Source organism: Onychostruthus taczanowskii, unplaced genomic scaffold, assembly GCF_017590055.1.
Source record: "Onychostruthus taczanowskii isolate IOZ18803 unplaced genomic scaffold, ASM1759005v1 scaffold4, whole genome shotgun sequence".
NCBI lineage: Eukaryota > Metazoa > Chordata > Aves > Passeriformes > Passeridae > Onychostruthus > Onychostruthus taczanowskii.
This window is the reverse complement of record NW_024501459.1, coordinates 7,986,500-8,130,678: the sequence shown is the minus strand read 5'-3', so window position 1 is coordinate 8,130,678 and position 144,179 is coordinate 7,986,500. Positions and strand designations below refer to the sequence as shown.

The window sequence follows — 144,179 nt, the reverse complement described above, 5'->3', positions numbered from 1 at the left end:
AGATGCAAGAGCTCTGCAGTTTGAAAAGATGAGTGCACAGGCTTCTCTGCTGATTGGGAAAGGAAATACCAGCCAGACCTGGAAGCTAGGCTGAAAGCATCCCCCCACTAGTTACAGAAAGATATTGCAGAATTCTGAAAAAAAGAAGAGAAAAACAAAAAAAGGGGAAAAATCCCCACCCCAGCCTGGTTGGCTTCTCTTATAAAAGTTACATATAGATAATTGGGCAGTCACAAATTTGCCGTAAGCTTGTAAAACACACTTGAGTAGGTCCATATGATGATTAGGTAGAAACACAATGCTCAGCACCACAAGGTTCCAGTCCCACAGAGTTTGTGCCAACAGCAGGGATTGCACTAAGCCAGTATTAAAGCTAGGGCCAGGTTGAGCACATGGAGGCTTAACAAGCTTTCATATACTGGTCATGTACTGGTAATCCACAGAAAGCATTAAAAATGTCAACAAAGGAGTGATATGTCCAAACCAGGCTGTGACAACAATAGTTCATTAAAATGCTAATCTTAAACTACATTTGTCCTGGATTTACTAATTTTTCAAGCTAATTGATCAGTGAGGTCTTTATTCCCTTGATAAGCCACAATGGTTTTTAGATAGGGTTTTTTCACTTCCAATTTTTTCTTTTAAAATTTTTTAAGATTATCTCAACTATTGGCTCCTGCTAGAAACATAACCAGTTTTGGGCAAACAAGCACATTAATCAAAGCTTGTCCTGTGATTCCTGGATTTAGGCAGTGGTAGCCCTCTTGCTGCAATTGCATCCTGAGTCTTGCACCATATGCAATAAAATCTACTCTTGGGTAACCAGGCACAAAATACTTAGGATTTCTCCAATGGATAAGTCTAAGGAGTAAGGCAACCTGAACTGTCACCTTACATATCTCATGTGTCCTCATACAGCCATCAAGCTCCTTTTGCCACAGGCAATACATGTGCTCCAGTGGGGATGAAAGGTCTTTGGAGGGTATCAGATGGCATTGCCCCCTCTGCTTAAGCTCTGTGTGAAAAGAGATTAAACTTAAAACAAGGACCATCGTTATTTGAGCTAGAGACCATGGGACTAGCAACTTAGAAAATAGGAAGTAGAACCTGCACTAAAGGCTCAAAAGCAGATCAAATTTATGAGTCCCCTTTTGATCCAGACTCAAGTTATCTGAGTGACAAAGCAAGGTAGCCCAGGAGTTGGCACTGTGACAAAGGAGACTTCAGAATTGCTGTGCCTTTGAAATGTGATTATTTTGAAGTATCTTTTGTGCAACTAGTACATCAAATGACCATAGAGCATACAGGTAAGAGCGTGGAGGGGGGAACTCTGATGCCAATTATCCTAAAACAGTTTTTGCTGAGATGAGGCGATTTATCTGATCTTCCTGCTGGTTTGGTCTTTGTCCTCTCCACTGATGCTGCCAGTAGGGGTGTCAAGATCTTCTGCTGTAAGCACTTGGCTTGTTTGTAGGAATCTGATTAAAGTAGATCACCTCAGATAACAAGAGGAATTAATGCTGCAAATACATAGGAGAGGATTTTCAAGCTTATAAGCTACATAGAGGTCAGTACTTTTAAAGTCACGCAGCAGCCTCAGATCTCTGATTTTCGCAGAACTCATCTTTACGTGTCCTTCTCCTTTATCCTGTTAGCCTTTACACTTAAGCACTTCCCTTTATTACTTCAGTTTCACCTGTAATCTTTTCATTTGCTCTGTCCACTACTAGGAAAGTACTGTACAGAGCTAATCCTGGGAGTAAAAAGAAACCAAAAGGGAACAGGAAAGAGTCTTTGTGGGCCTTGCTATGGACATGGAACCTAATAACTATGTACGTCTAGATTCCTCATCCTTCAGGTTTTTACAATATTTTTTAAATGCATATTCTCATCCTAGATGTCCCCCTGAAGTCTGATCCTCTCAGCTCCTAGACTCTTACATCCTAGCACTCCAACTTTTTCTCTCTGTAATGTGTAACCACGTTATATACTCAGGCTCAACATCTCAGCTGTGAACAACTGTACTCATCTGTCTGCCAGTTTTCCCCAAAGCCTGGCTTGCTGTGTGCATGCTGGTGTCTCTGCTGAAGGACACACTCAGACCTTTAGTGCCTGTCAGCCAACCCCCTGATGACTTTGTTGGGCACCTTGGTGTTTTCAGCTCAGCTCTGCTGGGTAGGCCCCTGAATGGGGCTTTACGGTTGGTGACATTATAATTTCTGACATGAGAAGTCATAGAGAGTTACTTTACATTCAGAAACTGCCCACCAGCTCTCTGCTCAGTTTAGCTAACTGAGGAGTCCTAACTTTAGGTCTTCCATTTGAAATACAAGTGCAGTAGGTATGAAGTACACCAGCTTGACCACACCAAGAACTAAACCTGACTACAGGAAAGCTGCAAGCTGTGGGACATGGCATTCCAGGATGTCCTAAATGCAGGTGGTGACACTGTGAGTGTGCCTGAAGGAGACATGTGTGCTCCAGAGGCTGCAGCCCTCCAGAAGGGAACACGGAGGTGCCACCGCTCACAGAACAGCACCAGCACAGCTTCAACCCTTCCTGGGCTGAGCCTGATCCACTGAAACACGGAGGGCTCTGAGATTTTAGTAGTGCAAGGCGAATGTAATGCAGGCTGTTCATGTTAACTCCCATTTTTTGCTGCTTGGATAGGCACTCGGTGACAGCTTTCATGAGGCAGGAACTCGTCCATTGGAAAATGGATTATGACCACCAACTCTTGCACATAAACTACTGAGCAATCATCCAGTGGTCACTAGTGAGACACCACAGGTCTGTGCTGGTGACCTAGGGGTGAAATGACTTTCTTTGTCTGTCTGAATCCCTGAAGCATTCAGACCCTGATCAGGGGGGATGTTCTGATCTTAACCACCATTAATCTTCCTTAAGGTGAAAGGGTCAGAAGAGCAAGCTATTCAATGTTAACTGGGGTTTTTTTTCTTAATGCCAGCAAAAAGGCTTTTTTATTCCCAATGCTGTCTTAAAACATACAGCAACACTTAAACATCCAAACTTTCACAGTCATTTTCTGGAAGTGATGTCAGCTTTTAGATAAATGACAAGGACCATACACAGTGTCAGCCCCCCACAGCTGTGTCCATAGCCGTAACAACAATGCCACACAATGTTGTCTTTAAATCCCATAAAAGGAAGAAACAATGCCAGAGAATGAAGCCATAACGTATTGGAGCTGCTGACAATCAGTCTTTAACATGTGTTATCCATTTGACTGCAGGTGTAAATCAGCATTTCAATGTCAATTTGCTAATTTAAGGCTGTATGGTCAAACACCCAGAAAAAGCACAAGTGCACTGTTAAAGTAGGTCAAAGTCACTGCAAGTCAGGGAACACAGAGGAAAGGTTTCCCATCAATAAGCCATTTTGAGCAATCAGATATGTATTTCATGATAAAGTAATATTAGATTAAACATTTAATGGGAGCTCAGACTACAGTTTCATCACACCCAGTACTCCTTTGCTGCTCAGACTTTGGTGGTGAATGTGCTGCCAGTGTTTGTAGCTCAGGAATCAAGCTGTGTGGCTCTACAGCGTGACACAAATTAACACGTGAATTATCTCCAGGGGACAGAAGTCTCATTTCCTCTGCCTTCACTTAACTATGCCACCACATGGATGTAAATTAATTTTCCCCTTTAGTTCCCATGTTCAGAGAAATAAGGAAAATATCTGCTGCTATTTGTTGTACTTAAGAGTTCTCTGAAAATGGGATACATGTACTTTTTCAACAGAAACCAAAGTCTGAAAGTATTTTTTTTATCCTCCTCCCTATTACAAGGAAAGCAGTTAACTTAAGAAACTGATTAACACTATATTGAGCTGTGTCAAATGATTTTTTTTTTTTTTTTTTTTTTTTTTTTTTTTTCCTGGATAACATTTTCTACCCACTCACTTGTGGCAGCTCTTTCAGTACTATGGGGAAAAAAAGAAACATTCTGAATGGCATTTTAGTGGGTTAATGGAAGATTAGATCTGCCAAAGTATAACACTGCATTCAGAAATGTTGCATCTAAGGGGACTGTAGCCTTCCTAATGATAACCCAGGTGTGGAGCTTTTCTTTGGTCTCACTTTCTTTGAGAAATTCAGAGCAAAAAGTAGAAGCTTCTGCTTATTCTCATGGACCACTACACTTCAAAATTATGCACTAAGCTTTTTTTTACCCACTGCCCTGTGTGATTTCTCATAAGTACACTGCAGTAAACAGAAAGGCTGAAAAAGACATGTGCAAAGAGAGCTGAGACCTCTGCAAATTTGGTCACTGACAGTCTCACAACACCACTGTTCAGAGGAATCTCCTCTTCTGCAGGTGGCCAGGTGGTATGTCAAAGATTAACTCAGCTCTCCAGGCAGGTTTAGCAGAGATGGCTAGGTGTGGAAGACCCTCTCCTCACTGCTCAGGGCTGACGCTGCAGCAGACAAGCAGCTTGTGCAACGCTGTGTGAGCCGTGGCTGCTGGAGACATCAGGAAAATGGTGGCATCACTTTCTGTGTTCACTAGCTGGTCCTTGGATTTAAATCAAGTTCATTTTTATTTAGGAAGCACACAGGGATGGTTTGAGGAAAAATGGAGACCCTACCTTTAGGTCCTGTGCACAGAGATGTTGAATGTGGCAATGGATTTATCTGGTTGGAGCTGTTGAATCCCAGGCACACGGCACGTGTCCTGGAGCACAGTGATGCCTAAGCAGCTTTACTCAGGGGTTAAGGAAAGGGCCTAGACAGAGCTTGGCTGTGTCCCTTGACCATTGCTCTTTCTCATCCATTTTTTTAAGGTCTCAGGGAGATGGAAAGCCAACCACAAGATAGAAGATGACAGTCACGGCATAAGACAGTGCAACAGGAATGATCATACAGCCTAACCTATGTGTAGTTTCATCCAAGTTTATTCACACAGGATGATGGTGAGAGTTTTTGAAGATTTAGGCATGTTAAGTACATCTTTTTTTTTGCTTTATTATCTTTTTAACTGCTGAGAAAATCAGCACTGGTATGGAAAGAGGCAAGGCAAATGAGGGGAAGGACAAACTACTGTACCAGCTGCTCTCATATCTATAAATCCCAAGCAGCAATCCTGCAGGCTCTACCTTGTGAAGTGAGGGAGTTTTTAATTTGGTACTCCAGATAAAACTATACCTGCTGGTAAACTATTTTCACCAGCACTACATATGCTCTTGTTCGCACTTGCTCCCCAAAGCTAATCTAATAAATGTAAATGGATTGAGTGAGTGATCTCATGGGCCAGGTTTTGGGCTGTATTTACCTGCACAGAGCTCAGAGAATACAGAGTTAAATGCTGCTCTCAAACAAGCTTTATTTTTGTTATTTGCATTTCAGCACAATCTAAACTAACAGATCCATCAGAGAGGGTTTGAGTAGCACAGCAGTAACAGGAGCACAAAAACGAGCCTCCCAGATTTCACACATGTGCCCAACCACCACTGGGCACTCACAATTACAGTGTTACCCCAGCTCCCCACAGAAATACCAGTACAGAGTAATTGAGTGAGATAATGAAAAACCCCATGTAGCTCTTCAGCTGTGAATAAAGCTACCACTGCCCAGGAGCCAGGAAGTGACACCCTGTCACTTCATCACTATTTGAATGACAGCATTCTGGGGCAACTTGAGCTCTCTTGATTTTTCCTCAGAAAATCCCTACTAGTAACTAATAATTGGTGGTGGAGACTGATGTCCATGAGAGAGATTTTCACATGTAGCTGATGTCCGTGGCAGAGATTTCACAACCAATTCAAGGCAGTTGAAGACCTTGATGCAGCCAAAGAGGTGAGGAAAACAGAAATGTCCCCTCTTACAGCACCATCTGCTTATGTTAGGTTAGGTATTACATAAACCCCCTTTGTCTCATCTGTAAAATATGGGTATCAAAGGGGGTATGAGGTTTATTTTATAAGCCATCAGGAGCTGCAGGTTACCTGGTATAGGAATTTAAGTGTGAGGTTCTGTCAGTTGAAAATGCAGCCTGCCAATAACTGCCATACTGGCATAAAAAGCAGATAAAAAGTGTGCTGGAAGAATTTATCCTACCTCCCTAAGCAGCCCATCAAAGTGCTCTGCTGCAGTGATGAAATCACATGCTGCTCAGTTTCCCAGACGGTGTATTTCCCCCAAACATAGCAGGACTGCCGTGAATTAGGCTCCTGGACAAAAAGATTCTCTCTTCATGAATCTGTACTGCTACCACAAACTGGAGAAAGACAGGAGTGGAAAGACAAAAGAGGTCAAAAGTTTATACAGAATCATGGAATGGTTTGGGCTGGAAGGGATCTTAAAGATCTAGTTCTAACTTCCCTGCATGGGCAGGAACATCTTTTACTAGACTGGGTTCAGAGCCTCATCCAGCCTGACTGTGAACAGGGCTGGACAAAAAGTTTTGAGAAAAAGTTGTTTTTTTTCTAAACATGTCAGCTTTGCACAACATAATGAAGTGAATTCCTTGCTATTACATCAGCCTTCATGACAGAGGTACTTGTGGGCAATTTCAGCAGAGGGGAAGGTTCAGAAGGACATGGAGATCACATGTGTATCACATACTGGCAGTGCAGTCCTATGGCCACCAGACCTGTTCAACAGTCTGTCTTTAACCAGTATCCACCCACCTGTTTAACAGCCCTGAAATGGATCCAGTGCCAATATCCACTACACATCTGTCCTCAGATGCTAGGACAGCACTACTTTGATCACACAAATACACAAATGCAAAGGTGCAAGCATAGAGCCTTCTACTTCAACAGGGTGACTGAAAAGTGCTCCCTCCCCAGCAGAAAGAAATATGCACACCAGAAGTCACAGGGCTCTTCTCTCATTTGTCTTGTGCTGTGGTAGCAGCATGAATCAGATGCTGAAACAGTCCAACGTGAAGCAGAATCTGATTTAAACGAACTGTATACAAAACCACGTGGATCTTTTAAATAAAGGAAAATAATATTAAAATAATATTAAAATGTTAGTTTCCTTTCTCCCTTCCCCACTTCCCTTTCTCAGTTGACAGCCAACCAGCCAACCAGGTTAACTGCTCGGAAGGTGCACGCTCATTCCCACATCTAACCAGTGCTCCCCGTGGGGCACTGTGCAGCCAAATGCTTCACCACCTCTTTTTACTATTGAACCACAGCACACAGCCACTTCCTCAGGCTGGTGGCTGCACTCTGAGGGACAGCACCTGCAGGAGCTCAGCAGAAGCAATTGATTCACAGCAAAGCAAGATGCAGTTGAGAGCTTCCTTCCACAGAACACAGCAGGAAAGGGAGCATGTTGCCTCCAGACAGACAGAATGACCATGATGGATGCTGTCTTGCTGTTGTATGGTTTCTGTTGAGTGTGTGACCATGCTTTACACTGGTTTTGCTCCTCTGATAAACACCCCATATAGAGCATAAAATGAAAGATAAATATATGGCAATTATAGAGATTATAAAAGGAAAGATAAATATATGACAATATCTGTCAGAATTTTAATCCAAAACAAATTTCCAAGCAGTCTTTTCCAAACAGCTATGAAGTGTGCATATTTTTCTTAATCAAACAATGAAAATGCACCCCAGCTCAACCACCTTCTTAGCAAAGCCAGATGGTAAAAAGATGATAAAGCAGAACAGAATACAGTAAGCTGACATTTTCTGCAGGGGACTTCCCCTCCCTAATTAAAAATGACCTTCATTATTTCTTAACTAGCATGCCTTTTTACAACAAAATATGGATAACTTAAATAGAAGCATAATTTGCAAAATGGCTTGAAATATCCCTTAGAACATTTTTCCACCTTTGACCACCTCTGAAGCACAAAAAAGCCTTCAGTAATGCAAGAAATCTGCTCCAACTTTTATGCAAGTCAATGTCACTGACAACTGAGCAAGAAAGAAACCACAGTCAAGTCCTCACTTCAAAGCAGTGTTTAGTTAAAGATGAATTATGTGACCTTTTGGCAGTGTACAATGGAACAGAAATCAAAGTTACCCAAATTCTTCCATGCTCTAAACAAGTTCAGTCCCGTATCTATGAGAAACTACCTCTGTGTTAGAATAGACCACACTTTCCAGAACATGTTTAAGCTAATAAAGTTTCATGGAAGCCTCGAAGAGAGCAGATAAGTCTTCTTCTGTTTGGGGACGTGGTGATAGTTTAGTCACTCTCTCCTGCAAGATGAAAGAAAAACTGGATTATAAATGGATACCAATAAAATTAATCAAACAGTAGGCGAGCTATGTGTCTCTGTACTAACATCCTTCACAGAGAAAAACAAAGTTTTGCAAAATAAGTAATCAAGTAATTAAAGTTGAAGCATCGTCAACTGTACAGTACTTTCAAGAATATATAATCTAAAATTCCCTATAGCTAAATACACAGAAACAAGATGAGAAAGCTGTTCAGTTTCAGAGTCAAGCACAGCAAACATGGGCCTTCTCCATCGCAGATGTCAGTACACTGGAGGACATTATCCTGAGAATATAGTCCATTTTAAAATTAATTTTCCAGCACTGAGCTTGGAGTTAGAGTTTTAGTTATTAGTTAGAGTTTTTTAGTTAGTATTTAGTTAGAGTTTTTTAGTTATTTTCAAAATACAACACCTCTCAAGGCCCAGGAGCTGCTGTAAATGGGGAGAATAAACAGCACCTGTAAGTCAGACTCCAAAAAAGAGAGAGCAAGGGACAGTACAAAACTGCTTAATAAACAGCCCCACACCAGGGAGTCAGAATACAAAGGAGTTGTGGCTGGTGTTCATTTGGACACTGATTCAACAGAATGCTCAGGGGCTAAAGCCCCACTGACTGCAGTGAAACTCAGGTATGTTCTTTAGTGCTCTGCTTGACAAAATAAGCACAAAGGCAGGGGCTGCAATTCAGAAAAGCCCTGTGCTACTGAGGATGAGGAGCTGCATTAGTGAAGGTACCCAGTTACTGCAGGAACATTCAGCTGAAAGGGCCCAACAGCAGTGTACTCATACTGGTTATGATTAGAACTTTCATGTTTTCAACAACCAATGATTTTAACATTTACTGAAATACTGGGGAGAGTTAGAGATGCCTGCAAAGACAGAGTCCAGGCCCACACTAGGAACACATCTTTAGATGAGGTGTGTTTTGGCAAGAGTTTCTTCTGTTGCAACCTGTTTCAACATCTCCCCTGTGGAAGGTGCTGCTCTCCAGCTTTAAAGTTCCCCTCTTTTTTCACATATGAGACAGTAGATATCATTTGCTGAGTTCCTTGCCTGAGGCACGGAGTGGGATGCAGGGGAAGGGGCTCCCCCAGTGTCCTGCCATGGCAGGAGGCTCAGCTGAGCCCCCTGGGAGCAGAGCACACCCCATGCCCAGGGCGATGCCACAGCACAAGGCTGCAGCCGTGCGCTTTCCCCGGCCTGTGGGACGCGACTGCAGCAGGCTGGATGTGGTTACACGGCAAGAGAGGCCACCACACTGCAAAATCAACGTGAAACAGTGGTCTGGCGTGGTGAGATGTCAGGTGAGAATGTGAGGTATTCACAGCTCATAACCATGGTTTTGCATGGCTTGTGAGGAGTCTGACAAGTGCAGCTCTGTGTGCATAATTTTACCTACAGAAGATTCACTGGTGCATAAGTGGCAATCAAATGGTACCTCTCTCCCCATCACTGACACCAGTGCTGCTACACACAGAGGTCCAGCCAAAGAGAAGACTAAGATTCTTCTATGCACTTTTGAAACCAAATGGAAAATTCAAACAGCACTAGGGCAATAGTGTGTTGTTTTTTTCAGACTCATAATGTGCAAAATGTAACAACACAGTGCTCAAGTATTCATAAATTCATCATATTAGGACCATCTGGGCCAAAGCCAATTTTGCAGCTCTGTGCACTGAGATGTCCGGATTTATCTGTGAAATCACACCGGGTGACAGGAGACAGCCAGCCTGACAGCCTGACAGACTGGAGCATTTCCCAGCTCTATCGACAGAAGGCTGCAAACGGGTGCTACTCCGTATGCCTCGACACAGAGGCACCATCACTACCTCTGCACAGGCTCGCTGATATTTGCTGGTGCCCAGACAGCGAGGCCCTGGCTCCCTCCGTCTGACTCAGCGCATTCTGGTCTGGTGCCAAACCCAGCAGCTCCGGACTCATCACTGGCTCTGCCCCCCTGTAGCTGCCTCCAGGACATCGGCAGGGGGTGGGTGGACAGAGAACAGCCCTTCCACGATCTCTTATTTTCAGTGCCCCTATCTCCTCTCAAACACCACCACCCAGCCACCTTGTACTTTGAGACAGCATCTTCTTTGCTAGAATAACTGCTGTCTGTAAACAAGATCCATTTCAACAGCCTCACTCAGGAAGGGAAATAAAATTCTGTTTTAACTTCAAGCATAGATGTCTGTCCCAACAGAGCTCCCAACCCAAATCCCAACAGTCAGATTACATTTTTCCCTGCAGCCTGCACTTCACGGCATGGAATATACTTGGCAAACTTTTTAGTGCTATCACCACTGCACCACATTGCTTTCCTGATGTGAATGGCCATTGCTGTATTACAAAGCAAATCTACTGCAAGATGAAAAGCAGAAAAATTATACCAAAAAATAAACTGTATGGATTAACCCGTGGTTACTAACAGATTGTTAAGGAACACTGATACATTTGCATCACGTTACATCTCATACAAAAAAATAAAGGCTGAGAAATGATTAGGTCATCTCATTTTACACAGTACAATGAATCACCAATGTCATAAGAAGACAGAAAAACCCTTCAGCATCTTTTGGTGAAGAATCCTTCCCCAGCTATGCAAAACTTGCATTCAATGCTTGTTTTGGATGCAAGAAATATGTATAAAGAAACATGTTTATCAAAACAAACCCTCCAAATGCCCCATTTGCCCCATAACAATGCACATGCATAACCTACTTCAGGGGTGCTTAGAGACCTTAGTTTTCTTCCTGGCCTTGCCACTGCTGTGTTTTGTGTGAACCTAAGTAGTTGCACCTTTGTGTCACTTTCTCAGGTATAAAATAGGAATATTAATATTTACTGTTAATGTAACTGTTCTAAGGTGCTCTTAGATTTATGAGTGAGAAGAACTATACAGGATCTGCTGTAAAAAGTGAATAACCTTTTGGCCTAAAAAATTTTCACTTTCTCCATAATATATATTTCCCTTGCAGCTTGGTGGGAACAAATACTAGGTCCACAGCATATGAATTAAACTGTCCTTTTACAAGGAAGACTCTGGATTTTGCTTTAAGAGTGGTGTGTTGCTTTTTGCAGTGTCTTTGTGGGCACTGAAACAATAAAGGGTATTACAAGTTTAATCTATATCATCCCAGGGGACCTTATTTCAAATTCTGATGGGGGTCAATGGAACAAAAAAGCCATCTGCGAAGAAAAATGCAACTTCTCAATATGGAAAGTTTAATGCAAAGTGAGTTTGATCACTCTTACCAGATAGCACTTGGTATTAAGGCTTTATCTATAGACCACCTGCACACATAATTAAGAGAGGTAGTTATGAAAAAGCAGTGTCTACTACAAAGATCACAGGCCTATGAAAAACATCCTCTTTTTAAAAACTGTAACATTAAAAAAAAACCCCAAACCAAACACTTGACCCTTTTTTCTGAATTCATGTGAAAACTGCAGCATGCACTCCATCCCACTGAAAAGAAAAATCTAAGCTGTGGAGTGAAACAAAATACAGTTGACTATCCATAATTTTCTCCATTTAAATAGTTTTCATGCAGGAAGAGAAATAAAACTTGCTGGAAAAGAAACACTTCTGGTTTTTTTCCAAAACCTGTTCTATTTCATTTGACAAGAAAAACTGTTTTGCTCTCTGTCTTACCTGAGGCAGAGTGCCTTTGACTAATGCAGGGATGTCTGCTTTGGAATAACCAATTGCAGCTAAGCCATCATCAACATTCAGATCAAATAGGAATTTCCGGAGTGTGTCTGCCAAAATAAGCCCCGCATCTTTGATTCTGGCAGTGCGGATGTCAGCTCCTAAAATAAGACATAATGTCTTGACTGTAGGGTGGAGAGAGCAGAGGAAGCCTGTCCTGGACTTAATTTAATCATAATATCAGCTGAATACATATCCATACATAACAGCCACTGCCCTAAAAGCAACATGAAGTAAAAAGAGGAATCAGTCCTCATTTTACAGTTGGAATGGTTGGTGAAAGGTGAAATAAAACAAGATCAGAGGCACGTTAACTGCTGCCAAAAAGACTAACTGCCACATGAGGTTAACTTCCTTTCCCTCTGTGCTTACAGGGAGAAGCACTTTTTAGTCTGACTAACTGCTGGGAGGAAAGAAGCTAATGCATGAACATCAGTGGTAGTTATTTGTACGGACAGTGTGCCAAATGCTAACTTCGTTTTAAGGCCTTGAGTTTGCTGACATCTAGAGGACTGTTCTGTTCAATTACACATTCACAGAGAGGACTACAGCATGTGGGCTGAAAAAGGCAGAAGACAGCAGGGCAGTGTTCAGCACGTTGAGTAAATTCTAAATTTATTGCTGTTTGAATATGTGCTGACTTGTGTAGGGTACTGTAGAACTGAAGAGGAGGAACTGCTCTCTTTGAAACATCTTTTGAACAGTAATGAAAACACCAATACAAAATGAAATATTACAAATATTTCTTACAGAATAGCTCATGTTCCCTTCTTCAATGAATGTTCAGAACTTACTTAAAAGTAATAATAAATGTCCAGACAGGAGACCCAAGTTTCTCCACATGATTTCTTTCAAAGCAACCCGAGCTAAATTGGTTCTCTGTGTAACCTCAATGATGTTACTGCAGAACTATGCAGGTCCAAGTGCCACACTGAGAGATGAGTTACAGCAATACATAGCTACAGGAAAAACATCTGTGATCCTCACACAGCTCAGTGTAACATTCAAAGGGAGTTAAGTGAACAGGAGACCTACAAGCTCACTTGAAGAGCTCAGATATTCAGGTAGTAAGGCTGGCGGTAATGTAGCAAATAATGTCTGGGAAAAAATGATAAATAAGATATGACAGAGTCTTGTACAAAATCTCATGCTATTGGGGCTATATCATGAAGTCTGAGTTTATCCTGGGTTTTGCTGTGGAGGGGTAACTAGGATATAAACCCACTATCTTCAGAGAGTAAAGTAAAAGGGAAAGGGAGGAGGATAAAATATGACAGTAAATGTGATTGGCAGTTTTAAAATATTACTATAGTTCTATTACTTTCTTTTTGCTCAACCTAAAAGCTAGATCAGTCTTTGATTGCACCTAGAAAATCTCTGGCCACATGCACACCTATTTCAACTGTTTAAGAATCCATCCAGGGAGGTATTAAGCTTTTTCTGGCTGTACCCAAATTCACAGCTGTACATACACACAACATAACTACTTAGTAATCTGCTTCGTGTCATAAAATACCTTCTTAGTCATTGCATTTGGCAACATGACAGATTTGAATCAGCCACTGTAGTCAGTTGGACTCTGGAGTGGACTCAGAAGTAAACACCCCAGATGGGAATGAATAAATTCAATTCCATGTGACATGTTTTCGGCAGAATCCCTTTCCAGCAAGGCACACAATGACGTAGTTAAAATTTCTACTGAGAAAATTAACAGAACTTTTAGAGACAGAAATTATGGCAGAAATTAATAGCACAAAACCTAAGGGAACTGCTTTTCAGTCACTGGTTTTAAAATCAAGAGCCAGAGCTGAAAATTTCTGATATGCTGTGCTGACCAGTTATCCAGACACATTTTGTTCAACTAATTTTAGTTGTGTGTAATTGCTGTAGGAACACAGATATGTATTAGCTTAGTATATGACTCCAGCTAAGTTTGTGTTTTGGTTTTGACCATAGGCAGGACAGCATACGTTAGAGGAAGCCTGAACAACCTCACAGACTGTTTATGAAATAAACAGAACTTTCACCCAATGTAGTTTTTCTGACCCTCTATAAAATACTATAAAAATATAAAAATTACTATAAAATAATATAGTATAACTAAAATATTTTTACTATATATAAAACACTATAAAATGTCTTGATTAAAATCCCATTCTTCTTGAGACCCCCACTGCTTTGAGATTACTTACACAGGCAAGTCATACATGTGACTAGACTGCTGTGACTTGCATACAGAAGGCTGACCATACAAGGGACTGAACACAAATTTTCCAAATACCAGAAGAGTTGACCTAACCATTTTTTCTCCACTCCCTGCACTGCTGTGCATGTGGCTGTGCCTGCTCCTTAGCCAGCATGGGTATTAACAGCAGTGTAGCCACGACACAAAACCTAGTGCAGGCAAAACCCCTGACCTTAGACAAATAAATTAGCTCAGTGCAGAGCCATGCTGTCACAGCTAGACTGCTAACAGCTCTGAGACTGCATCACTGGAAGCTGCTTTATTACACACAGTCATGCTGGAGGTATAATAAAGAGCTATCCTTCCTCTTAGGACACCCTTTGGTGATGGGCTGCACACATAAAAAGGCACTGTATGACAAAATAGCCTTTAAATGAGCTGTCAGCTTGCAGCATTCACTTTTATTCTGGTAAAAAGCAGAATAGGACATTTTGTTCATTAATCTCTTTTTAGCCATTACATATGTGTCCACAGAAAAGCTACTCCAGGAAAAGCTTTCCCTTGGCATCAGCCACTGAGAAATTCCAACACCTACAAACAAGCTTAGGCCTACATTAGAAAGACCAAAAGCCACAGCTGTGTGCCATGGAAAAAGAGCAGGAGTGATTCAGAATATCACTGTTCTAATTCACTACCACAGCAGGGAATTTGTTAGGGAAAATACTTCCTTTTAGCTAACAAATACCCCTGAGTACTGGTTCACTTTGTGGTAACTACTCTTCATAAAGCACCAAGAGTTGTGCCAATCACAGCTCTTGTTTGATTTGCAACAGACCTCCAGTTAATTTCAGCTGTGCACTTTTCTGGCCAAGAATCAGATTTCTCCAGCTTGTTGCTCTAATCACACCATACAGTATCAAAATTCAGCATTATTCTATCTAATTTGCATGACATCTAATTCCAGAATCTTGTTTTCTAGACTTAAACCCCTCCCAACAACCAATGACAATTGCTTTGCACATTGTTTTTTTCAATCCCAAAATGTAATTTTGGAAAGAATTCCATTTGTACATGAAAACTGTACCTACAGAGACTCCTACCTAGAATCTCTGCAGCTTCTAAATGCCGCTCAGGATGTATCTGTGCTGTGAAAGCAAACACTGCTGGGGATGTCAGTACCACAGAAAGGCCATGTGGCTGGGGAAAGAAAAAAAAAAGAGAAAAATAATGAAATACATCAACAGGACATGTACTTTTAACTTCAATGGACTTTAATCCTCAGTAATGACAGATAACAGATATTTGAAATTATAATAAAAATCCAAAAATAAATAAGTTTTACCACTAAAGAGTGATCCACATTATAATCCTTTGGTTTATAAGTTTTCACCAAACCAGAAATAGGGTAAGACATTCCATGGCTGGAACAGAGAGCAGAGAGAGAGTGGTTAGGGCAGCACTCCTGGTATTTGGAAAATTTGTGTTCAGTCCCTTCTGTGGTCAGTTTTCAGTATGCAAGTCTCTTCAGTACAGATACTCAGAAGGTATTGACAGGTATGATGTAGATATTAGGTACAGACAACCCTCATCCCTCTGCACCTCAGGGACCTAGCTGTAAAAAACAGTACCTCCTTACTTTGTGAGTGTGAAGTTACTTCACTGACTGAACTGAAAGACGTTCAGTTCCTAAAGAAATGTAAATATGCCAAAAATATCATAGCCTGCATACCTGTGTGTTCACACTGTCTGAGAAAAAGAAACTTCAATTTTAAGATATAATTATGAAAGTAGACTTGCTCAAAGAAAAGAAATGAAAGGAAGGTCTCTGAAGAAAATGACTGCTAATAACTTCTGTACACAATTCACTTTTAGGCTTTGCTTCTTTGAGATTTTCATCCAAATGAAACTATACTGCCTTGCAATATTACTTACAGCTCATTTCAGACTGCTGATTGCCGATCCCACAGACAAACTTACAGATAATTGCATCAGTTCAGGAAGAACTCAAGATTACATCATTGCTGTCTCACTGTGGAACAGCTGGCATGGAATCTAACATTTTGAATGTCATTGACTTTTTTACTCATGTTTTTACTACCAAGGAAGGTAAAGAAGGCTGTGTTTTGTAATTTTCATGTGACTGGTTTTGAGTATCACAACCCAAGAATACACAGTCCTTATACACATGAATGACAAGAGCCCACCAGTTTGTCACAACACAGAGGTCCTTCAGCATCACAGGCTACAATCTCTCACTCTACAATCAGCAATGAGGGCAGCAACATCTTTGACAATCTGGAACAAGCACTAGCTGTAAACTGACCTCAGATGGGGTTACTATTTCTCTGTACTCACCAGAGATGAACACCAGCATTGCCAAAGCCAATACCAGCAAAAGCACTTGCCAGGTGCATGTTGGCTCTTGCTTCGCGGTCCTCAGGGTTTCTGATGGCTCTGTGCACCATGGAGGCAAATGGTACCAATGAATTCACAAACACATTGGTGATTCAGGAAGGAGAAGGGAGAGAGGGCTTCTTTATGGACAGATACACAAAAAATCTAAAAGATAAGCTGGGATTAAAATGGTGGAAGTGAAATCAAGTCACGCTTTGGTAAAAGAACAATCCTGCATCTGGATGACTTATGTAGATCATACTGGTTCAGCAAAGGTCAAGCTTCCTTTCACTTTTCCAAAAAACAAGTAAATAGAGTGAATTTAACCATATTCAATTCAGTGGTGAATTAAAAAATTCTAGTTAGAATCTTTGGTAATTCTGTGTGTGGCTCCAGGATCACTCCAGCTTTCTCACAATCTCATTAGGTGGTGCTCTAGACCCCACCACCTGTGTGGAAAGAAGACAGGATTCCCTGCCTTCCTATGCCTCAGGATCCTTGTGTAATTTGACACAAGGAGAAAACTTCCCATGAACAGATTGCAAAGGAACAAAAACCAACTATTTTGACTCACTAGGTACTGTGAAAAGATTTTTCAAAAAACCCCCACACTGATCTTTAACAGAAGTGCACATGGTATGCAAAAGCTGTAAACAGGCTAAAACTTCATTGACGAGGATCAACACCAACTCCCAGCTAAGTCAACACCTATTCTAAACTGAAGGTCTTCTAAGAATGAGCAGGTTTGCAATAAATGCATACTTTTGCACATTCATAAGTGCATGTTATTACCTTCTTGATGGATGGGCAACTATCTTAATTTGGTGCTGAAGGCCATAGAAATAATATCAGCAGTATTTTATTCAGTTTGTTACATATTCCCTTTATGCTGTCAAAGAAGATTCTTGAAAAAATAAAAAAGTAAATTCTGCTCCCATATTAACTGAACAGTTTGAAATACCTTTAACTGAGGACTTCAAGAATAGATTCACAGAGGCATCAAAAAGCTACCACCTCAAGAAAAACTTCTAATCCAAATTTTATCTGAAATTTTGAATTTTATCTGAAAAAATATTCTGCTTTATTTAAGAAAAATCCAGGGTGAAAACAAAAGCTTAATGTTGCAGCATGCCTCACTCTAGCCTAAAATTTACGTTCTTGCAGGCAGCCCTTTTGGGGCACTGTGGCCTGAGCACCCTGCAGGGGAATGGCTGTTAAGGGTGTTACCTTTTCAGATACTTGGCGACAATGCGCAGAGCGTGCAGAGCCCAGACGTCGCTGACGGGGTTGCTGCCTTGGTAGGCTGGGCGGTGGATGGGGTTGGAGGGGCAGGGACCGCGCTGGTTGTAAGGCAGAGCAGTGTACGATTCCAGGGCGTGGCTAACAGAAAAATGGAGAAATCAATTATTTAAGGGGTAAAGCTCCCTTTTACTGCCCTGCTGTCCTTTGAATGCAGGTTCTTTTTTATTTCTGGTGTTCAGCGGTTGCTGAAACAAGAAATACAATCTCACAGACAGTGGAAGAATGCTGGGCCAGCACCTCCAGAGCACTTCCTCTCCAACAAACCCACCGAAGGCAATCTAAACACGGTCCCCTTCTATCAGCTCACACCATGCTAAAACCTGGTTGGGTGCACCAGCACCTGTAGTGTTTTTCACTGAAGAGGGCTGTATATGTGCAATGAGTGCATTTCTTTTCTGTAGGACAGGAACCATAAGAGACTTTAGCACTGGAAACTTCATAGGGTACTTTTAGAAGTACTGGCCTTGAAAAAATTATGTGTATGAATTTAAGCTAAGTGGAACTGCTAATAGTCTCATCTCCCAGACACTCATGCATCTGACCACATAAAGAAGGGGCACTGTCTACATGGCTTCATTAAGATGAACAAAACTACAGACAAACCATTTTCATTGATGAACAAATGCCTTTTTTCCATTACAGACATTGCAGGCTGAGGTCCTTCACCACGCTTGAGAAGTGTCAGTTTCATTACATATCTATTACTTTAATATACATAGCACCCAGAAGCAAAGTAAGCTCTGGCTCTCCAAATAGAAATGTCAATACATTTTGTGCAGTTATTTCCTGCAAATACACAGGAAATAACTATGAGATTGGCTCCCAGATGACCATAGCTGGGTGAAGACCTGTTAGTATCTCACAGGCTTTTATGAATTCTTATTGACACATCCTGGCTTTTGTTAGAAAATTCTTATTCTCTATTCAATGCCATGTCTGTGATTCATGATAAATGCTATTACAATTGCAATTAATCATCTATCTCCATAAAAAATGACACCTGGACTCTCTTTACTGACAACAGCTATTCTGGAAGCAAACAATTTCTCCAGTGCACTGCAAAAACATCCAAATTTCTGCAAATGCAGGATTTGTTTCCATACATTCTTAGGGAGGCAGTGAAACTAAGGAAGAGGAAAGTCTGACACAGCCCACCTTAACAAGAACAGCAAACAGAGAAAAAAGTTCATCCTCTTGTGCTCTCAAAATATATTTTTTCTACAATCATCATAGTAAAAAGACAAAATTTAAATAAATTCAAGTAGCAGCCTATGCAGAAAACTCACCAAAGCACATCAAAGCCACTGTTGGCCACTATTCGTTCAGGCATAGACAGTGTGTGTAAAGGATCAATGATGCCTAATGTGGGCTTAATGGCTCTTGAAGCAATACCTGCAATGTGCAAAGGGAAGAAAGTCAGTTAAAGATGTTCTGCAACAAAATAGGACAAGATAAGCTTAATGTTCAAAACAGGACAATAAAGAGGGAAAGAATATTTGAAGCTATGAACATGAAAGCAAAGAGAGAGAGTATTTATGAATGTAAGACTGATGATGAAGTCTCTCTAAAAGACTTATATGATTTGAGACTTTTGCCTGAAGTGGATTATACCAGACAATGTTCTCTCTCTGTTTGCAGCCCTCCCTGAGCAGCCTTGCAAGATGTCTGTGGCATCTGCAGTATTCATAGATTTGTATCTTCTGTGGACAGACAGAAGGCAAATCTGGTTTGTACCTGCAATCAATTGTTATTGCCAATGGTTGTCTTCAGCATCTGTAATAACTATGTCCTTGTATTTCGGTTAAGGGTGCAAAGATGTGGTTCTGAGAGAGACAGACAGACAGACAGACGACGTATACACTAGAAAACTCTTGAGCTATTGTCAAACCTCCTTAGCACACCCATCTGGGTCCCAAGTTCTGCAGACTGTGTGGCATATAAAATCCACATGTTTAGAAGCAAAACCTTAAACAGCTATGAAGCTCAAGATGACATTTTAGCCTTAATCTTTATTTGCCAGGGATGAAAAGGCCAAAGGAAGACAGTGTCCCTCACTTGCACAGCATCCCAGGCCTGAGGTTTCCAAAGTCAGGAAAAGGAACATTTGGTTGCAATTACACAACAAAGAAACAGAAGTCTTAAAAGCAGAAAGAAAAATACAGAGGAAATAAGGAACAGTTGGTTGACCCTGAATATAAGTAGAAATTTCCTTTGCAATTAACATTTTCTGCCATTTAAGGACTTGAAAGATTTTAGTTTCCTGTTTTGCCTTCAAACTATAATCCACTGTATTACATAGGTATTTCATTATGTTAATATGATATAAATTTAATTCAAGGAGGAAACCTTTAAGCTTTTAAAATTTGCCTGTGGCTGTTGAATCAAACAAAATAACACCTGAAATGACATGCAGTATCCTTTCCTTTCAAGGCTAGGAAATAACAAAGACATGGGAAAAGCGATTGTCTTGAATAACACACAGAAACCCCCACAAAACAAACAAAATAACCCCAAAACAAAGCACCCAAACCTCACCGGTTTTAACTTTTAGTTCTTTGAAGTCAAAAATGGCAACACCAGTGGTTTCACTTCCAGTGCCAGATGTTGTAGGAACTTAAAAGGAAGAATGGAGATAACAACAAATAATAAAAATATATATAATACTGCAATTTAAATAATAAAACCACAATAGTAACACCACCCAAAATACAGGGCCCAGGAAATCTTGAATGTATCCCTGATCCAAAGCCAACAGATCAAAGGGAAACTGCTACTTTGATCTCTTCTCTCAGTAAAGGAGTTCTAACTGAGCTAAACAAGACAAAATAAGGATGAAACCTCTGATTTTACCTCCACTGAATTAAATAGCAAAATGACTGCTGAATACACCTAGAGGAGAAGCTAGCCCAAAGGAAGCTGAAACAGCCACAGCAAACTGATTTCAGTAGAAATATCAGAGAGTGTAGAATGACTCACCTTCCCCTTGCCCCAATCTCCACACGCTCTCCTCCTGCTTTACCTGCAATAAGTGGCTTGAGGGGCACAGTGACCGGTTTTCCTTTCCCAATAGGAGCATTGACATAATCCAGGAATTCTGAGGAAGGGCTGGCTGCATACAGGTTGGCAGCTTTGCAGGTGTCTATCACAGAGCCACCTCCAACAGCAACATAGGCATCAAACTCTCCCTTTTTAGCAAATTGTATGGCATCCAGGAAACTTAGGACACAAGAAAAATTTTCCAATTAGTCAGGATAAAATCAGTACACAGGGAAACCAACTATTAAGACCAGCATGCAGGCCACAAGGAGGTGTTTAAAAAGCCATATGGAATCCTGTAAAGGCCTAGGCACTACTTGGAGAAATGCAAGTCAGAAGCAAATTGTACCTTTGGTCTGTTGGCTCCACACGGACATTATCATATATTTGAAAGTTTATACCATATTTTGTCAAGGAATTCAATACTGCATTTACAGGAGGGAGTTTGGAGAGGTTTTTATCTGTCATCAAACAAACTCTTCTAGCACCAAGATTCTGCAGGTCCTACAATAATGAATAAAAAAACCAAACAACTGGTATAAAATCATACACTTCTATTTAAACACTAATCCAAATCAACTGAATCATTTGATAATAACAAAACCCGAACTTAAAAATAGTTGCGTCCTACAATAATGAATAAAAAACCACCAAACAACTGGTATAAAATCATACACTTCACTATTTAAACACTAATCCAAATCAAATGAACCATTTGATAATAATAAAACCCCAACTTAAAAATAGTTGGTTATTGCAAAATTTTTAAAACCATACCAGCTGAAGAAAAAGAGCATTAACCACATACATGTAGAATACAGAAAGCAGAATAAAATTTAAAGCTGCCAAATTTATATAGTGGAAGTCTTAAGACAGAAGAAAACTAAAGTTGTTGAACCACATGGAACCACTTTAAACTACAGTAAAATATAAAACATTTTAAAAAATATTTTTCCTAAGTTCCTGTGAGAATAAAAAAGGCCTTTTCACAGATTGTCTCCATTAACTGCCTACTAAAGGACAGCATTAAAATATTGAAAATGTAATACTGGATATTTATTTATTGATGAAAAATCAAAATGAGGTGTTAAAAGGGAGAAAAATAATGCTACATCCTAACCTTTGCTAATTGTCACAATAGTTATACAATACGTATAAATTATTCTAGTGCTGTTTAAAGACAGGTTCTGTCTAATTTCCTTTATTGTCTGACTATAACCTTACTTCACAAATTTTCAAATAAAAAAAAGATCTATTGATGCTAGAAAGGCCAAAAAGGAGACAAATGATACATGAAAACAGACAGTGATAAAAGCACACTGGAATAATGTACTCAGGTGAACCATCTCACACTGCTGAAACAAAAATTCTACACTTACACAGGGCAAGCTGAGAGCTGAATGAATATCTAGCCAATTTAATAGAAAGTCTCTGATTGCATTAATGAGCTCTAGAAAGATGAAAAGTGATCTTGAGAAAATTCTGGTGAGTCAGCAGGATTCAAACCTTTCTGAATCAAATTCCCAGTCAGAGAAAAACACTGTTGCATAATTGCAGCAAAGCATCAACGACCCAATTTTCCCCAGAGCTGCATTTCAGGTACCAGAGCACCACTGACGCACCATGCTTCTGCTCTTCAACCAACAGTATGCTCCAACCTTTTTGCACTGATACATTGGACCACACCATATATAAACTTTCCTTTATTAAGTGCATTGATAGAACTGGCAGCCCTTAGAAAATAACTTTTTACCAGTGATGGACTTTCACCATAGCAGCTTACCATGCCAATCTCTTTCGTAACTCCTTCTCCATATCGAATGTTTGAAATGGCCATCTGTAAAAATTAAAAAGAACATTTCTTTTTCTCTACAAAAATGGCATCTGGCCCTATTCATTCAAAGTGAAATACAAATATTTGATAATGTAAATATTTATTAAATGCTGTATTTCTCAAGAAGTATTGTTTGTATGACTTTTAAATGAAACATATTTTATTATTAAATCTACCTCAAATGCATAGTCTGTGTTCCCCAGGGTGGGCCGTTCAGGAACTGAAATGGAAATAAAACAGCAGAATTAGGAAACAATAAGTTATTTCAATCTGTTTCTCAGCTCTAGAGTTGACAGATTCCTTGCTTTTAGAATCACTAACATATTTCCACAGGTTATCTCAGCTTGTCTGGATAACAGTTACCCATTTCATGCCTTGCTGTTCATGAGATTAAATGATCCAAGCACTTGATCTGACTCATATAATTCAAGAAAACAAGTGAGTTTTTCAAGTTCTTTCAAGAATTAAGTATTTTTTTTATAAAATCTGAATAAATTAGCAGGAAGGTTGCATGAGAGTTTGTTTGCAGTCTACAAAGAACGGCACATAAAAAAGTAGAACTGACTATGTAGAACTGAGTAGAGCACTCAGGCTGCTACAAGCTGAGAGGTGCTAGAAATGCTATAGGGGCTACATGATAACCTTCAGAACAACGTTTAAGACAAATTCATGAGACATCCTCTTTATGCACCTGGACAGAGAACACCTTATGTATGCATGGGAGCAATAATAACAGGTGTTTACACTTCTTTTTACTTCTCCCTAGTCCTGAACTTGCAGGTGAAACTGAATTATTTGCTAGAAAATTACCATGTGCACTGCTAATAATAAATAAGAATCAGTGTGTTACTATTAACTTTAATTAGAAGATATATTTAAGGACAGTATTTCAGAAGATATATTTAAGGACAGTATTTCAGTCATGGCTTCTCTCTGCTGTGTCATTTTTGCATGAATTATCACAAACTCAATTTCTGGCATATTCTGATTTTGCCATAGAGTGAAGCAAACTGCATCAACTGAAATTGCCCATTCTTCTCCACGAAAACACCAGGTAAAGCATTTTCTTCTCCTCCTGCTGGAGTCATGCATTACGTCTGCTATATTAATTGAAAATATGCAGTCTGGATTCTGATCCAATGAGTGAAGCCACGAAAATGAGGCTCACAGACACGCTGGGGTGCACTGAAGCACTGACCCACAACAGTAACAGATAGATGTATTAAAACCCTTTATGTACTTTCTATTCAAGCACAGGCCAGCTGCTATCAGCTCTTTCATTGCCACCTCTTGCCAGGCTGTATGTGTTTGACCTCTCCTGGAGCTGGAGTCTGCTGTATTTTCAGTCATTAATTTGACAGGCTAAGGACATGTCCAAACCATTTACTCTCTTGCTTTCTGATAGTACAATAGACACCCTGCTGTTACATTCTTGAACCAAACTTAACTTTCAGGGCGAATTTTACTGAGTTAAAAAATTGCACTATTTCCTTGAACACTGCCAAGAAACACAAAGAAGTTTGCTTTTTTTTCAGCTATAGTCACTGTTCAATCAATTTCCACTCAGATTTAGTGAACTGATATCATCTTGCTACGCTATAGAATCTATTGCTGCCTAAAACTTTCAGAGAGGGTTTTCTTAACTTAGGCTTCAGTTTAGCAAGAGCTTAGTTTGAATTGACTGAGTAGGTCATCAAGCAGACAAGCAAAAGAATGAAATTCTGTTTCTCAGATGCACTATTGTCTTGCTGTATGGATGGTCTTGGGCAAAACAATATAAATAGCTTTTCCATATGTAAAATGACAATGTCAATGCTTTAAGAAGTGTTCTAAGCATGTGAAACCATGCTACTTACACATTACTGAAATTATGGCACAAGCCACTAATATTTAGTGGATCTGGAGACTTACCAGCAATCTGGAGATTGACAGATAATTATTCTCCTAGCCTCCCTACAGTCCATGCAAACAGAAGCTCCTCCTAGGGTGACTTGGGTAAGTCAGTGCAGCTCCCCTGCTCACAGTCCCCAGTCCTGGCCTAAGTGAGCTGCATTCTTGGGACTGACCATATAAAAAGCCTATGGAGATTTTATTCCCCAGGCCAGCACGCACCTTTGTGAAAGGCTACTTTTTATCCATATCACTTCCTCTTTCTTTTCTGGTGCAACACGCATATCCAAAAGGAGACCTAAAGTTGAGGTGGTTCAGGTGATGACAGCCAGAGCAAAGTTCAGATCAGCTGGCCCCACGGTATGGGGAGGGAAGGGACAGGAGGCAGAAACTGTGGCTTATGTGGGAGCAGTGACTCTCTCCAACAATAACCACTACCATTGTACAGCTGCAAAATAACAGGCTGTTTACCTTCTCCTTTAGATTGTTCCTTCCAACCCGTTACCTGCACCCTCTGCCCAGGTTGCATGGATACATACAGCCCTCAGCAGGGCCATGGCCTCCTACAGAATTATTTTGGAGAAACAAATTCAGTCTTACCTTGGGAATAAGTGTGGCCATGGCTCGGGCACCGACAACTAGTTAAAACGTTAAAAAAAGGTATGGTTAAAAGGGGAAAACTAAAGCAGAAAACTAAAGCTTTACGACCTAAAAGTCTCCTGTAAGCACCCCTTGCAAGGGCCTGCGGCTGAGCCCGCCGGCGTGCAGCGGGAGCGGGCACGGCAGGGTCCGCAGGGGCGGAGCGGCCGCCGCTTTTCGCTTCCCAGCCGCGGCCCCGGCCCCGGGAGGGATCCCGGGAGGGATCCCCAGGGACCCCGCGCCCCGTCCCGCCGCACTCACGCTGCCCGCTGCAGCTGCCGCAGCAGGCGGGACACCCGCGCCCGCCCCGCCGCCATCGCCCGGATCTGCGGGCGGCCGCGGACGGGCCGGGCCGGGCCCCTCCTCCCGGGACAGCGCCGCTGCCCGGCCCGCACCCGGCACACGGGTGTTCAAACTGGAACTGCACGGGTCAGGCGAGGAGTGTCCGCAGTCAGCACCCCCAGCCCACGGTCCCCGCTGTCAGCACCCAGCTCACGCCTGTTTCAGGGCAAGCAAAATCTGTTTGCTAAAACAGCACAGAATGCCAGCGGAGAGCGACTAAAATCTCATTTAGGACTCATTAGGACTGAGTGTGTGTCGTGGATTTGCCACAGAAAAATATTGAAAGTAATGGAATTGCAAAGTGAAAAAAAAATTTAAAAAAACCCCATGAAATTAAGTGAACTACTTTTCTGACTTCAGCTGTGCCCAGTGACAGGATAAGCAGGAATGGTCATAAACTAAAACACAAGAAGAATGGTCTAAACTAAAACACAAGAGGAAGGGTCATAAACTAAAACACAAGAAGCTGCACCTCAGCATGAGGAATTTCTTCACACTGAGGGTGGCAGAGCACTGGAACAGGCTGCCCAGGGAAGTCGTGGAGTCTTCTCCCTCTGGAGACATTAAAAACCCACTGGACATGTTCCTGTGTCACCTGCTCTTGGTGACCCTGCCTTGGCAGGGGCCTTGGACAAGATGATCTCCAGAGGTCCCTTCCAACCATGACAATCCTGTAATTCTATGAAATCATGGAGAATTATAGTGCAGGATGGATCAAAATTTTATAACCAAATTTTTAAGCTGTAAGCTATGCTGCTTAGCTGCCAGCATAGCAGTATACTAGTACTGATCAAAGGAAACACTGGATTCTGACAAAAAGGCATCATTTTTCTAATGTAACAGATATAAGTGTTTTGCCTTTGCATACTCTTTATGTCTTACTAGATAATCTTTAAGTTCCCTTCCAACCCATACCATTCATTGATTCTATGAGCAGATCAGATGAGCCCAAAACTCAGGATTTTGCAAGGTGCTGAGCTTGGGAAAGCAGGTTAATGGCCTGCTCAGGCCCCTACGTGAAGCTGCAAAACCTTTATCCACCTGTGAGAGCCAAAAAGTGGCAACACCACAGGAGCACCTGCACCTCTACTCAGGTGACCACTTTGCTGCTGGAGATGAACACACTTCATGGGATTTTGGTGGAGAAAATTGACCATTAGCCTTGTGAGCAGCACAGAATTCTCATCAGGTGTGTATTTGTATGGGAGAAGAGCCCTTCTCTCTGGCTGAGCATGTACCAGGTGTGCCCTATGGAAATGCCTGGAAGATCAGAGGTCTGGAATGTCTCTCTGAAACAACCTTTTCCATCCATCCACATGTTATTTTCCCCTGCTTTGCCTTGATACTTACACTGAAGGGTTGATAACAGAGGGTTGTGCCCACAAGACCATTCCTGCCACTGACAAGTCCAAAGCAGCCTGCAGTGCTGCAGGTGCCTCAGCACATGGGCAAGAAGCACTAGAGAGGCAAAGAACACACCTTGTGCAAGGCCCATAGGCTGGGCAGCGGTCAGTCCATCAATGCCATCCAAGCTCTGAGGTGTACAAACCCCTTCTGCCCTCAGCACTCCCCTACACAAAGGTTTGGCTTTCTGATGCTTTTTACTGAAGCTGACATCCTAAGTGAAGTGCTACAGAACAAGAAGAAAACTGCTTAAGTCACCCAGCTTTTTCAAAATCTCGCAGTGAGGCATTACAATATCATTAACCACCAAAAAACTCCAAGTTTGAACACCTAATTTATCTGAGATTACTGAAACTTGCTTTAATAACTTTCTTACCAGGGAACAGCGTTTCCCCTGTAGCTAAGCCACACATTGAGACAGCAGATTTTTTTCCCCTTATTTCAAGTGTACATGTGACACTACAAAGTTCAAGAGTAATGGGAAGAAGTCTGAGAGAATTCCTACTACCTGCTCTCAAACTGCTAGGTAAACTCTGTAAGATTATTTCTATAAAATGATGGATTACTGTTGCTACAGGAAGAAATTTAGGTTTTAACCTGTACAACAATACAAACATTTTTCTGCTGAACTCAATGGCTGGTCAGCAGCTTTGACTTCCTTTTTTCATCAACAAAATGCTGTAGACAATCTGTACAATTTCTTAGGCGCTGGAATAAATCTTACAGTAAGTTTCCATGTTCCTTTTGTAACTGAACCTGAATACCACAGAGCTGAGCGGCAGAAGTTGACTTACAGAGCAAGAGCTCCACCGTCAGGCCACTTGCGCAGGGCAGCACATCCTTTAACTGCATCTGTGGCTGCTACTCCATCAAAACCCCAGGTCACATCTGCGGTCCAGTCCCAGCTACCTGAAAACAGCTTTGCTCAGCTTTTGTCCTGGCAGAGATGCTGCAGGGCAACTGTGAAGCAACATTACCTGTGAAAAAAGTCACTGTGACACCCCCAGACTGGGGGGAACCGGGGATCCCGACCCCCTTGGATGGAGAACACAGCCCTCCTTGTCTACCAGCTAAGAGCCAAACGCAGGATGTTTTAGAAAGATCAGAACGCATTTATTGGCAGATACGTGTGTAAACAGAGCACCGGGCAGGAGGCTGGCAGCGGCAGTCCCTTCCCACGCCTCGGTGGGCATCCCCAGCCGGTGCTGCACACTGTCCCTCACGCTTTCTTCCTCCTGGCCCCGCCGGTGCCACCGCCCGCAGGTTTCTGCGGCTGCCGCCGGGCTCCGCTCTTCTTGCCGCTGCGCCCAGGCCGCTGCTGCCGGCGGCCGCGCTTGCCCCGCTTCGACTGCTTCTTGCCCTTGTTGGCAGCGGCCGCCTCGGCCTCCTCCTGCCGCAGCTGCTTGTTGACGGCGCGGGTGATGTCGAGCACCGGCTTCTTTTTGCCCATGTCCCGCAGCAGCTCCAGCTGCCGGCTGCGCTCGGCCGCCAGGTTGCCCAGCAGCGGCTCGAAGCGGCGCTTCTTGCCGCCGCTGCGGGAGGGCGGCTCCGCCGACTCCTTGGGCAGGCGCGGCTGGAAGCGGCCGAGCGAGGCGGTGGAGACGCGGGCCACGCGGGCCACCCGGCGCAGCTCGTCGCGGTCCTGGTGGCCGGTGGGGTGCAGGGGCGCGGCGGGCACGGCGCTCCCGGCGCGGTGCGCTCGGGCCAGGTTGCGCAGCCGGTTCAGCTCGTTGCGAGCCACCCGCTCCCGCTTCTCCCGCCGCAGCCGGGCGAACTGGTCCTCCTCGGGGTCGGCGCCCGCCGGCACCTCCGCCAGCCAGGCGCGGGACGGGTCTCCGCCCGCCCGCCGGTAGCCCCAGCGCCGCCGCCACTCCTTGGCCTGCTCGTCCCACACCAGCGAGGTTTTCTTCTTGCGGCGGATGCCCTTCAGCCGCGCGAACTGCTCCCAGCGCGTCGGCGGCCGCGGCTTCGGCGGCGGCTTCTCCCGCGGCAGGCGGAACGTGGGCTCGGGCAGCTGCGCCACCAGCGGGCCCCCGGCGCCGCCGGCGCGCTCGGCCGGCAGCTCCCAGAGCCGGGACACGAGCAGCTGCGTGTTGTCGCGGGCCAGCGCCCGCAGCAGCGCCTCCCGCCGCGGGCCGGCCCCGCGCAGCGCCGCCGCCGGCGGGGGGTTGCGGTCCACGGCCAGCAAATTGCCCAGGTCGTACTCCAGCTCCAGCTCCTTTTCCACCGTGATGCTCCGCCGCTTCTCCGCCTCCTGCTCCTCGGCGGCCGCCAGCACCGCTTCCACCCGCACGGCCGCCATGGCAGCGGCTCCACGTGCGAGCAGCGCCGCCGCTGCCCCGGAGTGCGGCAAAGCTCCGCCGGGTCAGCGCGCCGGAACCGCCGGGCCCGGAGCCGCCGTGCCCTGGGGGCGGGACGGGCGCAATGCCCGCCGGGAGATGTAGTCCCGTCGCGCCGGCCGCCAGAGGGAGCCATGGCTCCCCGCAGACCCGCCCGGGCCCGCGGCTGCCGGACCCGCGGTGTGCCAGAGGAGCCGTGGTCTGTCAGGGGTCCCGCCGCCATGGCTTAGGGGCATGCGCTTCCAGTCTCAGAATCACAGAATCAATTCGGCTCGAAAAGCCCTCTGAGGACGTCAAGTCCACACTGTGACCAAACATCACCATGTCAGCTAGACCAAGAAACTGAATGCCGTGTCCAGTCTTTCATTAAAAATCTTTAGGGACAGTGACTCCACCACCTCCCTAGGCAGCCCATTCCAGCGTTTAATCACCCTTTCTGTGGAGAAATTATTTCTAATACTCAACCTGAACCTCCCCTGGTGCAGTTCAAGATTATATCCTCTTGTCCTGTCACTATTGCCTGGCAGAAGAGGCCAAACCCTACCTGCTACAACCTCCTTTTGCCTAGTTGTAGAGAGGGATAAGATCACTCCTGAGCCTCTTCTTGTCCAAAACAACCACGGCTCCCTTGGCCGCTCCTCATGGGACTTCACCTTCTGCACCCTTCAGCTATGATACTGATGATCACCAAGGACACTGATGAAATCCCCAGTGACCCCCAGGCTGGGCTTGTGTGGGGTTCAGGGGAGCCCCAAATCGGTCTCCTGCTGCCACCCTGAGTGGTGCTGAGGTGGAGCATACCTGGGAAGACTCAGGACATGAGGGGAGGCAAATGCCAAAAGCAGAGTGGTGGGACCATTGTAGAGTCAATGGGGCTCTGCAGCTTCCCTTTCCTTTGCCTGCGGTAAGGATGTGCTGTGGCATCCAAACACTGAGACTGTGACACAGGAACATATATATTTTTCCCTTTTTTTTTTTTTTTTTTTTTTTTTTTTTTGTGTGTGCTCCTTGCAGGATCAAAATTCAAGTGCTGTATGCAGCTCCACCGAGACTGACAGAGGTGTTGTGGATAAATCTGCCCGCAGAAAAGGGAGGGGAGGAACAGCATTTGGGAAGCAGTATCATCTGGCAGATGTCTGAACAGACATAAGTGAGGTGATTGGGGTGACATGGTGTGCTCCTAAAGGTCAGCTGGGTCACAGATACCGCCATGCTATTTTTAAACAAATGGGCTACAGAAGAATCCTTTTATAGCTATACAGTGATTTGGCTTGTGTGGCCATGATATTTTGAGCTGATCCCTGGTGCCCTAAAAACAAGCTCATGATAGCACTTAGCTGTAGTGAAGGAAAATGATGGGTGTTTTTATAGAAGGTACAGTTCTCTTCTAAGTTATTATCCCTTCTTTGCCTTTACATTAGTTTTGGAGTGCTGGAAATGATTCTGAGTGCAATGCCACAGCAGTGTTGTTGAAATGAAACAAAATGCTGTGTTTATAAGGTGAGGACAAATAACTGATGCTCAAATTCTAATGGCTAGCATAACACAACTTACCCATAGTCTAACCTGGAGTTTTTTTTCCCTCAAGTCAACCGTTTTGAGCATGATTTGTGGAGCAACAGAATCCCTATGCATTTAAATCCAAGCTGGTTGGTATGGACTATTTTCTTGTTTACCACAAGATGGCATTGGATAATATTTTGTGCCTTGGGTAGCTCATACTTTCACCTGGAATTGCAGATAAAACTAATTTTAAAGACAGTTCTTTGAAGAGGTGTATAGGCACTGTCTAGATTTAGGCATAAATTTGAACTTTTGAACTGCAAGGCCCACTGTTTTGTTAAAGTCTGGTTAATACCTTTACACTGACCCAGGTACCCTCCTGTTTTATCATTCTGCAGCTAACTCACAGAGTTCCTTTGGTCTGTATTTGTACAAAGTCCAGAATGCTTCAGTTAGATGCCTTGGGTTGAGAGGACATCGTCTCTTGCACTTCCAAAGTTGCTTGAACTGTTAATGATTACCACTGGAATAGCAGAAGGAGTGCATGCCAGGAACTGACATGCACTGAAAACATGTAGAGGGATCTCAGAAGGTAAAAATTACATTCTGGAAACTGCTGTGTTGATCTGAATTCCACCCTTTTTCTGTATTCCAGGAATCTGCATCTCAGAGCACGACCCTGCTTTTGGAGTTTGCAGTTTGTGCTTTCACGGTGTGGTTGGGAAGGTGGTAGTTGGAAGAATATTGGAAAAGATTTGTGTACAGAGATTTGTAAATAGTCATGGATATTTTGGGAAACTGTCCCCTTCTGAGGAGGGGGACTGTAGTAATCACAGCCTTTGAACTTGTACTCCCAGCTTAGAGCTGGGGATTGCAGCCAGGTACATGGCTTCTGTTAAAGGAAATAGATGTGTGTGTACTTCTGCAAATCTGGGCCTTCCAAAAGGTGAAAGGGTAATACCAATGTCCAGTTATAGAAACAGCTTTTAGGAAATGAATGATTTATTATCTCATGTTAAATCAGCCTTTTAAAAATACTTTCCCAGCAATTTTTAAAAGAATGAATTTTTAGAAGTGTTTATTCATTTTGATCATCTCTGTTCTGGAGTTCCTGTGTTCCTTTTGGCATATCAAATATCACATTTCACAGACTGCCTGTTGGTTGTGCTCAGCTATAGGGTTCGACAACAGCTAACTGTGGGCACTTACAATCCATAGATAATTAAACAATTTCATCCTTGCTCTCCCTTTCCCTGAGGTACTTTACCCATTCAGTATGAGCAATAGCAATACATGTCACAGTATGTGCATATATGTGCTTAGTGCTGTACTCTTTCCTTGCTTTCTTTACTGGGAGGTGACCGGGCAGAGTTTGGATTCTCTTGCAAAATGCAGTTTTTATTTGAGATGAAGAATGCTGTAGAGTTTTGGGTCTTTTTTTTTTTTTTTAACCACATGAAAAATTTAGCTGCATGAGAAACATAATATGGCAGAGTGTAATTTACAGAAACACTTGTCCAAAAGATTATTTGAAAGCATAATGCAAGATATAAGTGATGCACCAAAAAAACCTACAGCATCAGCGTGACATACCATCAGGTTTGTTTTTCTTGTGAGAAAGAATAAAGAATTATCCTACTTAACTTTTATTTTTGTAGTTTCTGTTCATCTGGCTGCAACTTGAAGTTTGTGTTTGATAGGAGCTGATCTAATGTACAGGATTCATGTCTCACTGTTAGTGATACCATTAACTTAGATTTACTCTTCAAACTTTTGCCAATTACCTCTGGATGGCAGTAGATGTAGTTACAAGATGATTCAATCAATTCATAAGCCTGCTGTGAGGATTGTTATGAAGAACACTTTTATCAGGCAAACTCAAAGTGCTGATAATTTTGGAAAATAGTAGAAAGTGCCCTTAAAATATCCACACTATCTCCGAATAATTCCCTTCCACTGACTTTGTTAAGTACATTTTGAAGTAAAAATCTGTGCTGTAGGATTTTTTTCTGAAAGGGAGAAGTTGATTGCTCACTGAAGCTATATAAAGTACAACAATTTATGGACCCAATTCTGCTTCCTGATACATTTTTTTTACCCCTGTAACATACATTTCATGTATTTCAGCATGTATCCTATTTCCTGGGACATACAAGTGCTTTTTCAGTCCAAATAACAAAACACAGGAATGCAAATTTGGCTAAACTCTTTCCTAGTCACTAGTCCATATAATGTAAAAAAACTGTCTGTAAGGAATAAAAAAAATTACAAAGATTTAAGGCACTCTCTTTTATAAAATGTGCAAGTTGACTTCAGCAGTATAACAAAAATACATTTGGTAGTCAGAGCTTTTCCTGTTACAAGAATTATATTACTTATTTCAAATAATAGGGCATTCCTTCTCATGGTTTCACCACTGAAAGGCCTTACTAGGAACCTCAAAGGGGACATGCTTAGTTCTAAACAAGTTGTGTTGATGGGGATTATATTGTCTGTGCTCACACACTTCAAAACATTTCTGGCTGGTTTGTAAATGAGTAGGTTTAAATTTTGTGTCCAAATATTTCATGTGATTATAGCAGAATGCTGCATTTATGGAAAAAAACACCAAAACCAGTGCAGATGAAAGTCAGGAGGCTGTAGCTCTAGTTCCAAAACCTAAGACTAGGTAGTTTGGAATGCAGTTACAAGTGGATAACTAAGCAGAGCCTGATTTTTGGTGCAGAAGCCAGAACACAGATAGCTGTTGAGATAGCAGGGAGATTTGGATGACTGCAGGCTCTGTGGAAAGTGATGGGTAGACCAGAATCTATTTTCATCATTTGACTGGTTGTGACTGTGTGGTTTAACTGAACTGATTTTGGGTAAACAAAACAAAGCTAAGCTAATTTGAGGCCTTCCCAAGTGCTTGATGCCTATCTTGCTATGCATTAGGGAATCAGACTGAGAACAGATTGTGATGTGGTTTGCTTTTTTTATGAGCTTAACTGTGACCTGATTTTTGTTTGAGAAAGTTTTCTTGTAGCACAGTCTTAATATTAGAAATACCAGCAATGGTGTGGCTTGGTTTTGTTGGGTGTTTTTTAGGATAATTTAAAGAACAGAATGAGAACTTTATCTGGCAGTGATGGAAAGAATGGCAACGTAGTAACACATGCCTGTTCCAGGGTCAGTCCTTCTTATCATCTGTCTAGAGTAGACCTACTTTTTGGCATAAGATTACTTCTACAAGTTAAAAAAAGCCAATGAACACATTTCCTTCTTTAGAACAAATCTGTCATGCTCAGAGACTTGTCCTTGATTAAGTCTGCACTTACAAACAGAAGAACAAAACAAGTTCCCCTGTTCTTGGGTTGGGTTGGAATTATCTCCAACACTGGAAGTGAAAAACATTAAAGTCTTCATCCATGACATAAAAGATTGGCTATAGTCATTACTGATTTTTGTTGACAGAGGGACACAAGACAAATTAAATGGGGCAAGAGGTTCAATACCATGAATCTGAGAGAAAGATAAATGTACGTCTGCTGGCAATGACTATGCCAGTTCCTATATTCTTTTGCTTTGTGAGTCAGAAATAATCCCTGTCCCAGCAGTGGCCTTCTTAGGACATGTTTTCAATAGAAAAATCTCATCCTTTTATGTGCATGTACATATACTCCATGCATGTGATTAAACCTATGCAGATAACAGCATTCACATTCCTCTTGGTAAAAGAAAAAAATATGAGGCCAGATCGTAAAGCAAGACAATACAATGCACTCAGGACCATGACTCTTCAGGAACCTTTTGGGGAAATTTGAGCCTGAGACTAGACATAGGTCCAAGCATCATTTGATACACACACCACAACCATTTAATGCACCTCAACTGCCTGAATCTTCTCCCAGCCCTTGAAGGATGACATGGAGATGCCTGCTATGTCCTGCTTGCCAAAGGTGTCTTCAACACTTCAGCACTACTTGACAGCAAGAAAAAGGCTTCCCAAACATGGTTTGTAACCTCTTATCCTTCATTTTTCCATTCATCAATAAAGCTGATCTGTCAGGATGGACTTTTGTCGTCAGTGTGTTTTTAAACCATTTTGTTCTTAAAGCTACATTAAAGACTTCAAGGTGTTGCTAATACATTCCCAGTTGATAGTTATTAATGAAATGGGAAAATAGTTTTGGTTTAGATTTAGGACACTTTAAGAGTTCAGTCCAAGATATTGAGGAGAATTTCAACCCCATGTAACTGCAGGTGAGTTTTGCAAGACAAGAATAATCTGTAAACTTCTGTGAGCTTCTACCTAGGATATATGTTGTGTCTTAGAGTAAATTAGGAGAAATTCTCTTAAACAAATATTATTCATTTTGAATGTCATACAGCCTAGGGCTGTGGCTCTACATCATTACCAAGTGACGACAGATTTGGTTAAAATAGTTCTTCTGCTGAAAAAGAAGTCCTGGAGATTAACGTAGTCAGTTCACACGTTTCAGGCCATGCTCACAGGGCAGCTGAATCAGCATAGCTTCTGGGGTGGGGTGGGAGTGTGAATTTGTGGCTAGGCATTTGAGAGGGAACAGCAATCTCTCAAACTGGTTCTTTTCCTGAGGGAATTAACCACAGCTTGACTCACAATCAGAGACAGCTTTCCTTGGAAAAGCAATCCCAGTTTGTACCTATACAGCCTACCAAACCTCTTCTTGAAGAAGTCTGTCTTGTAAAGGTGGCTTAACTACTCTTGTAGCTGCAGAGACCTCCCATACCTCTTCCTGTAGCAACCAGAGTTCACAGCTTGCTGTGGTGAGGGAATATGGCAGCAATTTGCTCTTACCTTCTTATAATATACTATAAACTAAACAAGTTGCTACACAGACTGCTCAGTCATTCCTGCAAAAGGTTTGGGAACATCTCAGATGGGTGGAGTGGGAATAGCTGGATGCAGCAATGACGTTGGCCATCACAAAGTAACCTCTCTGCTGCTGCTGCTGCTGCTGAATCAGAGCTCTCAGAGCTGGGGCAGGAAATCCCTGTCCTAATCTGCAGTCAGGGCTCTTGAGTCCTTGGAGGAGATGAGACTCTCCGAGCTGCTCAGAGCCTCCCTCATGCTGCCACAAACCCAGATCAGCTGTTCTGCACAGTGCATCTTTATTCTTTTTGGTTTCTGCAATGTGCCTCTGCTCCTCAGCAACTGTACTACATGATAAGGGACAAAACAGGATAGATTCTCAATTTTCAGAATCCTACAGGTACTGTGGGAACTGCTCAATCTGAAATTTTTCTGAGTTACTAAGGAAATGTTAAAGCAGGGCAGGGCAATTTTGTGTGTAGCAGTAGTTACAAGCAATAAAATGAAAATAAATATACATATTCACACAATAAACAAAAGGGACAAAATAGAAGGTTTGCTTCTTTAGCCAAGGGTGCATGAATTACTTAGTCCACAACACTGTTAACTGTTGGTTTAAAACCTGCAGATTTCTCATACAACTTTGCTTCTTGGACTGTCTGTCAGTGTGAGGTACTGTATGGAAATACAAATGTTTCCTGGGCTGCGTTGTTGGTCCTTGTTGCCCCTTTCTCTACAGCATTTACAGGGCCAAACATGTACATTCTCTAGCTGCCCAAATATCCCTGGCTCTGAAAAAGGACACCTTCCCTTTCTATTGGAGATGATGCTACACCTGCCTCCTCTCTGGGCTTTCAAATACTTGCTTTGCTCCATCCAGAATATGCTATCTGGTGTGCCTTGGAGATTCTCTATAAAAACAATCACCTAGATATTTGTTTTCCTCTCATCACTTTCATTCCCTTCTGTTGTTCCTTCTTCTTCACAGCTTTAAAGCATATGCAGGATCATAGAATAGTTTGGGCTGGAAGGGACCTTTGGAGCCCACTTAGTCCTTCCTGCCTGCACAGAGCAGGGACATCTACAATTCAATCTACAAAGCCCATTAATCCTTGAAACATGTGTTGACTTACTTGCCCCTGTATTTGAAGCTGCTCCTCATAGCCTGTGCTGTACTCTGATCATGCCCATGAGTGTTTCTAATTACTGCTGTGATGCACCAAGCTTGAATTCCCATGATCTGTGAGGAAATCTTGCTGCAGTCCTGTCCTGTCTCTGGACTGTTTTGTTGGTGGGCAGAGCAGGCACTTTCAGTGTCCAGGTGCTGTGTTCCAGCTGGAACAGAGGCTACCCAAAGTTAAGGGGAATAAAAGAATATTTATTGAAGTGCCTTCAAAGGCCACACCCTGGAAGTACCAGAGCCACGGCTTTGGTTCTGCCCAGATGGCTCCCAGATGGAAGCAAAAAGAGGGCTTGGTCACAAGATCTCACATTTTTATAAGTTTTGGTCCATTAGCATATTGGAGCTAATTGTCCAATTACAGCCCAGCCCATGAAGTCCCATCCTTCTCATTTTTTCTCTCTTCAGTCCGCGTTGTTTCTACTCTTGGGCCTGAGATCTGGATCCGGCTGTCCTTGGGTCCCCAGCTAGAGAAGGCATTGTTGTGTCTAACTACTCTGTGAAGAGAGCTTACTATCCCCTTATATGAAACCCAGACCCACACACCAAAGCAGCACAAAATCAAAAAGGAAAAAAAAAAAAAAAAAGAGAGCTAAACCCCAAGGTATCACAGGTGTGTCAGAGGATGAGTTTCTGGTGCAGGTCTACAGAGCATTTCTGGGGACCTGGCAAACGTACCCACTAAATTGTGTGAGTAAGGCAGGCAGAACTTTCCTACAATACCCTGATGTAAATGCATGATAAATGTGAGTGGTGTGGTAAGTGTGAGAAACAGGTGTTGGTAAGTTTGAGAAAGAGCTGATGGTAAGTTTGAGAAGTAGTTGAGTTGTGGATTAAGCTTGTGACTCAACCCTTATTGATGTTACTGGTCAGTTACAGGATCATGGAAAATCCCAGCTGCATGCTTGCTATGGGCAGTGTTGTGCATTGGAAAGCAATTGCTTTCCACTCATTTGGTAAGGCCTTTCCTGGGTTTTGTAGCATATACCCTTGAAAATACAATCAGAAAGAGTAGATTAAAGACAAGGAAAGCTACATGGAAAAATACTTCATAAATGCCTCTTAGAAGATCAGTAGGGAAGAAGGAGGTGAGCAACATCTCTTTAAATAAATGGTTTGAATGATCACAGCTTTTCCTTCATTCCAATTTACTCAAGCTGTGCAAAACAGCTCTGAGTAAAGCATATTCTCATTATGTTTTTGATGATTAGAGAAAGAAAAAAACAACCCAGTAAATGATTTAGGACTGGACGGAGAATATTCACAGACTGTGTTCAGGCTATGGATTATTATGATGGAAGTATCTGACACTAAGCCTGTCTTTTAAATAAACCCTCTAAACTCAAACAATTTGAACAAAAAGAAAAGTAGATGGATACTATCAAACATCTGTTTAGACAAAAAGGCTGGGTTGGGATTGGAAGTTGAGAGATTTGTGATCATCATCTCAATGGATTTAGCAGTGGTTTTTGAGGTGACATGAAATCTTTGCTTTACATACAGGGAAAATGCACTTTGACTGCAGTATTGATTACTGTTCTCTGGGGCAAAAAAATGGATCTTGCTTTTATGCTTTCACATTTAAGTTTGCATATTCTGTGTAAATTACACTAGTTTAAAATCACATACATATATAAAGAATATATCCTTGCAAACCTGTTTTCTTGCCTCATGTCAGCTAGCTACTTTTGTATTGCAAGTTAGTCACTTGTGTTAGCCCAAGCAGACTGTGTTAAGCATGAATTTCAGAACTTTATGAGCTGGAGCTTCAATCTCTTCCTTTTAGAAACCCCTCAAATTTTTTATATGCAAATTAGCTGAGATGTGATCAAACAGGACACAGGCTATGTTTCTGTGTTGTTTTCATTATAAATTTGGAAAATTCAGCAGATTGTTGCATACTTGCTCTTTGCAAAAAGCCCAGATGAACAAGCCCCCAAAGTGACTTGAAATACTCCTTTGTTTTGCTGTATTTCAGGGTAATGGCATGACAGCAGTTTTCAAGGAAATGTTTCTATCACATTATTCTTCTGTCTGAAAATGGAGGGGATGATAGAGCTTCTAGGTCCAGAAAACACATTTTGACATTAAATGTGTAGCAAACTTTTGCTGTAGTAGCCCTAAAAGCACACTAGTACGTTACCCCTTGTGTTAGATAGAGAAGAGCAAAATTTGGCTAGGTTTCCCACATGTTGTGGGCAGTGAGTGGGGATTTGCCAAGTTAATGAGAGCTAATGCTAGATGAGAACTGTTCAGACAAATCAAAATACTCTGACTGCTACCTTGCTTCATCTCTCAGCTTCACCTTTGGCTAAACTAGGTGGGGAAACTCTTGTTTGCTGCTTCATTCAAGAAGGTACTCAGGCACATGAAGAGTCCTATTCATTTAAGTGAAGTTTGTGTTTAACTGCATGTTTTGAAAGCAAAATTCTCCAGTAGGGTACATCACTGAGCACAAAATCATAAAGCCCTGCATTCTCACCACGATACCAACATGAAGGAGCATGGCTACCAATAGAACATTTGAAAGAGATTGTTGGATGTATGATATGTTTCAATGTACACAACTTTTGGGAAGTACCTCACATGGACACCGTGTATTTGTTCTCAGTGTGAGTCCACTTATCCTCCTTATAGAGTTTGTCAGTAACATTAGTACAACAGCGTCCTCAAGAACTGCTGGCCATGTACATCACTTTATGAGAATTAAAAACTACAAGGCCAAATAATATGTTAATTACCACTTCTGGAAGCAGAAGTGCTCTTGTGACCTTTTTCTGTATGGTACAAACTATTTTTTGAGAGGTTATTTAAATTAATTAAGAAAACTATGTGGGATTTTTATCCAGAAAGCTTTTATAAACTAAATTCTGTCATTGCTACTGTACAGGTCTACAGCCTGAGCCTGGACAGGTGTAACTTGGTGTTGCCTTGAGTTACATCAGCTTTGCCAGCTACCGGAGCCTGCTTTTGTGCACAGCCTGTCAGTGGGACTGATTAGAAGGGCACGGCTTTACAGCATCTGGCCAGAGTTGCTCTGTTTTGTTTGTTTCTGAGGGTACAGTATGGGCACAATAGGTACAAAGGGGTTACTAATTGTCTGAGTTGAAAAGGGTGTGGAAGGGGAAAAAATAATGAAGATACTCCAGACAATTAGTAACATCCTTGTAACTTGCATTACATACTCACACAGGCACTGTGAATGAGACTTCAGGAAGGCAGCTTTTCCCATCTATTCCCTACAGTTTCCTGAGATTTTTTAAAAATTTTCTCAAAAGAACACATTGATGTTTGTGGGCTAGAAGGATTGTGTCAAAAATTAAAAAATCACACATTTGCAGCCTTGTGAAAGGGAAGGACCTCCAGAAGCTGCAGTGATGATAATTGTGCCTCTAAGCCATGCTCATTTGTGTTTGGTTCTCCAGACTTTTTATTCTTTGTTCTGTCCCCTGAAAGCTCTCAAATCTTTCTTAAGCTTTGATACCCCAAATGAAAATCGGTAACATGACTCCCAAGTCTGGCCAATGAACATCCTGCCTTTCTTTTAGTACCCCAAAGAGTAAGAATGGTTTGGGTTTGGTTTTTTTGTCTCTTTTTTCCAGCACCACACACTTGATTCATATTCAGCTCATGAGAGAGTGTAACACCATTTTGTACACAACTGCTTCCTTGTGTAAAATATAGTCCATTTTAAATTAAATTGGAAACAATAAGATGAGCATCTCAATAACATATTAACTCTTGCAGTCCAGACCTGTATGGAGATGACTAAGGCCTCATGGAATGGGACCAACATTGATTATCTGATACTGTACTTGCATTGTACAGATGAATAGAAGAATATTGAACATGTAAATCAAGTGAAGAGCAAAATAGCAAACAGACCGAGTGAAGCCATCTGAATTCTTCACTCAGAAGTGAAACTGGCAGGGAATTGTGAAACTGGCAGAGAACTGGGAGAAAGGACTGCAAAGCTTCAGAATTTTCTAGGGAGCTGCCTAGAAAAGGCAGGGTGAACAATCCCTTTGGCTGCCACAGACAGCAAGTCCCGTAGTGGTGATCAACAATGCTTTTTGTGGAAACCTGAAGCAGACCATAAAGCTCTCAACAAAGACATTTTGAAATGTCAAGAATCCTGCAATTGACAACAGAATGTCACTTGGGAAAAAGCACATCTTGACACCAAAGCAGATGGCAGATGAGACAATTGAGCACTATGTCATATAGCTGTACAATAAAGCAAAGTCAAATGAATTTGACCAGATAGCACCCTAATTTTTGATTAATAATTTGTCTTCAAACATATCACCAGGTGAAAACAGGGTACAGGAAACTCCTCTACCATGAATAGCTGGGGCTGGCACGACCTAATGAAAAGCTGTGCTCTGTTCCTTTTATAAATTCAGAATTTGTACTGGAACTGTCTTTCAAGAAGAAGGCCTAAGCTGTCAGAGTTTTGAAAAGTGTGTATGAACAAAATACTATCTATTCTAACTCTACAAAGCATGTAATCATTTAAATGTGGAACACTGCTCCTCATCTCATCTAATTTAAAATTTTCTTACTCTGTTTTCCCATTTGTACAGTCCGGTGGATTTAAATGGATTTCATTGTTTTTCACTTTTGTGTAAATGAAATGGAAATTGTCATCCTGAAACTGGAGTGAAAATTTATGTGCAACGGCCTGATCCTCATTTAGTAAGACATCACTTTGAGCTTCTCTAACTGTGTAACAGAATTGTGAAACAAATGTGAATGTAATCTATACAGTCAATAGATGTAAAATAGATTTTGTATCAGAAAGCATTAGGGCTGAAAATGGCTTTGCTCCTTAGGATCTGAGCATAGATGAATTAATTTCTACTCACATATGCACTCTTATGGTGAGCCAAAATTTAACTGGAGGCCTGGAGGCAGTTAGAATTAGAAATTAGAGTATTTACACACTCAGAAACTTAGTCTAAAAAGAAAATGAGATCCACCTAGTCCCTCATTAATTTCCAGGTGTCTTCTTGTTAGTTATCTTTATTTTAGCAAGTACTTTATAGAACATGATTAGTCTTTACAGAATACTGAAATTTTGTTAAAAAATACCTTGAGCTTAATTTGCACAATAATTCATTTATTGGGAAGTATTATTGAGAAGCATTTGACAATAAAGGTCTCTAAATATTTAAAATTCAAGTGCCGGAGAGGATCTCATCACATTAGGAAGCAATCAACCATCTTGAGACAGGTTAATAAAAGCATCTTAAACTCATCATCAAAAGGCACTCTTGATTTCCATTATTAGGCACAGGACTCTGAATGATTCATTGATCACATTTTCTCTGTTCAACAAAAATATCATGAGCTGAAAGGTTTCAAGATATGCAACATGAGAGGATTTTTTTTCTGCCTCACAACTACATTTGACAGATGACCTTTAGTCTTTCTTTCACATTAGTGAGATATTTAACAAAAATAATGTAGATACATTTTTCAGTGTTATCCCATGCACATGCTCACAGAATCCTCTATTTGGTACCACACAGTAAACAGATAAAAGAGCCTTCTGTAAATGCCTCCATTATAAATAAATGCCCTGCTTTTCTGTGAATGCATGTAGTTAACCTGATACTGTTTCACAGGGAGGCTGGTGCATGTGTAGATCTACAGGATGTTTTCAGGAGGTTGTGTAGTCTGTTTGCATCCCTTCCATCCAGCAAGCCAACAACTGCATTTGGATCTCCAAAGTATCAAGAGGTTCCATGCATTTTGGTTTACGCCTTTGCTGTTGTGCAGCTCAGGGAGTGGACTGTGGCTTGGCTTTCCATCCTGAGTGCACCTGAAGTTTCCTGGCTGGGGTACAAATAACAAGGGAGCTGTGACGCTGAGGACATCCTCAGCCAAGTGCTCACCCAGGGTCCTGGGCAGATTTGCACAGTCTGTGCAGAAATATTGCTGTGAGTGCCAGAGCTGGCAGCTGAAGGTGACTCAAGTATGAGCTGCAGTCACACCTCTGGATCATGGCGATGTTCCCATTTTCACTGCTTCTTCAGCCCTGGCAGGTATCTCATCCTGCTGAAACTTCAGGTCACAGATGTTGTGGAGGGCACAAGATTGCACAAAAGTGTTGTGATAGCTGCGTCAGCCCAGAGCTCCTCTGGCATGTCAGTGATGCTCACTGCACATCTCACTCTGTCTGCTGTGCAGGTAGAAGCTGAAGACACTCCACGGAAGTCAATAAACTTGAAAACTTTGGCCTTGTCTGTCTGAAGACCTTTCTCTGCAGAATAGGAGGGAACAAGGAGAGTGTTCTGCTGGGATGAGCTGATACCCCTGAACTCTGCAGGTGCAGCGGGGAGGGAGGTGAGAAGTAGGCAGACAGCATCACGGAACAGCTGGCAGAGCATGGTGAGCTCAAGGTCACCTGGCTGTTGGCTCAAATCCATACAAAAAAACCATAACCAGGCAATTAGTCAGGCCGTCAACTCTAAAAAAAAAAAAAAAAAAAAAAAAAGAACAAAACCCCAAAAAAACCCCCATGGAAATAGCTGAGCCATGTAATTGTTCTGCAAGGGTGTCTGGGTTCTGCCAGCACCCTTTGGAAGGCCACCATGGGTAGAAACTGGGACCATCTCTGTTCATTACCAAGGTAATAGTTGTGGATTGAACTCCGTGTTGTTTTACTTCAATATCTGCCTGAAAACAGATTCAAAATATGTTCTCAAATGGATTAGGGATTCCTGGTGATTTTTCAACTTCTCTTGGGATGAAGAGGTGGATGGCTGAAGGCAGCAATGCTTTGATGCAAGATGCCTGCTAGAGTGTATAGTACAGGCTCGGAAGAGAAGCTTTTCCTGTCTCTGAGGCTTTTACAAGGTTCCATCAATTCTGAGACATTTGAGTCTTTCTTCCCCCCCTCTATTAATAAACACAAAAGTGTGGAAAATTACCCTAATCTTCTTCCAAAGAGGATGTGCCTCCAGAATCACTTCCAGTACCGGGGACCTCAGAGTTCTGCTACCATATTTAGAGGCGATAAAAACAGTCCTTTTCTGACCAAAATCCAAATATAGTCTATTTCTTTCTGCCAACTGAAAATGCACCTTTTTATTTCATTCAGTTTTGTTTAAATCTAACTTTGTTCCAAACTTTTCATTCTATAAATGTCTCTTTCACTCTGATTATTTAAATAAAGTGGGATAGTGCCCAATTTAGTGAACTGAATTAGTATGCTGCTGAATGTGCCTGCTATTGTCATTCTGCTAGGGCTTGTGCTCTGTTCCTGTTACAATTTCTCCCTGATTTTGGTGAATTTACACAAGACCTGTAGCCAGCCCATGAAGGACAGTTTACCACAGGCAGCTGTATTTTACAAATTTAAGTGCTATAGTTGCTACTTCTACATGATTTTTCAAAGTTTTCACGCTGGAGGGAATATACTGGTTTCTATTTGGCCAGGCTTTATGGTTAGGAACTGGCAGTAGGTGTCAGTGATACCCTGAGACATCTGAGCCTGCCTGTCTTGTGTCTTGTGGTGTGCCAGATCCTGGTTTCCAAAACATTCAGCTGATCTTCAGCTTGGCAGCATGACATCTTCATCTGTGGTGGGCTCCTCTCTCTGGGAGGTGGGAAACATGGAGCTCCAGAGTCCCTGGGAACATCAAGAAGCAGAAGAGATCACACAGGAGCGTGGGGTATGTTGCTGTGTTGGTAACCTCTACTAGCTTTAGGCACCCACACTTGAGAGCCACACAGAGCTGGTTGTTCAGGCTTCTTGTAGAGCCAGTGGAGAGAAACAAGAAATACCAAGATACTCTGGATAACTTCTTTGAGACAAGACAAAGCTTGCCCCAGAAGTGCCTGTTTCTCTTCAGCAATCTTAGTGACAATTTAGTAACCCAAGTATAGCCCTCATTAGTAAGTGTCACAGGTAGGTGAGATGATCTTACCTTTGTTGTGTGGGTCCTCAACAGGTGGAGACTATTCAAGGTAGGAGGTATATATTCCCTATCCAGAGTATTTTTTTCTCATTTCCTTCTTTTTATTTCTTCTGAAGAAGCTATTTTTTCTCCTCCACACTCCTTTCCTGTTTCTTTTCATCCCTTGTTTAAAATTTTTTTATAGTTCATTTTTCTGCTACACTTCAGTGATTTGAGATGATGATGAGTCTATATAAATGGGCTTGGCAATGAGTTTACTGAAGGAATTCCTTGAAAACATTTGCATATCTCTTGAGGGTTAAAGGCAAAAAACCAGGCCAGTAAACTGGACAGACTCATTTGACTGCCCTTGCTGAACGCTCCCCTCTTGCCCCACCTGTGTGTCACTCACTTTCAGTCCTTGACCTGAAGGTTCCAGATGCAGCCAATCACCCAGCCTGTGATCTGGAGAAGGGGTTATGCACAGCACTGAGACTGGTTTTATCCAGAGTGCCCTGTGCTCACAGGGCTCCTCCAAGTGATCTTCTGCCCTACCTGGAATTTCTCATGGCACATTTATCTATTCCATCCACTGCCAGGAGGATCATGCACTGGGACTTTCAGGGTGTAGTGATGACAGAGCTAAACACCTCCCCTGGTTTAGGGGCTGGGTGCTGCTGAAAGAGGGTGGTGGTGATATTTTCTGCCCCTGTCTCCCTACTTGTGGAACCCTGCATTTCCCATGTGCCAGTGGCACTTGTCTGACCTCAGAATGAGTCAGCTCAGGGGATGGACCAGCAGAAAATCACATTAAAAATGAATGAGTTTTTCTTGTGAGGGAAAGAGGAGATTTCTGCTCTTTGTTCTCTTTGAAGCTGTGGGCTTTCAGGTGGAGCACCGCTGTGCTCTGGGAGACTGTGTAAAAGCAGAATATACGTCTTGAAAATGTCTGTGAAGAGGTAGTACACAATGATCCAGGTCAGCTCTGTCAGACATTTCCTGTTGTCTTCAGTGGCTCTGGATTTCATGCTGTTTCCCTGCTGTGGTGTTTCTATAGTGCTGTCAGTATTCTCCTGCTTACTCTGCACGGTCAAAGACCAAGACACTGTAAAACATTTCAGTACAACACTAAAACCAGGGGTATCCCTGCACTTAGACAACTGTGCTTTTTGTATTGCTATAACACCAGACTGCACTCTGCTCCTGCTCACACTACTGAAATTCAGGAGTGATTCCTAAAACAGCTGTAGATCATGTCTTTGGATCCAGCCATGAAGGGAATGTAGGGGGAAAGAGAAAGGTTTGCAGTACTTCTACTTTCTCTTCTTGTATCCTTTGAGGCAGAGGTTCAGTGTGACTTGCCTGAACAATATTGTGCTGCTGCGGTGTGAGGGCAAGTAGTCCTGGGCTTGGCAAAGGGGAAGCCAGGTTGTGTTGGTGTCCTCGCGGCCCCAGCCGAGTGCTGTGACATGAGAAAGCGTGGCCAGCATTAGGGGGCTGGCCAAAGCCTCTTCCCTTCTCCCCAGCAGATCCGAGCCTGCCCCATGCCTGAAGCACAGCACTCCCTGCTCACATTTGCTGTTGCTTCTCCTTAGAGAATTCACTGGATTAGCTGTCAAAGATAAAGTAGGAGTGTAATCCCGGTGGATTTGTTCACAAATGCAAATCAATATTCGCAGCAGGGTTTGTTTCTTGGTTGCTTTTCCTTTTTGATTTTTTTGTTTTGTTTTTGTGGAGGGGCTAGTGACATTTGTTCAACTGTATTCCTTACACTTGAGCTATAAAAATGAGCAAATTAAGGCTCAGCATGAAGCCACATAACATAAAATCAAAAAGTGACAGCAGAAATGTTTCAGTATTCACCCACCACTCAAACAAAGGGATAGGGAATAGTGTCTTGCTTGTTTCAGAAAGACTGTCATAATGACCCAGCCTAACAAACCATAAAGTCCAGTCCTCTTTAGAGTCCTTTACAGTTTTGCAAGTCAAAAGGCTTGCTTTTTTCCTACAGTTGTAAAGGAGGATGCAAGGTGGTACAAGACAGTCCAGTTTGAAGGGAAAATTGTAGTTCTTCCTCCCTCTGACTCTAAAGGAAGGCTTTTGAAATGGTAGATTGAGCACAAAAACTTTGAAGATGTTGACCATGACAATGTAGAAAATGATGTTATACTTGTCTGCAAGTTTGACATTCAATCAACCTGTTTGCAGACATGGATGAACATTATCTATGCACTTAGCACATCCTGCTTTCATTGCAAATCCCCTCTCTGTTTGCTCACATTCTGACATGATCTGCGTGCACACATTTTGGGATAAAGATCCAGCAACTTGGTTGGATCCTGGTTCCTCAGCAGAGGCCACTTTCTTTGAGTCTGCCAGATCTTCCATTACACACGTCTGTGATGTGCAGCTGTGAGAAAGTCTGGGGATGTCAGAGCTGGACACTCTGGGGCATTCAGCATCTGCCACCTGGACAGTCTGTCCTTGACTCTGTTCCCTTTCAGGAGAATTGCATACATTTGAAATTATTCATTCCTTCCTGCTAAAAAATCAATTTCCACATCAATATGTTTTGTGAATCAGTCATTTTCCCCTAGCCCTAAATGTATGATCTCTCTCAGAACTGAGATGCCAATCCCTTTAATTTTTACAAGCTAGTCTCATTTCTTTAGTGCAGGGATGCGGACTTCTCCAAAAGTTTCTGGAAGTAATTCCATTCTTTATGCATACATCCTCCTGAAGCATCAACTGCAAAAGCCATTTGTCTTCATTTCCTGTCCCAAAACTGGAAGGCAACATTTCTGCGTACCAATCACTGCCTTGTACTGCTCCCCACCTCCCAGGTGCGTTTCAAGTCAACCTTATAACTGTTTCATTTTAGAAACGGACCCAGCAGTGGTTGCACATTTGAGGTGACAAATGGTCACCTGTCCTTGCTGCTCCTTAAGGGCCAGCCTAATGGCCCTGAAGGCAGCTGGAAGCCACTGCAATGTGCTTTACATCAGGTTAAAGCCTTGGGGCTCCTGCAGCTGTAGCTTGCTTGTGTGACCTCCCAGCACAGGAGGAACTCATACTTTAACAAACTGTATGAAATGAGATAAATGAAGCAAAGCTTGTCTTCTGTAGGGAGCAGCTGGGCTCACAGAAGATGGTTTTGCAGTGATGAACCAAATGGTGAGGTTTTGCACCCTGAGCAGACGCTGCTCTTCTGGGATGGTCACGGCAGAGAGGTGGTGCACTCAGGGGCAGCCTGAACTCCATGGCACTGCTTTGCTTGTGCTGCTGCCTGCTCAAGCACACCTCGTGCCTGCTGGTGAAGTTCTGCAGTTTCTTGCCACACTGTGCACAGAACTGACTGGAAAAGCAGAGCTGAGTTGTAGTTCTTCTAAATTAGTAGAGTTATAGAACAGAAGTTAATGAAGTTCTTAACAAATTAAATCCCTCATTTTTTTGAGTATGTCTGCTTTTGTATTTGGGATATCCTGGTTTGAAAGCCCCTTCTGTCAGTACGGGGCTTTCGAATCAAAACATCTATATAAATAAAAATTATTTTCATAATATTCAAATGAATTATCTCTTTGAAAATAAAAATTATAATTTTTAATTTGATATTTTAATATCTTTTAATTTTTTAAAAAAAAGTTTATTATTTTAGCTTCAGAGACACAAGAAGCATCCTAGAATGTACTTCTAGGAAAACAATCAAAAAGTTGGTAAGTCAAATGCTCTGTTACTGCACCAAACAAAGGGGAAGTAGCAGAACTGTGATGGCACCATTCATCAAAGGTAAAGCAACTCAAAACCTCACAATATAGCAAATTATTTAGGTGCATCTCTCTGACTTGATGGTTATGTCTGTACTGTGGTCCAGACCAAAAAACAAACCCCTAACTCTTGTCCTCCCAGGATTACTTCTGAAGTACTTTAGTATTGTCACATCCCCCTGGCTTTGCTGTTTGCATTACTGCTGACAGAACGTTTGGGTAAATGCAAGAGAAAGAAGGGATTGTATAGGAGTTTGACAGCTCTAATTATGAATATTTAAGAGCTGCTTAAATGTGCTCTCTTCTATCACCTAATTTCCTATCAATGACAGCATTGGAAGCACTTGTCTCATTTTTCAAATCAAAGCTTCCTTAAGCAAAATGCTTGGAGACTGAATAGCTGATGCATTCTATTAATCACAGAGGGTGGGAAAAGATCCATCAAGTGCTTCAGCTAGTTTGAGAGTGTTCCATCCTTGTAGAGCTTTCACTTCCCATTTCTAACAGATGAGTGTTTCCCTCCTTTGAATGATCTTTGTGATTCTTCCTCATCCAGAAATGGTTTCAGATTTATCTTCCTTCAACATTGCGTCAAATGATACCTGAATATTTATTAAAAGAGTAAATTCTGATTGGGGTTAGTCATAGATAGGAGGAAACAGTAGTCATCTATTGTTTTCCTAAAGAGGGATAGCTCTTACTCTGCTTCCAGTGAGTCAAATTTCATAGAAAAAGTGTTACAGTTTAGATGGAAAAGTGTGACCACTACAACTTTGAAATGAACATTCTTGATTTGAGACAGAAACAGTATTGGCTGGTGTTTGTTCTGTGATTACTGTTACTTTCTGCACTTGAGGTTGATTTTGGCCATAATGATAGAATGATCCCAATTAATTTTATGGGAGTTTTGTTCTTTATGCATATAATGAAGTGTCTTCTCCTTACTATGTAATGTCCACCAGACTCTCCCCAGCAATGACATAAATTCTGAAGGATGTGCTTAACTGCTACAGCTGGAGAAGGGAGGGGTCTTCAAAGATGTGCAGGCCATACCTAGCTAAGTAATAGCTAGGCTGGCCTTCTGCCTCCTGTGGAGCTTGTGATGGCAGAGCTGTGTGATAACTTCCCCACCTTTTTGAAGGGGTTTGTTTGCAGTGCTTGTTTCCTCCTGTTTTGTTGTTACAACTTGTGAATTTGCATTCCATGTGCTAATGGAAGATGACACAAAACAAAAAACTCAATACTTCACAGAGCAACACCTTGTGGGGTATTTCCTACTGTTGCTAGAGGAGAATATCATTCCTCCTGGTCTCATCAAATATAGGAAGGTGGTAGCAAGAGACAATTTCCAGATGGGAGATGTGTGGAATTGAAAAGTCATGTCTGCCTTTGTTAGATAAGAGCAGGGGGAAAAATGTTTTAAATTGGGAAGCAGAGAAAAGAAGGAAGATTTTAAAAAATTATTTGGGAAAATGAAATTGAGATTCAGAATATCTTCACATACACTGACATAGTTGGATAAAATGTCCTTGAGCTCAGAAATGACTAGTTCCACAACTCCCATTTAAATGACTAAGATCTGCATCAAATCACCTAAGAATGAAATCTTACCAAAGACACCCACAGCTGAAAATTTTAGATTTTTGTTTTCATAAAGTGTTGTTTTATAGCCTATATTTAGTTTTCATCATCATGGGTCTAAACTTAGAAATATTTTTGTCCAGCTACCAAGCTAGAGGGAGCTATATAAGATGCAAACCTTTTAGAGCTCTGCTATTAACTGTTTCTAACACTTATGCTATTGATTATGTTTCTACTTTTCCAGAAAAGTGGTTGCTTTAATTTGCTTCTGATTCACAGTCAGTTTTCATAGCACAGCAGTTTGTTTCTTACCATTTCTCCCTGTTTTAGGGAGAATCTGTGTACAATTCTATACTCCCAATGCTATGTGTCTTGCTGTTAATGCATTCCTTCAGAATGTCTTCAAAAAACACCTTAAAACAGGACTACAGTTTTGATTATGTAAGGCTTTTGCTGTTGTTGAGGGAAAGAAGACTGCCTAACAAAGCAAAAGAGGATGCCCTTTGTTGGAAGGACAAACTGTGTCCTGAAACAACTACCAGGACTGTGGATTTCCCACTGAGTGACAGGTGAGACTTTGAAGAGGGCAGGTTGCAGCCAAATACTGAGTTTGGCCTCAAAGAGAGGAGACAAACCTAACTGCACTTCATGGGTTGACAGAAATTAATAGAGACCCTGTGCATTTGGCTGTGAGGGAGAATATGAGTCTGCTTACATTTTTCAGTCAAAATTATTAGTTTTTGTTAATTGAAATGATTAGCACCCAAGGCATATTAACTGTGCTCTTCAGCCTAGTGTAAATGAACTCACAGAATCATGTCCTTTTTACAAAATTTAAAGTGGGTCAAAAATAAATTGAATCAGTGACCTTTTCCAGTAGTTTTCCCAGGGGCAAAGCAGAATTTGTCATGTGCCCAAGTAATCTATTTTCTTTTTACAACATTCTCTCTTCTGTGGGGAGCTTCAGCAGTCTGCAAACTTTGGTACCTGAGTTCTGCTGGTCACAGCTCGTGTTGCAGCCTGGAAGCACTTCAGTTGAGACAACACAACGGGACCTGAGGAGGAGGACAACTCCTCCAGAGCCAGAGAACAAAATAAGCTTAGGCTCTCAGAGTGGCTGAGGTGGGAAGGGGCCTGGAGGACACCTCTTCATCCCCTTGTTCAAGCAGGGTCACCACATTGCCCAGGACCATGTCATGATGGCTTTTGAGTATCTGCAAGGATGAAGACCCCACAACCTTCCTGGGCAACCTGTGCCAGGGAGTAGTCACTCTCCCAGTGAAAAGGTTTTTCCTGATGTTCAGGGGTAGCATCCTGTGTTTCAGTTTGTGCCATTGCCTCTGGTTCTGGCACTGGGCACCACTGAAAAGAGCCTTTCTCTGTCCTTGTTACAGCCTCCACCTTTACATCACTTCATGCCAAGATATTGCATTGTTGTATTAGTCACCTTAACAAACTTCCAGGCCTGATTATTGGGGCTGTGTGATGCAGAGAGCAGGAAGAAATATTTCAATAGGCTTTTGATGAGTTGATATATAAAGAGGGAAATGAATTATGTAATTTCTACTAATTTTTCACTGGAATCCATAGTTACTTGGGGTATAAGAACAAGAACAAAGAATTTTGATACCACAAGTCTCTGTGCCAATTAATGTTTGTGGTTTATATCAGGCAGCCATTTGATGAAATAAATAATAGCTGATGCAGAAACTGAAGCGCTAATTTCTCCTCTCTCGAGTGAGTGCTCTACACAGCTGATTAGATGCTCTCATGTATTCTTTCTGTCTACACTTTCTTCTCTCTGCCTTCGGAAAGGGCTCTAGAGAAGTGGCGTGTAGAGCTGAGTGGGTCACTGAGCCCAAGTCTCTCACCTGCTGACTGATTGTTGCTTCAGCTAAATTACTGGGAATAAATGAAGAAATTGCTCCTCTTTTCTGTTTTTGTGAGGCCCTTTATGTATTAGGTCACAGGGAGACTTTCTTCTTGAATGATTCAAGTGTTGCAGACAAAACAGAGAGCTGTTGGTTTGTAGTTCCCAGGAGGAATGTAGACAGGAGCCAAGGAGCTGGGAATTAATTTTGCCAGGGTTGGGGTATGTCTGAGAAGACCCAGATGTAGATTTTTACACTGCAGGTGCACGTGCAGTGTAGCTGCACTCAGTGTTATTTAGTCCTTACACTAGGAACTTGCACTAGGATCATTTGCTTTAGTCTTTAGTCATCCCTGGCACAGACACATCTCTGAAAACAAGTGTTGGGACAAATCCCATCCCACCCCAGCTGGTTATTAGATAACTGTCTTGGGGCTGAGGTTCAACAGGGTAAACTGCAAGGTCCTGCATGTGGATCACAACAATGCCATGCAATGCTACGGGTTTGGGACACAGTGGCTGGAAAGTTGCCCAGAGGAAAAGGACCTCGAAGTGTTGGTCAGTAGCGGCTGCATATCAGTCAGCATAAGCCCAGGTGGCCAAGAAGGCCACTGCATCCTGGCTTATATCAGGAATAATGTGGCCAGCAGGACCAGGGCAGTGACTGTCCCCCTGTACTCGGCACTGGTGAGGTTGCACCTCGAGTGCTGTGTTCAGTTTTGGGCCCCTCACCACAGGAAGGACATTGAGGGGCTGGAGCATGTCCAGAGAAGGGCAATGGAGCAGGTGAAGGGTCTGGAGCATGTCTGATGAGGAGCAGCTGAGGGAGCTGGGGTTGTTTAGCCTGAACAAAAGAACGCTTGGGGAGACCTTATAACCCTCTTCAGCAACCTGACAGGAGTTTGTAGTGAGGCAGGAGTTGGTCTTTTCTGCCAGGTAACAAGTGACAGGACAAGAGGAAATGTCCTCAATTTGCACCAGGGGAGGTGCCAATATGGCACACGGAGACTTGATTAACTTTAGGTTGCATGCAGTTCTGGGTTAACTGCTGGGCTCAGTGGTTTCAGAGGCCTTTTCCAACCTTCACAATTCTATGATTCTATCTAGGTTCCTCTACAAAAGATGAAAGGCACCTCTACAGAGGCATTTGTCCAACTCACTAAAATGAGCTGAACTGCCTCTGGAGCTCCTCTTTCACCACAGCTGGCAGAGGCAGTGCAGGCAGTTAGCTCAGCAGGTCCCACCTGGAGTGGGATTTAGGTGTGATTACAACTGGGTGCCTCCAAGTAGGACACTGTGGTGTTGCATGGTGCCTAAACTCCTGCATATAGCTATTTGAAATCCCTCAGAGAATGAAATGCACTTGCCCAGGGCTGGCAGATGTGCTACAGGACCCACAGGAGACACCAACCCTTCTGAAGCAGCAGCTGATCAGGAGGGGTACACTGATGTATAACAAGATATCCATCCTTGGACAGGGGAATCAACCCCCTGCTCAGAGCAGACAGTGTAGCTCACTGCCAGGGATCTGTGCAAATCCCTCTGAATCCAGGTTTGGCAGCCTGGGCTCAGGACCAGCTTAAGTGTGGTTATCCCTGTGGGATCACAGGGCTCTTGGCTAAAGCTGGTTTCCATTGCCATGTCTGCTCAGCTCCTCTTTCCTGGATGCTCCAGAAAAGTCCCCAGTGTCAGCAAGGCTTCCACGCTGCCTATCCTGCTGCTGCCTTTGGATCCCAGCTCCCCTTCCAAAGCAGATCCACTCTTGCTGTTCCCTGACACCCATGGTAGTGATTTAGCCCACCGAAGAGTAAGCAAATTCTGCCTGGGCAGATCTTTACCTCCCCTGACTCTTTTGATTAAAGGTCTGCTGGCACTGATTGGAGGCTCAGACACTCGTCTCCCATGGCAACATCTGTCACAGCTAAATTTAAGTGTCTGAAACCAAAGAGGAATTTCACTTTTACCATATAGACAGTCAGTGCTCAGTGTAGTTTCCTTGGCATAGGTGTCCAGAGATGGCCCATTCCATAGAAGGGCTGGAGGTATCCTGCAGGAGCTGTGGGGAGCCTGTGTCTCGCTGGAGCAGCACAGGAGGCTGGGTGGCAGAGCCCAAGGGACCTCATGTGGGACAGGTTCTCACATTCGGGCAGGTGGCTTCTGCCCTTAGAATCACTTGAGGTGAATCTCTCATGGAAAGTCCGATGCTCTTTAGCCTTGAACTCCTAAGTTCTTCCATGCAAACTGAACACAGAATGCCTCCCACCCGCTGCTGTGGGTCAAAGTCAGAATGACTGTGTGGGGCCAGGCAGTGGGGAACCAGCTGGGGACACATGCCCCAGCCAGGAGCCCCGCAGCGGGGGACACTGGGGCAGCCCTGGGCTGCAGCACATCTCTGGGGGCTGCGTGTGAGTCCATATTGGGGGTCAGGATGTGATCCAGTGGAGGAAAGTGGAAACACGGCCCAGGCTGGCCAGGCTGTGTTCTGGCCATGTTCTCCTGTGGGAATGGGAGGTCCCGTGTGGCTGTGCTGGCCCTGAGCTGCCCTGATGGCAGCACCCGGAGCAGGGGGTGACCCAGGGGGGCCCTGCTGCTGTCACTGCGGGTCCTTGTAGCTCTAGAGCTCCTTTCCCATCCATTCCTGTGTGCTCACTGCCCTCCCTAAAGCACCTGAGCAGCAAATTTCTGCCCCAAAAATGTATCTACTGTTCCTTTTGAACACAGTGAAGATCAGAGCAAAATCATAGAATCTGCTTTCTCAAATGATAAACTTGCTTCAGACACATTCTGTTGTTACTGACATAAATGACAGTCTGTTATAAGGACATGTACTTGTTTGATGCCCTGTGTGTCTAGAAGACTGCATAAAATTTGACTTCTTCTGCATGATGATTTTTGCAAAAGGAGTGCAAAACCCACCATCAGTCTGCATAATTTCCAGTTGTATATTTCTGCATCATTAGTGAGATTTTGCAACAGTTTTCTGATTAAGATGTTCCTAAAATAACTGTATGGATCTTCCATCTTATCCACAGCTGCATTAGGAAATGTGTGGGAGGTGTCAACAAAGACACTAGGTGGATTTGAATGTCTAATTAGTGCAGTGGGGACTTTGTTAATTGTTTTCATGAATGTAACTATTCTAAAAAATGTTTAAGATAATCTTCCATGTTTTGGGTTTGTTTTTTTTGTGTCTCATATTATAGACAAGACAATAGACACTGAAGAAATTGGCTGCATGCCCACCAAAGACACTTGCTTGACCACGAGTGGATCGTCTTACTCATTCTTGTGTACAGAACAATATGTTACTTTTACTTTTGTATTAAAACATTTACTCTACCTCAGGATCCTGCTATCCTTCCTTGGAAAGGAAAATAAAGGCAGCCTTCAACATAATTCAAGAAATAAAACAAATGAATCAAAATATCTGGGTATTTGGACAGGAGATAATTTCAATATTTCATGTAGGTGTATAGACCTTAGTCTGTATTTGTAATATAGTGTCATTCTCTTTTCCTTCCAGATGTAGATGCTGAAAGACCTGACATTTAGCTTTTTTTCAGAATAGGGCAGTTTTGATAACAACCACTTTTGTAAGACGAGTGAGGTAATTTTTGTGGGTTTAGGCCAGAAGGAAAAGTGATAAAAATTTTCAAAGCTAATTTCCTTTCCCAGTGAAGGGGGTTTTGAGTAAATGATTCCACAGTGTTATGATTTTTCATATTTCTTAAGCATTTTTTACAAAATTTTTTTTAATATTGAAAATGGTGCAGTATTGTTTGAACTTCTTTGATTCCAATTGCATCAGAACTAGTATTCAAAAGTGGTCTAAATTACTGTTTTATGCTGGGGAGTTGCGGAAGATGCTATTTTTTAATGTATTTTTGTTCTTAATTGCTAGTTTAGATAGGATTTTTTTAAGTTGATACTCTCCAGTTTGGGTGCAAATCTTCATTTACATTTGGTTGGGTTCACATATTCTCTTAGGTCTTCTGCAAGGTTTTATGAAAAGATTTGCAAGGTGGCAAAAAGTGAAATTATGTTAGAATCAAAGAAAAAAGAAGACGCCTGGACATTGGGATGGTGGCCACATGGGTGAGCTGAGGGTAGAAGAAATCAGAACATAGATTATTTAGCTGGCCTCTGGCCAGTGTTTCCCTGTACCCCCAGGAAACCCATGAACAAAGAGTGACGCCAAATGATGTTGTGACCTCAGTTCTATCTCCCACTTTGGGAGGATGTGACAGACAGTGAGAACTCACATTAAAAAAAAAAATAGATTATTTGTTAGTGCCAGAAAGTCTGGGGCGACCTGAGAGCACTACCTGCAATTTCAGGTGAATGAGAATTTATCATTTCCCAAGTGTGGTGTTTCCTCTTTGTTGGTATTGGTTGCATTTTTTAAAAGTTAATTTTCATGGGATGCTTGGCACTGATATGTAGCAGTCATGTTCAGTCATGCTACCCAGGTTTAATTCAAATTGAAAATTCTCTAACTAGTCTTAAGTATAGTTTTATGTGTTTGCTCTTCCTATTGCCTGGGCTGAACTCATTTGTTTCCACATCTCTTGGGTGAAGGGAATGAGATCCATGCTACATCTCTTCACTGAAGCAGCAATCTATATCCAGTTGTCTATTATACCTCACGTGTAACTACTCATCTAGGGTAAGAGGGAGGGCGTGGAAGGACAGTGTTACTTATGGGCGAGTCTCCAAAGGAAGTTTATTCTAGCCTTTTCATTTCTTGATTTCCAGGTTTTTTCTGCAGTTCAAGCACAACCTTTGATGGACTGCTGACAGTGTGACCATTCACTGCTCTGACAGGTCCTTTGCCTCCTGGTTACTTCTCTGTATTCTTTGCTTGTGGAAAAACCCTTCTTTTCATTTGCTTAAAGACCTTTCTAATTGTCTTGCTGTGTTTGGCTGGAGTTTGAACAATAATCAAAAAGGTATGTATTCCTAACCCAAGCTTTAATTATCCAGTTAAGAACCGCCTGCCCTGCCACTGCAAAAAAAACCCCAACAAACCCAACCAAAAAACACCACTAACCAAAACCCCAAACCTCCAGAAATTCTAAACCCCCTAAACCCAAGGCAGGAAATGTGTTTAAACAGTCACATAAGTAGTTAGAATATAGTAGGGGCCAGGTGAAATACATGTTGGCTTTGAAGAGAGGTGCTGTGCGGAAGGTCTTGTGGGCTCCATGCAGTGGCAGTTTCTCTGCCATGTAATCCAGCATGCTCTGTTGCATGAACAAAATTAACAAAAGCATATATGTGGAAGAGGTCATGAGATTGGATGCAGCAGGAAGGGCTGCTGCAGTACTTCAGGAAAGGGAGGCAGCAGGTCACGGACTGCTGGAACAATTTCTTTGGCTTCCAGTCAGACCCTGCCAACATTTCTGTGTCTTTTGCAGAAGATGGATTAGTCTTCAGGCTGGCTGGCTCTAGCCCAAACATTCCAGGCCAAGTGCCCCTGCTGTACGTCATCTGCAGAGATGTTCAGAAGGTCAGCGAGGCAGGCAGCTTGATACCTGTAGCAGCCTCTGCTCCCTGATGGTGGAGACTCTCAAGCTGAGACTCCCAAGGATACGTGTTCTGATGTCACATCAGGGTAGGGAAAGCACAGATCCCTAATGCTCAGGATTGCCTTTGCAGGTGGTTAGGGTTAGCAGAACTGTGCTGATTTACAGTACTTGGTAAACTGATGCCAAATAAACTGGAAAAAGGCTAGCATGGAGACAGGACAAGACACTACAGACACAAGTTATTTCAGGGCAAATTCTGTTTGGAAATATGAAAAAAAAAACCATTATAAGAACAGTTAAACATGGAAGACGGTGTACAGAGAAGTGGTGGCATCTCCCTCACTACAGGTGAGTTCCTCAAGCCTTGGCTTGATGGAAACTTTGGCAACCTAATCTAAAGCCTTGCTTTTGAAGGGCAGTAGGATCAGGAGATCTCCTTCACACCTTGGTTTCAGTATGTTTTGCAGATGTACCATAATTTCTTTGAAAGATGGACAAAACTTTTGAAAGTAGAAGGAACAGACCAGGAATAAATCAGACTAGTGAAATGAAAAGGACAACATTGCTGTGTGACTATAAGCATGGGATGAACTGTAGGTAAAACCAGACATAACTGTGCAGAGCAGGGTTCAGAATTAACTACAGCATTTCTCTGGTTGTAATAAAAATTATTACCTGAAGTTAAAGCAAAAGCTGCTTGATAGGATCAAGCCTCCTGCATCACCTAATTAGTCTTTATAAATCTTCTGCTCTTTAGATGCTGATTCTGTCATGGTTTATACTTGCAGTTGCAGCAAGATGAAAAATTGAAGAATGAAAGGGATGCCCAGAGAAAAACTGCCTTCTTCTCATAAAGAGTATGTATCATGAAAACCTCTTTTGATTACATTGTCCCATTGCTCATGTTGAGTCCTGTATCTAAAAATAGAAATCCCATTAATAAAGAAAAATAAGTGGCATGTTTAACACAATCAAATTAAATGTATAAGTCTTAGGCAAAGATCCTGGTAACAATGCTAATTCATTAAACTACAGGTGGTCTCACCATGAGGACATTATATGAAAGTGTCACTCATTAATAATCTTTTCCTGTCACTTTCGAATTAAATAATTTATAGGGCTCCTGTGCATTTCCTCTGCTGATTAACCAACTTGCTATTACATACTACTGCAGGAGGTAAAAGTCCTCAATATTATCAAATCTGATTTCTGATTTACCTGAATTGTATCCTGTTCTTCATGTTTCATATTACATTGCTAGTAAACATGTCTGATACAGGCTTAGATTTAGAGCACAAAGACATTTTAATTTTAAAATACAAGAGATTTCAGAATTAACATTTTCTTCATCTAGCTGACAAATTTCCAGAGTAGGATCTCAGGTAGATTTAAATCTAAGCAACTGCTATTTAATCCAGTAGATCAATGACAGTTTATTCCTGCTGAGTGACTGTCCATGGTTAGCTTACAGCTACAGCCACAAGCACAGCATGAGAAAAGAGTGGGAAGTGAGTTGTTAGTGGAGGCCAAAGGCAATTTGTTATTTAAAAGTTCAAATGCATTTGTAACAGCCCTGAAGTTACACCCTGCTTGTGCTGATGGACCTACAGCAGTTTGGAGCTCTAGAGTGAAGTCAATGGCAAAACCACTGTGGGTTTCACCCATGACCTAATCACTGAATTACAGTTTGAATGGTGCCAGCCATTGTTCTGCTGCTCTCCTCCCAGCTGTTTGTTCCATTTCCACTTCCATGTGCAGTTGGCTCCAGTTTCTCTTTCCATAGCTTCCTCATGCCAATTTGAGACTCACTGACTGCAGGTCTAAACAACTTCATAGCATCTTCTAAATAAACTGTTTTATTCCCCAGGCAGTCTGTTCCAATGCTTTACAACCCTTGCTGTGAAAAGAAAATAATTCCTAATATCTAATCTAAACCTTCCCTGTTTCAACTTGACAATATTTCCTCTTGTCCTATCGTGTTACCTGGGAGACCCTCACCTGGATACAGCCTCCTCAGGTAGCTGCAGAGAGCAACAGGGTCCCTTCTGAACCTCCATGGCTTCAGCCTAAACACCCCCAGCTCCCTCAGCTGCCCTCTGGAGACGTGTGCTCCAGACCCTTCACCAGCTCTGCTGCCCTTCTTTGGACCCACTCCAGCATCTCAGATGTCTTCCCTGTAGAGAGACGTATTCCCTGAGAGGCCCAAAACTGAATACAGGATTCAAGGTGTGGCCTCAGCACTGCCAAGTACAGGGGGGGTGAAGATGTCCCAACAAGTTGCCTGCTTTCTCCAGCTCTCACAAACCCATCTCATGAGAGTTTTAGCTTTCCTGCCTGCCAGGGCCCTGACCATATTCCTTGATCCCGTGCTGGTGAGCCCTGTGCTCATGGAGACGACGTGGCCAGAATTGAACCAAACCACTCTGGGCATGTCTGACCCTGTTTACCCTCACTGGATCTGATCTTGACCCTCACCTGTGGGCTGACATCTGTCCTAATGTTGGCCCATCCCCAGGGAGGTGCCCGATGCCTGGAGCTGAGGCTACCACCATGCCCCCTGACTGCCCTGATCTTGTCTAGGGTTGGACAGGATGGGCTCCTGTGCTGGGGGACTCCCACTGCTTCCCAAGGTGAGTCCAGATCTCTCAGTGCCCTGGCAGCCCCCAGTTGCATCTTCTATGAGCTACACTGCAGACAGACAGGAGTGGGGACCACGTACATCAGCCTCCAAGCCCACCTGTACTGTTAGAAGCAGACAGAATACAATACATAATAGTGGTTATTATGCAGCCTGAGCACCCTGGACCTTCCTCTTGCCCCTCCAGCCCTGCTGAGCTTGGCAGAGACCCTGAACTACCACTGTCAAACTCATGAGTCCACTCGTGACTGAAAGGAGATGGGGAAAGATCATCCCTGTCACCTCTTTATCAACAACAATGACACATTGTAGGAAACTGCTGTCTGTCTCCAACAAGGTGGCAAGAATCTCATGAATTATTTATAAGTTCAATTAGTTGACATGGGCAAAGAGTGGTGAGAGCTGTAAAATAATTACTTATTGATTTCCCTTTTCTCCCTCAAACTGCCTCATGATTTTGGTGTGAGACAGCAAGAGCACAAGGGCTTGGGAGCCTGGTTGCTGTCCCTTCTGGTTACAGTGCAGTTGGCATTACAAATAATGATCCTTCAGCTCTGGGCATGTCCAAATATTGGTGCTGGCACAACAGACAGAATAACTTTATTTGCTGCAGCACAGATGCTGTTACCTCATTATTTTCTACAGGCATGTTAAGCAACAATCAATAACCCTCTGTCTGCTTATGGCATTTGGAAATCTCTGGGGACTACTTATGACACTCATTTGTTTTTCACACTTGCCATTAAATCGTATTCAAAATGCCCCAGACCTTCAAAAGGTGGCTACATCTTAGCAGCATATTAAAAGGTATTTTTGGTGTGTATTTAAGAGGGGACTAATTCTTGTGCATATTGATACTCATAAAAAATTCTACCCAGTTTCAGAATATGACAGACTATGACACTCTTACAAAGAACAAGGAAGGGCCAGTAGCACGCTTTAAGATCATTCAGAATTCTGCACGACTTGAATAAACTTCTACAGCTACTTCATTTTTGTTGCTATAGTAGAGGTTTTGTTGCTGTAGGTAGTTAGCAATATTGGTTATAGTTTTTATCAATCCCTGTGTCATGAGGTCTTCATATAGGAGACAGTCTGAGAGTGATGCCTGCTACTTGCTGGTGATGGTTTAGATATCACAAACACTCTTTTGCTGATTTGTCACCGTAGGCCACTGCACTTGGCTGTGGGAACTCTTCACTGAATCCTTTAATTAAGTCTTTTGAAATTTAAAGTAAATTGCAAAGCAAATAAAGTCCAAATGGTGAGTTATTTCAAGCAAATCTGAAGCTTTAAGAACATTATTGGAAGCAAAAAAAAATCAAATAATCTTGTAATCTTGTTGGAAACTCACGTCCTAAGGTAATGCTGTGACTAAGAATTTGTATCACGGCTCAGGACTTCCTGCATTTTGAAGCACAACAGCTCTTGAATTTTTTGACTGTTGTCAAACTGCAAGTTAGAAAATGACATTAGTCATCACAGTCTACGGTCAGGAAAACGTCAGGTCCACTGAAAATCATTTCTAAGCACAGAAGAATATGGAGACGTTTCTATCGTAGGACTAGCCTGAGGTGGCCAAAAGTGGATGTGAAAAGCACTGACATTTAAACTTTGAATCAAAGTTACAGGTTTGAAGAGATGAGCAAGATTTTCTTTAGCTGGTGACTACCATCTCTTCTACAACCTATTTGCTGGTTACTCAACTCCTGAATTCCAATAGCACAGGGATGTTTGCTCTTCTGTACTGGTCAAAGAAGTGGCCTGATCAGATTCCACAACTTGTTTGAGTAGAAGCCAGCAAGGTGGATTCTCCCCACTGGCTTTACAGCACCAACCGTGCCATTTTTCTCGATGCTATTGTTGGTGTGGTGCAGCGACGAATGACCACCTTGTATCCAGCTCTTGCACTAACTAACCACTGACAACAACAGGAAAATCAAGCTTAGGACCTTCTGTGTTTGAGTGATCCTGATTAGCAATTAAGTCCCCACCCAGCCGCTCACTCTCTCCCTTCCTTCAGGGGGATGGGGGAGAGCAGAAAAAGTGAAAAAGCTGCTAGATTGAGATAAATACAGTTTAGTCAGTGAAAGGATGAGAGAGATAGAGAGAGGAAAAAAAATAATGTGAAGTGTAATCACCCAAAAGGTGCCAAGTCAATTTTTGAGCCACGGCTAGTTTGGAAAGTAGCCATTTGAAAACTGGTCTTTCCAGGTTTTATTGCTGAGCATGAAGTTATATGGTGTGGAAAATCCCTTTGGTAATTCAAGTCAGCTGTCCCAGCTGTTCCACCACCAAGCCTCTTGCCCACCCCCAGCCTGCTCCCCAGGGCGCAGAGCCAGGAGCAGAGAAAGCACTGCTCAGCAATAGCTAAAAGATTGGTATGTTACCAACACTGTTTTGGTCACAAATTCAAACCACAGCAGCATGTGACATGCTATGAAGAAAGCTAACTCTATCCCAGACCAGCCCAGCAGAATTTCATACCAGTGCTTGCTTGTGAAATGCCTGGACTGAGATCCTGGCTCACCTTCAGCCTTCTCGTTCTCATCCTGCAGGGCCAAGTCACAGCCTGACCAGAATACGGACCTTTGGTGGGTCTGGAGATGAGCTTCCTAGAAATCGTGTTTGTTCCTGTCTTGTCTGGTGACTGTGGTCCTGCTGATGGTGAATATCACTGAGAAACAGCCCTGGAGAATTTCCAGCATTTCTAGCAGAGCTAGAAAATTACATATAAAACAACTGAGCAGAATCCTCTGGTTGGAAGCTTCAAACATCAAAAGATACAAAATTACATGATTAGGTTGCCCATACAATCACTGTATAGAGGATTATCACAGTCTTCTTGTTTGCCCTATGACTGTCTTCAGTTTCAGAGTCATGCACCACTTTTACCATGAGCAACTTTAATTCAAGCGTTTTCTTAAGTGCTTTCCTGTGCAACATTAACGTGGTCAGCAGTTTCTATTTAACAAGATGTGGGTAAGCTCTGGGTATTTGCTAAAGGTTTTTATACTTTTTGTTTCTTGCTTTTCAATAAAACATGTTTTCAGGAGGCAGAATTGAAAAGCATTGTGTTAAGTGGGGTCAGAATGAGAAATGTCAAGATCTTATTAAAAAGCATTCATAGTCTAGCCATTCAGCTTAGCCAGTAGGTCTAATTTTTTTCTTGCAATATGTTTGGGAAGTGAGCTTCTTCAGAAAGTAAATGTTAGCAGGAAATTAGGGGAAAGTTTCCAGCAGTTAAGGACTCTTATGTTCAAGTGTTATTTTGAAAATATTTCTGGTTAAGTGCTAACACATTTTCAAGTGTCATTTAACAGGTATGATGGCATTTCATGTGGGAGGTGAGTGTACACCAACAACAGCACTACTCCCTCAGCATGACACATATGTTCATTTTGTGTGCTGGAACAGTATGGTTTTATGGGCACCTTGTCAATACCTTCACTGGCATAGTTCACACAGTAATCTTATAGCAATTGTAAATTTAATTACTGTCAGAGTGCTTACAGGCACTTTTGCACATCAAATCAAAATACATAAATAAAAAAGTAAGGCAAACTTTTCAGTAAAGACACTCTCTACCTGCAGTGGCTCCAAGTTCTACTGTTGACTGCCTGTCAGCTGCCCAGTCCCCATTTGTGGATCCAGGTGCAGAAGTAAAGCCCAACCACACCAATGGACAGGCCAGTTTTTGCCAAGTTGCAGGAACAAGGTAAACATAGCTGCTAGTAGATATGTTTGGTCTGGAAGGGGACTTCTGGCTGGCTGAGGGAAAAGGTCAGAGCCTTCAACAAGACTGTCCACCTGTGGTGGGTGTTTGACAAAGCTTAGTGTGCCCCTGAGAGGGATTACGTGGCTTTTGGAGCAGAGCTTTCCCTGGGGTCCTTCCTTTGTTTTTCTTGCAGTGGCAAAGGACAATCTTTACATCATTCTGCCCACCACCTTTTTTCCTCAGTCCTTCTTATGTTGACACCATGGCCTTTTTCTTCTTGGCAATTCTTTACTTATGCAGTTTAGCAGCTGGTAGTAGCAAGGTGTCAAAGGTCACAGCAAATGCGTAAATTTTACCTTCTTCTAGTCTGACTGTAGGATTTATCCTTCTTAGCTTTGGCCTCTCTGGAACACCAAAGAGGCAGCAAGTTTATCCATTGACTAGTAAGTACTTATGTACTTTTTTCTGTACCAGAATTCTGCTGCTGTTTAGGTAGTTATAAACCATGACAGGCTTTATTAAGCTGCTATAAACACAGCACTTTGAACAAGCAATCCTTTGTAACAGTTAATGCTTCTAGCACACTGTATAAAGTGATATCAAAAGTGACACTGCATAAATATTTTTCCTCCTTTCTTGCTTCTAAATGTCTGTAATTTTCTGTGAAGTCGGAGTTCTTGAATAAAGATACTGTAAACATAGAGGTGTTTGGTAATGTTCAAAATTAGGGCTGCATGATGACTGGCAAAATGGGGAACAAATTGTGTTCAGCTTGAACCATGTGTAATTGTCCTCCTCTTCTTTTCATGGAACTGTAAATCCTAAGCATGTGGGTGGCAGTGGCTCCTGTTTAGACCAGTAACTCAAGGACAAGAGCATTCCCTACCATAAAGTGGGAGATGCTGGGTCAGCTTTAGCCTCTGCAAAGCAGTTTTGTTGTCCACATTTCTAAATGTCTCAGAGATTGTTTTAATGTGTGGATTTTTTAAGGTGGAGAGGCAGGTGGGAGATGGTGGGAAGAGAAAAGTTTCCCATTTACTCTTGTCCCTGTTATCTCCTTGTGTACAAATAATGAAATACCAGTTATAGAGGAGACAAACCCAGATTCCTGTCACACTGTTGGGACAACCTGTCACTTGGCTGCCCACCAGGGAAGATTTGCCAATCAGGCTGCAGCCTCTGTCTCTCCAATCACTTGCTGCAAAACAGACCACACTGAAAAGAAAAACCTGCATGGACATCCCTTGCCTATTTTTTAGGCCATTTGAGAATAGTGCAGTTGAAGAAGGTTCATGTCCAGTGGTGGCCTTATTAAGGACAGGAATTTTTTAAAAAAAATCCTCTATTCCCCTCTGGGCACTCCAACTACCTCCAGTAGACTGCTCTCAGGCAGTACAATCCCAGCTGGGCAAACAAATGCAAAATGTGAGTAACGTGCCTCATGTTTAGACTCATTAGAAAGGTGAAAAGGGAAGGATTTTCTTCCCCCCTCAAAAAAAATTTAGTACTATGCAGCCAAGTTATACTAAGACTTTTCTTGCCTTCTCCATCCTCTATTCCTTTCAAGAGATGCCTCATATTTAGGGCAGTCTCTGGATTCACCTCCTGTCAGACAAAAAAGAAAACTGCAAGTCTGGTGTTTCACATCCAAAAAAGAACCTTTAGAGACCCCAGTCTAATTGATTATAAACTAGTGTGCAAGCACTATTAATAATTTTAATTTAAAAAGAAGTTGGGCTGATTGACCCTCTCAGAAGTGCCAGTCCTCACAGTGTGTTCTGCTGAGAGGTCTCATAGACTTCTGCTTAAAAGGAACACCACAGCATTGTATGGAAGGGAAGAAATCCAAAGACCTTGAGATAAAGACAGTATTTTCCTCTGTTTTGATGGATTTTGCACAAAGATCTATGGTAAGTGATGTTTATGTATCACATTTATGAATGTTCCACCACTTGATTTATGCCTGAAATAAATGTGCTTAAACTCTGGCTGTTATACAGCATGGAAAGTATACCACACTGATTTTCCTATCTCTTAACATAAATTCTTGCTGGTTATAAGCCTAGTGTTATCACTGGTACCATACACATATCTCATTTATGCAGAAGAATGAAGAATGAAACTTAGGGACTGATTTATACTAGCTGAGGACAAAACTGGCATGTTTTATTTTAACAGTTCAGATGCAGAAGTTGTCCTCATCTTTAATTAATAAGTCACTTGCATTCAAACATTCACCAGATGAAGCCCTAGAGGAAAACTTGAATAAATCTGTTATTGTTTCTATATCTTAGATGCATAAACATTTGATGATATAAAATCTTCTGGTAATTAACATTTAATACAGAGAGTGCTAGTATATTTTCTTTAAATAAAAAAAACCATTGCTGTTATCATTTAAGGATACACCCATTTAATTTTCTTTTTTATCATATCCTACCTTATTTCAGGTTATCTTTTCTTAAAATTTTTATTTCTGCCATATATTTATTAGCATGAGAATATACAAGGCATAAATTAAAACGCTTCACTTACATCTGCTTAAATAAAAAAGGATTTATAAATATTTATCAGCAAATTTCAGTATCTTGCCAAACAAAAATGTAGAAGTCCATTTTTAAAGGGCAGAGTTGTGAAATGCTTGTATAACAGTATGAATGCTGCTGGTCTAAGTCTAGTTTTCATGACTTAATATCTCTGGCTTTGCTTTTCTTCTCCTTGCTTCCCCCCCAAGATTTGGTCTCTTTTCTCCATGGTGATCCCCTAATGAACAGTTCTAGAGTGAGATACCCAAAAGATGAAGTTGTTTTAAGGTTCAATATCTTGGAACTGACAGGCAGCATCAGCAGAATTCTGGATTCTTGACCTCAGGGCAACAGGAGCTCCTAGCTTGAATTTTGTAGGCATTAAGACAGTAATAGTCAGCAAGGACAAATGTAAGGAGGGGAGTGGTGAGGAGTGAATGGGCATGCTAAAGGATCTGGGCAAGAGGACTTCAGGGAGCTTCAACCTGATGTGACTCAGAAGATCTCGCAAGGTAAGTCAGGATTCCTGATGAGAAGACAGGAAATAGGATCTAAGGAGCCATTCATTGACTTGCAGTTTCTACATGACAATTAAAATTTTGGTACCATTCTTTGCAAAATCCAGTTTCTTGTCATTTCTTTGGCAAGCTTTGAAAAATCCTGGTGTTTGGAGTGATTTTAATTGAGCATAATAATAACATTTTACTCATGAACAGAAGATAGCTCCTGTGAGTAAAGGTGTTTGGCTCTGATGTTCAACAAGGCAAAAATTCTTGAAGCCTTTGCTTTTTTCCCTGTATATTTTGAAAAAGCTGGTGAGGCCTTTTGTGAACATTACATGTCTTAATAGTGATCAGGGACCCATCAAATAATCTGAACAAGCTGCAGACCTAATTTTTTGTAAAGTGCTTTGTGCTGGAAGTTTGTAAATGCAATACTGTTTTTCAAATATCAGGAAGCATTCCTGAACATCATGATGATGGGTCAGGAAGAAATGGAAAATGGGTCTGAATAAGGAGTCAGCTAGGGAGCGAGTCCTAGAGGATTTACTAACTTCAGGGTATGCTGAGTCACCAGCTTGATTTCTGTGGGTATAAGTGAGAACATAGTCTTGCCAGTATCTTATAAGGCAGATCAGTGCTGAATGTGCCCAAGGAATCTGGGAACCTTTGCGTTTGGCTTGGGAGAAAAACAGCAGGGATTTGCACAGATTGCGACAGATAGGTAAATTCTTCACCCCTCTAACCATAGATGGGAAAGAGAAAACCTTTAGATCACTGGAAGATGTTACAGATATATTTAACTAAAGGTCACTGTTTTGATTTATTTCTGTTGGGGACTGAGAGCCCACCCTTTCAGAAGCAGGTACTGTAAAAGTCAGCACGAGCCTTTCAGGTATAGATCTAGTGCATCATTCTGAGAAAGGTCAGAGCAAGCAACAGTTCCTCTTCTTGAAAGGCATCAAGAAAGAAATAGGCTTCTATTAAAACTTGTTCTGCAAAGTTTTGCCTAGAATTTGAGCAGAGTATGTTCAGATGTAAACAGGAAGCTTTCCTTGTGGGAAAATTCTCAGTCTTTCAGGTGTTCATAGGTTTGGTGAACCAATCTGTTAGACAAGAGCTGTCCAATGATAAACCAGAGCTAAACCACTTTAAAATGAGAACCTAATAGTATTCCTTACTAAAGTTACATTTATTTCTCAACCAGTAAATGAGTGTGAATCGTTTTTAAAATTTTTAAAATTCAGATGGAGCCATGAAAATGAAGAAATAACAGTGCAGGATATTGTCAATTTAATGTGGCTGGAAGAGCTTTTTACTTCTGCTGTAGACGAAATAAATATTTATTAATGCAATTCATTAAGTATGGAGTACTTTCTATGTCAGTGGTTACTCTGTTTATTTAAAGTAATAATTCCACTACTGCCATTTTGTGACATTAAAAGCAATGAGTGATATTAAAATGGTAATCTGGAAATGTGCTGACAATTTGGTATAAGCATGTAAAAAAAATTATGAGAATGTTATTCAGAGCTACAAAAATCAGTTCAAGAGAAATGTATCTGTCAACCTATAAGTGTTTTTTTATATATAGATGAAGAAATTTTGTACACAACATACAGAACCAAGTATTGTGAACTGGTTGTTGTTAATTAGATTCCTATGTTAAATATAAATGATATTCAAGGGCAGATTTAGAATCTTTCAGGGACATAATTTATAGTTGCACACCAGTAGGTTTTGAGTGCATCAGACTTCATTTGCTGGGTAACTGTGGAGTCTGTTGCAAATCCAAGAATAATTTCAGGAATAGGGTGAAAGATTCCAACTAACTTATCTTTGACAGATATTTACATCAGACAGAATATTTATATCTGTATCTATAAATAGAAATAGAAAATTTTGGCCCAATAGTCTCCTGTTTTTGTCACCATTAAGGAGTAAAGCCACATGCTATCACTGGACTGTTGAGACAGAGAATCCAGCATTTTTTCTGTTTGCTTTTCAAACTTAGCATTTTTGGCACTACGGACCATAAAGACTCTATGATTTGCTGATGATCAGGTTATGTCAAAATTAGCTAAGAACTAGACTGGTTATGACTTTTAACTGGAAGAAGAGAAAGAAATCCATCCAAGCATGTTTGTCTGCTAGACGGTCAATCTCTTGTCTCAGTAGAGTTGATTTTAGCAAAGCTGAACTTCCCTTTTGTCACAGCCTTCTTTTTGCTTCAGACTAATACACTCTTGAATGAATGATGTCCAGAGGTGCTATCAGAGCCTGCCCAAAGGCAGCTGTTCTGGTGCAAGATATATTCTGTGAGAACTTATCCACCTGAGAAAATTGTAGCTCTTGAGCCATCCTGGTAGAGTTACAGTGACAAGATGATCCTGGCATAGTTGCAGGTGGGCTGATGGAGACTGGTGCAGGTAACTGGAGAGGCTGTCCTGAATCTGGAAAAGAAGTAGGTGGCACTTGGACCAGGTATCTTGAGCAAGGTCAGCTTGTATCTGGTCATTTACATCACTTAAAGGGTGTCCCAGGATTTGCTGCTGGCCTCTTGTGTCTCTCCAGGTCTTTGGCACCTTGTTTCACTTACAGCTTGTCTGAGAGATTGGGTTAATCCAATCAATTTACTTGGCAATCAGTGGGCCCAGGTTCTGAAGGAGCTTTGAGATACCCAAATTCTACAGAATTTCTTTGGAGGTTGGGTGTCTGCCTCCCACAGGCTCTTTTGAATATCACTTCCATAACTTATCAGTCAGATATAGGGGTGGAGGGAGCGGAGCCCAGAATTGTCTAAGAATTGCGGTATTAAGTAACTTCAAGTGAGGTAAATACTAAATATAAATTTCCAGTTTGACACAGAATCCACTGACAGCACCATAATCTCAGATCCTTCCATCATGCATGATCATAAGCACTCATTGGCATGAGGCACCTATCTGTCACATTTATAGTTAGAAGCAGTGGAGGCAGCTGACATCTGACAGGGATGAGGCAGACCTGACAGGCACCCCCATCTTGGCTTGCTGCTCCTCTCCCTTTCATTCCTGTCTTTCAGAGGCTGGTACGGCATCTCCTCCCCATGGAACAGGCTCTGCTTGCCCAGATCTCACTGCCATGGGAGGGAAATGTGCCTTTATGGGGTTATTTCACAGCCTTGCTGCTATTCCCATGGCAGCCATCAAGGCACAGGTCTTTGAAATGGGCAAGTAAGTTCTGCCCACATTCTGTTTACTCATGGTCAGGGACTTCTCTGTTTTCCCTTTAAGAACTCAGCAGAAGGAGATTTTTTTTCTGAGCACAGGCTTGGGCATGGAGATTTCTTCAGCCTTGTGCATTTACCACCTCAAGAATGCCATAATCCTTCCAGACCAAGCTTGGTGCCAGATCTCTGCTATGAGGAACATGCAGTGTCTGAGCTTATTAACACAAAAAAAAAAAAAAAAAAAAAAAAAAAAAAAATCAGTCCTACATTATTGTAGGAGAAGAATAGCCAAATAATGACTAAAGAAGAGTTTTAGACTCTGTTTCTTGTTTCCTTCCTTGAAGAGGATAATATTTGCCTGCCCTTTTCCTGGCAAAACTCACCTCTTTCCTCACACTTGTTTACTGCTCAAAGTATCACCTTGGTGGAGGTCATGGTCCATCCACACCCACTCTCATGATTCACACAATTCTCATCAACAACAGAGAAAAGAATCAGTCCAGAAGCTGGTGGTATCCTGTTCCCTGAACACAATGAATAGCATTATAAAAGGGTTTCTAACTTTGCTCAACATACATATAAAATTGTCTATAAAATAACTTCAACAAACCAAGGGAGCACAGTGAATACAGTCAGTGGTGGGTGGATGAATGAATATTCAGATCAACACTCATTATTTCTAGGATGCCCTCTAAATTTTTTGCTAAAATTTGCTGTGAAAATGACTAGGAATTTCTAAGAGTTCATCTCACTCTACTAGACTGATGTCTAAAGCTGAGAATTGCCAATAAATTTTGTCTTTGATACCTAACAGGCAGCTGTCTTATTTATTCTCTGAGCTATGCCATAACCATGACACTTTTATGGTCTTCCCATTGCTGAAACAAGGAAACAGATTCCTGTTATTTTCTTACAGCAGCATAAATCTAAAATTACTCTGCCATTGACCAGTGGCAGAATTTGGTCTGTCAACATTTTATGAGTTTTAAAACCAGCAAGGAATAGAAAAAAAGTCTGTTGCCTCCAACTTTAGTAGAGGAACTTTATCTATCAGGCAGCTTCTGTAGCCTACCTGCAGCTGATTGATGTTAGCTTAATAATGATGATCGATTGGATCATCAGTGTCATCCTTAGAAAGAATGTACTTTAGCTAATGACATCAGTTGACTAATAGATTCCTGTTTAAATGTCAAGGGGCCAGAGAAAGACACTCTGCTAAGTACTTACATTACACCTATTGAAAAAAAACACATCGAGTCTACCTTACAAAGGACTTTTGTGCCATAGTTATAAGTGCCTTGTGTTTCCTCTACTACCCACAGGCAAATGCTGCTCTAAGTTACAACAGTGTAAAGCTGAGGGTTACTCCATTTGCCTTCAAGGTTTGGATCAGTCTTTTTAGATACCATAAATCACTAAGCTCTCACCTGAATGTTCCTTTCCCTGCTGTCGTTACAGAGGGCACTTATCCAGGCCTAAAAGCAGAGGTGTGGAAGCTGGCTCCTTTGTCCACCATAGCCTCAGGAAAAAAAAAAAAAAAAAAGAAAGAAAGAAAGAAAAACTTTTCTCTTCCAGTCTGCTTGCCCTTGGATAAATTCAAATTCCCTTCTTCAAATTACATACACTTCCTATGAGCATTTAGAGACTATCTTCCATCACTGTTGCTGTAAATAAACTGCTTTTCGCCTTCGCCTCAAGCACTAGATTCCAGATGGATTTTACATTAATGCCATGCACAAGGTAATGACTCCAGTCAGCTATATTACGCAATGAAATTTCCAAACATAACTTCCAATTGATTTTAAAATTAGCATTCAAGGAAATACTTGCTTAATGTGGATTTAGAATAGGTAAATATGAACGGGAATGCCATTCAATTACTACCTAATTTATGGATTCCTTAAAGAGAGGTACAATTTATGACAAGATATGGCTAACCTTCAGCTAATACCAGGAGGTGGTTGAATGAAGGGCACACTATTCTATGTGTAGATGTGTAATTGCATAGTAGAAGAAAAATTTGTACTTTGAATTTGAAATGAAATCTACAGAACTGTGAGCAAATCACTTTATTTTGATTGCAAGCCTAAAAACTTTCTTATGCTGAAATTTAATTTATGCTGAAATTTAATTAGCAGACAGATTTATTCCCTTTCAGAAAATCACTGCCACTGTAAAAGTAAGGTGCAAAGCTGATAGAGGCAGCATTACAAATACATATGTAGATTTCATTGTTCCCAAATGTATACACATTAAATTTAGTTGCCCACCCGGCAACAGTTGTATTTTTATAACTGGAATTTGAATGTGCTTAAGTGAAGGTATTATTTTCACAGCTCTGGCTCACTTGAGTCAAAAAACTTCATCAGAAGTTGACTACAGATGCTTCCTGAGAAAAACAAACAAACCAAAATTACTGAGTGAGGATATTTGCTTAGAGATCATCACAAATTTAATTGCTGCTGACATTCATTTCGCTTGACCATGTTGCTTCTGGAGCAGGCTGATGCAAGAGGAGTGTTGCAGGCAGTGGCAAGGAAAAAGTGAATTAGCAGTGCTGATTCCCCAGGGAGTCAGAGGGGAGTCTTTACCCCAAGCATAATCTTTAACTGCCACTGAGCTCTCAAGGAGGTGGAGCAGAGTGAGAGCTTTGTGGAGGAAAGACACTCTTCCTTGTTTATCACTGACCAGGGCAGAGGAGGGAGGAATCCAGGGAAATAAATATACAGGACAATATTTCATTGTGCCAGCAAAAATCACGAGGATAAAACACAGAAGACTCTGTGAGAATTCACAGCATTTAATTTTACTGAAATAACTTCTTAATAATTTAAGTTGATAAGGTTATTCAATGTGAGCTCACCCTGAAAGACTTTTATTGGACTGGACCCTGACCAGCAATGCACAATCTGCTACCTCCTGAATTTACTCCAAGGTTTTTCAGCTGGTGTCTTTGGCCCTCAGTCATCCTCCATCACAGTGTATGAGCATTACAGATTGGTGCTTACTTTTCTTTTCTTGCACTGCTGAGAAGGCAAAGAGGAAGGCAAAGACAAAGGCAATGCAGAGCCTAATGCAGCCATGACATTCCTGGATGCTGAGGATTTTTTTGTGGAGGTGTGTGCTCTACATGGTGCTATGTAACCTGGAGAGACCTGAGAAAGTTTTGAATGAGCTAGAAAAGCTCATTTCCTCTCCCAGAAAAGCCTAGGTACAGCAGTATGGCACTCAGTAAAAAAGGCTGTGGGAAATTTGTCCCGGGTGTGACTCTGCCAGTAGAAGATGAATCGCCCCAGGTTTTCAGTGCTACCCGCTCTTGGGGCCTGTGGCTCTGATCTGCTTACCCAACTGCCTTGTGCAAGTGCTCCCACCTCAGTGAAAATGAGCAAAATAAATCCAAATCTGATGTTTAAATTTGTTTTTTTTTTAATTGACTTGGCTAACACAAGCAGCTCTGTGGGCAGCAACAGAGAAGTCATTTCTGTGACATCCCAGTCTCTGTAAGCTGGACAGTCACAGGAAACGGTGGGCTGTACCCACAGGAATGGGCTGCAGGAGCTTTGTGTCTCTGGCTCCAGCATCCCCACATACACAGACATGCTGTGCTTTCTGTTGGAGAAGGGCTGCAGCTCTCCAAAGATACTTCATGGTAGGCTGCAAGACTTCAGAGTCTTTTTTGTAAGAGTATGACGGATGGTTCATGTGTGGCTGAGGTCAGCGGACATTGAGCTGGACCAAAATCCAGCTAGTTGTGAATCAAAGGTGCTGAGATTCTCCACAACACCAAACTTCTAGGAAAAACAGCTGTGTACTTGATGCTGCTCAGGCTCTGCTGTGACCCTGTAGAGTTCAGAGAGGAGATAAAACACTGCTATGAAGGTAACAACTCAGTAAGTGATGACTGTGAAATTCAACCAGCTATCATTATGAAAGTGATTACAATATGGTTTAAAAGACCTGGCAAAGAGCTGCTCTCTTTGCAATTTCAGGATAAGGAGATGGATTCATTGGCTCATTGCATTTTTAACAGTTTGCTCAATTTCACCTTTATCTTGCCTAGGAAATAAAAATATACTGCGAATGTCTTTTTCCTGAAGAAAAACAACTTGAAAAGATAATTTCTATTGCTGTCTAACGATCTGTTAATTTAAGTCTTCAAAAGAAAATCATTCATTGCAACCACCAATCTAGACCTACAGAACAAATGAAGAAGAATTTGGCATTTTTAGAAGGTTTATTTTATTATTATAATTTTATTTCCTAAGATGAAAACTTAACTCTTAACAGTGGATTTTGCAGAAGCATTACTTTCTGATTTCCTGCTCAGTGCCTCATGCTGTGACTCACAGTGTGCAGTTGCATAGGTCACATCAGACTCCTTTCTTTAAGGAAAACATGATGTCACATGTGCAGCCCAGTGGGATGTGTCAGAGCACATGAGGGGTAATGCCTGAAATGTGACAAAAATAGTTCTCAAATTCACTTAAAATCTAGGGACAAACAGCAAAGTGCTAGACAAAGCTGTCACATGATGTTAATAGTACTAATTCTTATGCTTTTCTATAGCACCTTTAATCCTGAAATAGGACCAGCTCTGAATAAAGCAATGATTTTCTGTTTTAGGCATGGTATAACAGGATTTTTTTTTTCCCTTGAGGAAATAAAGAGTGAAATTGAATCTCCGTTAATGACCTATGTAGATTTAGTCTAAAACAAAAAAACTTGTGAACTTATGAGACTCTTAGGTTTATGGTTTTCATTTCACTTGATGGGGTACTGTTGTGCCAGGGTTTGCTTCAGCAATAACATGAAAAAGAAGGAGCCACCTATGAATCTCTCTCCTTGAAGATGTTCAAAAGTTGCCTGGACACATCACTGGGCAATTGACTCTAAGTGGCCCTCCTGGGCAGGGGGGTTGGACCAAATGCCTTCCAGAGGCCCCTTCCAGCCTCAACCATTCTCTGCTTCTGTGAAGTCAGCAGCACTACATTGATACACAGCTGCAGACATATCCTGAATCTACAGCTAAAAACACTTAGCATATTTTTTTTAGGTTTAGACTGGTTTTGATGGCCACCAGCCCTGTGCAATTCTCGGGTCAGGTATTAAATAGCTGTTACTATGGCTTCCCAAGCACTTTGAGCAATGTGTTTGTCTGCTTGCAGACTGATTTTCTACAGAGTAGCACCAGTGACAAGAAAAAGATTTGGGTTAAAATAGACTGACAATAACCATATTTAAATTATTCTCCCTCTGAAACTATGAGCACATGTATATACATGCATTTCATGAATTAATAAAAAATTTGCTTTTATTTTCCTAAGGATAAACACATAGTTCTCCATAATATGCTTTATGCAAGTGGTCGCTGTCATCATCTCAATGAGAGTTTATGGTGAATATTTAATCCCAAAGTTTCTTACAAAAGAAAGGAATCCATTTTACAATATTCCATTCTGATAAATCTTTGACCAGATCTGTTCAAAAGTCTGGACAACATTTGTCTTTGCTTGAGTCCAGGCCTGCCCTGCTGCATGCATGCTATAGATTAGTTTCTGTATGTGGTAATTAACTGTTTCTAATTACTCATCTAGATAAACCACTGCAGCTCTTTTTTTCTCTCAGTTGTGTTGCATTGATGCAGTATTTTTTCCTCTTTACTTGCACTGTGACAAAAAAAAATATGTACTGTGCCCGTGTCGTGAGTCTATCCAACAATACAGAAATATTGTCTTTATATTTAAAAATTTCACTCAGGATTTCTAAATATTCCTTAACACAGCAACTCTTTATGGGAACAGTTGTCAGATGAAAATTATTATCTCTAAGTTCTGTGCTTATTAACATTTAGCGGCCTCTTTGGAGTAATTAATTGTCCTTTCCCATTGAAAATCTCCATTGTTTGGTAAAACTGCCAGGTTTTTTGAAATGTGGGACCAAAATTCATTTGATCTTGTTGACTTAAAAAAAATCTTTAATTTCCTGACTCTTCTGTGAGAACAAGTGTGGTTAAAAAGGGCTGATTGCTCTTTTCTAGTACTGCCATTGGAGCTATGTTCAGGGAGATGCAAGTCATCATTTCTTCTTCTCCTAAGCTCTTCTAAAATGTCACTCTTGACTATGTACTGTATATACACTGCAAAGTGTGCCCAGATCCCAGATCCAGGCTTTTATCCAAACCTCTGGTCTGGCCAAGTTTTTGGGGTTTATTGCACAAAATCCATGCACGTTCTTTGCTTCTATTCTTACGCATTAGTTCAGAGAGAGTTTGGTGCAAAGGAGTTACAGAAACATATCCCAGAGCCCTAAATACCCCTTCAGTAGAGCCACTTGAAGGAGCAGCTCATGGGAGAACCTGTCTGCCTGTCAGCCACCTCAGCCTGAGCCTGCCTCTGGCGTGTCCCAGGCTGAACTCGGGCAGGCACATGTTTCCCATGGGAGGTGAGTGGCTTTGTTGGGCTCCCAGCTGTCTCCTGCTTGCTGAGACAAGGAGCTGGCGTTCTCATTCTCTTTCACTCCTATGGCACCCAGGTTGGCTGAAGCTAAGTCAGGAAAGGTGCAGAAAGGGAAAGCCAGGCTCTGCAGGGGCACAGCTGGTGGAGAGGCTGGCAGTGAGGGTGGGACTGCTCTCCTCTGCTTGCTGGGCAGTGCACAGCCAGCGTGGCGTGCCGCGTTGAAATTATTTCTGTGTTAGCTAATAGATGTGTTCATACAGCACGGCTCAGTGGGAAACCACCTGGGCCCATGCCCAGGGAGCAGCAGCCAGAGCTGTACCCCAGTTTATAGGTGAGGAAGGACCAGTGCAGGCACATCTGGCCAGGAGGCAGGGAGTTCTTGGGCTACAGACTGAGTCACCAGCAGGTTCCTCTCTGACCAGTCTGGCTACCGTGGGCTTTGTAGAGCCAGGTTACAGAGTCAAGAAAGGTGAAATCCCAAGCAGAATACATTCCCTCCTTTTCAGAAGCACATCAGGCTTTGTGAATGACACTCCATCACAAACCCTTGTTTCTGTTTGTTCCCTACTTCTATCTATATTCAAAAGAAAGGGGAAGCTAGCTCCTTAAAATATTTATAAAGCATTTTGTGCAACTAGTCTAAGTTCTAAATTTTACTTTCCCCACAAGACACTTTTGGTAATAAATTCGCTCTTTTTTTCCTATTTGGGAAGGAAAAAAAAATGTTTATTTTTAACAATTCAGTTCAGAGGAAAAATTATAGCATAGTGAATAGCAAGCAAATTAGCAATTCTCTCTATTATCCAAACCAGCAGGTCTTCTATTAACAAGGGCAATTTGTGGCCCCTGGATTATAAAGTCAATCAGGCAGTTCATTTTTCTTTAATTTCAGGGAATTAAGTAATTGTAAATGAGTCAAAAGCTGCATGTAGGGCCTGTATTTACCTGTGCTGCATTGATTTAGCTGATTTAAGACTGCTTTCTTACTCTTTATGATTTATTTTTTGAAGCTGGGGTTGCTGATTTTGTGTAATTTATCCCAGATTAAGGACAGTTATTAAAGACTCTCTCCAGCAAATTTGATGCAGACAGCACCTTCATTCTTGCTTTAAGAAATGTGCTTAGACAGCCTGACACTCAGCCAAATTGGGAACACAGGCTGGGAGCTACTGCATCTATTCTGTTTTGTCTGCAAATTTAATGGAACACTTGATTTTTTGATCAGGTGTGTATGTTGGCATATGGAGCAGCTGGTGGGTCAGCTGGACAAGGCAGCTCAAATGAAAACCTAAACACAGGAGTTAACATGTCCCCTTTCTGAGTCTGGATTTTATTCAATTGCAGTAGAAAGGTTTAAGTAGTACACAGCAGAGGCTACCATTGTGCACCAGGTGGGACTGAAGAGAAAACAGCCATCTCCATATTTTACCTTTCTATAAAAAGAGGCATAATTGAATTTTTCATTACCAGTAGGCTTTGACTATCTGATGGCTATACACAGGAAACAGGAAACCTTGCATTTGATTTCTTCTAGGTCTCTTGACTGACCATAAATATTTGCTGCATGTTAGCCTCCAACTTTGTGATCCTAAGACAGGAGCAGCTACACGTGTACATGCACCTTGAGCTCTTGTTCTGAGTGGGTGCTATTAAGTGGAGTCAGATTCAAACCTGTCAATGCTGGGAAGACAAGAGTCTGAGCCAGGGAAAAGAGGAGAGTGAAGAAATTATATCACAGCTATTGGCTTTACCAGCTCCTGCAGCCCTAAGGGCACATGGACACCTGCAGAATTCAAAACTGGCTTGAATTGCGCCATGGTCTAAACCAGTTTCTTGGAGACAGAGGAAAACTGAATAAGTGTGAAGGCATGTTGGTAAGCTCTAGGATAATTGAAGGTCTGTTTTATGACATAGGTGCAGGACTAGAGCTCTTTTTCATAAATTCAAACAGCAGTCAACGGCACCGCTGGATTGTGTCGTTCTTCCTTTGAAGATTAAAAGAATTGGGTGGCTGAGATTAAAGTATACTTTTACTGCGTGAAGGCATAAAATCCACCCACTCAAAGAATTAGATGAGTCATTCAAAAATTCTGTGCATCCATACATTACTTCTTAAACACAAACAAATTCTGAATTAACCATGGCAGTGAGTTCAAAAAGACTCTAAGTGGGCACACATTTATGAGCATTTGGTTGAAAACATTTATGGCGAAGCTGACTCGGTTCCATCAAGGGCAAAAAAATTATGAAGATGGGTGTGAAAATGGAGAATGAAGGTGGGTTAATGAAGATGATGGGAAAATAGGTTTGAAGATTTAAAGCCAGAAAACATATTTAGATCATCTAGCCTGAAACGTTTTGTCATCACATGCAGGTGCAGGACATGCAGATCATCATCACCTCTAAGTTGAATTCAGCAACATGTCTAATGGAAGACCTCCTAGAAATACACAAGACTCCTGTTGTGAAAGCGCTTAAAATTGGAGAGCCTTGATCTTGGCTAGTCAGTCTAGGACAATGGATGTCTGGTTTCATGATAAAAAGAGTGTGTCACTGCTCTGGCTGGGAGTTGTGTGGCCCATGTTTTCCCCCAGTGCCAGCTCTCAGCAAGGTGAGCAGATGTGTGTGTAGTGTATGCAATGCTGCCAGTTCCCGAACACACTCAGTAAACCCCATCCCTACATATCCTCAACAAAGCATCTAAACCACTATATTCAAAAACCTGTGCTCAAGCTTTTGGTCTCGTGAGTGTCAGCAGTCTCTTGTCTCTGTGATGAGATATGGATGTGTTGATTTGGAGACCTTTACTACCCTGTTCTCTTTAAGACGCCGCATACATGGACTATATTGCCTGGGCCTCATCTGGAAAGGTAGAAATTTGATTGCACACGTTCCAGTGCTCCTTCAGCTCTGCTGCCTCATCCTCAGGATGACACACATTGCAGGTGATATAATGTTTTCTTCCAGACCTCAGGAGCAGACTTGTTAGTCACTGGAGAACTCAGCACAACTCAATTAAATTTCTTCCACTACTTAATTGACATTTAGTCAACTGGGAAGCAAACAACACCAACAGAAAACAGTCCTTCCCTTCAGTTAAGATCTTATGAAACTTCATAACATTCCGACTGGCCAAATGTGAGGAAGAAATGAGGAAAATCTAATTAGACATTGCATGGCCTCTCCTTGAAGATTAAATGTAATGAATTCGTGGTTACAGCTTCCCTTGAGGATCCTCCTACTCAAGTCAGGCACGCAGAAGTGTTAAAACATCTGTGACAGAATGGTGCATAACACAATATGTAATCTGTGTCACAAGATTGGGGTTAGCTCTTCCAGCTAAAGAAGGTGATGTGTCTGCTGAAGGCCTGAGGCACTAAGCATCTGTGATAACCTTATTCTCTGGAAGTGAGATGGGCATGGACAGCCATTGCCACGGTACTGTGAGGCACACCTCAGCTTTGGATGTCGTAAGAGACTGGTCTTGAGAGCGATGCAGGGCATTGTGCCTGTCTTTGGGAACACCACCTTCTTACAAACAGTTTCCAGCACTTAGCAAATAACACCATTCTTTGAGCCATTGTGGTCTATTTCCTAACAATCCCTGAAATCATGCAAACTTCAGAAAGCATACAGTTGTCAGGGTCCTACTGCCTCTTAGCCAAAGTACTGTGATGTTGGGACACAAAATGTATGAAATCTCCCTTTTCTCCAGAACAGAGAGAGGCAGTTAATGAATAAACAGTAGATGAAACATGACTCCAACAGACTTTTAATATTCTCTCAGGGCTGTTTGTCTTAAGCATTGTAGAGGAACTTGGTCTAGTGCAAGTTTCTTTCTGGTAGTCTGTGGACTGATCTCTGGCCTTTTGTAACCTACCAGAGGTGAGTTGCAAAATGGATGCTAACAACAGTTAAAAAGAAATGTGTGCACACTCCTTGTTTGTTGGGAAGGCAACACGAGGAAGGAGGACAAAAAAGCTTTCACCTAGTTTTCACCACACCTAAATCTCATGTGGTGTCCTTGCACAAGATGGTCCATGGATTTTTGTTTTATTTTATTTTATTTTATTTTATTTTATTTTATTTTATTTTATTTTATTTTATTTTATTTTATTTTTTTATTTTATTTTGTTTTTCAGAAGGCTTGACTGGTTCTTGTTGAATAAGTTTGAAGAAGATTGCTCTAAATGAAAATGAAACACAGACAGTGTGAACCTGGTTTTAAAAATCTTGTTCAGGGAGATGTTATGATTACTTTTCCAAGTGAGGAGATGCATTCAAGGACTTATAACTTGGGCTTGATATTATGTATTTCATTAGTGGTTTGGATGATGGAATAGAGAATATACCTGTTAAACCTGCATATGACTCCTATCTGGGAGGGGCAGCATGAACGACAAAAGACTGAAGTGTTCTTAACAAAATTTTTTTAAAACCTCACACTGGGCTAAAGTGCTACAGCTCCATAAGCAAAATTTTATTTTTAGGAAGAAAAAGACACAAACCTAAAATGAGAGTCTTCAGTAGACATATATCTACTGAAAGAAACCTAGAAATTGCAACAGATCTCTACGGAACTTGTGTGACATATTTTTTTCAATAAAAAAAAGCAGATAACATGCTGGGATGTATGACAGGGAGTGTTTTACTCACTCATGATAAGGCATCACTTTAGTCTTGTGTCCAGTGTCGTGTCCACTGTCCTGCAAAAGAGATGTAGAGTCTAGAGGAGAATAGCACGGGGAATGCATTCTTAGGAAACAAAGTGTCTGTGGGTAGATGAAAGCAACGTAGAGGGGTTAATGCAAAGGAGACCGAATGAAACACAGTCACAGTCTGTAGGTAATGTTTTGATAGGATGAAAACTCATGGGCTGTGTTGATGTTGTGGTTAGGTCTTAGGAAACCACGGTGATGGTAAGGAAAGATTAATGCGAGAGGCTGCGGAGTCCCTGATCCTTCCTTGATGCAAGACAATGGTGTGGCGTTTCTCAGCCAGGACCATCAGACAGGTGAGGCTGTGTGGATGCACAGCTGCCAGCAGCATAGGTGACCTACCCACCTTCTGCTCCACCACAGTCAACAATAATAATTTGTGGTGCATTTTGTATATTCTACCTTCCATTTTCACTTGGATTGAGCTTCCAAGTCCAAGGTGTTGAGTTTTCCATCTTACACTTCCACTGCTTGCCTCTATTTTAACTACTAATAATCTGCTTGAGAACACTTTTCCTTACAAGTTCTTTATGGTTTCATACTAAATAGGAGTTTTAAACTCAGTTTCTGAGGCTGAATTAGCAGCAGCAGCAAGGAAAAGAAAAAAACTATCTTTCACCACATGGTTTAGAAAGCACAGACGGAGAAGGCCTCTACCATTCAGATATTAGAGAGCAGAGTAAGCATTTCTGACAAAACTGAGGTTCACAGTGCCTGTAAAGCAGGTAGGGCTGCTGAGGATGTAGGAATCAATAATGGAATCAAGTTGTTTCTATGCAGAAAGGGGCAGCTAAGAGTAGTCCCTTGAGACAAGTGCATTTTTGGTGGTGTAAGCCCTGTCTGGCCAAGGGGAAAAACAGGCCCAAAGAAACTTGACTCATATTACATTATCATAACTTCAGCTTCAGCCCCAATGGTCTTCATCTTCTCACACGGATATTGATTAAACTCTTGTCACACAAAATATTGATTTCAACTGAATTATTTCTCTTCAGACAATACGAAGGAGGCGATCTGTCCCTGTGAGTGTAGGAGGTCTGTGTGTCCTTCAGAAAATGTACAGAGGTAGCCTGCCCTTCCAGCATTGATTATTGTTTCAATACATGCAGGAACAGGAAAGCATTATGCATGTGCATTTCCCAATGGCTAGTTTCAGCACTAAAGGGAGAAGTAACATTTGCATTCCTTAAAGAACTGATTGAGATTCTAAAAACAGATTGGAAACTTAATGGTAAGAAAGGCACAGCTTGAAAGTCTTTACTTTTTGGCATGAAAGTGTGGACCAGATTGACACAATCTGTGACGTAGTTTCTAATGAAGCATTTGTAATGAGACATTTAAAGCAACTCAAGAGGCCTCTCTATCCTGTTAGGGAAAGAACACAAGGAGCACATATTTGAAATTCATTCAGCAATGAATACATAAGCTGATCTTGACATGAATTTAGAGTAGGATTCAATTGTAGATAGGTGCTTGGGGAAGAAGTTGCTTGTAGAAAAAAAAAAAGGAGAAGAAAGAGAGAGAGATATAAATTAAGAGCTAAAACAGTTGGAGGAAACTCTTGGGAAAATTACCAAGAAGAGAGAGAGAGAGAGAGGGGGGTTTCTGCTTATTGAACTGTTGAATCATGGAACTGATTTCAGTTGGAAAACTTTGTGATGAAATATCATGCAGAGAGAAATTTTGTTTTCTTAGTAGGTAGGTGGGAAGGGTGAGACCTTCTGATTTCTGTTTCTCATTCAGATCTTGTTTACTCCAGGCAGGGAGGTGTCTTTCATGCTCACTAACACACTGTAACAAGCCCCTTTTCAACTTCTGATGTAGCTGGGGTGAGTATGATCTTTTCCTTGGTGCTTAAATGATTTTAATTAGGCAACTAAAACCATCTCCTTAGGCCTGACCTTGACCCACTAACATCTGTTAAAATCATAGCTTACCTTATTTCCCTGCTGAAAAACACCTGTTTCCCTACAGAACATCAAAACAAATGAATGGCTGTGCTCTAGTGATCTGACCTTGATTCTGTAGCTCTATTTTCTGATCTTAAAATATTGTTATTCCTTGTTTCCTTTGCTAATTAGTTATGGATTAATTTTCCACCTAATCTGCGTCTGTAGCTTTTTGAATATAAAGTGTTTATAAGTGCCAAATATTGCTGTTACTGCTGATTAGGTTATTAGGTAATAATCAGTAGCTGAAATAGGACTTCCCAGAATGAGAAGGAAACATGGCACTCTTCCATCTCCTTTCCCATATGAGGAATGGCTGACTCGCTCTGAAGCACCCACACAACACTCTTGTGAACACCTTGCTGAGGTGTCTATGGCTAAGTGACACACATTAATTCACAGATGCATTTTAATGTCCCATCACAAATTTAACTTTTGGATGCACTAGCAGCTATGGATTTCAGTGACATGAGTTGCATGTGCCACTCCACAGCTGTCCTGTAGGACCATAATCCAGATGTGTGGGAACCTGAAAAGACTAATGCTTTGGTTCACATGGCCTGACTTTTGACCCAGTTTCTGTGCCTAGTATTTCCTCTTGGCTGGCTGTAAATCTTCAGAGGTGCTAATTGAAAACACCAGGCAGGAGGAATGAGGTGGAAGGTGGGCTGAGGGAACCTGGGCATGGGCTGTCTCCTGCAGCATGTGAATGTCAGAGAGATGTCTAATTACAAAAGCTGTCATCTTCCTCAGTAGTGATGAGCTGACAACTAGCACGGGCACAAGGGAAATTTTTGTTCTGGATAGACTTTTGGATTGATTTTGCTGTCAGGATCTAAGTCAGGAAGGCATTGCCAACTCTACCCTTCAAGACCGGGTCTGCAGAGTCTTTTATGTCTGGGCTGATGTTACTCGGCTGAGCTGTGTGAGAGAAGGAGCTGGCTTTGTGTTGTCAAGTGTAATAAACCAAAATGTTAGTATGAATTTGCTAACAAATGAAGGTAATTGGGCTCTTTAGGAGGGAATGAGATGACAGCTTTTACTGTACTTCAAATATCAGTCCCAATTACTGTAAATACGATCATGATGCAAAACATTAATTAGGAAAATCTGAACTGTTTGAAAAGTAGAGTCCCATATGAATGATTAACTACATGCAAAATATTGTGCCTGATTAGAGGCATTCTACTGAGACATCCATCTGTGAGCTCAGAAAAACCTGGTAGAAGGCGAGCAGAGATCGCAATGCTGAGGGACTGGCATGGCTGAGATGACCTAGGGAGGGACAGTGGCAGTGTATCTCACATAGGGTCACAGGGTTTCTGGGACAGGCACATCTGTTTACCTTCTATTCTTCACTGTAAGCATCTTCAGAAGGAATATTTCAGGTTTAAATAAATCAGGCACTGAAACACCAAATGGCTTGCTCACAGTCACTGGGGAAACAGGACTAGAGAGGAAAGGAGCTTGGGTCTCCTAAGTCTTAGCCTTAATCTAGCTCTTATTCCTTACACAAGAGTGGAAGTGGCTGTTCACAAAAAGGTGGGAAATTAAACTTCTCAAAAAACACAATGGTGAGCAGAAAGCCCAGGAACTACAAAATTTTCCCTAGATCACCTCAAGTGCTCTTTCTGGAGCTGGTGGTTCTAGTGATCCTGCATTAGCAAGCATGCATCAATTGCGAGTTAAGAACTCACCTGAAAATGCTACCTCAGGTATTGCTGATAGAATAAACACATCCACCAGTTGTCTCCACTCAGTCATGGGCAAACCCTAAATTGTGAAGGACATTCTAATGTAATAATACCTTTTTATATATAGATATATATGGCCTTTCAGACATACCTCAGTAACATAATTAATTTAGGGAAAAAAAGGAAAGAAATAATCTCCTAATCTTGTGACTTAGTTTAGTCATATGTTCTTTGGCAGAGGGCAGGACCATGAGAACTCAGAACACTTATCTGGTTTTTTGTGTCTTATTTGAAATTCATTGGTCTTCAGTTAATTAAAAATACTAAAGAACTAGGTTATTGCTGTTTTATTATGAAACTTGGGTATATGTTGCCAAATGGGCTATTTTAAGCAAAATATTCGGTTGTAGTCTAAATGTACTATTGTTCCCCATTTGGACAAGTGTCCATAGCACATGAAAGATAAAAGCTGACAAAATGGTGCTTCTTTGTCAAAACCTTGGTGAAAGAATAACGCGACAAAGGATAATTGTTCGTACTTTGGACTCCTTTTTCAGGCAGCTCTCAGTCTGAAAGCCCCCTCTCTTTTTTTGGTGGTGATGCCACATTCATTGCTGGTAGAACTGCTCACCACCAGATCACCCACTGATCCAGCTGGAGCATGAATACACGCTCCCATTTCTGTCAAATTACTCACATCACGTGCCTTGGTATTTATACTGCCTCCATCTTCTGTGCCAGCTTTTGGGGGAACAGATGATACCCAGAGCAGCACAAACCCCGCTGGTACAAAATTAACTTGCTTTTGAAGAATTTTGATCCAGCAGCACTTTGCACCAGGTGGCTGCAGCACTTCTGATCCAATACTGGCAGGCGCCAGGTCAGATTTGCAGTACTTGGAGCTGTGTGCCCAGAGCTTGCTCTGATCATGGCATGAGCTTTTCTGCTTTTCTTTCTGAGCAGCTTTAGTCTTCTCAGCCTCTTTCAGAAGGATAACCTTCCAAAACCAATGTCCAATAAACTTCCCCTACTTGTTATACTGGTATATGGCATTGTTGGTGAACATTTTGGAGAGACAAAATAGTATTGCTTATTGTCTGATTCCCTAGAGTGCTATAATTGGTGCTTACATTTATCCCAAAATGGAAGATGACCATTTGTCCCAAAGAAAATGGGTCTAGTGCATAACAATGCAATATTGTACACGTGATATAAGACTTTAACAATGACAAACTATGTAATGTCCTAGCATTTGAATTTTTCATCTCAGTATGCTTTTTTTCTGACAAAATGAAACCAAGCTTATTCATGAGCAGCTTATGAAAATTTCACTTCAAGTGTTCTATCAGCTAATTGTTTAGGAGCTCTTAAAGGAATTACCTAACCATTGACCATGATACTACATTTTATTAGCTACCTCTTGTTGATTTAGAATTAACAGTCCTTTGTGGCCTGTTTTCATAGATTAAAGTTGATGAAGGAGGTGCAATTGCCCAGATTTTAATGGAGTTTATTACAGAAAATGCACTGCAAGCTACAAGAGGCGGATTCTTTTGGAGGCCTTTTAAAATCAGTTGCCAAAGGGCAGTGCAGGTAACAAGCCATAAGTACTGTTAGTTGATCATGGAAATGGCTATTCACTGCTCTTGGGGTCTCTTGGTTTGGTTTGGAGAGGTCTGTGCTGCAAACCTCCCACTGAAACCTCATTCTGGGTTTCTCTCAGCCAAGATGCTCCTGCTTTTCCTATCATTGCTCAAGTTTCCACCACAGCATGGTAGTTTCCTCTTGAGGGTGGTGCATGGAGGGAACAATTCCGAGAGGATTGACTCCTCAGTTCAGCAGGTCAAGAAAAGCCTCAGCTATGGCAGATACTCCTGTCAGCAATGCTGTAACTCACTCTGGCCTTGCTCTTGCTGTCTTACTCAAGATCCTTAAGCTGAAATACAATGCAATTAATTGTCACTGAAAGAGCTTCTGGTACTTCACCCCTGAAGTAGGACATTGTCACCGATGAAAGGCCTGCTGTCAGTTTTAAGCATTTTTTGACTCATGCATATTTGGTAGTGTGTGGTTCTAGTGCTCAGCTTAGGGACCATGAGATGAGATTAACTCATGAATATTTGCATTTGAGGTAGGTGTTCTCATTATATTGATAATGAGTGCTTCTGGATCTACAGTTTTCAAGAACTTTAAGAAATGAGCAGGAAGAATTGAGGGTGATTGCTTTCCAGAATAGCTGGCTCCTAAAACTACAAAACAGGTTATAGTCTTCCTAAAAGCACCGAGAGCTGAGAGAGAGTAAAGCACAAGAAATCCAGCCATCTTTTACCTGAAAACCAGATGGAATAGATGTTTGCTGGGTACAAGACAGCTGAGTTCTAGCACCACCTCTTGGCTCCCACCTGTAGGTATGGGAAGATTATGGCCAAATAAATGAATAATGGGAAATCACAAAGCTTAGCCCCCTTTTTGGATAAAAGTCATTCAATTCCTCTCTTTTTGAAGAGATGTTATTTCCTTAGCTAGAGGCACAAAGCAAGTAACCTACCAGCCTTACAAAGCACTGTTGGAGTTTCTGGTATTTCCAGTGGAAAGCTGAGCTGTGGATGATTGATTGTCTGTATTGTTTATATTGTGAAGAATCAGGGCTTCTACAGTCAATTATAAAATCAATTCTGTTTCCAGTGTAGGGGCAGCAATGTCAGATGCAAAGATATCTTTCCTAGGAGAAAAGGGATCTTGCCAGTTTTACAGATGGGTTGTATAGCTGCAGTTCTCTTTTTCCTATCACAGTCATGTACGTGTTAGGATCTGTTATGGGGCTTGTTTATTTTTAATGCAGATGTCATTCACAGACCAAGCACTTCTCAATCAGTCTTTGCTCAGACAGGTTCACAAAACAAAATCCTATACTATCCTATTAAAATTCTCTTGTATTAAAAACAAAACCTGTCTCTGGATTGCCAAGTCCCTAAGCCACAGGCTGCTTGCCATCAGAGCCCCTGAGCACAGGGCTGCAGGATCAGGCCCTAGGACAGGGAGTAGGAGGCAGACAGAGATGTCTGATGGAAGGTACTGGCAAGTGAACGACAGCCGTGCTGTATTTGTGAGATATGGTAAGCACTGCAATAGTTGTTACTTCTTCAGCACTCAGAAGCATGGTACAACTAAAGACACATCCAGTTTATGGCTAGTTCCTGAGGGAAAATCCAGCTGGGAGATACAGTCTGAGATTGGTGTCCTCGGTAGTGAGTGGCATGACACTGATGCTGTAAATTGGCAAATTGGAGAAGGCCAAGTTATTTAGAGTACAAAATATGTATGTGCCTCATTTCAAACTGTGCTGTCAAAATATTTCTTTATTTCTCCAAAACCACTAGGAATTATACGTCATGATATTGCAACATTTATTGTAGAAGGAAGAAGTCACTGGAAGATTTACTTCAGTTTAGATTCTTGAAAACATCTCAGTCTCTCTCAAGCTACACCCTAGCCATAACTGCAGGCTGAAAGATAAGCAGACAATTTGGTTTTGTTATTGAACAGAGAAAGGTTATCAGCAGGTGTCAATGGGTATGAAGAGATTCACCAGACTGTTGTCTGCAACTCCTCTGCAGCTGGCAGCATTGGTGTCCAAATCTTGGAGGTCTGAAGTCAAACTGAACAGGACCTCTAGGATGCTATGGTGGAAGAGTATGGAGATGGGAAACTTATTTCTTGTGCCTCCAGTCATAATGACAGATAGTGTGTAAAGATATTTAAGCTATGGCATTGGTTTTTTGGAGAAGGAGGCAGCTCTCCCTCAAGCTCCATGTCTCAAGCAGAGTCATGCAGAAAGACAAGGTTCCACTTCAGGATGGTGTTCAAGATTTAAAATCTGGCCTTGATCCCAAACTGGGACTTCATATACATCAGGGACGCCAGATAATGCCTTGTTTTCCATCAGCAGATTTGACTCTGCTTGGTGCTGACTTTAATGGATTTATTGAGGGATTGTCGTGTAACTCATTTTTTGAAATGAAGACCTTTTATGAGGGCACAAAGCTGGGATCCCTACCCCTTAGGTATGTATGTATGTATGTCCTACATGTATGTAGGACATATTTTTTATTAGAAGTTTGTCCTCATATGTTGCTAAACAGCTGAAGGAGGGAGGATATGTGTCTGTAGCAAGAGACATAGTACCCAGTTACAACACCAAAAAAACCCCATGTTGCACAATTCCTACTGTCTCAGAGTGGATAAATGCCTTCTTTCCTTGCTCCCTGGAGGAGTGTTTCCTGGGTCTCAACTGAGTGCTGCTGGAAATGTTGGTTGCTTGTGAATCTCTCAATATTGCTTCTTGTTCATTTCTTCAATTTGAGATTTATTCATTAATAGAAATGGCAGACGGATCCAGAGAGAAATCCTGCCTTTAGGCACAGTCACTGTAGTGGTGAAATTGGAAGGTATCTTGAGTCACAGATATGTGCCTACTGCATTGTTTCTGCTGACATGGTAAAGACATGATTATACAGTTCAGTCACCTGTTGCCATTTAGAAGCCAGTTCATTTACTGATACCCTTGTTTTGCAGTTCACCACTTTCTTCTTATTGGCATCTCCTTCCCATTGCTATTCTGCAACAGTCAGCCAGCCTCCATCACACAGCTCTGCCAAAAGCTTTGCCAAGACAAATAGGAGGAGAGTGTGTGCTTTTCACTTTGAGGCCAGAAAAAGTTTAATTACAGTCAGTGTCGAAGCCCTAGATTTCAGGATGCAAAATTTCATCCCCTCTAAGTCAAAACCAGTACCTTTTCCCATTCAGGATCACTAATACAGATAGGAAAAATAAGGAACTGAGATGTACTCCCTACACTATACTCAGGGATCTTTTTCCTTCCCCTAGCAGCAGAGAGACCCTTCTCACTCTCAAGCCTAAGACCAATCCTGACTAAGCTCCAAGTTCTTTTGTGAGAACACTTTTACTGGATGTGTTTCCAGGTCCCTCAGAGTCCAAATCTCATGGCAAAGACATTGCCGAGCCCTCATCCCAGGGTGGCATCCCTTGGAGATTCAGATGAGCTGTCTGGTTCAGCCACAAATTTTTAAAATCTTCTCTGGGGGCAAGATACTCGTTGAAAACTGAAGAGAGGCAACCTTAGGGAGTTTATTATTTTTATTCATGCTGCTGTCTTACAGCAACACTCAAAGGTCAATGGCACTCACTGTTAACACCTTAAATTTGGCTCCTCTAAAATTATTTTTCACACAGCTTTTGCTGAAGGAACTGGAAAAGCCTTATAGGGACATTCCCAACCTTTGTATGCCCATATATGTGGCTGACTCAAAAGATACACTGTCAACTCAAGTATTGCCTAAAATTAGACTTTATTTACTGATTACTGTTCTGATGTTATCTTTTAAGATTAAAAAAAGCTTTGGCTCCTCTGCTAGCAGCTATCTTCTCCTGTTTGAAAGCATCCTAGGAGGAGCTGTGGACTTGAGGCCAACTGTTGTGAAGAGGCAACTGTGACTCTCCACTTCAGCAACTAACTCAAAGGTTTCATCCTTTCTCTGTCCTTTACAATGAGCTAGGTTGTGTCAGAGATGGGTGTTGAAGAGCTTGTGGCATTGACCCAGGGAGTTTTATGCAAGTTTCATTTTTACTGGTGATACCAGGGCATGTAGAGCAGCACACAGTGACAGTGCTGAGCCTCTGCTGCTCCAAACTCATGTACCTGCTCTTGCACAGACGCATCAGGAGCCACCAGCCTTCAGCAAGGCTCTTACATGAGATGTAACTGCATTGTCAGAGCAGTGTGAAACAAACTCGGATGGTCCAAGCATCTCTGTGCCCATTGCCTGGGCTAGGCTTGCCTGCAACACCCCCATCCTGCAACCTTGCTTGAATGCAGCTTTCAAATGTGTCCTGGTGCTGGTTTTAGCCCAGTCTGTGGGCCTTGATTCCGGGTAGTGTTGGACTATCTCAGAACAGAGGGCATTTCAGTGCTAAACACAATCAGTTGTATATGGCTATTCATTAACTTCAGTGGTAGTATTTGCAAAACAGTTTCAGATCTGCTTCTTATCAAGTAGCCTGATATCAGGCCTGATATCAGGCCACTGGCAGCACTGTATTCTGGTGAAGTCAAAAACTTAGTGCTTAGGAATATTAATAATCTATCTTACTAGATTTTCATATCCACGAGGATAGAACAGAAGGGTTCTTCATGACATCCTCAGGCCAAAGATATATGTGTTTCTTGGAAAGAAAGCTTCTTTGGAAAGTCCTGATACAGAGGCACCTACAATACCTCATTGCTACATGACTTTGCTCTTCCAGTATCAGGAGTTAAGAATAAAGGCAGTATTTCCCTTCAGACTAAATTTTCCTGTGATACTGACAAAATAATATATGGTAGTGTGTTTGTGGAAGTGCCATCCATAGCCCCTGCCACAACATCTGTAATGATGAAAAAGCAGAAGAGAGATGAAGAAAACCATCCAATGAATAAATTAATTAAGTGCATGCTTTGCAATTACAGCAACCCACAGTGATATGGGGAATGGCTGAGAAATGTGGGAATTTTGTCTGGTGGAGACTCATAATTTCTTTACTTATTGGCTGGCAAGATTTATGGTTTTATTCTGTACTTTGATTCCTTCACCCAGTCTTTTATCTTGGCTGTATCAAAACCTACTCTAGATACCACAGCCCTTAATTAGGAGGACCAGACAAAAAAATCCTGCCAAAATCCTAAGAGTAAACTGTAGTTTTGTATTAGCATTGTCTTCTCCTAAAAACGAAGTGTTTTCAAATAAAAAAAAACCCTGTTTCTCTGGCTTAGAGAAATGTTTGTTGATCCTGTACACCAGAGATGCTGATGAAAACCAACTTCATGTACCCAGATAATTTAATACTACCATTTACTATAATGTACTGCTTGAATTGCAGTAGCACTTAGGATTCCTAGTCACAGACTAGGGCACTGCTGTGCTAGACACCAGGCAGGCATGATACAAAAAAGAAAGTCTCTTCCCTAAAGAATTTGCAGTCTCTGTCATGAGCATGGTCATTACAAAGACAACAATCATTTTTTCCAAGAAATGCCTCATCTTGTTCATTATCCCTTGCAATTAATCTCATGGGGCTCCACTTCCAGCAACATGCACCTGTTAAGTGCAGCCTAGTCGGAGCTTTGAGAGACTTTGATTCTTCTATTTTTTAATGAACAACAAATGGTGCATTAGAGATGTTTGCTACTTCAAATATTCAGACATCTGAATTTCTAATTGTTTAGCATTAGTCATAACTTAAGTAGGACAGAGCAGGTTCTATATATAGCTCATTGCCCAGCCATTCAAGACAGATAGTGTGTTTGTATTTCTTCCCATATTTCCTCACTTGAAAGGAGTGAGAATGCAATTGCAAGATGTCAAGTACTCCAAATTGTTCTGCCCTCATCTCCTTTTCCCCCAGATATTGAGACTGTTTTCAAAATCACAAGATTTTTAGAAAATATTAATTCTAAGTTCTTCTGGTGTTTATTTGGGGATTCTCAGCCTTGATGATATAGCTGGGTGATGTCTTTAAGCTTTAAAATTGATTTTTAAATTTTTTTTATTTATTTTTTTTTTAGCAACAGTTGAAGTCATAACAAGATTCTAGGGCAGGAGTTGCCCTTGGTATCACAGAAGTCCTTTAATTTCACTGATCATTTTCCCCCTCTAGTCAGTTTTCATTTTTCGGTCTCATTCCCCTATTGTATATATTCTTACATGTGAATGTATCATGTGTTTGACATTACTGCATCCAGCTCTGGGGTCCTCAGCACAGTAAAGACATGGACCTGTTGGAGTGAGTCCAGAGGAGGGCCACTGAGATAATCAAAGAGCTGGAACACCCCTCCTATGAGGAAAGGCTGAGAGAGTTGGGGTTGTTCAGCCTAGAGAAGAGAAGGCTCTGGGGAAACATTAGGGTGCTTTGCAGTAACTAAAGGGGGCTGATGAGAAAAATGGGAAAAAACTTCTTAGCAAGATCTGTTGCAATAGGACAAGGGGTAATGGTTTTAAATTAAAAGAGGATTGATTTAACTTAGATACAAGGAAGAATTTTTTACAATGAGGGTGGTAAAACTGGCACAAGTTGCCCTGAGAGGCGATAGATGCCCCTCCCTGGAAACCTTCACCAGGTGGATGGGGCTCTGACTGAGTGGAAGGTGTCCCTGCTTATTGCAAGGGCATTGGACTAGATGACCTTTAAAAGGTCCCTTCCAAGCCAAACTATTCTGTGATTCTGTGATTATGAAGGAAACCCTGGCTCACAACAAGCACACATGGTGGATGTTTTGCAGTTGAATGAGGGTTTCACTTCTTGAAAATTCAAACTCCAGCATTTATTCCATTACCACTTTCTCCAACAGGAGAACAGTGAGTTGGCCATTGAAAAGAACAGAGATCCAGAAGTTTGCTCAAATCTCTTCTGCCTGGATGCTGGAGAAAATGCCACAACAGCTCAGTTGTGCTCAAATATTTATCTTGAATTTTCTAGTAGTGCTCGGATCCATTACCCCAGCTGCCTGGTTCCCCCATGCTTGTGACATGGCTACAACGTCAGAGCAAAGTGCACTAAACCTTGCTGCTGCCACTAATGGCTGATGAGAGCCCTGGTGCTGCACATGATAAGATCAAGGCAGGGTTCCTGGTGTCAGTGATGTGTTTGAAGGCTGAAGCCATCTCTGGCCCAGTGGTCTTTCCCTAGCTGGGCAGGCAGACAGACTCTCATCTGCTCCTGGCCTTTTGTGGACAGTTCTTCACAGACTTCCTGGAGCAAGCCTGCCAACAACATCCATAATGTGGTTACAGCATTGTGGGCTCTGTGCTCCCCTCCCAGCCCCAAGTTCAGGGTCAGTTCTGGGCTCCAACCTCCTGGGACAGAAATGTTCTTGGGTAAAGGCACTGTGGAATTCCCTCCCTGCCCTTCCTTGAGGTTCCACCCTGGTTTCCTCTATTTCCCCTTGGCCAGTGGTGTGCCCAGTGCCTGCCCTCCCCTGGCTCAGCTCCCCTGTTTTGCTCACTGCAGCCATACCCTGCTGTCCATCGTGTCTGTGCGTGTCCATGTCTCTGCCTCTCTGAACGGAAGGGAACCTGGCTATCTCAGTGCTCCAGATGCGTGCCAGATGCAAACCCAAATCCTTGTCCTTGCCTCAGTCTGCACCAAGGCCAGACAGACAAATTGGGTACTCAGCTAGCCAGCAAAATTTCTTTCATGGCCAAATATGCCCAGACACCAAGACAGCCAGGAATACCAGTTGCTCGGCGCTCCTGGGACATGCCTGGTTGATGGATTTCCTTGCTGCTCCCAATAACTGTGAGATTAGTTCCTGCAGCATTATCACCAACAGCATGCACGTGCCTGTGCAGCCTTCTTCAGCCCTTATCTGAGAGCAAGAATAGCAGCTGACAAATCTTGTGAGGTAAATATAAAGGTCAGCTGTTGCCTCCCTGGATGAGGGCTGTCAGGAGCAGAGAGGCGCAGCACTTTCCTGCCTGCATGCTTCTCACAGCTTCTGCAAGTCCTTTCCCTGCTCAGGAGAAGAGAGCAATGCTGTGAGACCTCCAAAGCGCTTTTTGGTGCTGTCCAAGAGGGTGTGGGAGCAGCTCCTCCCCATGTGACCCCCTGAACAAGCAGGGCTGTGGGCGAAGGGAAGGCTCTGGCTGGGGCAGTAGGTCCTTGCTTGGGATTCCTGAGCAGCGCACACTGCCCTGCTCAGCTGGGGCCAGGCCATCCCTGCAAATCCACCGTGTGTGAGCTGCTGGGGGTGGCTGTGCTCCTCCCAGATGTGGTGGAACAGAGAGGATATTCCTGAGGAATTTCTCCTTCTGCTGGGACATCCAAACCCATAAAATTATGTCTTGTGAGCAGATATCTAGGATAAAGAGTATGAATATGAAGTTGTAAATGAAAATAGTCCTCTGGTTGAGCTAATGAACTTGGTCTCAGATAATGCAAGATTCACTCCTGCTTCTTACACAATTCCTGGAGAGATACCTGATAAATTTCTTCATCATCTAATGCTGTTTTCCCCACTGGAAAGTTTGGGAATTTAAGGTGCTTTACTCTGTCACGGGACTGTAGGAAAATCTGGTACAAGTTATAGGTGGAGCTCTGCTGTAAGATTGAGGTGCACCACAGAAAATCTCTGTGACAGGAGCATGTGACTTTCTTCCCAGAGCAAAGTGATTGAAAAATGAAAGAGAAATTAAAAGTGAAGGAGAGAATTTTGAAGACTTCTGGGGTCAGAAGCAAGGGCAGATAGCTGAAATCCTTATCAGTTTAATTCTTCATCCTGATCTAGGACATACTTTTTTGTATTTAATTGATTTATTTAGATTGATTTTTATAACTCACTTTAATTGAGGTTCTTTATGATTATTCTAGCAAACTCAGTCTGCTGTGGAATAATATGCAAATGTATTTTGTTCTTAAAGTGGCTTATCACCTTCAGGCAGAGTAAGATACCCTGAATTTTTCTTTTCTTTTTCTCTCAGTTGTCCTAGAATCCATCATATTTATAACTATCAGATACAGATTTCTTTGTATCAAGGCTACCAAAAGATGAAATGGAAGTGTGATGTACACATGTGTCAGTGCATGATTGCTGGCATCTCAGAGTGGGTGAGATGAGCTGAGTTCACCTGAAATAGTCAGACTGCAAGATCGTGTCTGATCACAGGGATCAAGAATGAAGGGGTACTGTGAGATGTGGAAATGTTTGCTGAACTCACCAATGCAAAAAAATCCTTACAGTCTTCTGACAAAGTGGTAATGAAATATTGCACTGTGGTAGAAAGCTGATCTACATGTGGTGTGTGTCCTTCCACGTTTGTAGTTGGACATCTTCAGAAATACCTGGGGTAAGAGCCATACCCTCAGTTTAACATCATCCCCTCTGTATTGCCATACTTAGAGCTGGGTGATCTCTGTGCTGTGGTCAGTCAGTGAGGAGGGCATTCTTCTCGCCTCACATGGCTGTCTAAGAATCCAGTGGCCAGGCAAAGGTGGCTGTCTGCACTCCCTTTATAGACAAGGGAACAAGGTGAATGTCTCCAGGAACCTGAAGGTGCCCTATTGCAGCGGGGTGCCTCATGCTCTGGGCATGCTTTTGCTTTCTGAGCTACCTCAGAGCAGCTGTAATTGCTTTTCTGTGGGTGCCTGAGTTTGAGATCACTGAGGCTAAAGGGCAGGAGCACTCAACCCAAGTCAGAGGAGAGGAAATGGGTCTCAATAGTACTTTTTATTTCTAGACAATGTTATTTTGTGATTCACTAAAATTTCTGTTTGCTCCTGATGTTTGCAGAGTGAGTCAAATATGAACACTTTTCTTATGAAGGGTATGCTAATCTCAAACTATAACACTAAACAAAAATCTCTAATCCAGATGCACCTGATATCCTCCTTGCCTTCCTTTTTCACCCCTCAGGTGAGAAGCCAAGATTTCTTCTGTTGCAATCTCCTTCAGGAGTGACAGCTGACATTTCACTCAGAAGCTAGTGACTCTGGAGAAAGGACTTTTATATTCCTAGGCAGTCAGTTCTGCATTTGAAGTGCTGAGGGAAGTGCTTTTTGGTTTATGTATCTGTGATATTTTATATTCCTCGTTATCAAGACATCCGACTGTCTCACAGTGTTCCCTGCATTGCTGCAAGCCCTCTCACACATCACTCAGGATCCATGAGAAAAGTGGGGTAATAAGACCATGTTGGCTTAGAAACAAGCTTTTGTGAGACATTGCAGACCATGTTCAGAGCCAGGAGTGAGGAAAAAAAATGGAGGAGAAGAAACTGGCAGGTTGTACAGCTCTTGTGAGAACTTAGGGACCCCAGCCTGTTTCTATGTTGCATTTGTTATACATGGATTTTTTCAAGGGACAAAACTGTCTGCCTAAAGAGACTTAAATAGTATTGTAAATTATTAAAAACATAACATAACCTGTGCCATTTCTCACTGGCATCAATCGCTCTGTCTTATCCAGATCTCACCCCTAACACACACACACAAAATACTATTTTGATCAAATTTTTTTTTTTTTACATTTATGGTCACATTACTTTAAGAGGATTTTATTTTTTAAAAGAATATGTTAAACCGAAAAATGGAGACACTGTGATAAAGCCCAATCCAGAGTACATCTGAAGGGTTTGAGTTTAATAAGTACCTCTTACATTTTCCTTCAGTTGATTGAACTTAGCTCCTGTTTCTTTGAACCTCTTGTTCTCACTGAAAGCCATGCTGACATGCTTTAAAAGCATTCAAATAACTGCTGCTGTGACTAGCTACACAACATATTCTGTTCTGTAATACACGTTTCAGTTCATGGATGCCTGAGCAAAAAGTGGTAATGAAGAGCTAAATCTGTGGTACTACTACTTGTTCTTCCATTTGTTTCTTCATGACGCACAAGATCTGATTCTTTGGCACTTTGCAAAAAATGCATCTGAGGCTGCAGCTAGGTACAACTAAAATTGAAGTTTAGAGCATCCCTAAGGAGATGCTCAGAACTGGGCTGTGGCCAACCTCATACATTAAGTAGTTTTGACTTTGTTATTTATTAAGGAAATGGAGTTCAGATTTATCACTTTGCATCAATATCATGTGACCACCTGTTCTGTCCCAGCTCCTCACTACAATGGGAGACACTCAAGTGTGTGACCACAGGAGTTTATTGTCTGGACAAAGGTTTTCTGTAAAGTTCTCCAATTTAAAGGGAAGGATATGACTGATGTTTCAACTGAGGCAGTGGAGAAGGAGGGCTGAGAGACATTGGCAAAGATAATGGGATGCAAAAATGGAAGAACACACATTACACATGGAATGGATGTTGGGCAGAAGTTATTTCTATAGGCAGCACTTCTTCTTGAAGAGATCAGAGGGCAAGAAACCCAGGTGGAGACATTGATGTAATATGGTCTGGAGCCATACTGGTCATGGGAGAACACCTCGAGAAAGGCTCCACGTGGCATTAGGACAGGCCGGAGGGGAAGGCCTTAGCTGAGGAGGGCAGACAGGGAAAGCACACGGCCGTGGCCTTGAAGAAGTGGGGAAGATCAGCTAGCGGGGTCGAGAAGGGATAAAAAGGAGCAGTTGTTGCCTCCAGGCAGAGGGAGGGAAAGCAGCGGAGCGGAGCAGGGCCCGGGCGGCGGGAGCGGTGCCGGCAGCGCGGAGCCGGGTTAGCCGGGTTAGCCGGGTTAGCCGGGTTAGCCGGGTTAGCCGGCGGCGCTGCCAGCGGCCCGGGCAGAAGGAGCGCAGCGCCCCGGGCCAGCTCCCTGCCCCGGCAGATGCTCCCAGGCGGCCCTGGCGGCTGTCTCGGCCTTCCCCGCCGCCCCCGGGGCGTTCCCGCCCTCTCTCCCGCCGGCGGGGTCCCTGGCAGCTCCGGTGCCAGCGCTGCCCGGCTCCTTCCCGGCACTGGCACCTGCCCTGCCTCTGCCCCGCGGGCTCGGCTGCGCCCCTGCCCGCTTCGCAGAGCGCTGCCCCCACCAGGACCGACCCCGGGAGCGGAGCAAAGACGGGACCCACGCAAAACACGCGCCCCGCGGAGCCTCCTGCGCCGACCCGTCGCAGTCGCCCCGTGCGGGCGGGCTCGGAGGCCGGGGGACCGGGAAAGACCGGGGATGGAGAAGGAGATTGCCCGGGATAGCAGCCCCCGTCCCGCTCGGGTCGGGTCCCTCCCGGCGGGCCGGCCCGTGAGTGGAAAGTTTCCCCGGAGTGACCTCTCATAGTACGCGCCCGCTAGGAAATCTCATTCAAGTATTTTTGTCAATGGGGTGGGGGGGGCATCCTGCTCCCCGGCCCCCGGCCCGGCTGACGTCACTGCAGAGGCGATAAATATCTGTTGATATAATTGGACGTGAGATTTGGGGTTGCGATAGCGAAACTCGGCCCATCGCCGCTCCGACGGGCCCCCATGATTTATTCAGCAGTAGATCGGGGCACGCAATCGGGCTGTCAGGGAGAGCGTCAGCTTATTAGGCAAGTTCTGCGTGATTCCAGGAGAGGGTCTAAGCTATAAAAATCCCGCGCCCCGGCTCTGATTAGTACCAAATCTGATCCCAAGTTCGCCAGGAGCCGGCTCCGAGGGAGAGCGAGAGGAAGGGACGCCGGGCACCGCCGAGTCCCGCCGCCGCCCGCCCTGCCCTGCCGCTGCCGCCGCCGCCGCCGCCCCAGGTAGGTGCGCGGCCAAGCCCGGGCGCGCAGCGGATGCGCTGCCCTGCGCTGAGCGGGGCTGAGCGTCCCGAGGGATACGGGGAACTGTCCTGGCCGGACAGGGAGCGGGGAGGTGGGGAACGGGAGCTCGAACCCCGCAGGTGGTGGGGAGAGCCGCCCCTCCACGGGCACCCCACGTTCCCTCTCTCCCCGGGTGGGTGAAGAGGCGCCGGTCGCGAATACGCGTGGACGCTCCGCTGGGGCTCAGCCCAGCCTGGTTCCCGGGAGCCGCTGCCGGGGCAGATCGGAGCCGCCCCGCGGGGTTGTTCCGCGGGGCTGTTCCGCGGGGTTTTTCTGCGGGGAGCGGCCGCCTCGACGGCGCGGGTGGACGGGCCGGGGTGAGCGCGGCCGGGGGTGGTGTGCGGGAAACGGAGGGGCGCGGAGCGGCGCGTTTCAGCACCGGGACAGCGGCGGCGGGGACGCCCCCTCCCCGGCCGCCCGCCGCCCTCCCCGCCGCTGCGGCTCGGCTTTGTAACCCAGCCCCCGTCCCCCGTCTGCCCCCGCAGGTTTGGGCCCCGATCATGAAGATCCCGCTGCTGGTCTCCACGGGAATCCTGCTGGTCGCCCTCCTGCCCTGTCAGGAGTGCAGAGCTCTCAGCAAGAGCCCGGCACCCGCCCCTGGGGCTCTGCACCAGCCAGATTTCTTCCAGCAGCAGCAGCGACAGCAGCAGCAGCAGCAGCAGCAAACTCTGCCTGTCCTGCTCCGCATGGGAGAAGAGTATTTCCTGCGCCTGGGCAACCTCCACAAGAGACCCGTTGGCTCTTTCTCCGCCTCCTCCAGCAGCACCAGCCACCTACAGCCCGAAGCCTCCGCCAACAACTTTTTCCGGGCGGCGGTTCAACAGCTGCAGCAGCTGCCCGAGCGCTCGCCGGGGAACCGAGAGGACGGCGAAGCCGAGGGTGAGGCGGTGGAGAGGGAGAAGCGATCCGAGGAGCCCCCAATTTCTCTGGATCTGACTTTCCACCTCCTGCGAGAAGTCTTGGAGATGGCCCGAGCCGAGCAGTTAGCGCAGCAAGCTCACAGCAACAGGAAACTGATGGAGATAATCGGGAAGTGAAACGGCCCCTCCCCGCCTTGCCAAAGAGATTCCGCAGTTAGCACAAGAATAATTACACCGTCCGATGTACCATAGTGCTGCTCTGATGTCATCTCTTTATTTTTATATAGCTTTAAACCTAGAAGGGCGTACTCCGAACAGCCTCTGTCCCTTGACTAGCATGCACAACCGTGTACCAAGTGCAGAAACACGAGTGTCGTTTGTAACCTCCCTTACCTTTATTTATTTCTCCATTTCCCAGTTATTCTAGTGCCATCGCTACGTAGGGATGTGTGAGCATTGGAAGAAATGGTTCCAAGAAGACAGAAAACTTTTCTGTTGGGGGCAGGGAGGTGGGAGGGGGAATCTCTGTAAGCTACTTTCAATCCACTTTTTTTTTTTTTTTCCTGTAAACATTTTCACAATAAAACATCTTTTCAGCGCTCGGTCGATTTGGTTGTGTAAGAGAATGTTTAATATTTATATTTTTAATAAAAGCTGCAAAGTAAAGATGCCTCGATAGACTTTCTTGCCTAGACGCCTGAGGGCTGCTCCTCCTCCCTCAGCGCTTACCGGGGCGGGGGGGCACCCATGGCCGTGGACACCCAGAGCCGCGGGAAGCCCTGGATCTCCCCCGGGGATGTTTCCCTCCCTCCCGGGGAGCTCCGTCTCCGCGGGCTCTCCCGCTGTCGCGCCCCGACGCCGCCGGCCCCGGACGGGGGCTGCCCCCGCCGCCGCCCTCGGCGCAGGCTGTTCCCGGGAGCGCGGTGTCGAGGGCAAATCGGTGCCCCCCAGAGCTGCCGAATCCCACCTCTGCAGCCCCCCGAGGGAGCTCCCTGCCTCCTGCAGCTGTGGCCGGGATCGGGCAGCCTCCTCCCGCCGGGGAGCAGCGGTGGGAAAGCGGTGAGGCGCTCCCGCATCTCTTTTGCGTTTTCGCATCCTTCCCGCACACAAAAGGACAGGTTCCTCCCTGCTTCGGCTTCCCCCGTCCCGACGGCCGTGCCCGAGCGGGGTCCCTCCCAGGGACTTCTAGGGAGGCTGCAGTGGGTGTGGAGAAACTTCCCGGGAGGAGCTGGGGGAAATCTCCAGGACGACTGGGAGAAAATAGTAAATCCCTCACCCCGAACCAAATCCCATGGAAAAGCTGCTCCAGCAGCCGGAGGCGATGCGGTGGCGGTGCTGGGCGGCGCTCGTTCTGGGCTGTGCGAGTTCCAAAGCTTTGCGCGGAGCTCGCCTGTGCAGCCTCCAAAACTCTTGCAGGAGAGTTTTCCAGGGAACGTTCTCCAGAGAGAACAGACACCAACGAGTGCCGGTAGCAACGGGTGTCCAGGACAGGGGTCGACCCCCCAGCTAACCAGCCTGCACTGCCAGCTCACCAGTCCTGCCGGGGCACAGCGCAGCCTTATGGCCCCACACAGGCCCCTGCCAAAACAGAGCAGTGAGGGCCTGGCTCGGGCATTTGGGAAAGATCCACACGTAACCCTAGTGCAGAGCTTGACACCTGGTCCCCTATGGCACCGAGCATCCCGGCAGCCTGCCAATCTCTTAAACACTGCTGAGTGTTGACACCCTACTCACAGTGACAAAAACCACAGAGAGTTGCCTTCAGTACAACTTGTAGAGCCTCTTTTAAGACACAAATTTGATTTCATTTGATGGCTCAACATCTGCAATGCACATGGAACAGGAAAGTCAGCATCTACCTTTTCTACAGCACAGCACAGGGGCTTCAAATTAAACCTTGAGTGAATACCTGTGACCACCTTATTGCACCCTGGTTTCATGTAAGAACATGTCCCCTTTTGTACACACACTGATGGCTGAGAAGACACGGACACAGGTTATGCCTGGACAGACTGGGCAGCACTTCAGCAACTGCCCCACACACTCAGAGCTGTGGGGGGGTCTTGGCCAGTGCTTTTGATAAGTGTCTCTTCCTCACTCCTGCCACTGGGAATTTTCCTTACAAATAATGTGTTTCTGCGAGCGTCATCTGTTGTGGTGTAGTAGGAAGAGCAAGTGCAAAAGAAGAAATGGCAGCTTCCTTCTTCGCTCCCGTGTTCAGCCTCCGCAGCCTGGGAAGCACCAGTACTGTTAGACACAACCCCGACTCAGGGCTGCCAAGGACACGATAGTGTCACTGAAGTCACCAGCACTGACAAGCGGGGACGCAGGAGGATACCGAGGAGAAACACTGTTTTGGCAAAGGATGCTACTAGAGAATATCATACCAGCGTTTTAGCTAAGAACATTGGTGAAGTGTTTACACCTACACGGGGACGTGCCATCAAGTGAGTTAAAAAACACTAGCAGTGCTCAGCCTAAAGCTGTAGTGATGCTTCTTCCCCCTTGGAAGCAAGAAAATATTGGAAAACACTCTGACTACAATACATACAGTAATCTGTCCCCATGCTCCCCTCCCTCTCAGGTCTGTCAGTTCAAGGGTATGGTGTGGAGGTCAGCTGAGTTCCTAGGAATGAAACCTGCTCGGATGCCCCTTCCCAGGCCAGTTTCTGTGCTGACTGCAGCCAGGCTGCCTGTGCTCACGATCCTTCTGAGGAGAAGCACACCACAAGCCAGCCAGGGTGAGTCATCACTCATTCAGTGAGTTCAACCACGAGAAGGAGAAGACATGACGAGCCGGCTCGTCACCCCTCTCACTGCTCACGGGAGCTTCCTCCACTCGTCCTTGAGGGTATGGCTCAGAACCAGTCTGCAAAGGAAGGAAAGGTTGATAAATGGAAGAGGAAAATATGAATTGCGTTAAAATCCATAAGATTTCACAACATGCAGGGAAACAGAATGAATTGGGAAATAAGGGAAAAGGCAGGGAGCATGGAAATTTGGGAAGCTAAGACAAGACTTCTAACACCAAAGAAGTCAGAGGGACTCTTGCCATGACCAGTGTCTGAGGAAGGATTATGCTGGGTGAGCGTGTAGCATCTGTGCAAAGGGCTTAGTCCTGATTTGGACCTCTGGAATATTATTGCACTGAAGGTGATAAATGCCTGTTCAGAAGTGATCCTGAGCCAGCTTGGCTTGTGTAGCTGGGCCTCCAGATTGATGTGAACCAGAGCCAAATGTTATTGCCAGTGCATTGCCACTCAAAATGATACTTGTTCTTCTGTTATGAAATCTGCCTTGGAAGTGTTTTCTTTCTTTTTTTTTTTTTTAAAGTCTTCTAATATTTATTTCACTTCAATTGAACTCCGATGAGGAACAGGAAGTAAATAATACAGAGATATAAACTTCAGTTTATATCTGTCTTATTTTATGCATAGGTGTCCTACACTTACAGTAGAAAAAGGAATCTGGACTTGTATACAATAGCTGCTATTAAAAGGAATTTCTAAAATTAGTTGAATAGCTCACAGACCAGTGTAATAGGCAGAAATATTTTACTAGTTCCAGATTCCTTTGGCAAGGAATGAAGACTGCTTTGTGATAGGATCAGAAATCCTATTAAAGATAAAATATATAAAAATGGGTGATTTGCTAGCTAAGGAAAGCCTTGTGTCTTCATCATTAAAACCGCAATTTAACTTGCAATAGACAGGATTTTTTTCCCTTTGTATTCCTAGATGCACACATACATTATTGTACATTCCTAAAATTAAACCAGCCACACTGCCAGTCTTCTTTGTGCAGGGTTTTAGCTTACTTTGGATATCTCAGCATGATCTCAGGTGAACTATTTGATATCAACGTACTACTCAATAGAGGGCAAATGATAAAGAAATATCCTCTGAATTCCAGCATCTCAGTCATTTATAGAATCGTCCTAAACCAGAAAGTTACTTAAGCAGTGTTTCGAATAGATACATCCAGCAACAAACATTGAAACGGGGATGCTTTTGAGGAACTGAAGCATGGGATGGGTGATTTTACTAAGCATTTTTGTAAGTATTTACTGTTGAAGTGTGCTACAAGAATAAGTAAAAACTAGTGATGTGTTAAGGATAAATTAGCTATTGGGCTTCTTTCCAGTTACTACCTATTTCAGTGTCATCAACAAACAAGACAGCATGAAGGTATGAAAAGAAATAGATCCTTGTTTCTTTATTTATATCTAATTAGATTTCACAGTGCCATTTTTATCAATATCCTTGATTGCTCTAAAGTGAAACAGCCCTATTAATTTCAATGAAATATTATCTGAGAAACTGCTTTACTATTTGAAATGTGAACCAATCTTTGACTTAGATTCATATTTTCAAAGCAAGGCACTCATTGCTACTTACTGCAAAACCCAAACAGGGATCTCACAGTTAGCTTTTGCTTGCCAACTTTATAATGTATTTTATAGAGACCACAAGCATGGTGAAAACATGGGAGAAACAGCTGTCTACTTGAATGCAAAAACCCATTTCCAGCAATGCTGGTGAGAAGGGCTGTCTCCCAGGCTCATGGAAAATTATGGTAAAGAACTGGGCCCAGGGGGCCAGATCTTCAGCTGAAAGGCAGGAAACTAATCGAGGGTTGCAAACCTTTCAACCTGACTACAGTAAATACATGGCTAAACTCTGAGTTATAAGGCATTTGGTGCTCTCTTCATCTTGGCAGATGCAGGAGCATAGGTGGTTCATTACTCTTTTGTGATGCTGAAAATTTTGCCTTTGTTTTTGGAAGGGCAGTCAGAGTGCCTCGACTAGCTAAGAGTAATTTTGAAACTGGTTGTACAATTGTGTGCACCAATGCCTCAGCAGGATGTGTTAGCAGGCATGGTCCTCACATCTCACCCTGTAAAAGAATAGGACTGTCAAGAGGCTTAAAATACAATTCCTTCTTTTTTTTTTTTTTTTTTTTATTTTAATCCACACTGGTACCTTGCCATTTCTCTTTCGGTGCAAGGAAGGCTTCCTTTAGCACTTTCACTTGCTGTTCTAACCAGCCACTATCCAAAAACTTACAGTTCTTTGAAGCAAAGAACTATCTATGAGTTTAAAGTTATGCTGTGTGTTTCATAGGATTTGGACCCAATATATAAGAAGAAAGAAAGCACAATGTAATGACTTAGACTGGCAAGCTGACTGCATTACCCTGTTAACCAGCGCTGCTGGTACTGCATTTCAAGCACAACAACCTTTGTCTGCATCACTGCCAAAATTGTATTTCATAATGTGTTAACTCCTTCATATTTTGCTGCGATGACATCTTCCTGTGTCAGCAAAACAATGTTGGAACTCCAACACATTCCCACTGGGTTTGGCTGGCTGAAGCATTTGCTCCCTGCACCTTGCTGCGCTCAGCAGGCTGCTAGTCTGCAATACCTCCATGCGCCTTTCCAAAACCAATCATTTTCCATCACGCCCAGCCAGAAGTGAAGCAAGCACAAAACTGACAGTAGGGCCATTACTTGGCTTTTAGGCTTGTGTTTTCACACCTGTGACACTTCAATGTTTGTCTCTGAATCACACAGTGACTGAGGTATGCTCTCTTTGTGTAAGACAAGAAACCATCAAAAGATGACAGCAGCAACTTTGTCCATGTTAATAAGTCCATTCTTCCCTTCCAACAGCAGCCCACACAACTCAGAGTTATACAGTGTGCTGGAATTGTCCAAGACAAAGAGTTCAGCTGTAGATTTTACAGAAAAACACCTGTTTTGAACCACCTGTTTTGATTGTGAAAGACAAGGCAGAAGCAGGTCTTTGGGATTAAGACATGTGACTGCTCTGCGGGTCCTTGTAGTCTCATGCTGGATTATCTTGCTCTCCCTGTTACTGCAACCCTACTCTGCTCCCAGAGGAAAGCTCACTGCTGAGCATGGCACAACCCTTGCCACATGCCTTTAAGACAGTCCAGATTCAACACTTCATTGTGTCTGTCCACTGCTATTAGGTAACTTGTCAAGCTTCTGCCTGAGCTTTATTTTTGCCTTGGAGATCTCCTGGGTAGGACTTGTTTTTCACATTACCTAGAATAACAAGTCCCAACCCTTTGGGTCCCTAAAAGTAATAAGGAATAACTGAAGTGTTTACCTCAGATTACATTCATCACATTAGGCCAATGCTGAGAGAGTGCTGAATACTTACACTTTGATTTATGTTTTCCCTTGTGGCATCGAGTGACATCAGATGGTGCTTTCAATAAGCACCAGGAATTTTCACCAGGCCAGCTCATGAAGTGGGGGGAGAAGTACACCATGCATGACTGATGGTTGGTTTTGTTTTTCCCATAAGCAAAGTCCAGGCTGGAGTTTACTTGCCAATTCTGTGGAGGTGCTGAGCAACCACAACTCCCACTGAACAGCCATTCAGCACTCCTCAGCATCTGGCACGCTGGAATTTGCATGAATAAACAATATAAGGATCTCAGAGTTGAGCCTGATGAGTCGTTTCAAAGTTGCAAATATTCAGCATCTTTCAGTATTTGCATCCATAAGCAGGACTCTACTTAAATCTGTATAGGGTTCTTGTAAAAGGGTGTGGGGATGAGGAAAGAAGCCAGTGGGATGGTTTGTCATAACATTTTCATTTATTAGGTCCCAGAAGTTATCCTGTTTATGCTGGGGGAAAATATGTAGTCTAGGCCTTTTATATATTTGAAATACAATGAAGTCTACACATTGATTTCTGCTTTACCAGCACTAACCTCAGCAGCTTTTAGGTACAAAGGCTGGGATCTGTATTGACAAACTTTAGTCATCCAGAAACAAGATTCCCATTCAGGCAAACTCCGTTCATCCCCTCTAATGGGAGTGATCAGAAAAAGGCACAACCAGAGGGTGATTTGTCCCATCTTCAAAGAAGTGGATTGCTCTCTGGAGGTACCCGTTTCACTCTCTACAGACACTCTGGGTGACGGGGTTAGACTACATCTGGCTTTTAAGCAATGATACAAGAAAGATTCCAGTCAAGTATTTCAGGATATCAAAACACTCCTTGATAGGAATTCAGAACTTTGACTGCAGTATTATTTTACAAGATCACAAACTCTTAAATTTAGGAAGCAGGAAGGAAAGGTGAAGGGCTGAATGGCTTCATAATCTACTTTAATGTAGATGGATAAGGTGGTTGGTTACAATCTATATGTATGTTTTCTGGGGCAACAATGCTACCCAAAGCAGGTTCTGCCTCTTGGATCCCTATTCACCTCTTCCTGCTTTGGTTCCATGGTTCACTGCCCTTTTGGATTGCTGCAGCTCTTTGAAGGGCTGTGCTGAATGGGAATGTCACTGGAACAACATCAAATTTTTTACCTTTTTTTTGGGGGGGAAGGAAGATATTTTTAAACCTGGATCATTTGAATGATTTGATTTCAGCGCAGCTCAACAAACAGCTGCCTCAGCACAAATGCCCTATAAGTGGTGGCATCTGGGAAGCAGTAAGAGGCAGGGCCATTTGGCAAAAAACTCCTGAATCACCTTTTCTGCCAGAGGAAAAACTGGATCCACACCCTTAGAGGCACATGAGCTACCCAGTGCCTTTACTACCTCCTTTTTATCCAGCAGGAGAGCAAGGGTGTGAATTTGTTAGAAAGTGTGGGTCTTGGAGAGAGAAGCGGCAAAAATACAGGTTTCTTACTTCTGGGGTTTCTGTAGCTTCAGAAAATGAGCTAGAAATTAAATTTAATTTCCATTTTTAGCTGGCTTGTTTAGAAACAACCCCCAGTGTTGACAAGAACAGGCACGATTAAAAAATGCTAGCTGGTTGCAAAGCAATCACAGAATCTGTAGGCTATGTTTGTCTGCCTCAAATGTCAAGTGTTACACTTCTGGCACTCAACACTTCCAGGCAGCGGAAACAAAGGGAGCACAACAGGTTATTTTTAAATAGTTTAAACTTTAGTTCAAGCATTTTGTTTTCATATTTTTATGCAGTCTAGCTCCTTCAGCATAACACCTGGCAGCTGTCACGTATATCACAACAATATTGTTTCAAGCTAAGAGGCTGCTTATTTTGCATGGATCATTTTTATCAGTGGGAATCAACAGAGCATCCTCCAAAATATTTGCTACAATTACCTGCCACAGAAATACATAAGGTAGCAGACAAAATTATATGCACAGACAAGCTCCATCAGACACAGAATTAGACATACCACACTCTTAATAGTGGTCAGTAAGGAATTTTAAGTCCATCGTGAGGAAATGCCTTTTTTCAATAGATCATCAATATCTTACAATTAACATTTTGTGAGTTATGTCTAATGCAGTCTCATACATAATGATCTCAAAGTGATAAAATATATTTCAGAGGAGAACAGCCCAACTGGCTTATTTTGGTATAGGTTCAATGTATCTCCCATGGGACATGGAGGTCCAGACACTTGAACCTGTGGTGGGAACTGCATTAGAGCATGGTGTGGGAGAGCAGCTTTCTTCTCAGCATTACTTGGGACAAATGACATACAGTTCCCCTATAAAAGTCACCTATTTTTTTTCATAACTCAAAGAAGAAAATGCATACTTGTGCAATATGTGACCCACTGCTGCACCTCATTGATCCAACTTTTTATTGACAGTAATTAACTACATTTTTGCATGAAACCTAGTCCTACTACTAGCCAGGAAAATGAAGGAAACCCAAGAGAAGAGTCTTAAAAACATGCGAATATTAAGGCTGCATGATCAGAACAGCCTGTCCTGCATCTACCCACACCATTCTTCATTCCTCTCGGAGTGAAGGTTTTTTGGGACCTCCTGATCAATCAGCCTTTTACCATTGCTGCTCACTTCCAGCCCTGCTGGAGAACTGTCTAGCAAAGGAAGGATCATGTTGAGAGGCTGCAGGAGTAAGTGCTGGTCACGTAGTACACGCTGGTCACCAGTGCCAGGAAGCTACTTGTGAATATCAGTTCTTCCCCCTTCCTCCTACTGCTGCTTTGTCACAAATGGATGTGAATTCAGATTAACGAGTTAAATGTGAAGTAAAGACCTTCCAAGAACTTCTCCACAGCAGTAATCAATCTAATCTGCGCTGTAGAAGCTTTGCTATTAGCTTTCAGGGAGAAGTAGCAAAAATAGCAATGGTTTAATGTCCTGTCTCTGTCAGGCAGTCTTTCCTTTGACTAATGTGGACTTTTGTATTTCAAAGCTTTTTCTTCCTCTGCAAACGGAACTTTTGGAAATCCAGTGAATGACACAGTGATAGTTCAGGCTGTGATTCACCCTGGAGATCCATTTGTGGGATCAGATAACAGAGCCAGCATAGCTTTGAGGTGTGTAGACATACACATCCCGTGCTCGGAGGCTCATCCCGCGCTGCTCTCATTGTGAGTGACTGGCTGACCTGGGCTCTCCTAAGCCTGCAGGGGGTGAGAGTGGTGTACGTGAGCTGTGGGCACAGCACAGCCTCTCTGAGACACAAAACCAGTGGAGCTGCAAAAAGACAGATTGTCAGCTAAAGCAACCTGCTGCCATTCCTTAAAGCCACCACATAACAGAAGAAGAAAGTCTTGGCCACAGTTACAACATTTTTTCCCCTCATCAGCTGTTGCTGCTACCACTTTTTCTTTGTGTGCTCATTTTTCCATGTCTCCAGTTGCCTGAATCTGCTCCTTACTGCAACCACAGCAACTGAAGCTGTTATCCAAGCTATGACTCTGCTCCAAAACTCCAAAATTGCTCAGTGAGTAGCACTGTGATTGCCCAGATGGATGTCTGTCATGTCAAATCTCACATTGTAATCTCTGCTTGCCCGTTAGCAATGCTGGCCTGCTTGCACAGCACTTGGCCAAGTGATGAGCAAGATATTAAATTGAGTTTCCTTCTGTCCATCTCACACTGTTCCCAGATGAAATCCAAGGAAGCTGTGATAAATTCTGCTCTTAGAGCTTTGGATTCAGTCACAGTTATTGACCAGGTATTGACAGGGAATAGAGCACAGATCACAGTCACTGCCACCAGAGGCAAGCTTGGAACTGACCTGCATCTGGGCAGGCACCAGCTCAATTTTTCTTAAAAAAAAAAAAATTTATTTATTTTATAAAATTAAATTTTGAATTTGTCCATGAATACAAAAACAAATGTATTTAAAAAACAAATATTTTGCTAGATGTTGAAGAGGCTCATCAGCACTAATGGGGGAAATGACAGCTACATTGTCTTGGTAAGGCATTTTGTAATAGAATAAGTCATACAGCAAGTGTTTCATCATGAACAAAACCCACTTCTGTGTACAGAAGTGCTGAGCCAGGAGTGCTCTGAGTGACTGATCTGTATTTCGATCACCACTTTCAGTGGCTGAGATAGACTCAGGCAGATTTTCTAGGGTGCTCTCTAAATTGAAAAGAGCAGTAAGAAATTCAGATCACTTATCCCCCAGGACTGTGAGATCCTCATTCTCTGCTCAGTCAAAGTCATGATGTCTGTTTGACATCTGTAGCATGGTTTGAACATCGCAGCACCTCTTGGCTGGCAGCCAGGGATAACAGGGTTTTTTAATTAGTCACTGGTCTCTTACTTAATGACCTGAGGAAAATTGCAAAGATGCCAGGAATATATATCACCTGAAAAGAGATACAAGACTGAATCATCACTGTTTGATATGTCTGTCTCCCCATTTTCCATTTAGTTTTGGCTGCACATGCAGGCCCCCTGGTCTTTATCTCCATTTTAAAAGCACAGTAGGTGGGCACTGCAGGGTGCTGCATCCAGCCCCTCACCTGCTCACAAGCCTGGAAACCCTGCCAGTGGAATGATACCCTTCCCAAACATAGGGGCTCAGGCCCAGTTAACTAATTACCACCACTGGATTTTCAATCAGATAGGCTGGCATTTAAATATTGATCCATCTCTGATGGTTACAGGAGTGCCAGTGCTGCTTTCCAGAGGTGAGTGAATGGCTGCACTGAGAGCTTGGGCTGTCTCAAGGCAGTAAGATAACTAACCAAATAGTCCAAAAGCAGATGATTTGTGTAGTTGTGACAAACATCTACCACAAAGTGATGTAAACCAGCAACAGTTCATCTGTGATTAAGAAATATTTTTTGTTTACATTCTATTTTCCTTTCCAAACTCCTTAACAATGAGGAGAACGAGTGATGCTTGGAGGAGGAGGCTGAATGGAGGTAGAATTCAGTATTTAAATGAGCTAGTCACAGAAAGACAATGTCTAGGTGAGCCTGGCTTTGTATTTATTTCAACAGGAAAAATTATTTTGTCCAAACTGTCACTGTGGAGATCCTTTTACTAGTAATAGACTGAAAAAAATGAAATATCCATAAATCAGATGATATCTATGACTCACCAGACAAACAGCAGAGCAGACTATTTGAGGGAAAACTTCAGGTGAAGTATTTGCCACTCATTTTAATTATGAGAAACTGTTGTCTGAAATCTGGTCTTAATGCATTGCCCTCACGACTCATCACTGCTGTCTCTGAATCACCCAGATAATTCTCAAAATTAAGGGAGAGGGAGGTGTTAAAAGAGGAACAATCAAGACTTTGCTGATCTCCTTTGCATGTATTGCCAAACTGAGGGGAAAAAATTCACCCGTAGCACAGAGTCAAGAAACAAAATGGAAATTTACAGGCAAAATTTACCACCAACTGAACATCAGCCTGAATGGCCACAGATGTAGCTGCTATCACTGAGTCCCAACTCACTGAGCCAAACTACTGAGAAGCAAAGGCAGCATTTCTTGATTGTTAAGCGAGTTTCCTGCATCTAGTGTTTGTTCAGGTACAGGCTGAGTGCTCCCCTCTACCACCACCCCACCCCCTCCCCTGAGATAATTTAAGAGCTATTTAGGAAGAAGATTGAAACAGAGTTTGATTTGGGCTTCTACACCAGCTGATTCAAGGGTCTCCTACAAAAAGCTCAGCTTCAGTCAAACCTTGCAGATTTTTTAATAGTGCAGGACTAAACCCATTAGTTTTCCACCTAAGAAAAGGTAAAATGCGGTATATAAAGACCTGGATTGCAAATATCAAGTTGATTTTTGCTGTCTGCGTTCCTGGATCTCTCATTAGCACTAAACACACTTGTTGCAGGGAGGAGAGAGCTTTGGGAGCAGCAGCTGGTATCTTGGAAGACAGCTACCTGGGCCATGCCCGTGGCTGATGCTAACAGACTTCTTGTTCTGCTCTGGGGGAAACTGTGGAAAGCTTGTTTTGGGAATGGAGACCCTTTCTTAGCACCATTCCTGCAAGATCCAGCCTCACAAGACTGCCTTCTCTTGAGCAAGAAACCCCTCTTGGAACAGCTGCCTTGAAGTGGGGACTTGTCTTCCTTACCTGAGCAGATTGGCAAGATTGAGTTTCCAATCTGGTGAAGAGAACAATTCTTATTTGTGTTCTGCTGCCATGCTTGTGCAAACATTCCAGAGCAGCGCTGTGCTAAAATGTGGGACCCTGCCTTTTATACCCTGATGGAAAAGTGGAGTTATGTGAGCAAAGAACACAGCACAATCTCTTGGCCTTATTTTGTTTTTCAATGATCTTATTTTGTCCATGTTGTCTGCATATTGACAGGACAACCAAGCAGCTGAAACTTAGCTAAATACTGACCTCTCTGATGTGATTTGAAGCTATCATCTCATGAAAAAAAAAAAATGAAGGATCACTAGCTGAAATTGGAGTATTCAGCAGCAGGGCAAAGAGAACTACAGTACATGAATACAGAGAAGACTGTCCTTATGGTAATTCTGGCAGATGGCATAAGGTTGCAAGCAAGTAATAGAAAATTTTAAAACTAATGAAACAAGATTAGCATAGGCCATTCCATTAGTATTTCTCCTCCCAAACAGTTCAGTCCTGATTATATTTTATATCCTTGTGGAATTAAAGCACTGTACTTGCTGGCTGCAAAGGGAAATTAAACCAGGCTACTGTTTGTGGATGATTAACTTGCATTTCATTTCAGACTAAATGTATATGCTGGAGCCCTTTGGAGCCACAGACAGACCCTTTTCTTATGGGGAATTTGAGCAGCAGGATGAAGGGTCCAGTATTTCATCTTAGGTGAAATCAACTGGGTAACCACAGACAGACAAATCAAGACTTTCATGAACGCTCCCAAATTTATATGGTTTCACTGCATGAGAGATGTTGCCAACAAAATATGGTTAGGGAAAGCTGTGGGACTCCAAGATCTGTTTCTCCCATGCAGTGGAAAGGGCTGCTTGCTAATGTCTGTGTCACCCACCACTAACACACCCCTCCCCATGGTGGCAAGGCCGTTCATTGATGCTATTCCTGCTCCCCGTGCTGTAATCATTTGCTGCTGGTTGTCATCTCCAGAGGCTCAGATCTCCCCAGCTTTAGACCCCGAACAGAGGCAGCTGGGCTGGGACAATGTCACCTCGCACTCAGCAGGCAGGTGGAGAGGAGCCAAGTGAGAAGCAGCAGCTGCTGCTGAACTTGCTCTTGCTGGAGATGCCTCTCCTTCTCCATCAGAGGCAGAAGCAGCCCGTGGTGACCACAGTGCTGACTTCAGCTCTCCCCAAAGGAGGATGAAGCTGTATGATGCAGAGTTACCTATTTTGTTCGTGCTGAATAATCTTCTTTTGGCCCTTCTTACACCAAGCAATCTACACACCTGTGGGCTGTGACTCCTGTTGCCTTATCCCTGCTCCCACATTCTGGAGGAAATTTATAGATGCATCAATACAATTTCTTAGAGTGAAATGACCCTTAAATAAAGTAAATGTTGGGAATTAATGGGGGAACTGATCTCTTTTTGCTGCTGAAAAACAATGAATACCCTATTGGTGCATTCTATTAAAAAGAGCCTGAAAATAAATTATATGCTGCTCTTATGATGAGAGTCATGCAGATTTATATTACTATTATAAATAATTATACAGTTATTCAAAGTAATTTTGTTATTGACTTTTGGGGCTTATCACACAAAGGAACAAGGGCAGTGACCTGATCTTTCATATGAAAAATAAAGACACATAAACTGTCTAACCAGCCACTTCACTATGCATGGAGAATAAAACCATTTTTATGCAAATAGAATCTGAGACCAAAATGCCTTTTTCCTTCACCTCCTTTCTACTTCATTATTAAATAAATCACAAAGATGTCACTGGAGACCCCATAGAAAGAGGTCTCAAACTGTAGAAATAAGAGCTTTCTGCCCTTGTCTATTTTTAATTTCAAAAGGTATTCTGAATTAAAAAAAAAAAAAAAAAAGAGATGGGAAAGAAAGCATAGTGCTCTTCATATGCCTGATTTCCCAGGAATAAAAACAACCTCTGTGTCCTTTAATAATAATGCAAGTTTTCAAAAACAGACACAAGTAAATGAAGATTAAACTATGATCCATGAACTATGATCCATGAGATTCGCATTGTCCACTGCTTTTCAAATTCAAATTCTACCAGACAGTGAATATTTTTGCTAATTAATGCAGCTAAAGTGTAGATGATAACTTCTATCCCCTCCCTTTTTATTTTTTTAATGGAGAGATATTTTTCTGGAAGTTCTGCACGTCAAAGCTGAATAATAATTTGTCATTTTTCATAGATGCTCCATATCATGTACAGTGCTGAGACTACAGTGCAGAAAGTGAGCAGGCAAAACCAATCATCTTTGTGTTGAAGAATAGATCAACATTGAATTTTTCTGTCATTTGAGCAAATACCCAAAAGTAACTACAGTTGTTTTGAGTCAGAGGTTTTTGGTTTTCAGTAAATAACATTAAATATCCCAGCTGTAATACAGAATTCTCTGTAGATCAGTCATATCACACTGAAAATTGAACACACATTAATGTCTTACCTAAGAGGGGCACAAATTTGGAGCTGGAAGATAGTCATGGATGTTGTCTACCAAAAAAGGGGTTATTCCAGAAGAGATGTTATGGAATAGTTAAGGTTTAGATTACAGAGTTTGTATTTGGGACAACTTCATTTGGCAGTGAAGTTCTTTGTCCTTGATCTTATGGATATTTCAGCACTTAATGTGACCTAAGGAAAAAAAGCTTTTGTCTAGACTGGGTGGGATTCCTGCAAAGGCTGCATTTCAGGGCCATGATTGGTGCTCCATGCTCACTGGGAATGTGGGAGAGATAGCTTTGAACAGTGGTGGGACCTGAAGGGAATGTGGGGTGTGCTGTGTGAGCTGGGGTGTGAGGGGACCCTTCCCACTATGTCCATGGGGACCTCTGGAGAGTGGGGCTCGAGCCATCCACCCAAGGGAGCACAGGTGGTTTGCTTTCTGTGGTGATCCTGGCAGCAGGATTATTCAGTGGATTTGTTTTCCTGACCTTAACCCTTCTGATGACAATTATTACTCTGCAGCTCTTCGTTCCCTAGTTGTTGGACTGAACAAGCTTGGTGTTCTTCACATCTGTCAACCAACAGGTTCTCCATCCTGCTGGTCATCTGAACAACAACTGAAATACAAGCCCATATATCTGCAAGAGTAAATGTCTCTTCATTTCGAACCAGGGAGATGCAATATTTAACCATGCAGGAGTAAGCTGAAGGGTGGTATTTGTGAGGAGAAAGAAATTATTTAGGCAGCCTGTGTTGTGAACTAGCATGAGGTTTTTGGATAGGAAGAAAGGGAAAAAGTCCTTTAAAGCTACGTAGGAACATCACCAGATATACTATTTGAACTGTTAGTTAATGGTAAAATGAAATATTTCCTACCCATGAAAGTACAAATCATGTATTGAATCAGATTCCAAAGGCGATGTAGTATGATAAGAAATGCCAAAAGTGTTATGCAGAATGCTAACTCCTGTGAGAAAATAAGAAGAGTGCTTCACCAGCGTTGTCATCACATGAACTAGTCATTAGCACTATGTTCCGTGAAAAAGCTCTGTTTCCACAGCACTTTTCCATTATATACTTTAATTAGAAGAAGGGAGTAAATACAGTGGTGTGAAGAACATCAGCTGGGGTTTAAAAAAAAAAGGGAGTATAGCACTTCAGAGTGGGTTCAGTAAAATCACATGCAGGAAAAATACAAAGTTGAAGTTCACATACTTGAAAATGATCACTGCCCCATGACAGCAGTCATTTCCTTTGTGACATAGACACATCTCAGCTCAGGTCCTTAAATCTGACCACAGCATCATCTCATGGCATCACCCTCACTCGGTTACTCTTTTTCTATTCTTCTGCACATTTCTGCTTCTTGCACTTTCCTATCTCTTGCTGTGTCTCCAGCCCATTGGCAATCTCATCCTCAGCCGTTTCCCCTGCTCCTTTCTCCCACATCACCAGAACCATGAGCTACTCTTCTCCACATCCTCCTCCTTCTTCCAAAATGCCAGTGTCACCTGTGATCTGGGAAAATATCAAGATGCAGCACCCCCAAACTCACATGCCAGCAAGAACTGACATCTTTCCTATGTGCCTGTTTTTGCTCCTGGTACCCAGTGAAGAAAGCTGGGTACCAGGCTGCTGTTGTTTTTCAGAGAGCTGCCCACATCAAACACAAGTTTTGTTCCTTTTCTTGTTGCTGAGACTGAGAGGTGCAGACCACACTTAGGCAAGCTCCCAGAAAATTAACCTAGTACGGAATTTTCCTACCTATTGTGAGATTAGGGTGCCTGGTCTTCAGTGTAACCGATAAGAGGAAACAGCACCAATAAATTTCACTGTGAATTTACTTTTTGCCAGTTCATTTCAAATATACTTAAGAAGAAAATGTCATAGTAGATTTGAGAATTTTAAAGTACTTGTGTTTTTAATTCCACTCAAATATTCTGAAATCAAACCCTGACTTGAAAAATAACCACTGAAATTTAGTGGTCAAATGTTGCTTTTGTTAAGAAAGTCAGCCACCAAATTCAAGTATCACTGACTGAAACCTCTAGCAGAAGATAAATGCCCCTTTTATAAGATTTCTGTGAACTCCTCCTAATTTTTTGCCTGGCACATGATTGTTTATCTATTGTCATACAATTGTTGACTATATAGCTGCTTATGTATGCTATATAGTCATCTCCAGACTTAAAGGAAACAGCATGAAATCCTTAATACCCACTTTTTCTTTCTCACACACACAGACACACACAACCTCTTCTCATTACACACAAACAGGTAATTGCTTTGTTAAAACATGCAGCTAGAAGCTGTAAATTACCATGGTTTGATTTACAGAGTGCTGCTCATGGGCTGGTCACCAGACACTGGAGCAGGACCTGGTGCAGTGCGCAAATCCTTGCACAGCTCCCTCAACTCTGTTCCTTGTATACATGTGCTGGAGGAGGATTATTGAAATTCAGGTTATACCAACTCTAATATTGTCATTTTAAGGAAAACACCCTCCTGTGCTCAACACATCAGTATCTGTTATCCTGTCATGCTGCTGAGTGTCTAACCCTGAACTGAAATGTATCATCTTCATGCTCTCTTTTAATCAAGTCTCCAGAATCCTTGGAGCAAACCCTCTGCCACAGATCTGAACCCAGGAAATCACACTCCTTACTGAGAGGCAACCAAACACACAGGAAGGCTCTGGGTGTTTGCACAGCTTCATGTTCACAAGGGGAAGTACTCCAGGTGCAGCCACAGAGCTGCAGAAGGCAAAGCCAAGCCATAGCTGCTCAACCAGTCACAGTAGGACGGCACATACACAGACTGTCAGCAGGTGATGAGATAAATCTCAGGCACAGGATTTTTCTGCCACTAACACATGCAAATATCTGATGTGCAGCGACATCACTGGCCTCTCCAATAGCTCCTGTGCGTGAGTAATTTGGATTACAGCTGGCACAAGCAAGGTGCACTGGCAGGTAAGCACAAGCAACCACCAGCATGCTGCTTTTGAAGCTACAGTCAGCCTGTCACACATTGAAACCATCTACAAATCCAGTGGATTTGCTGAAACGACAATTTGTGCTGTTTTCATATTTTTGAAATTGTTCTTATTCTTTAGCATGCAGAGGAAAATGAAGTCACATTTTCCTTAACAATTGGTGTTCCCCCCTTGCTGCACGTCACAGCCCTCTGGGGTGACTTCAGGAGCACTGACCTTGGACGTCGCTGCAGTGGCATTACTTTCCTTACCACTCCCTGGTGCACTCTCCTTGATTGTTGCTGCTGTCGGGGCTTCTGCCTTCTTTGCACTTGTTTCCAGAGAAACAGGAGTCCCTACTTTCCCCAGCCCACTCACCGGGCTTGAGCTTGGACTGCTTGGTTGCCGTGACTGGGACTTATACCAGCTAGGGTAAAACAAGGGATCGATGGTTTCTGCTGTGGCCGGCACTTGAGTGTCAGACTCGGGAGTCTGTTGAGAACCACTTGGTGTCACAACAACATCCTTAATCAGGACAGATAAAGAGAAGAACAAGCAGAGTGCACCACGTTACCTTCCTGCTGTAGTCACATTGTTCTGCATGTTGTGTTTGTTAGATATCACTGCAAGGCATAGGTTTGTCCTACTAATATGATCTGAAAGAATTGCAATCAAAATGCAAAATGCAAAAGCAACTATCATTTGAATAACACAGAGAAGAGAAAGAAAATAAATGAACCCAAAGCCAGAACAGGAGGGTAGAACTAGCTGGGAAGGGAGTGCTAACTGAGAAAGGAATGAGCAAGGGGCTCTTTAATTCAGATAAACCCTCAATTCAATTCTAAAAACTTAAGAAGTTCTGCATAAGATTCTCATGAACCCATACCAGCCATGAATGACAGATGTAGGTACCTTCAAATGGCTTGTTGGGTTTTAGGTTAAGAATAACACTTTAGCCAATGAGTCTGTTGATACAAGCAGTCAGAATAAAGGGAATACTGGAGGGAAGCATTTGCCCATGAACCTTGCCAGCAATGCTGTAAGCCAAGCACTGTTGCTCTGCCAGGAAGAGGAGCAGCTGGATGAACTGCATCTCTCTACCTGTGTCAAGATCTTGGGGTTTCTGCACACACAGTCTGCTATCACCACTGCATTTCTGCCTTGCCTTTTTACACCAGAAGGCAAAAACTCAAATACAGGTATCCCCCACACCACAACAACCACATACCATGTCTGACTCCCTGCCTGACTATCTCCTAATGGCATTTTACAATTTCTGTACCGTTCTCACTTAAGCCTTAGAAATTAGAGAATTCATCTTGGTGGGCAGAACTGCTTATGCCTAGTTCTTGTTTGCATAACACCCTGCATAAGTCAGGGGACACAAGTTTAGTTAATACAATGCAAATCTTCAAATTTTGATTTAATCAGTAAAGGCTGATTTAAGAACATCTTCACATGACTGATGAAAACCCACACATGTTTTTAGATCAAAGAAAGAAAGACTTCATATCCTTTATTTTCACTTGTTTTATGTGGGGAGCTTGCTACAATCAAAGATCCCTTGTGTGCTTTCTTGTTTTCACATAGGCCTCCTCAAATACATTCACAGCAGCCTTTACCCCTCAGCAACTTCACTGAGTAAATTGTCTAAGAGGAGAATTTGCTAAGTTAACTAAAGTAGCAGATGAAGTATATTTTAATGTACATCTTTTAGAATATGCAGCAATTATAATCTCATTCTAATCAAATTCCCTAAGAAAAGTGTTGGCCTAAAATATTCACAGCCTGAACCTGTTTGCTGTTAGGTTGTAAGAGGCAGTTTCCTCTCAGGTTTGGTGTATTGTTGTATCGTGCTTTTTGTTTTATCAGTGGGTCTATGGTTTGATTTGTGATTTAGTGCTTTTCCTGGTGCTGGTTTTTCCTTTTGTCTCCACCCTTTTCCCAGAAATGTCGTCAGCTAGTTTCTAGTTTCTATTTCTCCAAATTTTACCCATTTCCTAAAAACTGTTGTTCTTCCTTGGAAGTTTATTGGTTCACTCCTGTTATTCCCCGCCTGGGTTTTTACTCCCAACTCTCCTGATTTGTTGGAAGTTGGGTCTGCCCCTGCCTTTCCCCTGAGATATAAGTCTTTGTCGGCCCCTTAGTCGGGGCCCAGGAAGAAAGAGGGGAAGAAACACCATCAAATAAAGTTTCCCTGGGACCCCTGTGCGCTGCCTGTGTTTTATACTGCGCCGAAACAACTGACAACTGGGATTCAAGGAGCTCCAGGGGGAAAACTGCCGCCCCTCACTCTCACATCAGGTAGCGGGGAAAGAGAAGCGGCAGTGTATGATATTTCTGCATCTACCTAGACATATCCCAAAGATGATCAGAGCAGAAGGCAGCAAGTGCCATTCACAGAAAACAGATTAAAAGTATAATCTAAAAACTGGTAGTGGAAAGCTTCCTAAATCCAGAGGGAATGCCAAATTCTCTTAGTATAGATATTTTAACAGTCATCTCATTTATAACAGTTAGTCTGAGTTAAATCACAGCAAGCAGAACATTTGTTGTAATACACTTAACTCCCAAACAGTCTTTTTTATTTATCACTTACGTATCCCATATATATCTTGATTTGTCTAGCAGCTAATTTTTTGCTTATCAAGTGACACCTGCACATGTTGAAGTAGAGTTGCATATATGTGTACAAGGGCAATAAATAATTTTTCCCTCCAATGCACCGACTCCCTTAGCCTTGCTCCTGAGCTATGGTGCCCACAGGACAGTGTGGGGCATTTCCTGGCTCTGCCAGGTGCACTCAGCAAAGCTGGCAGGGCAGTGGGGCAGCAGAGACATTTACCTGACCAGCTGGGGCACCCAGCACCGGTGCTGGAGTGGGTTCAGCCGGGGGCTCTCCCCCTGCACTCTGTGCTTCAGGGTCCTGCTGAGGTGCTTGTGGTGCTCCCTCTGACCCTTCCTCTTCCACCTCTTCCTCCTCTTCCTCCTCTCCTGATGACTCTGTGTGGACTTCGCCCAAGCCTTCGCCATCCTCTGTCTCCTCCTCTTCTTCTCCCTCCTCCTCTGATAGGACAGGTGTAAAATGACAAGATGAGCACCATGTGAAGATGGCTTCAGACTTCAAGTAATTAAAAAGCCATTTGCAACTGCATGGCAAAGTCACTGACAGTCTTCTGCCTGGCAGAGAGGGTGTTGGTGAGGAGCCTGTTCCCACCAGCCTGGACTTGGCACTGCCATAGAGCTGCCAGCAGGAGCTTTGGGGCAGGGAAGACACTGAACACACATGCTGGTCAAAATCTTAAGCTGCCCCTTTCCATGGGAAGGAGGACAGGAATTCCTGTCAATGCAGTTATCCTCATGAGGGATGTGCAGCACAGCCCTGCATGTTTTGGGAAGAGGATGCCTGGGATCTGGCACAATCTGTAATGAAAAAAGTCCTTTTTCCAGTTCTAGGTATATGTTTGTTTTAATGCCATTGAAACTGTCCTCACAATTCTTTACTGGGTCAGTGCTTTGCAGTGCATGACTGGAAGTTTGAGATATCAGCATGCCTAAACCAGACTGTCAAACTTGGTCAAACCACTGCTTTCGTGCCATCTGACAAATCCTGTGGACTTGCAGTCGTGGCTCAGGTTGTTTCCAGAGGAAGGCCTCTAGCACTGGATTTTCTTTTGTATAATCACACTAGTTATCCTAAAAAATTTGCAGGGCCCTCCTAGCACTTCAGAGCAATAAACCTAGATTTGATTATAATTGATACATAATGCTCTGGTTACATTTTGGCATAGAGAGAAATAACTGATTTGAGGTTTTCTACTCAGTACCATCATGTGAATCACACACAGCTGCTATATATGAAAGAAATTTTGGTGAAATAAATTATATACCTCTGTCAAAATCAATTTCTCGTATTATTTTTTCTTCTCTACTGAGGTTCACTGTGAATTGGTTCATATTCTCATACCCATCCTCTATTTTTTCCATTTGAAATCCTTTAGAAGCTTCAGTAATTCTAAAATAGAGATTGGTTATTGGCATTGGATTTGAAGATAAATTTATAAATTGTAAGTGATTATAAAAAAAAGAGTCTCAAGTTTAAATACTTACTTTTGTAGCAATGTTTTGGCATTCTGTAGAAACAAAAAAGAAATAACTGACTTCTTAAATGGTTCAATTTTTTCAGAGATTTTATGCATTGAGAAATAATTCTTACAATGGCAGTTTTTAAAAGCACTAATAAGAATTTCATAAGTGACAGCCATGACATCTAGGAATGAGATTAAATTTGGATGGTAATTTCATGGTTCCCTACTCATCTCTCTTAAATTTACAGTAAGAAAACAAAAGGAAAAAAAAAGTAAATGTATCAAATGCAGCTTAACACATAAATTATTGAAAATTAATGATTTTGTCAATTTACAAGTGAAACCTGTAATTCCCAGAAGTTCATGTACACATGAACATATTGTCCCACCATGGTATTGGTGGGAAAATAAAGATTACCTGGAAAATGTTTGGATTCCTATTTCTTCTAAGGGGACCAGAAATTCATGCACAGGATAGTACATTTTGTTGCAAATAGCAAATACTCGTGTTCTTGATTTGGATACTATTCACAAGAAGAGCAGTTATTTGTCTGAGCTGATTCAGGTGTTTAAAAAATGAGTTTGTATTCATGTTCATGTGAAGATAAACAAACTCTGAATAGGCCTACAATTGACACATGCTTAAATAATATATCAATAAACCCATCATTCTTTTTCTAGCTCTATTTATAGACTTTATACCTGCAAAAACACAGCCATTTCTGGTTCTTCCATGAACTGGATTCCTGATTCAACCAGTTTTGACACAGCTTCCAAGTGATCCGCATACTTCTTCATCAGGGAGCGGACGTGCTCCAGTTTCTCCTCTTGGGTTCTAGTGATTATTTGTGTCATCTCATTTTTTCTTTCTTCCAGTACAGAATAGAGATAATCAAATTTTTCACACAACTGTTCTTTCTGTCGTTTGCAGCATTCCTGTGAATCATTTGGTTTATGTTAAACATGTTATGTTCTTAAAAGGGTTTCTATTTTTACAGTTACTTGGAAGCATTTTCATCAAAGAAATTCCTCTTTCTGAACAGTGCAAAGGATTCTGAATGACCCCAGAGACTTTTATAATTTTCAAAGTCCAAGCTGTTGGAACAAAAGTTTAAAAACTCTTCTCAAACTCTGAGTTTCAAGCCACTGAAAGCCCCCAAACAGGTCATTGTATAACTTGTGAGTCTGCTAAAAAAAGTAAAAAGGTATTTATGATGTCTGTGGTGATACATCAAAGTCTGCAGAAAAAGTAAAAGCTCCCACCGTATTAGCAGCTGGGTCCATTTGCGTGAACAGAATGGTTTTAAAAGGAGCGAGCATCTCAAACAGCTCTGGAGAATTTTCTTTTTCTGCCAGAGTGCCTGGAACAATCCTGGCTGGGCTTGATTTTCACATACGCCCTCTTAGACTCTATTTGGACAAGAAGTGTCCATTTTATTCCATTTACTGTGCACTGAATGAGGTAGAGGTTCTGCAAAGAAAATGGTGTGTGACAGAAGCACAAAGACAAGAAGGAGGAATCAGATTCCAACCGTATGCTCAGGCCCTGATTTTCACATCGTTTCTTGAGACATTTCTATTGTCCCTCCAACCAGACAGCAGCATCTTTCACTGAGTTAGGAGGATGGGTTTGATGACTGCTGCAGTGAGCACTCTCTCAAAAGAACAGACTGCACTTGTAAAGGAGGATTTATGGGGAGGAAATGGGGGACAGATTATATATAATGTCTGAGGTCTACCAAATAGAAGTACTTGAGTCATCTGTGTGCCCCAGGGCATGACTTTATTGTGGTTATGACCTGATTGTGGATGGTGGTGATTATTTAAATCTCTTTCCTAGGAACTGAGGCGGAATTGATTCCTCATCTTTGTCCCTTGAGGCATAATGCTGAGATTCTAGCAGCACAGGATTATTAACAGCTCTACAGAACTTTAGGTAGTGGTAAGACTTATTCACAGCACTTGGCCAGAGAGAATCCCACTTATTTCTTGACTTCCAGCCAGAGCTCATCTGTGAGTGGTATCATGAGCTCTGTACCCTTGAAAGGAGAAAGCCTTTCAAAGATTTACACTTGGCTAAAAATCACTGTCTGCATGAGGGTGGAGAGGGGATTGAATGCACATCTTGATGCATTGACCCAAGTATCCACCTCTGCCTCCCAATGAGGAGGGCTAGGCTAAACTCCTTGCAGGGGGTGCAGGCTTGTCCTGCCCTTCTGGGAGTCCTTGTCACTTCCCAGAAATTACTGATTACTGCAATTACAGGCACCCAACAATTACAATTACAACAATTACAACCCCCACAGGGTGGGGTTAAGGAAGTTTTCAAACCAAGTGGGTCATGGTTTCTGAGTGTCCTTCTATGTTCAGACCTCAAATAATCTTCTCCCACTCCTCTCCTAGCTGTCTCCCCATGAAATGTCATTCAGATCACTTGTAAAGCAACCTTAATTTCGAGACAGGTGTGTGCTATCTTTGTCATTTGACACAGGACAAATGTTCGGGGAAGAAGAGCAAGCAAATGATAGCAGGGTTCCCTGAGAGATCCTTCCCCATCTTTAAGCACTAATAGATAGTATTTCCTGCCAGCAGATATTACAGAGCTGTGAATCTCATGAGTGAGAGTGCAAAACAGGTTTCTAACTGCAAATGCTGAAATATTTCTGAAATATTCTCTTTCTGCATAAAAAGTTCCCATATGAAGCCTCTGCCTGATGGAATTACTCTAATCAGATTCTGTGTAATGAAAGAGGTTAACAAATACATGACTTTGCATTCTAAAAAGTTCTCAGCCTTTTTGTTTTTTAAAGCACAGCTACATCAAAAAGAAAGGAGTCCTTGCTACTGAGCATGAATCTCACTGCTTGTTCCAAAGGACCTGTATTGACTGGCCAATGCTCTTAGCATTTGAAAAAACACTGTAATTTTTCCTCTGTTATTAGACTAATTTACAGAGCTAAACAGAACTTAATTATTGATTATAGTTTTCTGGTATTTAGCATTTTATATTCCTTTCTCAATTTTCAGTATAATATGTTAATTAGGTCAACTTTTCAATCAGTTAAAAGTTGTACAAGTATTTTTTTGCTTTTCTGGTTTATAAGGCTGGAAAGGAGCAGTGTCTAAATGTAGAACTGTAGACTATTACTGATTCCAGCTAAAGGGAAAATGATAATGTATTTTCTGCTAAAGCAGATATTTATTGTTCTCTGCAAATTGTTAAGCAGAAAGAAGAGACAATCCTGGATTGTGTTATTTCCATGGGTAAACATTTCTGAGTTCCAGCTGTAGTCTCTTGTCCTCAAGGACAAACTGATGTCAACTCAGACAAAGCTCTTGCATAGTAGGAAATGTGATTTGCTTGAAATGTAACATGGAAGTGCCAAGGTAAACTCTAAGATCTGTTTTCTGCAATCTTTGACTTTAAAGGTGAAAAGCCTGATAAAACATCAGAAGGTAAAATGGCTGCATTTTCTTTGGGCTTTGACTTTAAAGGTTAGATTTTAAACTGAGTGGATGACTCTGAGGAAGTTAGTTTCAGAAACTGTTGTATTTTTTAGGTATTTTTAGCACAGTGTTTGCTCCATTTTTCAGACTAAGTGTTTGAAGATTTGTTTCTGGTTCAGCTAGTTCAGCTTAAATGAGAGTAAGCTTTTGCTTTTGTATAATTCAAATTTCTGCAGTTAACCTACTTGAAAGGCTTGTTTCTGTCTGCAAAGTCCTGATAGCAGCTAACTTCATTCTTGCAGGGTGAAGGCTTCCCAACAACAAAGTTCTGACTCTGCCTAAGTAAAAGTGAGAGCATTAATGTGCTCTCTCTTTTACTTGGGCCAATGGGTTTGTGTTCTTTGAAACAAACTCAGACATTTTCTGTTTCTTCTTGCTTGGAATTGTGTACATAGATTGTGTAAATTTTTTTTCTTACTAACTAGAATCTGTATATCTTGGATTAACTTATTTTTCCTTACCATTTCTCCTTTCTGCTCCATCTCTGAAGGGTCAATATAATTCTAATTGGGCTGAGAGAGATGCGACTTCTTCACTAGATGCTTCATCAAATTCTGATCACAAAATCAATTAATATGAACTCCATTCAGCCTATTGTCCTGTGATGCTCAGATTGGTCAAAGTTGATGTTTATATTTGCTTTGCTGATATAAAGCTCTCAGAGAAAGTGAAAGCCACTTCTGCTATTGAATAACACAAAACTAATTCCAGCGCTCCCAGAGTGAGGCCTTCACCAGAAAGTCCAGTAAGAGCCCAAACTCTTCTTTCCCATGAGAAACAAAACAAGACTCCTTAGAGGACACCATATTAAAACACTACTTCTGTGCAGAAGGCAAAGCAACCAAATACAGAACAAATACTGACACACCTTTGAACCATGCTGTGCCTACCCTGTGGCTGAGACTAAGGCTCTGTTCACAGGACCTGTCAGACTTCAGACTAACTGGTCTTTTATGTAAAGGTCTTACATGGTCTTAGATGAAAATCTAAGAATCTGATCTCAGATGCTAAAGGAGCTGGGAGTTGATGGTATTTTGGTGAATCTGCTTTTAACTTCAGTGAGATCCTATTCCACTAAGAATATTGAGCAAGACTTGCTGATATGGATTATCCTTACTCTTTACCCCCCACCATATAGCAAAGGTCAGAGGTGCTGAGCAGGATGTACCCTTTGGTTGAGGCAGCACATCTTGGTAATGTACAAAGCCACGAGGAATGGTTTAGTGAAACAATGTGGGAATGCATGTGGGTAAAGTGACGTCTGTTGAAGAATGATAATTTAAGAAGATTAAAAGATGCACTGTCACACTGAAATAACTGCATTTAAAGGGGTGGCACCTACCTCAACCGTCTTGCAGGTCTCCTCCAGCTGTGTGACGATCCCTTGCATTCTGTCATTGCTCCCCACCAGGACTGCAATGCCATCACTCAGCTCAGACTAGGCAGTAAGGAGAGAGCAAGCAGAAGGGTGTCAGGTGCTGTCACACTTCAGGGTGACACATCAAACAGTGGGGAGCAGGGGACAAATAAGCCATACCCCGGATATTACTTCATCTTTCCACCAGAACTGAGAAAAATTGGAGCTTTATGTGCCCACAAGATACCTGCTTGTATTTTGACATTTGTTTCCCCCCTCCACACACTATGAAAACATTGACATTTTGGAATTTTTAGTGGAGAAGAAACTGTGGTTTGGAAAGAAGGAAGAACTTTGTTCTAGGAAGTTCCTCTAGATGCTTTTGTCTGAAGTGCTGTTTCAACAAGCTCCAAATATTTCCTTTGGGTTTGTTGAGGGAAAAGACTCTTGAGAGGTTGTTTTTTCCATGTCTGGGTCTAGCCACACCACTGTGGTATTTCCCTGAGGACTGTAGCTCTTGGCCTTGAAATAGAGAAGAGGTGGCCCATGGACCTGGAGCAGCCAATGCGTTACAGAGTCCCTGCCATGCAGGCAGTGGGGTTGGAGTTGTTGGGGTGGTTGTTGGGGTTGGAGTGAGAGGGGACAGGAGAAAAGGAGGAAAAGAAGGTAGAGGCTGAGCCACTGGCATGAGGGAAATGAGTGGAGGAAGAAAATAACCTGAGTGTGGGCATGGAGATGATTATGAGGTATCCCTAAGAGAGACAAAGAAGCCAGTCCTAGGAAACTTGGGGAGGGTGATGCGGAGTGCAAAGGGCCCTAGGCACACCACTGTGGTAACAGAAACAACTGTGTTCATAGCCTCCACAGCTCTGTACAGGATCCTTTGAGACCTCCACAGCTCCGTAAAGGCTCCTTTGAAGCATGCATCCTGCAGCCTCCAGGTTATGCCTCTCATCTTGGGCATGACAGCCTCTTTCCATGGGCCCTCTGGAAAGGAATACACTGCTTGCAAATCTCCATGCAAAATGAGTGATTGCCGGCATGGATTCAGTCCAAAAAACTTCTCCTTCCTCTTCCACCTTTTTTTTTTTTTTATTGAAAAGGATGTTTTTAACTCCTTTCCTAAAGTAACTCCTCATTTGTAGTTTACATGCACACATGCATCTGTGTGACGAAGTTGGAGGCTGGGATTGCAAACTTGGCCTGTCTGATTGCTTGCCGCACTGGGGCCCTCCAGAAAAATGAGCTGTTTATCTCAGGAGGATAACCCAGTGAGTCAGGTTTTAAATTAACACTGTATTAAAAATAAACAAGTCTTTTATTGGTGACAGCAAGGGCAGAAGATGTTAGGTACATCCTGTGCTGCCAACTATTGAATATTCCTTCATTCACTTGCAGGAGGAGGTTTTTCACTTAACTTTTCTTAAAAATGGCATGCTTAAATGTAAAAGTGTCTGACAGATAACTATTTGATTTGAAATGGTCTGTTCTCTTTCCAGTTCTTAGTGTTGAAAATACCACTTGTTTGTCTCATCTGAAAGAACTGCAAAAAGGGATTAGGAACTCAAAAGAGAAATCCTCAGCTCCACATCAAAATTGGGACAAATTGTAGTATATTTTTTTGTGATCTCTCATAAATTTATTTTCCTGCATTTCTAAATAGTTTCACAGATTTATAGGAGCCTTTCAGTCACACACACGAGTGGCAAAGGCAACCCAGACCCTTTTGGAAACTCGCAGGAAGGTCATGGGAATACCTTCCTGTTGATGGTCCTGTCAGTTTCTTCAAGTACTTTGAGAAACAAAAAGATATTTACCTTCTGTTGCTGGTAAACATTCGTGAGGGGAGCAACCTGACAGTCTTTGTGGGCACCAAAGATTTTGCACAAGGAGCAGGTGGGCATTTCACAGTTCAAACAATAAATATTAATTCTCTCATCTTCGTGCTCTTCGCACATTGGCTGGTCACACTTCCTTTCAGGTCTGCAAAAGAAAATATTTGTTTAAAACAAAGATGGTGCTCATGAGTTTCTGATATCATCACTTTGAGTGTTAGCTTGAAATATGGTACATTTGTATAGCAGCAACCAAGGTTGACTGAATACACAGCATAGACTTAAACCTGCCCTATGGGATGACTAAAGAGACAATGGTACAGCTTAATACAGCTCAAATGACACAATATGATGTGATGCTAAGACAGCAACACGACTTTGTATAGGGATTCCCATATGAATGAGGAATGTGACTGGGAGTGTGACAGAATACTTGCTCATATTTAAAAATTCAAATAACCTCACTAAGCCTGGACTCAGACTACTCATGTATTTTAATTAGCATGTTATCTAACATCTGTCTGAAATATAAAACATATGTAATTTCTTTCTGGTTCATCATGCAAATTGTTGTGCACTTGGCTTAATGCAGCAAAGCTGTTATGGGGAAGACTGATTTAAGCAAGAGTTGAAGATGCTGATGAACCTTTAGGCCTGTAACTCTAAATCTCTGGTGCTGAGCTTTGTGAGGCCCTGGTCAGGACTGTCAATATCAAACAGCTCTGGGTCCTTACAGCCTTTACATTAGGCCAGCAACCAAAACAAGGTGTCACACAAATTGATTTCAGCCAGGTGGCACATGTCTAACATTACAGTGTCAAATGTTTTAGCAGTAGTTTATTCATCTGTACCCAGCAGAAAGCACATGGGCTATACAAGTGTTCTTCTCCTGTGCTAAGCCAGGAACTGTCACCACTTTATAGCTCAGTCTGATCGTCTCTTCACCAAAACCATTTGGCTGTATACACACAGGTCTGCACAACCTGCTATCTTAGGATAATGTAGTTGTAGCTTCCTTCAGATGAGCCACTTAACCAACATTCCCAGTGCCAGTGCCAGCTCCGGTCTGGTGTGTGTGGGCAGCGTGGTGCTTTCCTGAGCCCACACTTCAGGCTTAGCACCCTGAGCACATCTGTGGCAAACACATGAGTGTGTAAGCATGTGGTACAGAAGACAGGGGCCAGTAAACTCATGGAAAGAGTGTGTCTGGGATTCAAGTCTTCAAAAGCCACCACTGTTACTGTAGCAATGTTAACTATTTTCAGCACAAACCATTATCCCCTTCTGCTGTTGTTTGGATAGAGAACTATGACTTACCTGTAGCAAGTGGAACAATGCCATCATATAAATATTTTTTTCATCATTAGAAACTATGGAATTCAATGGAATTACATGGGAAGCTTTTTTAAAGCCTTTCTACAGTGCTCTGTAGCAAGGATGCAACCAGCTATTCTATTAAAGCTTAAAATGTATGGGGGAAAAAATATCATTATTTTGTATTATATTAAGTAGAGTTTTTCCATACCATTTGGTAGAGTGGATATGGCATTTAGTTTTTAATGACAAAGTACAGATTTTCTCTTCTGAAGGGAATGGAATATGATCAGTTTGATGTATTAGAAAAAAAAATCTAGCAAGAAGTAAAATGTCTCACACATTTGTGGGGCTTTTTTTAATTCAAGAGTGTCCTGGGATTAAAAGGGTTCATAAGGAAAATCCATAATCTGCCATATAACATGATATTTCAGAATAAAACAAGACAAACACTTCTGAAGAAAGTCTGTATTATTTGGGTCAGATTTCCAGCATTCATTAACACAAGGCACTTTGTCAAATCGAGCATTGTTTCAATGCTAGTCAAAAGAGGCGTGTCCCCTCCATAAAAGATGCTTTACATTGTTTGCAGATTACTGCAAACAGCCCCTAATATATTCATGTCATAGTGCACCAGTGGGAGGGCCCACGTGTGAGTGCAATACAATGAATTTCAAAGTGATTAATTAAGCCTGAGATAGCAGCTCTTCCTGCAAATATTTACAAGATCAGAGCCAGAAACTACCAGAATTTTATTGGACACTGGAATGGTGCCACTTGCATGAAAGACACATTACATAGATCAAAAAGGTGACGGTGTCAAGCAAGTTCAGCCAGCAGCAGCCAACCTTCAAAGGTGCCGCAGAGAGCTGGAAGCAACCTGGCAGAACTCCCTGAACTAGTGGGGCCCTGAAGACAGTGTCAGAAGACTAGAAATAAACAGATTTACAGTCTCCTCCCCAGGCAGTGCAAAAGGAGGGATTTTAGCACACAACTCCCTGATTTCAGATAGGATCCTCTAGATCTATGTTGGGGTAGCAGAGGCCAAAACACAACCTCTAAGTTTAAAGTGGAGATTGCTTCTGAAACAGGAGATTAAAGAGTAGCTGATAGGAAAATGGCTGCGTGGCTTTAGTTACAGAAAAGGTTCACGACAACTGTGCCAGTGACCAGAGAAATGTCAGACTGCTGAAATGTCCTGATACCTTTGTGGTCTCATTTTTGGACTCTTCCCTTTGAGATGCTAAGCCTGTACTTGAGTGTCAGAGGCACTTTCCCACTGAAATTGTGTTAGGACCACACCTGAAGAACTGACTGGGTCCTGGACTGCCCAGTACATGAAGACACTGACATACTGAAAGGAGTCCAGAAAAGGGCCCTGAAGATGATTAAGGGTCTACAGCAGCTCTCCTGTGAGGAAAGACTCAGAGAGCTGGAACTTTCAGCCTGGATCAAAGAAGGTTAAGGGGAATCTTAACAATGACCTTGATCTTATCAATACCTTTGGTTATCTAAATACCTGAATGGAGGGTGTAATGAGGATGGAGTCAGGCACTGTTCAGTGCCAGGACCAGAGGCAATGGACACAAACTGAAATATAGGAGGTCCCCTCTGAAGATCAGGAAACACTTTTTTACTGTGAGAGTGACTGAGTACTGGCACATGTTGCCCAGGATGATTGTAGAGTTTCCATCCTTGAAGATACTCATAATGAAGACATCCGGACATGCTCCTGGGCAACTGGCTCCGGGTGGTCCTGCCTGAGCAGCGGGATGACCAGATGCTCTCCAGAGGTTCCTTCAGTCTCAACCACTCTGTGACTGTGACTATAGGTGAGGCAGTGCAAAGTTGCTGGACACATAAAGAAGCACACTTTATTTAAGAACCTAGTAAACCCTTAGGAAAACTGCTGTTAGCATACTTTCTGTAGGATTTTTTCAAATCCAAAAAGGCCTCTGCTGAAGTGCTGAATCCAGTTATGACAGTGTTTTTACTGAGGAGCTTAAGACAGCTGTAGCACTTGCTGTGGCATACATCACCTGGTGTCTGCACCTGGTCAGGGGATGGAGAGGATCTGCACGGTTCTATGAGGCACAGTCAGGTCATTAGTAAAGGTATGAAACTGCATTTGCCACAGTATCAGTCTTGGGCATACAGTGCTAATGACTGGCCTCCACCTGACTTCATGCTGCTCACCATGACCCTTTGAGTCTGGCAGTACAGCCAGTTTTTGTCCAGGTCACTTTCCACTGTCCACTCTGTCACAGGAGACAGTGTGTAAAGTCTAGATAAACAGTAACTACTGCTCTCCTCTCATGCACCGAGTTAGTAATCTCACTATAAAAGGCTATCAGATTGGTCATGCTGATTTCCTCTTCATAAATCCATGCTGACTATTTCTAATCACCTTCATGTCATTTATATATTTAGAAATGGTTTCCAGGAAGGTTTGCATGAAATACTTTCTAAGGATCAGTGTGCAGGACTAGCCTGTAGTTCCCTTGATTCTCCTCCTTGCATTTCTTGAGGATTGGAGGAACATTTGCTTTCTTCCAGTCCAGTCTACAGGAAATGGTACCAATTACCACAGCTTTTAAAAGATTATTGAGAGTGACCTTGCAATAATATAAGTCAGCTCCCTCACCACTTATAGATGCCTCCCATCAGGATGTCCAATTTTTTTCTTTATATTCTCTAACCTGATCGCCCTCCACCAAAGGTGAGTCTTCCTTGCTCTAGAATTTCCCACTGGTCTCAGGGTACCATGATTCCATAAAACTCAACTTAATAGTAAAGTCTGAGGGTGAGTACATTGGCCTTTTCTACATTCTGTGTTACATGAGGCCCTGCTCTGTCTTGCAGTGTACTCACACTTTCCCTAATCTTCCTTCTGCTGCTGATGCAGCTGTAGAAGCTCTCATTAGCCTCCATGTCCCTCATCATATTCAGTTCCAGGTGGACCTTGGCTTTTCTAACTTCATCTGCATGTGCTTGGGGAGTGTATCAAAATCTTGCTGAATCACCTACCTTCTTTTTGTTTCTTTTTTATTTTTTTTTTTTAATCAGGAGCTCCCTCTTAATCAACACAATTGTTTTGTCACCATTGCTCGAGTTCCTGGATATGGGAATAGACCATTTTGACCTTGGAGGAAGGTGGTCCTTGAAAATCAGCCACAATGATGGACACTCTCAAAAGCAATGAAAAGCCCACCAATACCCAGGGTGGAAATGCAGCCTGAAAAATGAAAAGGCTATAGAAGTTCATGTGGACATAAGGATACGTGGTGCTCTGTTGCACTACTATCATGGATGCCCAACCCAAGAAAACTAATGGTGCAGGTGAGCTTGGGGCTTTGTCTTATGGGGAATTGGAGAAGATCCAGATGATCCCATTCCTCATCTCTTTCATTGCACAGCTTATGGGGCTCCTCCTCTCTTGGTGACCTGTGGTCAGGGAGCAAATTTCCCTGGCCCAGCCTGTCTGAGATCCCCAGATGCCCCTGCAACCTGGCCTAGAGAGACACATCCTGCCTTGGGAGATTGGGCTAACACCTCGGAGGGGCAGGGACAGACACTTCTGGTGATGCTGGCTATGGGGCCCTGCAGGACATCAGCACCATCGCAGAGCCCATGCAGGCTGCTCTCAGCACAGCCTGGTCCCTGCTGCACACTCTGCTCCACCCGTGCTGGGGGCTGCAGGGACAGCCGGTTCCTCGGGCTCTCCCTGGTAAATGCAAGGCAGAAAGAGTGCCCCACCCTCCCTGATCAGGATTCAGCAGGTAACAAAGCCCAAAGCACCTTTTGATCTGGAATAGCCAGCTGAGATCATTAGAACCTGCCAGATTTCACAAAAAGTCACAGCCTCCTGTTGCTACCCTTTCCTGGTGACAGCAGGGATCCTGATGTTCCTCAGATAGTTTAGGTGATCAGCAGCCTACAGATTTTCAAAGACTGGTTTAATATTTAGCCAACTCAGTTTCCACTGTTTTCAGTCCTTTGCTGTCTTTTAAAGCTTTTTACAAGCCACCTCCTGCTTGAAGAATTCTTCCGTTGTGTTGCTAACACATTCTAAATTGGGCAACAGGCTATGCTGCCATCAGCTGGAATTTGATGAGCAATGGGATAAAAGACCATATGATGTGATACTTAGTAATAGGAGGGGCTGCATATGAGGGCTTAGGCGGACTCTCCCAACCTCAGTCCAGCTCCTGCCCCAGTTTTTATTTTAAAAAACCCCAATTTCTTAATTAAAATAGAAAGTCCAATTACAAAATAATAAAATAAAATAAATAAAATAAAATAAAATAAAATAAAATAAATCAACCAAACCTTTTGAAATAAGCTAGTAAAATCTTGCTCCCTTGCTCCCTTTTCTCTCAGCTCATGTGAGATGCAGATGGGAGCTAGCCTCATTCTGGCACATGCAGTTATAGTGAATTATACCCACAGGAGAACTCGATGGGAAGAGGTTCCTGTCTGGAAATCACACATGCTGCCAGTTTGAAGGGGTGTCTTGGGAAGAACAAGGAGGCAAAGATCACATCTCACCCTTCTTCCTATGCATCTCTGCCAGACCCCATTTGTCACAGTGGAAGAGACTGGTATAGAAGGAAGAAGTGGGGAAGAGTTGTGTTCCCTTGACTTTTTGCTTTCAGTGGGACAGCACTGGGAAAAGCCATGAAAGATCTGCTCACACTCTCAGGGGAGCCCAAGGAATGTCAGGCAGAGGGAGATAAGCAGCTGAGGCCCACAAAGGGCCGAATAGTTTAGATAATGCTGCTATGCATTGCTGCTACTATGTAACCCTGACAATGACTTTCATTCTAAGGACATATATGAAGGTTAAATAAGCACCGTAACAGATTAAATAAGCAAGTCTTTTGGACAAATATATAAGCAAACCCATGGATTCCCAATATTCTCCTGTTTTATTCATCATGTGCTTAACTTTTGTGGAATTTTTTAAAAATCTACTAAATCTATTCTTACATTTCTACTTAACTGTATTTTGTTCCAATTCCCCATGAACTACACAGGAAAGAGGACCTGCCTTTTTTTTTTTTTTTTTTTTTTTTTTTTTTTTTTTTTTGCTTTAAATACATCTGTGAGCTGAAAAAAAAGCAAAACCAAGGAAGACATGAGGACATACATGTCCAGCTTATTTGATCAAAAGCAAAGTCCACCCTTGCAGCTTTGTTGATTCATTTCCTCCGAGATTTTCCTGACTAAAATAATATTTGAGTATCAATGACACACACGGGGGTAGCTGACCTTTACTTGGCACAGAGCGCAAAGGGCAGCAGAAAGGACAATTTTAAGCCAACTTCGTGCTCTCCAGTGTTTTGGAGCTCCAACCTATGCCCAGCTGCCACAGTCCTCAGAGATATCCAAGCAGTTGAGAACAGCCAAAGCCACCATAAGGCTCTATCTCTCTGCTGGTGACTGTCCTTCTCTGCTGGAGGAAGCATCCTCAGCCACCCCAGGGACTGGGTTCTGGTGGCTGTGTCCACCTGCACCTGTGATGCCATCTCTCTGTCCCTGGGAAATCCAGCTCCTTGTTGCGGTGGGATCAGAAGACTGTCAGGGAGCATGGCCAGGATTACACCTTCCAGGTGAACAAAACACCTTGCCATACTGAGCCAACTCTTAAGAATCCATGCTGGTGACAAAAAACAGCTTCCCTTGGGGCTCCTGGTGGCCTGGGACCAGGTTAACTCCATCATAGAATCACAGAATCATAGAATGGGGTTGGGGGTGGAAAAGACCTGAGAGATCTTGCAGTTCCAATGTCTCTACCTTGGGCAAGGACACCTTTCACTAGCCCAGGCTGTGTGAAGCCCCATCCCTCCTGGCCTTGAATGCTGCCAGGGATGGATCATCCACAACCTCTCTGGGCAACCTGTGCCAGTGCCTCACCATCCTCACAGTGAAGAATTTCTTTCTATATCTAATCTAAACCCACTGTCTTTCAGTTCAAATCTTTGTCTTATCACTTCATGCCCTTGTCAGAAATCCCTCTGCAGCTCTCTTGTAGGCCCCCTTTAGGTACTGGAAGGTGCTCTAAGGCCTCCCCAGAGCCTTCTCTTCTCCAGGTTGAACAACTCCAACTCTTTCAGAAGAGAGATGCTCCAGCCCTCTGAGCACCTCTGTACCCCTCCTCTGGACTCACTCCAGCAAACCCATCCTTATGCTAAGGACTCCAGACCTGGATGCAGTATCCCAAGTGGGTCTCATAAGAGCAAAAAGAGGGAGAAGATTATCTTCTTCACCTTCTCCCTACTAAGTTCTCCACAGTGGTATCATGAATCCAACCCATCCCAAGGAAATAAGGATGAGAACACATTTTTCTGTTTCTGGATCCACTACACGTCAAATGCAAGAAATTACCATTCAGGAGTAATCTTACTTTTTCAAATTGACCTATTCCTCTGCCCTGAGGTCTTTCTTCTTGTGCACAGCCACACAGCTCTGGAATGTTTTGTTAACTGCTCTTCCTTCTCTTTCATGGACTCATAAATAACACTTTATTTCATAAGTTCACATCCCAAACTGACAGGAATGGAGATATTTTTAACAGAATTTTCATTTGGTATTATGATGCAGAGTACCTTCTGTGTGAAATTCAGTTTTCTTTCTGTTTGCACTGTCTGTACCTGAGGATTTTCTAATAAGATTTGAAATCTTTCCCCTTCTTTAACATGAGAATGCACAAATAATTGTCTGAACTGTTTTTGCAATAAATGATGTTAACCAAAATACTTTTCTCTTAATCATATTAGTAGCTGTGCTGACCTCAAGGGCCTTGCTTTCACAGGTAAGTGTTGCTCATGTGAATAAATATGGCCCAATCCCTTGCTGTAAGTGGAAACAGGGAAGTTCAGCATTTATTTGGATAAAGTTTTCTGTACTCAGTGAGAGCTAACTTCATGGTGCAGCAGTCAGACATGGCAGCACAACCCCTTTCTGCTTTTCCAAGAGACAAAATGACTAAATCAACCTCTGAAGAACACACAGTCCCTTGTTACCTTGTGGACTCCTGCTTGTAGATGTCGATGATGTTCTCCACCAGCAGGTTCCTCTGCAGCCCGTAGACGCCGTGTCGGTCCAGTAACACCTCGTGCCGGCAGGAGGGACAGCGGAAGCGGCCTCCCGACGCCACAGTTGTGCCTCCCCTGGTCGGCAGGTAGGGGTTGGAGGCCTGTTCTTGCCAAGCAGCACAAGGAGAGGAAGGTACGGCCATGAAAACCCATGAAAGCCTCTTCCAAAAGCACCAAATGGTAGGAAACCATTTGTCACTATGCCAAATGAGAGGGTAATTCCGACACGTCACCCCTGGGAAAGCAGCTGGTGACTGCTGGGCGAGGGGCCAGTCCCTCAGCTCACGCTCGGCCATGTCACCACAGCCAACAGGTGGCACTTTCACCTGCTGGGAGCTCAGCCCTGGCACCCAGATACATCAACTTTGGCCTTAAATTACTCCCCCCAGCCCTGTTTCACCAACTGTTAAGAGTGATCTACCAAAACATGTAAAAAATCTTCTTTCCCATTCATTCCACCCAGTCCTGCTTGGGAAGCAGAGCTGTCTGTGGGAAGAAACCTACCTGGAAGATGTCACTGGCGCACTTCCGACAGAGATTGTGCTGGCAGGGCAGGATGACCACTGGCTTGGTGAACATCTCCAAACAGATGGGACAGATCAGCTGTTTCTCCAGGTTATCCATAGTTTGCTGCTCTTTGGAGAACGACTTGTAGCTCAGGGAGGTGCTCATCCCTAGCTTTTCCTGGGGCATGCGCTCAGGGCCACGGCCTTGTGGAGAGGTTTTGGGGTAAATTTCCCCTGAAATAGGTCCAAGGCTGGGCTGCGATCAGAGGCTGTCTGTGCTGCTCGGGCCGGAGGACATTGTTTGAGCGAGGGGCCGAGCAGAGCCGGGCTGTTTTTAGCAGTGCTGCGTCACGAGCTGCCGTCCTGCCGTGCCCATATATGCGCGTGAGAGCAGGACGGGCTGGGACAGGTGACGGCTGCCGGGGAGGGGGGAGGCCGAAGAGGCCCTGGCTCTCCTCACTCACACATGGCAGCCTTCACCCCTTGAGGAGTTGTGGGAGTGATAAGCAAAGGCCATCTGCTCCCTTCCCTTATCTTTGCAGGTCAATGGAGACCGAAGGGCTTGCCCCAGCCTGTGCAGCCACATCCTGCAGCCTAATAGACATTCTGTTGTGAGTGAGCAGCTGTGGCCACGACAGGCAGGATGTAGTTTTGCCCATGTGTTTTGGGAGGCTCCTGGATCCTACCTTTCCAAGGTGTGGAGTACATGTGGCTACTGGAGAAGACAATAGGAGTGGTGGCTGCTCTGGAGCTTGAACACTTCAGGGTGTAAACATCTCACCACCTTGAAAACCAGACTGTCGGACAATTCAGACTTCTTGTGAATTATAATGCCTGTATTGTCTCACCCTTCTCATGTGACTGAAAATAGAATAAAAGTTTTTAAAAACCCTCTGAGTTGCCCCATCTTTGAGTCAGAAAAAGGTATAATCTGACACCAGACAAAGAAAATTGCCCACCTATAACTGTGCTTGAGTTTGTTCTGGTAAGATTTTGGTCTTAGGAGCGATAACATAAAAATCCAACGTGACTTTGTGCCATTTGTGCACATTAACTCCAGGGGCAGGTTAAATATGCATGAAGAACATTTGAATTTCCTGATGAGAAAAAAAAAACCAGAAGAAATACAGTGTGAAAGGCTTTCATTTGTGCTGCTGGAGAATAGGTACTAATTGTATATGCTCTCTCTCTGATAGTTTGATTCAAATATATTTTAGTTTTGGGCACTGCTGTGTTTATATCTGTTTATTAGACACTGATATCCCTTTCAGCTTGGCATTTGTTCCAGAGTTATTTTTAAAATGACAATTTCCCAGATAATTTGTGACATGTGATGCCTGATCTTAAGGGAAAGCCATCTGTGCTTCTAGTTGCCAATAATTTATCACACAACTGTACAAGCAATAAATATCTCATCTTCAAATTTAAGCCAAAGTCCCTGCACTACTGTATAAAATCACTTTGCCACCATACTGTACATGTAATCAGAATATTTTCTTCTCTTTCAGTCAATAACTACAATACTTTCTCAGTTCAGCGTCTTGTAGAAACTTTTAATGTTTATTCTGCCTTATGACTGTATAGGGCTTGCATCTGAAAAATGCAGTAGAGCAGCTGAGTGAGTGCCCCATGCATCCAGGGACAGACCCCAGTTCTAAAGCAGGGCCCTCAACTGCATGCAACACCAGTGTGTGCACTTCAGGAAAATGTAAAAGTGAAGGCTTTCATGGATTTTTGCATGAAAATGAATACTATCCTCTGCATGCAATTTTAATAAATAACATTAAATTAAATGTATTATTGACTATTTTATTTTCATAGCCTCACATACTTAAGTTTGAGTGAACTGTACTCATTTGCAGCCCACCAAGCTGCAAATTCCCCTGTGTAAACTTACACACATTTGTCAGCAGTCCCTTAGAAACAAATAGATTTTTCTAAGTCTTGCGTTCACGGGAAATTAGTCACAGCTTAGTTAAACCCACTTGAAATCACACCTTTGCTTTGACTGCCTGGTGTGGACAAGAGCCTGGAGTCCAGTGGGAGAAGCTGCTCTGGCAGCTGAGCTGTGGACAGCTGGGGCTTTTGGCAGGGCTGGCAGGGAGCCTTCCCTGGCAGCAGCAAGAAGATATTTCTCTTCTTTCCCTCCCCTCATAGCTGGGTCAGAGGTGACTTTTGCATCTGGAGAAATCTGAACGCCTCATTCTTGCCCTCCTCGCTTTGAGTCAGCTGTCCCTTGCACAGCAAAACCTGCTTCAATAAGGGGCTCGGAATTAAATGAGGAAAGCCATCCTCATCTGGCAGGGCAGGAACTTCCACCTTACTGCACAGGCAGAAACAGAGACATTCTGGAGGGAAAAGCTGAAGGCTAGAAATGTCAGCACACAAAAACACCTGCATATGCTGATGTAGGGAAGGGGGTGTTCATGGCATGAAAAAAAAAAGCCATGCTGGCTTTCTGGAGAATGAACTGAGGTGCCTCTCAGGTGTAATGTGCCACTGGGATGTGATTCTGGTGATTTTATACCTACCCACAGTAACCTGCAGAAGGCTTCTGCTAAGTGGCTGAGCAGGACATCTGATGCATCTGCAGGGGACATCTGGTGGCAACAAGGTGAGGGACAGCATGCTGCTGGCTTTCCCCTTTCTGTGTGCTGAACATGGAACAGGTAACACACAGCATAACCAAAAAGAGAAATCAACAAAACAAAGGTAAACCCATCTTTTGCAACCAGGCCTGAGCTGAAATATTTTTCTGGAAGGACCATGTAGTCCAGACACGTGAAAAATTAGTATCGGTTTTTCTGACAAGGTATTGTGAGCCATAGTAATAAATTACAGGTAAAGAAATGCAGAGGCTTGACCACACTTGCAAAGGCAGGATGAGAAGTGCCAGGAAAGCCACACATTTTCTGACCACTCTGCAAGAAAGAGGAAGAGAAGAGCCAAGTTCAAGACACTGAGGAAAAACAGGAAGATCCTGCATCTGGTCTTCTGCAGGGACTGCTCAGGATAAGCTTCAAAGAACTCACACTGAGAAAGAGCCTGGACCCTCCTGTCTCTCCCTGGCAGCCCTGTCCCCCTCCTCTTCCTCCCCTTCCACTCCTGCAGGGGAAAGCCGCCAGCACACACAGCTGTCCACCTCTGAAGAGTCACCAAGTCAAGCCATCTCTCAAGGGACAAACAAAGGGCAAGAGGACTTGCTTTAACGCCCCTTCTGGACAGAAAATCTAGACGTCTGCAAGAAGAAATTTTTTTTTTTCCAGTATTGCTTGTCTGGGAGTGTTACCTGGCTTTGTTGACATAACCAGAACACTATTTCCTAAATATAGGCTTGCTTTTACAGACATTACTTCTAACTCCTCTGTTTTGCAGCTGAATAAAAGCTTGTGGCCTGTGGACTGATTGTCTGAAACCTGGAAAGCTGGCTGCAAAGCAATGGGCTTAGGAGAGGGATTTGGAGGAGGAAGGAGAGGTTGAGTGATGTCCAGGTTCACGTTTCAATGCCATAATGATATCTCTGGGTTTTGCATTCACAGAATTCCCCTCTGCAGCCTCTTATCTTGTATCAGAGTTGTGAAGCTCTTGTGTGTCACTCAGAAAATCAGCCCTGTGGCTCTCTCGCATGACTGGAAAACAAAGAGAAAAATCATATTTTGGCCAGAGGATGCTGTCAAAAACATGCTCCCACATGAGCTGTTTCTCCAATGAGCCTGCAGAGACAAAGTGCATTCTGCAAGGAGCAGACTCCTTGTCCAGGCATCCTGTCCTGAAGGTGGTGGGTGGTGAGAAGTATCCTGGTCCATGGGGTGACAGTGCCTTGGCTTGCTGCCACCCACCTTCTGCCTGTCCTGGGGGGTGAGCAAGCCCTCTGCCACCCAGCCCAGGAGTGGGCAGACCTATACACTGGCAGCTGCCTAAAAGAGCTGGGAGCTGCCCAGCTGCCCGGGCAGGGACCAACACCCACCCCCACCCCGCTGCCTCCAGCAGCTCCCCACACTCCTGAGGCTGGTGGGACTCACCTGCAGCTTCCCACAACAGCCCAGCTGCTGGAAGAGGACAGAGCTGGTGGGTGCCTGAGCAATACGACATCCTAACAAAAACGAGGTAACCGTCTCAAATTCTGCCCACCCAAATGTGAGACTTAGGACAAAATGATGATGCATCCTTCCCATCTTCCCATAATGCTACCTCTGCTTGTTGTTCTGGCTGAAAAGATTTGCATTTTTAGCCAAGCACGCCTCGGGGAGGCTAGGGGAGGTTCTCCATCAATCTCACCTTTGGTCTGTGCCATTTATCCTGCTGAGAACAGTCCCTCGGGAGCGGGTGGCAAGCACCGGCATTCCCACCTACAAGCGAGCATGCTGCAGACTCAGATTTCACTTACATTGGCAACAACTTAAAGAGCCGACAAGCCAGCTATAAGATGAAGCCCTCCTACCTATACAAGTGCAAACTGCAAATTATATTTTGCATTTCATGATTTTATTGTGATGGATATACACGCCATGATAAATACTGAGACTACCCTTGTGTGTAACTCAATTTACGCAGCCAAAGAGAGCTTTTGCAACAGAGACAAGTGCTTTCAAAAACACTTGAGGCTTTGAGACTGACATTTTTTCCACTCAACACATATATATATACATATATATATATATACACATCTTTGTCTTTGTGTACCTCATATGTGATGACAGGCCATATGCGGTCAGTATTTGGAGACCTTCTAAAAACAGGTTTCAGATCTCCAGGAAAACAAAGACCAGCACAGGAGATAATGACATCTTTAGAAAGCTTCTTTTGCACATATAAAATCACACTGGAAGAGGAAAACTCAAAGCATTTCCAAGGGTGAGTCACTGGGAGCACATCAAATGTATGGGACTTGAGATTTCAGGAACCAGCTACAAAGACCAGACAGAGGGAGGATGTCTGCTCTTTTCTTTTTAACAGAGTATGGACACTGCCCTGAGCTGACCTGTGCTCCAAAGCAGCCTTCTCTGGTTTTATCCATACTCAAGAACCTTCCATGGTTTGTAGCAAACTGGGAGAAACATGGGATAAAAGGGGGTATGAATTAGAGAATAACTTCTGTTCCAAATTAATCAGTGGCACGAACATGAATTATAGCAGATAAATCTTAGAGACTTGGATTAAAAGACCCTGAAACAGTGAAAGTCTCTGGACAAACTGTATCAAAGACTCATTCCTGCATGCTGTGGTTCTGCCATCATAGTGACACCAAGACATGAGATCACTGCCCCACCTGTCTGCCTCGGAGAAGGAAGATCCTTTGGCTTCCTTCTGCCCTCCAGCAGTGCCAGCAAGCCAGAATGAACCTGTCACCCGGCTTTAGGGGACACAGAGAAACAAAGCCCTCCTGAAAGAAAGTCCTGGTTTCCTCAGAATCCTCAATATCAGAATGAGAAATGGTGCCATGGCCATACCCTTCAGGCAGGCAGGCAGGGTGACCCTGTGAGGCATTTACCATGTTCCTTGCAATTATCAGTATTGTCTAAAGTCTGAAAATCAGTGAGCCTGAAAAAGACCAGATGCAGGATAACAAACATGAGATGAACAGTTCAGCATCTCCCCAAACCACATGCAACTTTACAAACCTGGAGATTCCCAAACCCTTTTCCCCTTCATACACCACTGCCAGAAAGAGATCCATATTTCACAGCCAAGGGATAAAAGTATGTCCAAAGGACTGGAGGAAGTACTGCATGTGGGAAATAATAGCACTGCAATACTCTCTACCTAAAAATAGGTCCTTTCCAGGAGTAGGAACAAGTTTCACAGATAACAGGAATAGGCTTGCTTTTCCACACCCCCAAACCTACCCTGCAGTGAAAATGAGACATGAAGGAAAAAAGGATATAAGTAAAACAAAAGCAATTAGAAAAAGGGGAGAGCACACCAGTTAGAAAAGTGGGAAAATCCCACTTCCTTTTGAAGAGTAAGCAAGCAAGTACACAACCTTCTCCTTTTCAACACAACCTTCTCCTTTTCAAAGGCACCCCTGACCCTTTCCCTGTTACTTGGCTATCGCAGCTATCCCACCAGAGCCTGTTGGTAAATCATGGCTTGATGTCTCCCCTACTAGCAGAAAGGTAGGAATGGTGAATCCTCCCCCGCTACCTGCATTTTGTGGAATAACAGGGATGTTTGATGCTGGAGTGAAGGAGGTGGCACATCAGGGGCTGTGTTAGGGGCCCTCCTAAGCATACCAGAATTTAAGAAAAAGGGTATTGCAGAGCTTCAACAACAAGAGTTTTGACTGGGTGGCAGATTTGTGTTCTGCTCTGGACTTAACAGGCCATAGCACTCCAAACCCCACTGCTGCAGCCCCAGCTCTGTCAGTGGGAAAGGAGAGTGGTGTTCAGCAGAGAGGGACTTGTGTTTCACAGCACAGATCCAGCTCAGCTTCCCAGCTGGCATCAGCTCATCACTTCACAGGGATACAGCCCTGTCCCAGTGTCAGGTTTCTCCCTATCCTTGGTCTGCTTGACATAAGCCACTCTTGATGCTATTTCAGTATGCTCTCCATTGCTCAGCTGGCAGAGCAGAGGACTGTGGATATTTTTTTTTTCCAGGACAATGCTCAGGTCCATAGTTCAAAGGAGAGACTGATTTTAAGTTTGTACTCGGCACAAACTTTATACTACATCAGAGACCTGATA

At 42.8% G+C, this 144,179-nt stretch overlaps 4 protein-coding genes across 9 annotated transcripts; 1 reads left to right on the top strand and 3 right to left on the bottom strand.

Moving 5' to 3' along the window:
* Window positions 1–5,323: 5,323 nt before the first annotated feature.
* On the bottom strand, window positions 5,324–25,546 carry ADHFE1 (alcohol dehydrogenase iron containing 1). Of its 2 annotated transcripts, XM_041412750.1 has the most exons (15): window positions 25,461–25,544; window positions 25,161–25,198; window positions 22,847–22,890; window positions 22,620–22,673; window positions 21,186–21,340; window positions 20,820–21,016; window positions 20,336–20,413; window positions 19,087–19,192; window positions 17,726–17,878; window positions 16,460–16,558; window positions 15,447–15,525; window positions 15,205–15,301; window positions 11,863–12,020; window positions 8,065–8,190; window positions 5,324–6,959 (listed from the first exon to the last, which is right to left on the bottom strand). In XM_041412750.1, the coding sequence occupies exons 1-14, from the start codon at window positions 25,514–25,516 to the stop codon at window positions 8,107–8,109; spliced, it is 1,398 nt and encodes a 465-aa protein (XP_041268684.1). In that variant the 5' UTR covers window positions 25,517–25,544; the 3' UTR covers window positions 5,324–6,959; window positions 8,065–8,106. The 2 variants fall into 2 exon arrangements, with proteins under 2 accessions (XP_041268684.1, XP_041268683.1); XM_041412749.1 differs by lacking the exon at window positions 5,324–6,959 and having other exon boundaries at window positions 7,493–8,190; window positions 25,461–25,546.
* Window positions 25,547–28,036: 2,490 nt separating this feature from the next.
* Window positions 28,037–29,311, bottom strand: RRS1 (ribosome biogenesis regulator 1 homolog). Its single transcript, XM_041412746.1, has one exon. It carries the CDS (start codon window positions 29,245–29,247, stop codon window positions 28,165–28,167), a length of 1,083 nt encoding a protein of 360 aa, XP_041268680.1. The 5' UTR covers window positions 29,248–29,311; the 3' UTR covers window positions 28,037–28,164.
* A 69,438-nt stretch (window positions 29,312–98,749) lies between these two features.
* On the top strand, window positions 98,750–100,650 carry CRH (corticotropin releasing hormone). Its single transcript, XM_041412737.1, has 2 exons — window positions 98,750–99,064; window positions 99,610–100,650. Exon 2 carries the CDS (start codon window positions 99,625–99,627, stop codon window positions 100,159–100,161), a length of 537 nt encoding a protein of 178 aa, XP_041268671.1. The 5' UTR covers window positions 98,750–99,064; window positions 99,610–99,624; the 3' UTR covers window positions 100,162–100,650.
* TRIM55 (tripartite motif containing 55) lies at window positions 100,598–137,837 on the bottom strand. Of its 5 annotated transcripts, XR_005953267.1 has the most exons (13): window positions 137,492–137,837; window positions 136,916–137,088; window positions 128,559–128,724; window positions 126,727–126,822; window positions 122,580–122,813; window positions 121,900–121,922; window positions 121,680–121,804; window positions 120,635–120,855; window positions 118,027–118,314; window positions 117,136–117,252; window positions 116,031–116,333; window positions 115,692–115,782; window positions 100,598–102,853 (listed from the first exon to the last, which is right to left on the bottom strand). XR_005953267.1 is itself a non-coding variant. In XM_041412736.1 (11 exons), the coding sequence occupies exons 1-10, from the start codon at window positions 137,678–137,680 to the stop codon at window positions 117,172–117,174; spliced, it is 1,596 nt and encodes a 531-aa protein (XP_041268670.1). In that variant the 5' UTR covers window positions 137,681–137,837; the 3' UTR covers window positions 102,726–102,853; window positions 117,136–117,171. The 5 variants fall into 5 exon arrangements, 3 of the variants coding, with proteins under 3 accessions (XP_041268668.1, XP_041268670.1, XP_041268669.1); XR_005953268.1 differs by lacking the exon at window positions 116,031–116,333; XM_041412736.1 differs by lacking the exons at window positions 115,692–115,782; window positions 116,031–116,333 and having other exon boundaries at window positions 102,726–102,853.
* Between the last annotated feature and the right edge of the window lie 6,342 nt (window positions 137,838–144,179).

Excerpts from the sequence above, each read along its gene's own strand:
- ADHFE1 (XM_041412749.1), bottom strand. The coding sequence starts at position 25,516 with ATGGCGGCGGGGCGGGCGCGGGTGTCCCGCCTGCTGCGGCAGCTGCAG. Across the intron at positions 15,302-15,446 it reads ATGTGGATCACTCTTTAGTG|CCACATGGCCTTTCTGTGGT; the intron begins GTAAAACTTATT and ends TTCTTTCCCCAG. Across the intron at positions 12,021-15,204 it reads AGAAGCTGCAGAGATTCTAG|GAGCTGACATCCGCACTGCC; the intron begins GTAGGAGTCTCT and ends GTCTTATTTTAG.
- RRS1 (XM_041412746.1), bottom strand. The coding sequence starts at position 29,247 with ATGGCGGCCGTGCGGGTGGAAGCGGTGCTGGCGGCCGCCGAGGAGCAG.
- CRH (XM_041412737.1), top strand. The coding sequence starts at position 99,625 with ATGAAGATCCCGCTGCTGGTCTCCACGGGAATCCTGCTGGTCGCCCTC.
- TRIM55 (XM_041412734.1), bottom strand. The coding sequence starts at position 137,680 with ATGCCCCAGGAAAAGCTAGGGATGAGCACCTCCCTGAGCTACAAGTCG. Across the intron at positions 137,089-137,491 it reads GCGCCAGTGACATCTTCCAG|GCCTCCAACCCCTACCTGCC; the intron begins GTAGGTTTCTTC and ends TGGCAAGAACAG. Across the intron at positions 121,805-121,899 it reads GCCAAAACATTGCTACAAAA|AATTACTGAAGCTTCTAAAG; the intron begins GTAAGTATTTAA and ends TCTCTATTTTAG.